We start from the raw sequence: 144,179 nt of genomic DNA on the forward strand, positions 1-144,179 counted from the left end.
CTAAAGTTAATGAATATTCATTCGTGCCACCTTTCATAAGTTAGTCCATAAGTTTGAGGAGTGAGTGGCAGGAGAATGCTGGAGCCAGCTCAATGGGAGAGCTGAATGCTAAATTTTCTGTGTGAGTTTTTCTCCTCAAAAATTAGTCAGTGTTACAAATCAGGATGTGATCTATTGTTTTGTTGATTGTCTAGACTTCAAAAAGTAATGAAGAAATTGATAGATCCAGATTAAACTTAAAGGCATGCCATATGCCCATTTCCCCCCCAGAAAGCTGGTTTTTAAGCATTTACCAACATACTCCTGGGTGAATGTATATAGGGGTGGTGGGTGAGACTTCATAGTCTCAGGCCCTCCAGCTTCCTCCTTCAGAATGAGCTATCAGAAGAAAACTATTAGAACCTAACAGGATATCTGGAACACTTTCTATGTGGTCTTGGGCAAGTCTCTACCTGATAGGTGGATTGATAGTCAAATAGGTCAAACACATAAGTCTGGACCAAGGGGTTATAAAGAGAAAATGGTAGCATGTTGGTAGGTATAAAGATACTACAAGAGCAATTATGAAGAATATAAGAAAGTATGGGGGGGGGAGGGTTAGCTAAGATGACAGGAAAAGATAATGATAAAAGGAGGGGATGTGGGAAAACCAGGACACTAATACATTGTTGATAGAGTTGTGAACTGTCCCAACCATTCTGGATTCATTCTGGGACAATTTTGAATTATCCCAAAGAAATCATAAAAAAGAGAAAAGGACCTATGTATGCAAAAATATTTGTAGCAGCCCTTTTTGTAGTAGCAAGCAACTGGAAACTGAGTGGATGCCCATCAGTTGGGAAGTGGCTTAATAAGTTGTGGTAAATGAATGTAATGGAGGGAATATTATTATTCTATAAGAAATGATCAACAGGCTGATTTCAGAAAGGCCTGGAGAGATTTACCTGAATTGATGCTAAGTGAAGTGAGTAGAACAAAGAGAACATTGTTCACAGCAATAACAATGTTATGCGATGATCAACTGTAATAGACTGGGCTCTTTTCTTTTTTTTTTTTTAAATATTTTATTTTATTTTATTTAATAAGAACTTTATATTGACAGAATCCATGCCAGGGTAATTTTTTACAGCATTATCCCTTGCATTCACTTCTGTTCCGATTTTTCCCCTCCCTCCCTCCACCCTTTCCCCCAGATGGCAAGCAGTCCTTTACATGTTGAATGGGTTACAGTATATCCTAGATACAATATATGTGTGCAGAACGAAGTTTTCTTGTTGCACAGGGAGAATAGAATTCAGAAGGTATAAATAACCCGGGAAGAAAAACAAAAATGCAAGCAGTTTATATTCATTTCCCAGTGTTCTTTCTTTGGGTTAGCTGCTTCTGTTCATCTTTGATCAATTAAAGCTCTCTTTATCGAAGAGATCCACTTCCATCAGAATACATCCTCAAACAGTATCATTGTTGAGGTATATAATGATCTCCTGGTTCTGCTCATTTCACTTAGCATCCGTTCATGTAAGTCTCTCCAGTCCTCTCTGTATTCATCCTTTTGCATGTATTTTGAAAAATAAAAAACTATTATTATTTTGAAAAAAAGAAAGTATGGGAAAAGTTTGTCTCAGGGGATGTTGCCTTCAGTTTCTGATCACTTCACCTTCCTTCTATTGGTTCTGAAGCCCACTGGCTGAGATATCAATTAGACCATGCTGAATAAGCCCAATCTAGTCTTCTTCCCACATCTGAATATTTCAAGACAGAAATAGATGATCATATATGTTACAGAATTCATCTAGCAGGAGTTACAAGAGCCAGAGTAGCCTAAGAAGAAGGTGTGTGTGTGTGTGTGTGTGTGTGTGTGTGTGTGTGTGTGTGTGTGTGTGTTTGTAGATTCTTCCAGTCTTTCCTCTTCATGTGTGGTATGGCAAATCCTTACATTCATTCAGATGGGGGAAAGGACATGTTAGCTTGTTTAGATGGGTCCTGGATATCACAACTCCAGAGCCACACTAGGATAAAATGAAATATGAAGGAGATAAAAGAACAAATATACAGTTGAGGGATAGTTCAGGAGGGTATTAGATACAAAGTTCCTCTATACCAGCCCTGCAAACCCAACCTCATCCAATTGAAGTTGAGTTCCAGGTTTACCTCCTCTAATCCTGGAATCCTTCCATACTGTACTATAATATGAGTAGGCCAGTGTTACTTGTTTCTTTTCTTCCTGCCTCTCCAGAGCTGGACACAGTAAGGCAAAGGATTGAGAATAAGGGACTTTGGAAATAATTGTGATGGTCATTTAATGAAACGGTCAGTTTGTGATAAGTCTTGTCTTAGAAGTCTCAGGAATTCATATGTATGCACAATTCTATGTACTAGTGTGTCCTTCAACCAGGCAAATGCTGGTAAATATTTAACTCCCATCCCTGAAAGGCAGGTGACACTTAAGTTTAATCAGCCTTATTAACATTTTCTCTACCCCTTTTTTAAATTCAGATAATCACCAAAACAATAAATCCTTTGAAGTTCAGTTGTGTTGTACACTTCCTGATCTCATTTAGGGTTTTCTTGGCAAAGGAATAATTTGCCATTTTCTTTTTCAGTTCATTCTATAGATTAGAAAACTGAGGCAAACAGAGTTAAGAGACTTGGCCAAAGTCACACAATTATTGTCTGAGAACAGATTTAAACTCAAAAAGACTCAAGCTCATCCCTATGCTATTGATTGTCAAATCTACCTATCCTGTCTCAAACTCTCTGCTGACATCTAATCTCATATCTACAATTGCCTTTTAGACATCTAGCTAGATGTTCAGTAGATATCCTAAACTCCTTGTGTACAAAATGGAACTCATTATCTCCTCTCCTCTCCCTCTCATGTCCTAGCTTCCCTATTTACTGTAGAGGGTAATACCATCTTTCCAGTCCCTCAGTCTCATAACCTTAAAGTCATCTTGGATTTCTCATGATCTTAGCCCCCATATCAAATTTATTGCCAAGGTGTGTTGATTTCACTTTTCTAACACCTCTCATAGACTCTTCCTTCTCTCCTCTGACACTGTCACCATTCTAGTGCTGGCCCTCAGTATTTCAAGCTTTCATTATTGCCAACACCCTGCCGATGGGTCTGCCTGTCTCAAGTCTCTCCTTACTCCAACCTATCCTCCATTTGACCACTAAAGTGGTTTTCTTAAAATTTAGGACTGATAATATCACTCACAGTCCCCCTCCCCAACTCAATCAGCTCCAGAGGTTCCCTACCACTTGCAATATCAAATGTAAAATACTCTCTTTAGCATTCAAAGCCCTTCATAACCTAGCCTCTTCCTACTTTTCCAATCTCCTTATCCTTTATTCCCCAATACATATTCTTTGATCTAATGATAACTGGCCTCTTGGCTGCTTCATGAACAAGATATTCTAAATTTCAGCATTTTCTCTGGTTGTTCTCTACACTTGGAATGCTCTTTCTTCACTCTATCTATTGACTTCCCTTGGCTTTCTTTAAGTCTCAATTAAAATCCCACACTTTATAGGAAACCTTTCCTAATCCCTCTAAATTCCAGTGTCTCCCTCTTGTTAGCCATTTCCTATTTATCCTGTACAGAGCTTTCTTTGTATTTGTTTGCATAATGTTCCCTGAAATTATCAGCTCCTTGAGGACAGGGATATACCTCAAAATTATACAAAATTCCTCAAAATAAATGACAACAGAAGTATAATTCTGTGTCCCAGTGAGCCTTTAGCAAAGTTGAAAGGTAAGGATGGGTAAAAAGACAGAGAAATGAAATGTAAAACTGACATTCCAATTCTTAGAAAAGTTCAGATGCATTCATAGCATAGCTGCACATGATAAGCAGGGCAACTAGGAGGCACAGTGGATAGAATGCTAGACTACTTCAGTCAGGAAGACTCATCTTCCTGAGTTCAAATTTGACCTCAGATGCTAGCTGGGCCCTAGGCAAGTCATTTAATCCTGTTTACCTCTGTTTCTTCATCTGTAAAAGGAGCTAGACAAGGAGATGGTAAACTCTTGCATTGACTTTACCAAGAACACTCTAAATGGCATCTTGAAGAGCTGGACATGATTGAAAATGACTGAAAAGCGACACAATTCTTCCCCTTCTCTTTATTCCCTCTGTTAGTTCAGGATTGTTGTGAAAATCAAATAAGATAAAAATTTTAAACACAATAGTGTCTGACAACATAAGTGCTATATAAATGTTATCTATTATTATGTACACTCTTATTTCCTTTCCAATTTATGTGACAAATGTTTCTCAATCTCTATTGATGGATCACAGTCCATAAATCCCCCATCATGTACCATCTTCATTTCTGTTAAATGTTGTTAATTTAATTTAATTTTTTGCCACCTTTTGACAATCTGGTGATTGTCAAAATCTATTTTTGCTATAGACCCAAACTCAGAAAAATATTTTTGAATGCATAAAATAAAATACATAAGCTTACAAAGTAAAACAATTACAGTGAAGTTATTTTCAAGATATTTTTAAAAAACTTAAACTTTTAGTTCTCAGGTTAAAAGCCCCTCTTGTAGGTGATATCATCAACTTCTCAAAGATTCAAATATCATCTCTGGATTTTTGCCTGATCTACATATCTAATCTACATTTCTTTCTTCAGTTGCAATCTTACCTCACCAACTCTCGATTGGAATTTTTGCCTAGATGCCTATAGGCATCTCACAGTCAACATGTTCGCAACAGAATTTCATAATTCTCCTTCTTAAGCCCACCCTTCTTCTTTAACTTCCATATTACTGATGAAGGCACAATCCTTTCCACTAGGTTTACAAAACAGATTAGGTGTCATCCTTGACCCTTAGTTTTTCCTTATTTTCTACATTTAATCAATTGCTAAATTTTATGATGTAACCTTCACATTTCTCACATCTATTCCCTTCACTCATAGTCACATCTTGGATAAAATACAACTTCTTTTTAGTCTGTAAAGCTCTTAAAAATCTGGCCTCAAAATCTTTCTAAACATTAGTTCTGCTTAAAATTGTCTTTCAGTCAAACTGAGCCACCTGCTCTTCCTCTCATCCATATCTTCTTGCCTTTCTACAAGCTGGTCCTTATACTTAAAGAGTTTTTTTTTTGGAAATCTTAGCTACTTTCGTGCATCAGTTCTAGTGTAATCATCTAACCAAGGACTTTTCTGGTTTCCTAGTGTAATCCATAAATTATTTTTCATTTACAATTCTGTGCGCCTGTTGTTTTCTAGGGTAGAATAAGCTATTTAAGAGTAGGCATTGTTTCATTTTTTCCCCTAGCAGAGTACCTGACAAATTTAGCAGGTGCTAAATACTTGTTGAACTAAATGAATAGTGTTTGCACAAGTCTTCTGTGTTCTTGAGCTGGGAGCTTTGAACGTTTTTGTTGTGGGTATTGCACCTGAACAGAGCGAGATACGAAAAGCGTGGGCACCTTTACGCTACTGGTGGGTTAAGTTGTGCGCCGTTGGGCATCTGCACAAAAGATGCTATCGCCTTCATACGCCCACGACAAGAGCCTGAGAGAACTCCTACGCATGCATACACACGAGCACTTAGGAACCTCGCCATTTTGCTACTGCCCGCCGGAAAACTAGGGGAAAGGTACTTCCTGTCAACCTCCAGAGAGGAAGAGGCGGAGTGGGGCGTGTCGCAACGGAGACGTCATACACTTCCGGGTTTGGGGTGACGCACTTCCTCCTCCTCGGGTCCGGTGTTCTGCGACACCTCTGTCTCAGAGGAGTAACCCGAGGGTCCCCTCCACTTCCCCGGCGACCCCCGGCCTTCCGGCCTCCAGCCGCAACCATGAACAAGAAGAAGAAGCCATTCCTGGGAATGCCCGCGCCCCTTGGCTATGTGCCGGGGCTGGGCCGCGGGTGAGCAGGGGCTGCAGCGGAGCTGAGGCCAGGGCCAGAATAGGAACCAGGCGGCCCTGAGCTGTGGAAGCTGTGTCCCTCATCCGCCCGCTTGTTGTCGTCCGCCCGTGTCCTCGGGGGGAGGAGGGAGGAGGGGAAGTAGGAAGGATGCTCTGGAGAGGACTCGTCGCCAAACATCACATATACAGACACACATACGCAGAGTCCTCTTCCATTCCCCTACAGTTCTCGTTCCTTCTCTTTCTGCCTGTTGCCCTCCTCCCCCCTTCTTTCTCTTTCATGTGTTTCCTCAGCGTATTCCTCTTCTGTCTCCCACCCTCCTTCCCTCCAGTTTTCCGGCATGATTTAGGGTCTACTCCTTCTTACTCATCTTCCTTCAGATAAAATACTGTATCATAATAATCCTGGTAATTCTGGTTTAGATAATAAGTAAGCCATAATTTCATTGTGCTTCGGGATTTGCAGAGGATTTTTTTTTTTCAATTATGATGTGAGTGATACAAGTATACATCCCCTGCGTTTTACAAGTCAGATAAACTGAGGTTTAGAGAGTTAGATGACTGGCTACCTTAGCCAGGAATTTTCAACTTTAGGATTTCTGATTCCACCCAGAGCTCTTTCTGGGAAGCCCTCAGTGCCTTGCATTCAAGCTTAGTTTTTTGAATGTGGCATAGGCAGATATGATATTTTATTCTATCAGGCTTTTCCATCTTACCATCATTTTTGTTTTTCCTGCTTCTTTCCCTTTTTCAGTCCATTTTCTCCTCTGCCTTAACATAAATTTATCCACTGGGTGTTGGAAGTGCAGTTAATGAGCTCATTGCCCTTTTCACAGTAGCTAGGAAATTTCCTATGTTTATAGCATTACGTTTTGTTTTGAAAATATGGCAGTGGTTAGTTAATCTCCATTGAAATAGCTTTATGACATCTTAGAATTACTTTTTGTTTAGATGGATGCTAGGAAAAAAAGAAGAGGGAAATTGGTATAAGAGTAAGGTAGATGAAAAGGAATTTCTTTTCCTCATATTATTTGGCTTACTTGATATCTATTAAAATGCCACCTTCTGCAAAATTTATTTCTTTCCCAATCCTTCTGAATGTTAGTGCTTTCCTTCTCCGATTTCCTCCTTTTTGTTAAATGTGTGTATAGTTGTTTGCACGTTATCATAAATAATAGTCCTTATTCTTTGAGGGCATGGGCTATTGTTGCCTTTCTTTGTATTCCCAATTTGCAGCATTCTGCAACATAATAGGTGCTTAATAAATACTTTTTGACTTGATTGAATTCTATTAAGAAAAAATATGGCTTTGTAGATAGAGCCTTCACTTGGATTCTGAAGGACTTTGGTTAAAATCTTGCCTTTTTTGGTTAAAATCTTACTAGATGAGTGACCATGCAATCGATTAATCTTTCTGAACCTTAGCTGCTTGCTTCATATGTAAAATAGAAAATAAATGTACATTCCTCACAGCATGGTTTTGAGTCTGAAGTGAAATAACATGTAAGCCACTTTGCAAACAGTAAGTCTCTATGTGTTATATAAAGCCTTTTAGGTATTTGTTAAGAGTTATCATACATCAGTCGCTGAATCTATGCCATTTCCTACAGAGCCACTGGTTTCACCACTCGGTCAGATATTGGGCCTGCTCGGGATGCCAATGATCCAGTGGATGATCGACATGCTCCTCCAGGCAAGAGGACTGTAGGAGACCAAATGAAAAAAAACCAGGCTGCAGATGATGATGATGAAGATCTGAATGACACTAACTATGATGAGGTGATAACATGGATTGAGGCTTTCATGGACTTTTTTGATAGATGCTTAGGAAGAAAAACTCTAAACTCCCCCTACTGTTATGCCATTACATCTGTGCTAGAGAATACTTTGGATAGCTGGTTTGTTTTTTATATTTTAGCTATTAGACCATTAACAAGGTGGGAAAGGTTAAGGTTGAAATGTTTTTATAGCTTTTGTATCTCTATAGAAAAGATCATTTAGGTTCAATTACCATTATAACAAGTAAAAAGCAATACATTTTTTCCATTAACGTAACATCTTCACTTAAAAAAATTATTGACGTATTAATCTAGTGTATTCCTCCACCTTACCCTGAGCTATCCCTTATAATAAATAATTAAAAAGAGGAGGAGAATGTTGAGTAAAATTTATCAATATATTACTATTCTGGTGGTCTCTTCTGTAAAGAAGGGAGATAACATTCTCATACCAGTGTCTGTTCCTTGAGGCCAAGGGCATTTTGTCTTCAATGTGAATGATAATGAACACTTACAAGTTTGGTTGCTGGTATTTTTTTTCTTTTTGGAGGGAGGGCGTTATACTTTTATACTGATAGTACTTCTGAATAGTGAAGAGAAATAATTGATATCTGTGATCTCATCTAGTTAGATTCTTTCTTCATCTGATTACATTGCACTCTATCCATGTCTTGTTATTTCATGCTGTACTTCTCTCTGGAGTATCTTTCCAATAACCTGGGGATTTTTCTTTCTTTGATTATTTCTTGGGTATCAGTTCACTACTTAAGCAATCCGTCCATTATTTTTGTTATTCTTTGTTCTTAAAATTTGACCATTCTATCTTTTTTTTCCTAGTTGTGTATCATTGATGACATCTTTATACTTTCTTCTTTTTTTTTTGCTAAGACAATTGAGGTTAAGTGACTTGCCCAGGGTCACACAGCTAGGAAGTGTTAAGTGTCTGAGTGCAGATTTGAACTCAGCTCCTCCTGACCTCGGGACTGGTGCTCTATCCATTGTGCCACCTATGTGTCTGACCTACTTATACTCTTCATGTATTTTTTATTTTTCTGGGTTTCTTACAGTTTTGATTTTGAAATTGTTGTATTCTGTGATTCACAACTGTATAACAGCACTTTCTAAGTTAAGATTTTGTTCTTAAAAATATTCTACAGTAAGTGTGGAAAGGGACATTTTTGCCCTTGGTTATATTGACAGAGATAGTTTTCCTTATTTCTATTGGTACTATTAAAAGAATCAATTAATTAAAAAATTCTTTCTTTGGATCTTAGTTTAATGGTTATGCTGGAAGCCTTTTCTCAAGTGGTCCTTATGAAAAAGATGATGAGGAAGCAGATGCTATTTATGCAGCATTGGACAAAAGAATGGATGAAAGAAGAAAAGAAAGAAGGTAAGGATAACTTTTGCACTATACATTTTTGTTTATTTAATTTCTGAGAACAGGTACATCTTTAGTCTGTGGTAGTCTCTGCTTGGATCACAAATCAAGAGCTGGAAGGGCAGGGGCCATCTAGTTCTACATCTATATTTTTGAGTGATGAAAAAATTGAGGCTGAGGGAAGTTAAGTGACATGTCCAAGGTCATTACAGGAAGGATCAGAGGTAATATTGGTCCTTTGAATCTGTTGCACTTTTTTTTGTTCTATAAATGCTTGTAGTGGACTCAACACAAAAAACATAATGATATTGGAGCCTGGGTAGAGAAGTAAGAAAGTCTTGAATTCTGCATGTATGTCAAAAATTTGCATTAATATTTTGAACAATTTACTGTGCCTCAAATTTCACATCATAGAAGTAAATATTATTTGAACTGATTAGGACAAGGTATAAGAAGACTGTTACCTTTATTCTTAGTGTAGTGTCTTGTCTTTTAAGATGGCATAAATTGCTTTGATTGCCCTATCATTGTGTTGATTTATTGAACTAGTGGTCTAGTAAAAACTCTCAAATTTTTTTCAGATTAACCTCTTTATAGCCATACCATAGTCTGTCTTGTACTGGTGAAGAATTTTTTGATTTTTGTTTTTTTGAAATTCTTTTGAAGTTGATTAAATTTCTGTGTTATTGGATTCAGGCCAACGTTCCTTTTAAAGATTATTTTGGATTCTAACCTTGCCATTATTAGCTTTGATTCATTTGCAAATTTAATAAACTTGCCATCTTTGCCTTTATATAAGTCATTGATAAAACTGTGAAAACCAGGATTAAAGATACATTCTTGGAGTGTTCTTCAAGAGATGTTTTTCCATATCGGCAGTGAATGGTCAGTGATTATTCTTTTGTATCTGATAGTTCACTAATTAATTAATTAAAGTCCATATCTTTATGTGGAAAACAATAATAGCATGAGAAACTTTCAAATTATTTGATGAAATCTAAGTAAATTATGTCTGTAACAGTCTCCTGATTTATGAATCTAGAAACCTCATTCTATATGTAAATCTATCATTTCTCTTGATGTTCCATCATTATTTCTTAGAATCATGAATGGTCATTGTATTTAACATAGTTCTTGCAGCTTTCTGAGTTGTTTCTTTTTACAGTATTGTTACATTCTGGCTGTGTTCATTTCATTCATCATCAATTTTATGAATGTTTTAAAAATTGTTCATTTTTATAATACTGATATAAATTGTTCTACTGGTTCTTCATTCTTCACAAGTATATATGAATACATTCATATAAGTTTTTTTAAGACATTTTGAAATATCTCTTCTTTTATTACAGCACAATAATATTCCCTCATATTTATATGCCACAACTTAATCAGCTGTTCCTCAATATTCAAAGGAATTCAAAGGTTTCTAGTTTTTTTTGCCATCCATTGTACATGGATGATTTTTTTCCTCTTATTTTTTGTCTCTTGGGTGTACATATAGCAGTGTTGTAGCTGGATTAAATTAGGGCATATACAGAGTAATAACTTTTTGTTTGTATATTGTACCCATTCACAGTTTCACTGACAATGCATCAATGTGTTTGTTTTCTTACCATAAGCCCTCCAACATTTATTGTTTTCCTTTTTTGTATTCTCCATTTTTCTGGTGTGTGGGAAATAATAATATGATATGAAACTTTTATTTTTTTCATATGGTTATAGGTAGCCTGAATTTCTTCCCCTGAGAATTATCTGTTCATCTACTTAAACCATTTATTAATGGGAAATGCATTTGAATCAGTTCCTTATATTACTTGGAAGTGAGATGTTTGTCAGACAAACATACTGCAAATATTTATTTCTAGTTAATTTTAATTTTAGCTCTATTAGATTTGTTTGGGTAAAAACTTTTTAAGTTTATGTAATCAAAAGTATCCATTTATCTTTTGATCCTCTTTTTCCCTGCTTAGTTATTGGCTTTTTTCCTATCCATAGATGTGATAGGTATTTTTATCATTTTTTAAAATTTGTTTTTGGTGTGGCCTTTAACATCTGGGACACATCCATTTGGAGCTTATTTTTGTTTAAGATATAGATAGTGGTTTAAATCTAATTTCTTTCATATTGCTGTTCAGTTTTTTCCTGCACTTTTTGTAACTGGTTATCAAAAGGCAGGTAGATAGCAGAGTGGATAGAACTTTGAACTTGGAGTTAAGAAGAATTCTGTTCAAATCCAGCCTCAGATACTTAGCAGTTATATGGTCCTGGGCAACTTACTTAGCCTCTGAGTATCTCAAATTTCTACAACTGTTAAATGGGGATAATAATGGCATTTACCTTCCAGGGTGCTGTGAGAATCATATGAGTTAATATTTGTAAAGTGCTTATTTCATTGTCTGGCACATGTTGTTCAGTTGTTTTTCAATTGTGTGCTATTCTTTGTGACTTCTTTTGAGGTTTTCTTGGCAAAAATACTAAAATGGTTTGTTATTTCTTCTAGCTTATTTTTACAGCTGAGGAAGCTGAGGCAGGCAGGATTAAGTGACTTGTCAAGTTTGAAGCCATTTTTGAATTCAGGAAAATGAATTTTCCTGACTTGAGACCCTCCAGTCTATCTAATATTCCATCTAACTGACCCTGATATATGTTTGGTGATTAATAAATGCTTATTTCCTTCTTCCCTCTCTCCCTGCTTCCCTCTTCTTCTTTTTGTTAGATACGTTGGCTTCTTTATGTTATGTAACTAATTTGTTCCACTGATAGATCTCTATTTTTAAACCAGTAACAACTTGTTTGAGTAACTACTGTTTCAGAGTATAGATTAAAATCTGCAATAGCTAGGTCCCTTTTGTTCCCATTTCTTCTCATTATTTCTCTTGAAATTTTTGATTTTTAAAAATGAATTTCTTCATTATTTTTCATAGTTTTGTAAAGTATTGGTAGTTTGGTTTAGCATTGAATAAGTAAATTAATTCAGGTAGTATTTTATTTTTATTATATTTATTCACTCTTCCTGTGAGCAATTAATATTTTTCCAATTATTTAGAGATATCTATTTCTATTAATAGTTGTTTGTGGTTGTATTTATATGGTTTAAAAAATTTTTTTTTAGTGTATCTTGAAAGTAAGACTCCCAGCTATTTATATGTGCAGTGGTAGTTTTATGAAATTTGTTTTTCTTTTCCTTCTTAATGGGTTTTATTGGTATTTTAAAGAAATGCTGATAATTTATGTGGGTTTGTTTGCTTAAGTTATTATTAGAAAAAAGTATACCTATGTCTCATACAAAAATTGGCTGTCTTAGAACATGAGAATATAAATATCACAAAAATGCAGAAAAATTATATATATCCTTTACTCATCACAGAAAATAAAAATAAATAAAGGGCCACAGAAAATCAACTGGATACTAAATAATTTATTCTTAAAGAATTGTTGGGTCAAAGAACAGCTCATATTAAAAATAATAACAATGGGATAACATTTCATATTTTTGAGGGTACAAAAAAGCAATACTTGAGAAAAAATTTATGTTTCTAAACATTTTTATTAACAAAAAGTACAGATCAGGGAATTGGGAATGCATCTAAAAATACTAGAAAGCCAACAAATTAAATCAAGTAAACACCAAATTAAAAACCTTGAAAATTAAAGAAGAAATTAATATAATTGGAAATTTTAAAAAAATCATCAGTAATTTTTATTAAATAAAAGTAAGAATTTTTTTTGGGGGGGGACTCAAAACATTAGAAAACTCACTAGCTGTTTTGATTATAAAGAAAAAAGGGAGAGCCAAATTATCAGTATCAAAAATGAAAAATGAGAATTCACAGCATATATTGAAGAAATAAAACATATTAGAAACTATTTTGCTCCAATACCTACCCATAAAGCCAACAGCTTAAATGAAAAGAAAATATTTACAAAAATGTAACATACCCAATTTAATAGAACAAGAAATAAAGCAGGGGTCCTCAAACTTTTTAATTAGGGGACCAGTTCACTGTCCCTCAGACTGTTGGAGGGCTGGACTATAGTAAAAACAAAAACTATGAACAAATTCCTATGCACGCTGCATATATCTTATTTTGAAGCGAAGAAACAAAACAGGACAAATTCAATATTTAAAATGAAGTAAAGTTAAATCAACAAACTTACCAGTATTTCAATGGGATTCCTAGCTGTGTGACCTGGGCAAGTCACTTAACTCCAATTAAGAGTTCATTTCTAAAATACTTTTTTGGCTAATGAGATAGTCAATGTCTGGTTCCATATTTGTCACTGCTAGTCGTAACAAGTGATGCAAGTGTGCATCCATTAGTCTCAATCTGGTTGGAGATTTCAGATGTTTCATTCTAGAAAAAGTCTGTTCACAGACATAAGTGCTGCCAAAGATGGTTGCTATTTTGAGTGCATGATTCCTGAGATGAGGATATGTCTCAGAGGGGAGAGATGCATAGAAATTATGAAGACTGCTTGACTTGAATGCATCTTTCAGAGAGTCACAATTCTTCAGTTCAGCCAGGTCCATTTGGTAAATTGTATCCACATTTTCAATGTCAGTAGAAAATGGGTTATGGAAAAGCTGTATGTCCTGTTCATGGAGATGAAGCTCTTTAAATCTACATTGGAACTCCTTTTAAAATTTTTCCAGTGAATCCACACATGTTTTGTTTGGGAATGCAATCAGCGGTTTTTCCACTAAGAGATTTTGAGTTGTGGGAAGATGGCAGAAGTTTTCCTCTTTCACTTGTTTGATGAGGAAGCCTAATTTTACTTCAAATGCTTTGACATGTGATTGCATATCACAGATGAGCTTCCCTTTTCCTTGAAGTTGCATATTGAAATTGTTGAGTAGCTCTGTTACATCTGTTGGAAAGGCAAGGTGCCGTTTCCATTCTGTGTCATTGACCTCTGGTATTACTTTTGTTTTTTTGAAAGCAGAAAAGTTGTAATCTGTGGAAGTAAGTCATAGAAACGTTTCAAAACTCTCCTTCGACTCAGCCAATGGACTTCTGTGTGATATAGAACATCTTCACACTCAACATTTAGCTCAGACAAAAATTCCTGAAATTTTCTGTGATTTAGTGCATTAGCTCTAATGAAGTTAACACAAGATACCACAATTTTCATAACAGAATCCTACTTCAGTGATTTACTACACAGCGGTTGTTGGTGGATGAGGCAGTGTATGGCTATTGGATGAGAACGGTTATATTTGTCCATCCCTTGGTTAATGCGAGCAGTTACTCCTTTCTTAGATCCCACCATGCTAGGAGCACCATCAGTTGTCACTCTGGCTAGTTTAGCCCAGTCCAGCTCCAAACCATTCATAGTTTGGCAAACCTTTTCATAGATATCTTCTCCTGTAGTTGTTCCTTTGATGCTTTGCAGTGCAGCAAGCTCTTCTATGTCTTCAAAATAATCATTCTTCCCATGAATAAAAATTAGAAGTTGTGCAGAATCATAAACATCGCTGTTTTTGTCGAGTGCCAAGAAAAAATACAAAATTTTTTTTATGGAGTTTTGAAAATGCTGATGCAGATTGTCTCCCATTTCTTCAATCCTCCGTGTAATTGTAGGTCCTGAAAGACTCACTGTACTAAATAAATCAGCCTTCTCTGCACACATCTCTTTGGCAACAGAAAGAAGGTATTCTTTAACAAATTCTCCCTCCACGAATGGTCTGCCAGTGTGTGCTGTTAGCTTGGCAACTTGAAAACTTGCTCATAGTGATGAAATATTTAGCTGCTTCTGCTTCACAAAAGTATTTTGCTGAGTTGTCAATGTATTTTTCAGTTTTAATAGTTTATCTTTTCTCACTTTTCCAACCAACCAATCATATTTGTCTTTATGTTGAGTTTCATAGTGTCAATGCAAATTATATTCTTTGAACACAGAATATAGTGTCTGGCATATCAGACATACAGCTCTTTTCTTGTACTGCATGAAAAAGTAATCATAAGTCCACTGTTCTTTGGATATCCTACACTCCAAGTCAATTTTTCCTTTTTTTGACATTATTTCCTAGGGATTCCAAATTGCTATTTGTAATATATATGCAGCGCTACAAAAACAATATACTAGCAATAACTTTGCCCACACAGAGACATACAGACAGCAATGCCCGACTTCCTCCAAGCAGCCTCTGCACTATGACGCCTCCGTGTCCCGTACTCTTTCTCCTGCTCTTGGTGCTCCTGCTTCCGACCTTCACTGCTGCAGTGAATTCCCCCTGCAGCAGCCATGACATGCGCAGCATGCACTGTACATCCCCTGCGCCTGTCTGTTTGTGGTGGCTGCCGTTACTGTACAAGGCTGCGGGCTGTCAGTTCTTTGTCTTCTACATCTCTCTCCCTTCCCCACACCACACCACCCCGGCCTGGAAACTCATCTCACCTTGGCATTGCCTCACACTCTGTCTCCACTGCCTCATCCCAGTCCTGGAAGTGTGTGTTTCTAAAGCGAGTTTAGGTTGAATGTCACTTCTGGTCTGATTTTGCCATAACCTGGCGGGCTGCATAAATGTCCTCAGCGGGCCGCGGTTTGAGGACCCCTGAAATAGAGTATTTATAAATTCAATTTCAGAGGAAGAAATTGAAAAAAGCCTTAAGTGAATTTTCAAAAGAAAATTTCCAGGATCAAATGGATTCACAAATGAATTCTATTAAATATTCAAAGAACAATTCCAACATTATATATTTTTTTGGTATAAATTACAAAAAAAGGGATATCTTCCTTATATAATACAAGTAAAACAGGGAGAATCAAAAAGGAAAGAAAATTATAGACTAATATCTCTAAATAAACATAGATGTAATTTTTTTAATGTTGTAAATTTGTGTGGTTTTACTTTTTAAAATGTTAATGATTTATGTGAAAAAATTTTTTTCTTTATTTTGTATTCTGACCAATGATGATAGATAACTTAGAATTTTTAAATGGTTTAAAAAAAAATCTATGTTCAAAGTACTTAATTTTAAGAACCTAGAGTTCAAAGAGAGCTCAACTAGTCCTTCTAGTCCAACTTATACCTAAACTTTCTGGGTACCATATAACCCAACAATTGGTACAGATATAAAAAATTAAATGTAAAATATTAACAAAGAAAAAACAAGAGCTGCCATTATTTGCAACAGAAGTAAGCTAGAATCCTTTCCAATAAATACCAAGGTGAAGAAAGAAAACCCATTGTCACAGTTCTTTTTGACATGGTATTAGAAATAATGGCTTTAGCAGTAAAAAGAAAAGAAAAAAGAAATTGAAGGGATAATCACAGGTAAAGAAATGACAAAATTAGCACTTGCAGATGACATGGTGTACTTTAGGAACCTTAAGGGGTCAACTAAAAATTAAAGTCACTAACTTCAGCAGTTAAGGAAGGGAAGTGCATTTTCTCAATTGCTAGGTTCATTTTTCAAGGGCTAGGTTTATTTTTTATATACATACATATATATGAAATTATTTTTGTTCTATGACTTATTTTTCATGATACCATGCTGTCTGTGATCATCCCTGACTTTTCTAAATATTTGTTAATCATATTTATAATTAGAATTTTTCCAAGAATCAAAATAAAGCTCATTGGCCTACTCCCTTTCCCTTCCCCCCCTCACTCCCCCTCCCCCCCTCCTTTTTTTTTTTTTTTTTGGCTGAGACAATTGGAGTTAAGTGACTTGCCCAGGTCACACAGCTAGGAAGTGTTAAGTGTCTGAGGTCAGATTTGAACTAAGGCATCCTGACTTCAGGGCTGGAGCTCTGTCCACTGAGTACTCTCCCCCTTAAAAAAATTTTTTTTTAAAAAAATTTATTCATCATCCATTTATTTATTTTCTTTTTCCCAGTTACATGTAGCAACAAAAATTTTTTTGGTTATACATGTATCTTCTTTTTTTCTTTTCTTTCTTTCTTTTTTTTAAAATAACATTTCCTTATGAATTATGTTGGAAGAGAAAAATCAGAACAAAAGGGAAAAACCATGAGGAAAAAACTTTTAAAAAAGTGAACATAGCATGTGTTGATTTACAGTTTTCATAGTGATCCAACTGGATCAGAGGATATGTACAGTTTTATAGCCCTTTGAACATAGTTCCAAAGTGCTCTCTAGAATGGTTGGATTGTTTCACAACTCCACCAGCAATGCATTAGTGTCTCAGTTTTCCCATAATCCCCTCCAACATTTATCATTACCTTTTCCTGTGATCTCAGCCAATTTTATTGGTATGGCATGGTAACCTTAGAGTTGTTTTAATTTGCATTTCTCTAAATCAATAGCCACTTTCTCTTTTTTTTTGAAAATTGGGATGTCATTTGTCTTCCTCCTGTTTTGAGAGATTAGTTACAATGGCTCAGTAACCTCAACAATCAAAAAATTTTTTAAAGCTTTTTATTTTCAAAACATATGCATGGATAATTTTTAATATTAACCAATTTGTGATTCCCCATTCACAAAAATTTTTCCCTCCCTTTCCCCATCCCCTCCTTAGATGGCAAATTACTCAATATATGTTAAACATGTGCAATTCCCATATATGTATTTCCACAATTATCATGCTGCACCAAAAAATATCAGATGAAAAAAGGAAAAAAAAATGAGAAAGAAAACAAAATACAAACAACAGCAAAAAAGTGAAAATGCTATGTTGTGATCCACACTCAGTCCCCAGTCCTTTCTCTGGTTGTAAATGACTCTCTTCATCATAAGATCATTAGAACTGTTCTGAATCATCTCATTGTTGAAAAGAGCCATGTCCATCAGAATTGATCATCATATAGTCTTGTTATTGCCATGTACAGTGATCCTCTGGTTCTGCTCCCTTAGCATCAGGTCATGTCTTTCCAGACCTCTCTCTAATCTTCTTGCTGATTGTTTCTTAAAAGAACAGTAATATTCCATAGCATTCATATACCGTAACTTAATCAACCATTCTTTAATTGATGGGCATCCACTCAGTTTCAGTTTCTTGCCACTACAAAAAGGGCTGCCACAAACATTTTTGCACATGTGGTTCCTTTCCTTCCTTTAAGATCTCTTTGGGATATAAACCCAGTTGAAACACTGCTGGATTAGAGTTTGATAGCCCTTTGGGCATAGTTCCAAATTGTTCTCCAGAATTGTTGGATTTGTTCACAGTTCTACCAACAATGTATCAGTGTCCCAGTTTTCCCACATCCCCTCCAGCATTCATCATCATCTTTTCCTGTCATCTTAGCCAATTTGAGAGGTGTGTAGTGGTATATCAGAGTAGTCTTAATTTGCATTTCTCTGATCAATAGTGATTTAGTGCTTTAGAGCACCTTTTTATATGACTAGAAATGGTTATAATTTCTTCATCTGAAAATTGCCAGTTCATATTCTTTGACCATTTATCAATTGAGGAGTGATTTGTGTTCTTATAAATTTGACTCCATTTTCTTTGTATTTTAGAAATGAAGCCTTTGTCAGAAATATTAGCTGTAAAAATTGTTCAGCTTTTTGCTTGCTTTCTATTCTTGGCTGCATAGTTTTGTGTGTGCAAACCCTTTTAAATTTAATGTGTTCAAAAGTATCCATTTTGCATTTCATAATGTTTTCTAGTTCTTTCATCATAAATTCCTCCCTTTTCAAAGATATGATAGGTAAACTAACTCTTGCTCTCCTTACTTGCTTATAGTATCAGCCTTTATACCTAAAAGATACCTGTTTTACCTTATTTTTGTATGGGATGTGAGATGTTGGTTTATGGCTAGTTTCTGACATTATTTTCCAGTGTTCCAGCAATTTTTATGAAATAGTGAATTCTTTTCCCAGTAGCTAGAGTCTTTGGGTTTATCAAATTATTCTTTCAAAATCTAGAGGCAATGCTCAGTTTGCTTCTTTAATACAAATTCAAAGGTGGTATGGCTATTTTCCCCCCAAGGGTCCTATCAAATTTGTTCTTACCACCAGATTGTGTTTTTTGGTGAAAATCAGGTCCAAAAAAGACATTCCTCCATCTTTTGAAGCATAAACTTACTAATATAAACCTAGAAAATGTTAGTTGCTTTGCTTTAGCCAGGAGATTTAATTGAAGTTCTTCATTACTCCTTTAGCATGCCTACATGTCAGTCTTGTGTTCTCTTTCCCGTTTTCTGTTTTTGATCAGGTAGTATAGTTTATTCACAATATTAACTTTGCTTCTGCTAATATTAATCTTAGCTCATTCCCCTCCACTGTGATTACCTTCTTTGATTCTTGATTTCCTTGAGTTGAATCTTAATATACAATACAACTTTTCCTTACTTCCCTGGATTCATTTTAGCTTATCACTTTGCTCTTTGAAAATGTAGTGTTCAGAATTAGATGTAATATTCTAGATATCATCTGAAATGAAGAGAATACAGTATGATACTCACCTCCCTTATTCATTATGATATATTTCTATTAATGTATCCCAAGATTGAATAAGAGGTTTTTTGGCAGCCCTCTCACACTGAGCCTGCTGTGTCATATTGAACTTGCTGTCCACTAAAACTGTCAGGTCTTTTTCACGTGAACTACTTTTTAGTCTTGAGCTAGTGAGATTCTGCTACGAGAAAAAGTCTTTTACACAGGAATACTTAATTTCTTAGGAAGGGTAAAAAACTAGAGTGTAAATTTTGAGAAATGGGCCAATGCAACTGTGATGCATATTTAGTATCACTTTGACAAAGGGGAAGGTGTTGAGTAGATAAAAGTTGGAAAAAGTAGACAGCATTTAGCTCCTCCTATGCTTCTTCATAGTGTCATTTAATGGTTTGAAGTATCATGAATTCTTAAAACATAAACTGTGTCTAGTTGTCAATATGAAAACATGTTCTAAAAACTTAACTTTGTTCCTGAATGGTTTCTTTGCTAAACATAATGTAAACAAATATAACAAACATCATTTGTGGATATATAAACTTTTCAATTTCTTGCTAATGGAAAGATGCAGAAGTATAAATAATGTAAAAATCAATGTGCTAGTATCCTAAGATTCCATTAAGCATGTTACTAAGATTCTAGTATGTTAATTTTTTGCATTATTTGGAATATTACATCACTCTATTAGTAAAAATAATTAAATAGTTGCATCTGTGAATGAATAATATTTTTTACCATAAAACTTTTATCATTTGGATTAGATGCAGAGTCTAAGAAATTATTTATTTTTAGACAGATGTTTGAAAAGTGTTGTAAAGCTCAGGTATCCTTGCAGAATGGAGACTCAATAGTTTTACAAATGTTTCCTTTTTTAGGGAACAGAGGGAGAAAGAAGAAATTGAAAAATACCGTATGGAACGTCCTAAAATTCAGCAGCAGTTCTCAGATCTGAAAGTAAGCAAACTATTTAGTAAGCCAGTTTTAAGTGATTTTGTATCAACACTTGAGAATCCTTCTGTTTTTATTAATTTTGGCACAGAAGTAGTGTGAGCATAAGTTATTACTTAACTTTTTCAGAATAATGAGTAGGTGGGGATTTCCTTCTTTAAAAAAAGAAATCTGTGTGAATTCTGAATGCAGATTAAAGCATATTTTTTTCACTTTCTTTTTCTTCTTTTTTTTTGGCAACCTGACTAATAAAGAAAAATGTTTTGCATGACTTCACTTCTATAATTGATATATTGCTTGCCTTCTCAATGGGTGGAGAAGGACTGGGAAGGAAGGGAAAAATTTAGAAATTAAAAGTTTTGAAAAACAAATGTTAAAGCAAAACCACAAAAATAAATAACATGGATAACTAAAAAAAAAAAAAAAAAAAAAAAAAAAAACCAAAACCTCAAAAGAATCTGTAGCCAAATGTATTTCCCTCCTTCCTCCCCCCCCCCCCCCAAAAAAAAAAATGCCTTTTAAGATATATTCTTTGGGCTCTTCAAGGATGTTTTTTTAGTTATATGGAATGGAGAAGATAGAGAGCATTGCTAGTAATCAAAAAATTATACTTTCATAGAACTATTCTAATGCTAAAGTCTTTGTCAATTGAGTATAAAAATTTGGATGCTGTTGATTTTAGTTATGGATATCAACTTTTATAACTAAGTATTAATGCCTCTAAATTAATTCATCATTATGTATTTCTTACATTGGTTCTTAGATGCTATGCCAATAAAACAGGCCAGGGAAGTCCTGTAAAGTGGAAGATTTCTGTAGGCCTGTAATGGACCATATATAACTTAACTGTTGCATAAAGACCATACTAGCTAAATTATATTACCAGAATGACCTCAGAATTGATGGATTTTTTTTCAACTTTTGAAGATTATATAGGAGAAATTGTGATCTGTATTGGTTGAGAGCATGTGCCCTAATAAAATTAGATATACTTGAAAAATTAAAGTATTAACTTAAGTGATTGATTCATTTTTTTTCCAGAGAAAGCTGGCAGAAGTTACAGAAGAAGAGTGGTTAAGTATTCCTGAAGTTGGTGATGCTAGAAACAAACGCCAGAGGAATCCACGATATGAGAAACTTACCCCTGTTCCTGACAGTTTCTTTGCTAAACATTTACAGACTGGAGAGAACCATACTTCAGTGGATCCCCGACAAACAGTAAGTCTCCATTTGAAACAAAAAACCTATCCTTTTCTTATATCTAATAGAACAATGTGGGGATGTTTATGATGAAATCTTAGGAAAATTATAAGTTAATAATTCTGGGGATAAGAAAACATAGTAGTTATATAAACTACATGACTGTACATGACTTAACCTAGAAGACTTCATAAGATAAGGTACTTCTTCAATACATAAATCTACCTTTTTTTTTTTTTTTTTTTTTTTTAAAGCAATTTGGAGGTCTTAATACACCCTACCCAGGAGGATTAAATACTCCATATCCTGGTGGAATGACACCTGGACTAATGACACCTGGAACAGGTGAATTGGACATGAGGAAGATTGGTCAAGCCAGGAATACCTTGATGGATATGCGATTGAGTCAGGTATATTAGAATTTAATGCATTGCTGGGAATATAGATTTTTACATAATACTATTCCACTCCTATTCTATCCCCTCCCATTAATGACAGTATTATTTATTATTATTATTATTATTATTTTTTTTTTTTAGTTTCTTCAGATTTTCACAATTGATCATTGGAATTTAAAATTTTTCCCCTCAGGAATCCATTAGATAGAGTTTTTATTTGTGACCAAAAAGAGTTTCAGTTTTATTTGTCTCAAACTTAAATTTGCAGGTTTCTGATTCTGTGAGTGGGCAGACTGTGGTGGATCCTAAGGGTTATCTTACAGATTTGAATTCTATGATTCCCACACATGGAGGAGATATCAAGTAGGTATTTTAGGAAAATATTATCTTTGAGATGATAGTTTAATTTTAAGTATTTCACTCTTTTTGTGACAATATCAAATTTCCTTGTGGAACACTGATGCTTCTTAGTTTTTGGTATTGTAAATATTTACATAGCAGCAGTATAAAAGGGAACTGCCTCAAAGCCAGGGAAACCTGAGTTCAAATCCTCTCTTTGACATATTAACTGTGTGATCTTGAGAAGTGGCTTAACCTGTCAATGCTTTAGGTCAGTGGTTTCAAACTCAGAAATAGGTGGAAAGGATGCACCTATTAGTTTAAAAACTATAAATTAAAATTATATATGTTGTATTTTTTTCTTTAACATTTTCCAATTACATTTTAAGCTGAGTTAGGTTTGAGTTTTATATTTCTGCTTTAGGTAACCCTCTTAAGACTATGACTTGCCAAGAAAATGTGAAATTGCATTGATAAAGGGGAATTTCCTTATTTGGGAATACTGTGCCTAAATCTTTACATCCCTATCTATGTCCAAAACTGAATTGATTGTATTTTGTTACTGCATTCAAACATTTTTTGAAGAGCCAGCAGGCAATTTAGTTTCTTTAATGTGCTTGTGTGTGTGTGTGTGTGTGTGTGTGTGTGTGTGTGTGTGTGTGTGTGTGTTTTCTGAGGCAATTGGGGTTAAGTGATCTGCCAAGGGTTACATAGCTAGGAAATGTTAAGTGTCTGAGGTCAAAATTGAACTCATATCCTCCTGACTTCAGGGCTGGTGGCTCTGTCCTTTGTCTCACCTAGCTGCCCTTGTATATATCTTAAATGCTTTTTATTGAGGTGCAAGGATCCTTTGTAATTATATGCACTTGGGTAGTTATTAATTTATGTATTTATGATATTGATTATGATAGCATAAAAAGTTTAGCAGTGTAAATTTTCCTGTCCTCCTAGTGACATTAAAAAAGCACGTTTACTTCTAAAATCTGTGAGAGAGACAAATCCTCATCATCCTCCAGCATGGATTGCTTCAGCTCGCTTGGAAGAAGTCACTGGAAAATTACAAGTAGCAAGAAATCTTATTATGAAAGGGACAGAAATGTGTCCCAAGGTAAGACTTTGGGGGTACCTTATTTCCTATTTGATAATTATAAATTTAATGAAAATGGTGACTTGTTTTTAATGGAATTTGTGATCCTAAAAATGCATGTAATATTCCAAGTGAGACAGATTCTAAGATTAGGATAATGACTTTTAGATATTAAAATCCATCTCAAATAGGAGCTCATGAATTGAAGATTGAATCATCATTGTGGCTTTTATTTCCTTTTCATCTTAATAGATAGTAAAAGATTTACTGTAGGACCTAATGAACTGAAAAATAATTTAGTACTGGTAACTAGGAAAAAATGCAACCCACTGACCTAGCCTTCCCCTGTTGTCTTACATAAAAATAATTATTTGCCATAGTCCAACATCTTAAGAAAATGTTGCTTGCACATTTTCTGGAAGGCATTAAGAAGCAGAAACAGAATGCCAAAAACCTTGTAATAAAAAAAAAATCTTTTTATTCAGTGGATTCAGTGAAGGTCAAATTGTGTCTCCAGGTTCAGAGCATTATATAGACCAATGATTTAAAAAAATTTCTGTTTATATTCTTCATCCATTAGTGTCTGTTTATAAGATCTACCAATGATATATGTATGCTAATATAGTCGTAATTATATGCATTATTATAAAATTTAAGAAGGATGCGCTATAGATCATAGGTAAGCATTTAAGTGATTATTATATGCCAGGCATTGTGCTAAGTGTTATGGATACAATTATAAGCAAGACAGACAATTCCCTGCCCCCAAAGAAGTTACATTTTAATGGGAAAAGAAAACAAAAAAATGGTGCTAGAAAGCTGGTTGGGATGGAGTGATGGAGTGGGGAAAGTTAGTGAGGAATAAGGAGCGAGGAGATTATTCCCACACAATCATAGTGAGGAGATAGCCAGGAAATGTCCTGGAGGCCTGGACCCTTAGGAACTACAATGAAACTATTTGATTTTAGAGACTATGAAACATCACAAGAATTTAGTTAGTAGGGGAATGACATCGACCAATTCTTTAGGAAAATCACTTTGGTAGTGTGTGTGTGAGAAATATGGTTTGAAGTAGGTAAAGACTTGAGGCAGAGAGACCAAGTAGAATGTTGTCACAGGAATCTACATAAGATGAGGGCCCTGAACTATGGTGAGTGGAGAAAAAGGGATGTGGGAAAGATGTGGATGTAAAATCAACAAGATTTGGCATCCAATTGATTGGATACATGGATGTGTAATGAATACAGTCACTCCTGACAATAAGGTTATGGATGATTGGAAGAATGGTACTGCCCTTAGTGGAGAAGTTCGGTAGAGGAGTAGATTTGAAGGTAAAAATAATGTAATGAGACCTACGAATCAGATTACAAATCTACCTATGCTTGCTCAACAGTGTGTCTTATACTTTTTATTCCAAAATGAAAAGGTAGAAGACCAAGCTCTTATCAGACATTATTCCCAAGTACAGAGTTCGCTTTCTAGGGGCACCTGCTATATAGCCACAGGGTGATCTGAAAAACAGGAATAGGGCTGGAATTTTCCCAGTGGCACTTGTGCAGCACATTGGCTTCTAGTTAGTTTAGGTATGAACTGGTTTTAAAGTTCAGCATCACACTCAAAAGTGGTTGCAAATTTGCGGTGAATTGGGGAAGGTATGTGTGTTGGAGAATAATGATAGGTATGATTGTGTTGGAGACAGACTCCACAATTGGCTGTTGCAGCAAGGACATTTCTATACTTTAAAGAATAAATTTTGGACTTTTTAAAAGTAAGGAATATCTTTTTTCAGTCTATGATTGGTTGCTTACATACTCTTAGGGTCAAGCCATAGTCCCTTAGGGAAACTTGGCCCCTATTTTATAGACCATTGATAAGAGTACTTTCATTACTGTAACACAAAAAGTTAATATGATGGTTAGCCATATTCCAGAAATAATAGTAAAGATCTTTTATGCTTAAACACTATGAAATTTGTACAGTTGAATTTCTCTTAGAAGATTGCGAGCTTAAGAGAAGATGAACCTCAGAATCTTCCTATTTTAACAATCATTACTTCTCAGAAGCCACTTTGGACTTTCTTATTATTTTCAGGTACCACTGATAATATTTACTCCTATTATTTTTACTCCACAGAGTGAAGATGTGTGGCTGGAAGCAGCTCGTCTACAGCCTGGTGATACAGCTAAGGCTGTGGTTGCCCAAGCAGTTCGTCACCTCCCACAGTCTGTCCGGATTTATATCAGAGCAGCAGAGCTAGAAACAGATATCCGAGCAAAGAAGCGTGTTCTTAGGAAAGGTAAGAACTTCTTTGAACAGTCTCTTATTCAAGGAAAATTTCTGTCCTTTAAAGAGTAAACTTTGGAATTTTTAAAGGTAATTATATTATTTGAATCTTGACATTTTACCTCTTTCTGATTATTTTAGTATTTATCTCAATAAATAACTCATCACTGCTAGGTTTTCCATTTAGTAAGAAACTATTTGGCTTTAGCAGTCTTGTGAAACAAAAAAAGAAACAAAATACCCTTTAGTCCCGTACTACCCCTTTCTCCTGTTGAAGTAACAAGTGTCAGAATAGATAAAAAAGAAGTGGAAGGTGCTAAGAAATACAGTTTTTAGATCATCCATGAATATTAATCAAAATATTGCTACCTTGAATATGAGATTTTTGGCCAATGGCTAATGAGTGAACACAAGCCAGTTGGAGTAATTGAATCATATCAATCTTGACATGGTGCCAGAAGACATAAGGAAGTTGCAGCTAAATAAAAAGGGGATAGACAGGATTTTCTTTAGTGTAACAAAGGAATTGACAGAATTTACCTTATTGTGTATCCAAAGACAAATGTTATGAAACATTTGATCATTTATTTAATAACAATTACAATAAGTATTTTCAGAGATAACATCAGGAAAATAATTTTCAACTTATGTCCAATAACTGCTTTAAAGTAGTATGAAGTAGAGAAATTCTTTGAAGAACTTGATAGCCAAAGACATAGAAAAAATATCAGAGATTATTAGTACAATAAACAATAACTACTGATCTCATTCCCATTTTTTCTGCTGCATAAAAATTTTACAAAAATTATCTGTGCCTATACATTGAGAGCATTCTTGAAAAAAATATTAGAAGGGAACAGGCTGATTTATACACTGAAATGTTCCATAGTAGATAATATCTTACTATCATAAGATTGACCAAAGATATGGAGAATGCAAGAAACTGTTATGCTCATTGTTGTTTAACTGTAAATAAAGCATTTGATTCAGGAGAGCAAATTGCATCTTAAGGTTTTTTCTGCAACAAGGTATATTACATGTTTATATATAAGAGGGACTGCCAACCCCCTGCCGGTCTTGGATATTGCACAGGGCATGGCTCAAGTAATCTGAGGGTACCCTTGTAAGGGTGAACAAGATGGTGCTGGGAGGAAGGGGGTCCCACCCTAAGGAGCAATGTGGCAGTTCCCAGGAGAGGTGTGCGGGACCTTAGAGGGGAAGACCTTGAATATCCTAATTAGGAAAGGAATGCACAAAACATATCTACATGTAGCTTCCTCTAGAGAATCACATATCTACTATAGGCCAGGATGTGATTATGTATGAAGTAATAACTAGAAAAAAGCACCAAGATGATAAAAGGCCCTTCAGTCTTTGTAATAAACGGAGTCTCACACCACCCTGTCTCTTGTCCCCATTGCTCACAGTCTCTGCATTTCAGGTAGACAGGCAGTGCTGGTCACATAAGGCCTGTTCCACTCGGGAGTTAGGGCTGAGACCCCTAACACTTATATCAGAGGTATAAAAGATTACTCCACAGAGGTTAGAAAAGATGGAGATTGAGAAGTCTTAGTAGTTAGGGAAATTGAGAGATCATTGTAACTTTGGAGAAAGCCTTTTCAGTTTAATCATGAGGTCAGAAGATATATTGTAGATTGTTCAAAAGAGAGTAAAAGGAAAGGAAATAGAGGCATTAAGTGTTAGAGTAAGGCTTTTTCAAGAAGTTTAGCAATAGGAGAGGAAAGATACAAAACCATAGCTATTGGGAATTGTAGGAGCTAATCGGGATTTTTGAAACATGGGTAAACATTGGCATGTTTATAGACTAATAGTTTCAAACTCAAATAGAAATGAATCCCTCTGGGAATTGCATAGTGATTTAAAAAAAAAACCATACATAAAAAAAAACAAACATTATATATTCTATTATACTTTTTTATTTGTTTTGTTAAATATTTCTCTATTCTTAGTATGATTAGGTTTACACTCTCACTCCATGTAGCTGAGGGCATTGAGTTTGACATTTCTTATAGATCACAGGGTTGGGCCTATGCAGGTTTCCTCAGGCTTATTGCAACATGACAGAGTGTCATCAAAGAATGATCTTGAACCTCCTAAACATTTGTCTTTCTCTCCTCATCTATTGATCTTCTTGGTCATCCTTAATGGTTCCATGTTTCCTTATTCTTCCTGTCCCATGGATGCTGAACCTCTCACTGCCAAAGAACAACTCTCCCTCTTTAGCCACACCTGTCTGCATCATTATTTCCATCTAACTCAGCTCTGCCCCCAAGATGATCCACTCTAGTTTAGCCTATTCCATTTACAATGTCCTTGAAACTACTCTTTCTGTAATTAAAAAAGCTTCCTTTCATTTTAAACTTTTTTCTTTCTCCTTCTATCTTCAGGTACTCAGACCTTGCTTGCAGAATAGACAACATTATTACTGTCTATTCTTTTCGTTGCTGGCTCCTTTTTTCCATAACCTCAACTCTGCTCCTAATGAATGAGTCAGAATACTTCTTACTATCCATCAGTACTTCTAGATACTCCCTTTACCAGTTATCAAGCTTTCTGCCTTTGAGATTTACATAGTTTACATTGCTATTGGTCATTTTCCACATAGTCTCTTTTCCCTTCCTTCTCATAGAGTTCAGTGCATGACTCACAGTCTTTCTACCTCAATCTACTGCCCTTATGCCAGGGATCTTCACCATAAAGGTTAATGTTCCCTTAAATAGCTTAATTTCTCTGTTTCTCATTTCTACTCAAAGACCTATTTCTTTATTTCATCTCAGCTAGACAAAGAGATGATCATCTTTTATTACTTTATTTTCTCCTTTCCTTTACAACCCAACCTATTATTTGCCCTCTCATAACCTTCAGTCTCTTTATCTCTGTCTACACTATTCCATTTCACCCCAGCAAAATAGTTCAATTTTATCCTACACTTTGTTCTCAGATTCCTTGTCCTCTCATTCCTCTCATTCTTCATTATGTACTTTGTCAAACCTCAGCTCTGGATTATTTCTACCATTTTCCTCATTTCCTTCTCCTCATATTACTATTGAATGAAGCTAGAGAGTCATGCAACTAGTAAATCCATTATAAATTATTCTATTTCATCTCAACTGGGCCCTCACTACAGCAGCATAGTCCTATTCCTTCCTAATTATTCTAAACCTTTTCTCCTCCTCAGCCTTGGGCTAAGAATCTTGCCTTAAATGTACTGAAAAAATTGAGATTTTTTTTTTTTTTTTGCTGAGGCAATTGGGGTTAAGTGACTTGCCCAGAGTCACACAGCTAGGAAGTGTTAAGTGTCTGAGGTCAGATTTGAACTCGGGTTCTCCTGACTTCAGGACTAGTGCTCTGTCCATTGTACCATCTAGCTTCCCCTAAATTGAGAATATTTACTGGGAACTCTCTTCCTTTTTTTCCCTCCATATGCACCTGCCCATTGTTTCCTTCTTCACTCTAGTCTTTGATAAAGAGTGATCCTTATGCTTAAAGTCAATTACTCATCATGTACCCTTGATTTTATCTTCTCTCATTAATTAAAAAAAAAATTCAACCAATTCCTCACTATTGCCCTAGCAAAGAGACTAAAAATGATCAGGAACCATGTTGGCCAATATCCAGTTAAGCATGGAGAAGAAGGTCAACATCAGTTTAGAGTAAAAACCCTTTGAAAAACATTAGAAGAATCACAAAACATTACAAGTTGTCATTTCACAAAATTGCCCCAAACAATTGAGTTTTAACATAATGCCTGGCACGTTAGAGGCCCTTCACAAATATTTATTATTTGAAAATGAACTTGTAGTGAGTTTGAGCAAAAGAAGCTCCCCCAAACATTTGTATTTTATTGTTATTATTACTGTTGTTGTTATTGTTGTTATTATTATTATTATTTTTTTGCTGAGGCAATTGGTGTTAAGTGACTTGTCCAAGATCATACAGCTAGGAAGACACACATGGCTGTGCCCACATTTGAACTCGGGTTCTCCTGACTTCAAGGTTAATACTCTACCCACTGTACCACCTAGTTGCCCCAACATTTGTATTTTATACAAGAATTATATCAGCATTTACATAGAGCTTTAAGGTATGTAAAACACTTTACTTAAATTATTTCATTCAGTCTTCACAATAAACCTTTGAGGTAGCAGAAAGACATAATCCAAAGTCCAGTTCTGCTGGTGTTTTTCTAGTGATTTCTTTAAATTACAATGTGAGGTGCTACCACCATTGGGCCTAGTCCTTCAGTACATAATGGATTATGTGAGAAAAAGAAAATGAATGGCTTTTGCAAAGATGAAATTTGGAAGAGCAGCTGAATTTGGCCAGATACATTCAGAAGACATCCAAGTTGGTGTCAACACATTCTGAAATCCAGAAACTTAACAGATTAATTTTGAAGACATTTTAAACAGGAAGATCACTTTTTTCTAGTTTTCTGACACCTTTGTCTAACACTAGCCTCTTGACTGTTCCACAAACAAGATTTTCTCTGTCTCCCAGGGCTGGAATGCTCTCCCTTCTCTGCTCTGGCTCTTTTCCATTCATTTTTTCAATGAATTTAGTAAAGATCATGTCTAGGTGGTTACCTTTGCTGAAGTCTGGTTTCATTACTATAATCTCACTTACTCATTGGAGTATTTTGAGTCAGCATTACTTTACAGTGAGACCACAAAAGAAGTCTGTTTTTGAGACTTGTTTGTATAATTAATTTTCAAGATAATCAGAAAGCATATTTTTAATTTGTTAGTTTGGGATGCTGTAGACTGAAACAGAAGCAAGGTAGATTTTTCTTCTGTCATCTCTCTTAATTTTCAATTTCTTCCCATCTACTGATTCTCTTATCTCTTCTTTGGGGCCAAGAAGATTCATCATATTTTCACATTATTCATTTTTTTTTTATTGTTTTGTTGATGTTTTCATTTTCATTATTGTCATCGTGCTTGGGTTTTGGTTCTGCTTAATATTATGTCAGTTCATATAAATCTTCCTATGCTTCTCTGATTCCTTGATGTTGTCTCCTATTATGTAGTAATATTTTATTACAATGGATTTTATTACAATTTTAGAATTTGAAGGGAACTTAAATGTTTATTCAGTCCAGCCGTCTCATATTACAGATAAGCTGAGGTACAAAGAGATTATGTACAAACAGGAATAGCTAAATGAGGGGAAAATCCATCTTTTCCATGCTACAAAATGCCTTTAATTGCTCAGATCATTGAATTACTTCATCAGGATATAAATAAGCTGGTCACAGAAATGAATAGCAGGACTAATGTAGGCTAGACAACATTTGGAATATTGTCTAACATGATTAGCTGATTCAAGCTATCCCCTGTGAGGGAGGAAAAAAAAAAAACCACATCTGTTTAATATCAATTGTGTTACAGCAGCACTACAACTTTTACAATGAAATGGGGCAATTATAGGATTCCTAAAAGTATCTGTCATACCCAACAATTTTGAGAACAGGATCAATGATAGTGTGTGGGCATATTATCTGGGTGTTTTGGGATGCATAGTGATCATGAAAAGACACCAACCAAGGAGAAAGAATGGTTTAGAGATGATTAAACCAAATGTTGAAGGAATAGTCACATAAAACTAAAAGATCTAAAATTAGTTTTTGAGGGGCATATAATAATATTATTTTGAATAGTACTTAAGGGAAGGCAATATCTTTTAATATTCAAAAGATAAAGTAGAAGAATTTTTTCTCTGGACTGTTAGAGAAAGTGTTCCTTTACCAATGAAAACATGGATTCTCTAAAGGAGTAACTTAGAGAAGAATCATTAATAAAAAAACTTAGTTGTACAAAGAGATTATGTGATTTGCCTAGGGTCATACAGTAAATGTCTGAGATGGAATTTGAACTCAGATCTTCCTGACAAGTTCAATATCCTCTCTATTACTCTATTAAATGTACCACATTTTGTTTAGTTGTGCTCTAATAAAAAGAAACTCTTTCTTTTTATTATCAATACACTTACATATGATTTTGGGTCATAGAACACTGCTTACTGAAGAATAAAGTTGACTGTCCTCCAAAGGACAGTAGAGAAGTATGTGTTGGGTGTGATAAAGTTGCAATATATTACAAATTGACAACTTTATGATGGAGAAATAGTTTAAAGAATATCATCAAAGAAATATATAAGTGAAAAAGAAGGGTATTTGGTCATGGAAAATCTGTATCCTTCATTAGAATCTTCATTATGTCAAGAGAATTTGAGGAAAGTCTCCTTTGATAAACTCTATTGGAGTACTAAAGGTATCATTTAAGTTTTCATTCATTTCTTATTTTTCACCACCTGGCTCTCAGTATTTATTTCATATCACAGTGCAATAAAATGCTGACATCCAGGGGAGTTCAGCTGTGGCTATTTAAAAATCACCTCATTGTGATTTGTGATAATTTTACGAACTCTTCTGGTTGCCAGAAGAAATTTGTATCTTGTGGGATCTTTGCTTTCCTAAGTTTTACTGGCATTGTGCTTGTTTTTGTGTGTCTTCCTTTGGTGAAGCCTGATTTTATTACTGTAATCTTACTTATTCATTGGAGGATTCTGAGCCAGCATCTCTTTAAAGTGAGGCCACAAGCAAAAGACTAGCATCTGTCTTGGGTTATAGAAATGGACTGCTTATCTTTGCAACCAGGAAAACATTTTGCTGATGAATAACACATCATGCTATTAGCACTTAGCTTTATTCATTTAGAAAAGCTCTACTGATTCTCCTGCTGCATTGAATGTGATGAAGGGCAATTAATGTATGTGTGGATACTTCACTATTCACAGGAGAACTAAAGCAGCACATTTCCTGAATACATTTTTGATTGGTTTTACATATGTAGGGTGGCAGAATCTCTTTGGGGTATTGTTAGCTTAATTATATTTCAAGGTCATCAGAAGGCATGTCTTGAATAGTTGTTTGTAGCTTGGGATACTCTGAACTGTGCAGCAGGAGCAAGTCTGTTGACAGCATATTTTCTCTAAGGAGGGAAGAATGTTTGGACAACATTAAGCTGAAAACCCCTTGGAGAAATTGAAAGAATATCAAGTTACCAAAATGACATTTAGATTTAAGCTGCTTGGATCTTAATGTTAGTATTGGCTTAACATATTGCTTTTTAAAAATCTTTTTAATGATTCTGAAACCAGAATTTTAATGACTTTTTTTGGGTGACTCAATGATAAATTGCTTTTGAGAAAGCTAGGTTATACTTTAAGCTGTTAGTGAATGCTTAAAATAAAGCTGCATTTTGGGGACCTGCTTTAGACAGTTGAAGTTGTGGCTATTATTTGTAAGAATATGTAGATGTATGCAAATGTTATGTTGTATCTGTTAAGATTAACATCTATTATGTAAGTGACATGACTTTATGATTCTGATTTAGTTTAAAAAAATGTAAACTTTCCATATGCATGGCAGCTCTTCTACTTTGAAACAGTGATAAAAATGAAAAAATTCACCTTAAGGAGCTTACGTTTTCCTGGGTTTCCCTTTTCTGAATTTATGTTCTCTTATAATTTTAAATGTTTCATTGATGTTCCTAATCCATTTTGATAGCACTATTGCTATCCATTTATTTCCCCAACCCTAAATAGACACTCTTACTTACAACAAATAAAAGTAAATCAAGGAAAACATATCAACATGTTGATGTATGAAAAAGTGTTTCCTTCTGTACTTTTAATTTTGTCAACTCTTAAGCAATAAATTTTTTAGGAGGGAAAGAGCACTAAGAATGGGTAGGATCAGGAAAGACTATGTCTAAGTTGGCATTTGAGCCTTACTTCGAAAGAAGATAGATTATACTAAGTGAAAGTGAGGAGAGAGTACATTCTAGACTTTTAAGGACCACTTCTGCAATGACACAGGGGTAGAAGTGAAATGCTGTATACAGCTGGGAGGTCACCTTGAAATGGAAAGTTAGCAAAGGGGAATATTACAAAATAGAACTGGAAAGATAGGTGAGAGTCAGATCATAGGGGATTTAAATGCCAACCATAGGATTTTGTGTTTTATTGTAGAGGCAGTAGGAGCTGTTGGCAAATTTTGGAGGGAAATGAGGTATGAGCTATATTTTAGAATATTTAATTTAATCACTTTAGAAAGGGAAAAGATACATCTTCTGTAGTGATGAGGGAATTGTTGTTTGGTTTATGCCAAATGGTCTCTAGCTTTGTTATTTAAAATATGTATTAAAATTAATATAGACTCAGTGTAGCTCTAAGCAGGATTTAAAACTAACGAGAATGCCTTTGAAGTGTTCAACAAATTTAAATAGTTAATTTGTTTCTTTGTGTTCCAACATAATTTCACTTGAAACTACTTGTATAAGAATGGGTTAATGCACAGCTTATATATCCAAGCAGCATTGACGATATAGAATTTCTGATTTTTTTTCTTATTTATTATACCAAGACAAATCTCCAAAAGAAGGAGGCCTCTTCCCATCTTTTAGGGATTACTGGTTTCTGATATTTTTAATGTATAATGATTATGGTCCTAGAGGCAGTACTATTTTATTGTGTTGGCAGCAGCATTCATAGTGCACATAAATCTCCTCTCTGTACTCTGTTTTCCATGACTCAATTTCTCAGTTTATCTTTCTTAGCTCTTGAACATGTGCCAAACTCTGTTCGCTTGTGGAAGGCAGCTGTGGAATTGGAAGAACCAGAAGATGCTAGAATAATGCTAAGTCGAGCTGTGGAATGCTGCCCCACTAGTGTGGAGGTAAGCCATTGAAGTTTTTTCAGGTAACTATTTCAGGTTGGATTATATCAGACATAGGTTGAAAGTTTGGAATTTTGGAAATTAGTTCCTTACTGAACCTTTATTAGATTTATTTTATTCATTGCAACTGAATAGTGTGTCAATGTGGAGTTTTTTGCTTATTTGATAAGCAAGAATGGTCACTTTATATTACCTTTAAATTATATTTCTGTTTATATTATCTCTGTCCTAAAAGCCAATCAAGTCTCTAGATTTTTACAACTTTTTTCCTTTCCTTTTGTTTAATGCAGTGATTCTTGATCTTGTGCTTATATCTGAACTTGATCATTTTGAGCTGCACTAGGTATTAGATAATGGAGTATCTGTGCTAAATTTAGTATTAATATACTTAGACTAGGAGAACAGGATTAATGTGGGGAGGAGATAAAAAGAGGAGGAACCAGGTTGTCTAAGGAAGTGTGAACCAGCCAAAATCAGAAATAGTGAAAAGCTCTTGTGCCAGTCTGTACTATTTTTTCATCCTTGGTGATGAGATATAGAGATCCTGGCTTTTTAAAAATTTAATTTGAAAGAAATGGTTTTAATGAATAATATCACAGAATCAACTGAGTCAGGACAGTTAAAGAGAACTGTGGCATAACATTTTCCACACTCTCTCTCTCCTAAATATTCAAACCTTTGAATCTTAGCACCTTCCTCTAAGTACCCAGGAGGTCTTTGACCCACCCTATGTAAAGCAAATGAGCAAAAATAAAACTAGAAAAATGTAAAGACTCATATGGCAAGAGCCAAGTCTCTCCCTGATAACCCCAGAGTTAACAGCTGTACAAAGGCTCCCTTGTTGCAAGCATGTCAGGTCCTCTACAGTTCTGGAGCACCATCTCAGCCAGAAAATCCAGTTTGAGATGGACAGTTAGATCTGTGGTCATTTGTGCACTTAACTCAGTCTCTGCTTACAAAGCAGCAGGGTCCAAGGCCCATTCAGAGAGGCAGCCCTCTCCATGGGGGAAGGATGAGGCTTGTAGTAGCTCCACCAGTCCCCGCCCAGAGAAACAGGGCTGCCTGTCAACTTAAGAGAAGTGAGTGAATTTTCATTGAGTGAAAATTGTTGTTATAAGAAAAATCAACCAGTTCATTTAAAAAATAAAGTAAAATTCAGTTTTCATATATAACTAGTTTTGTTTAAAGAGAAATTTGCTTAAATGGTAGTAGCATTTCCTACTTGCCTTTTTCATAGCACACATTCAGGTTTGTTCACCATATAGATTGACACTGCTTCTTTGAGAGCACTGGTTTTTTTGGCCTGCTAATTTTTCTCTTTATTTATGATGTCTTTCTTCTATACAGCTTTGGCTTGCTTTGGCAAGACTGGAGACCTATGAGAATGCCCGAAAAGTCTTAAACAAAGCACGTGAGAACATTCCCACAGATAGGCATATCTGGATTACTGCAGCGAAACTAGAGGAAGCCAATGGAAATACTCAAATGGTGGAGAAAATCATTGACAGAGCCATCACATCACTTAGAGCAAATGGTGTAGAAATCAACAGAGAGCAATGGATCCAGGTAGTGCTCCGTATTTATTTTTGTTTTAAATGACTATAATATAGAATCATTTAAAAAATTTTAAAAATGATAATAAATATTAGAAGCATCAATGTTCAGGAAAAACAACCAGCACATTTAGGTGAGAGGAATCTTACATAAGTCATTGACATTTGTGTACTGTTAACATAGCTACGTAGACATATAAATATATATGCATACATACACCAGGTATAAATATATGTTTGCCATATGCCTGTAATACCAAGCTTTTTATTCTTTCACAATAACCTTTTTGTTGAAGTTTTTTGTTTGTTTGTTTCTCCACATAGGTATTTTATTTAATTTTTTTAACATGTATTTTAATTTTAATTGCACATTTCTTTATGAATCATATTAGGAGAGAAAAATCAGAACAAAAGGGGAAAACTATGATGGAAGGGAAAACAAGTGAACAAAGCATATGCTGATTTGCATTCAATCTCTATACTTCTCTTTCTGAGTGGAAATGGCATTTTCCATACAAAGTTTATTGATGTTGCTTTAGATCACTGAACCTTTGAGAAGAACCAAGTTTTTCATAGTTGATCACTGCACAATTTTGCTTTTACTGTGTGCAATGTATTCCTGGTTCTGCTTGTTTCTCTCAGCATCAGTTCATGTAAATCTTTCCAGGTTCAAGTTTTTTGAGAGAAGATTTCTGAATAATTTACATTGTATGTTTATGAGACTATTACAATTTGCCAGTGGATATGAAAAATGGTTTTGTGATTAAGAGATGGATGATTCTAAAAAAAGTGTGCCATATTACAAATTCTGTATTGAAAAAAAAATTTCTGCCATGCTTAGGAGACTCTTTTGATTTGGAAAGAACACCTTGCTCAAAGTTAGTCTCTGCAATCTTTACACTTCACATTATATCTCTGTATTTAGGATGCTGAGGAGTGTGATAAAGCTGGGAGTGTGGCCACCTGCCAAGCTGTTATGCGTGCAGTCATTGGAATTGGGATTGAAGAAGAAGATAGAAAACATACCTGGATGGAGGATGCAGATAGTGTGAGTCTGGTGTATATTAATTCTGTATGTGTATTGGGGATAGGAGGGAGGTGACAATTCATTTCAGGAAATTTCATTTATTAAAATACTTTCTATGTATTAGTTAAAATACTGAGCTAATTATTAAAATGCAAAAGAAAAAAGAAAAAGAAACTCATTCAGTCCTCTGACTAGTCCAGCCATGTTACATTCTAATGGGGGAAAACAATAGGAATTCATGTAACTAAATGCAATTATATATAAAGCAGACAAGGAGTTTGGAGAACAGAATGGCTGTTAAAAATTGCAAATGATCAGAAAAGGCCTTGGCTTGGAGGTAACTCTTGAACAGAGCCTTGTAGGAAGCTAGATAGAATAGTTAAACAATATCTGACTAGTTTTCATCTTTTTCCTTCTCTCTATTATTTCTGAAAGTATACTAAGCAAACATAAATCTACATTGCTATGAATTCATGGGATAATTCAAGTCAGTATTATGTGTGTGTGTGTGTGTGTGTGTGTGTATGTGTATATATGTATGTGTGTGTATATATATATATTTAAATATATTATCTTCCCCCATAGTCTAAGTTCATTGAGAAAAGAAATCTTTATTTATCTTTGTATTTCTTCTATCAAATAAAGATGCTTTTAAAATGGTTTTTAATTAACAACTAACAATATTTAATAAATGGACTATCTATAGAGAATAAGAAGGCATGCTATTTTCAATCAACTTTGTAATTGAATCACAAGTAGCTCAGTACCAAATAAGCAGTAATTTTTTACTTACTGAAGTAGGGAACAAATAATCATAAATTTACATTTTCTTTCCTAACTAGTCAGAGCCATAATTTTTTTTTCTCTGTAGTTAGTGCCAGTCTTCTCTGTTTAGCTGTTTTCTTTCTTATTTTTACTTATTTGATAGTAGTCTATTTAAATGTGACTAATGTATGATGGGATGTATCTGCTATTTTAAATTGTTCCTCTAAACCAGGACTTCATGAACTTTTTTACCTGACATCCTTTTTAACTGAGAAATTTTTATGTGATCACGGGTATATATATATATCTATATATCTATATAATAAATATACAAACTTTTTTTGATAATAAGTCAGAATTTTGTGTCCCCTACATTGGGTTGCAACATGTGCATTGCAACCCACAGTTTAAGAAACTCTGCTCTAAATAGCTTCCTCTTTCACATGTAATTTATGAGTGTACCTGTTTTCTAAATTTTTTACCTGTGCTAAAGAGTACAACATTCTTTGTACTACTTTTTATAGGTACCAAGGACTTATTCTTTTCACCATTGGGGACAAAACCATATAAAAACAAGCAATAATTGAGAACCTTAACTTTTCACTATTATTTCCTCTACATGGAAATGATTATATAGACTTTCTCTGCATTTCCAGTTTATTAGCTTATTGATTTATCAGACATTTATTAATTATCTAATATGTACAAGGCCCCAGACAGGACTCTGGTGATACCAACACAAAAGATGTTCTCTTCACTCAAGAAATTTACAATAAAGTAGGGAGAAAAAGGAATATCCAACTATATATAGATTATAGTATGGCTTAGTGTATGGGAGATATCAAATAGAGAGGGAAGAATCATTGTAGTTGAAACTATCAGGAAAGGTTTTTATGTCAAAATATGCCACTTGAAGAAAGAGAATGATTTCAATAGACATATTTGAATTGGGGGTTGAAATAAAGGAGACAAATTTGTGTGAAGGTGGAAGCAGAAAATTCAAAATTTAGGAACAACGGATTGTTTAGTTTGTCTAGAGTATTGTGTTCTTTTTCATCCTGATATCTCTGCCTAACTGGGTATTTAGAGGTTTTGTGGTAGGTGTGACTTTGCTGTTTTCTGGGATGGTCAGAAGTACATAGTCTGGTTATTTTACTCAATAAACTAATGTGTAAGAAAAATCCCCCTTTTTTTCCTAATTGATGTCATGCTTACTTGATGATTGGTGATAATTCATATTCTCCAGGAAGGAGGTTGGAAACTTAGAAAGTAGCTTTTAGATTGGTTTCTATGGATGTCAAATTTAGGCATTCCTGTATCATTTTATCTGAATTATATTTCACAAGTAATATTTCTTATGTTTTTCATGTGCATGATTCTTTCCTTGGTGTATACCTCTTAGCTTTTTGCGACAAAAGTAATCTCTTTAGAACCAGGCATTTAGCTTCAATCAGCAGTGGTTATTTCTATGACCATTATTTTCTATCAACTGCTTCTGCCTTTGCTTTACCTCTTCTAAACTTTTTTTTTTCTTCATTAAAACCTCTTAAGTTCCCGTCCCCCTCAGTATTTTTCTAATCTTCTCTGGGTGTTGCTGTGATCTCACTTCCCTTTCTCTTTGACCACAGTCCAGTGGTTGGTCATTTCATCTCTATCTCATTTTGGCTCTTTGAATCTTCTGACCCCTTAACCTGATGCTGCTTTTTTTTTTTTTTTTTTTGGTGCCAAAACTTAACCCTGGATTATGCCCAGCTTTCATTTTATATTCCTATTCATGAGCTGCTTAACATAGTTGAAGTTTCACTACTGCTGAATGGATTCATTCATGGTGTTTTAATCTGAAATGGGCCCTCCCTTTTGCAAGACAGGCCTTTTATTTCTCCTTAATGATTCCCTATCTCTGCTAAAGCTAAACCTTCTCTTCCCTCTTTAGGTAAGGAACTCCCCCAAATCTCCTCCTTCCCACTCTGTTAAGAATATTGCTTCTTTGCTGAAAAATCAAGACCTTTTGATATATAGTGACCATTATTTTTAAAAGTTTTTTTTATTTTCAAAACATAGAAGGGCAGTTAGGTAGTGCAATAGATAGAGCACTAGCCCTGAAGTCAGTAGGACCTGAATTCAAATGTGGTCTCAGACACTTAACACTTCCCAGTTATGTGACTCTGAGCAAGTCACTTAACTGCAATTGCTTTGGCAAAAAACAAAACAAAACAGAAAACCAAAAACATATGCATAGATAGTTTCCAACATTCACATTTGCAAAACTTTGTATTCTAGATTTTTTCCCTTTCTTCCCCCTATACCTCTCCTAAGCAAGTAGTTCAATATATGTTAAATATGTGCAATTCTTCTATACATATTTCCATAATTACCATGCTGCACACACACATACAAAAATCAAAGAAAAAAAGAAAAAACAAAAAGCAAATAAACAACAACAAAAAAGTGAAAATGCTGTGTTGTGATCCACAATCAGCCCCACAGTCCTCTGGGTGCAGATGGCTCTTTCCATTAAAAGACCTTTGGAATTGGCCTGAATCACCTCGCTGTTGTAATCTTATTGTTGCCATGTACAATTTTCTCTTGGTTCTAGACATATAGTGACCATTTGATAACTTTTTCTTCTATTCTCAGAGTCCTGTAATAGCATATTATCTTTCTATCCTCTTATTTTTCAGTGTCTGATAAAGAAGAGTCCCTTCTCCTAGCCAAGACTACCTCCAGCTTTCTTCGGTCTTGTATACTGAATCTTATTTCTTCCTGTCATTTCCAGCACATTCCTCCTATATCTTTAATTTTTCCCTATTAGTTCAGTTGCCTGCTGCCTCAGAAACACCTATGACCTCTCATCATTAAAAAATCCTTCACTAGAACTTACTATTCCTTTATCTGTCATTTATCATCTATATATTTCTCCTCTTTCATAGCCAAACATTAATGAAAAAGCCATCTGTGCTTACTGCTTCTACTTTGTGTCTCCTCTTTTTTTTTTTTTTTATTAAATCCTGTTCAATATAGTTTCAGACCCCATCACTCATCTGAGATTGTTTTCTCCAAAATTACTATTGGTCTCTTAAATGGTCAGATTCCATAATCATTAATTAATTTTTTAGTCCTAAGATCAGTAAATAGTGCAATGGAAAGAGCACTGGGATTGGAATCAGGAAAATCTAGGTTCCATTCTTGCTTTAGACACTTACTAGCTGTGTGACTAGACACATTACTAATCTCTAAGCTTCAGTTTCCTCACTGTAAATGAGGAATTACTAGCACTCATTTTATAGGCTTGTTGTGAATTAAATGAGATAATTTTTGTAAAGCACATTGTAAAACTCTAAATAGTGTTAAATACGTGGAGCTGTTACTGTTCTTCTCAATATATCCATTCCATTTTATACGTTAGCCTTTTTCTCCTCCTGAGTAGTCTCTATTTCCTGAGGTTTTTTGGACACTTTCCTGGTTCGCTATCTACTTTTTTGAGTGTTTTTTTCTCAATCTCTTTTGCTGGTTCATATCATTCATATCATCATCCCTAGCTATATTTGTTCCCCAGGGTTCTATGTTAGAACTTTTTTTTTCCCCTTCCTCTACACACTTTCTCTGGATAATTTTTCTTAGTAAATGATTTTTCTATTTCTGTGCAGATAACATCAAGATTGCTATATCCAGCCCCAGTCTTCTGAGTTTCAGTCCCATATCATCAGTTGCCTTTGAACTTTTCAAACTGAATGTCCTGGAGTCCTCTTCAGCTCAATATATACAAAACTCTTTCCCATCATCTTTCCCCCTAAATTCTCTCCTCTTCTAAATTTTCTTATTCTGTCAAAGACAATACCATTTAGCTAGTCTCCTTGGCTGTAATCTTGGCATTATTCTTAGCTCTTTACTTTTTCTTCAACAGACGTATCCATTTACTTGCCAGATCTTCTTTCCACTGACACAGCTACCACAGTTCAGACCCTCATCACTTTGTATTTAGTTGCAACAGCCTCCTAATTTCTACCTCAAAGCTCTCCCTACATGCTGCTCCTCACGTAATTTCTTAAAAACAGAGATCTGATTTTGTGACTTTATTACTCATTCAACTCTAATGGATTCCTGTTATCTGATAAAATATAAATTCTTTTTGCTTAACTTTTAAATTCTTATACACCCTAAATTTAACTTTTCTATCTAGTTTTGTTGACTATTAGCCCCACCTCCACCCTCTTTGGTCTAGCCAAACTAGCTATTTCTCTGATTCTCAGCCATAACAATTCCATCTCCCAAATTTGCATTTGCATTGACCATTTCACATATCTGGAATATATGTATACTCCCTCCTTATTGCCACTTCATAGTGTCTCTCACTTTAAGCATCATCTTCTACATAATGCCTTCCTCATTTTCCAATCTCTTGTGTTGTCTTTTCCAAACTACTCATATTTAACTACTTTAACTACTTTGTAGTTTTTCACTTTTATATTTGCCCTAAACAACAAGTATTACCCCCCCCAAAAAAAAAAAAAGTTTTAGTAAAGGTGTAAGGTTTACCAAAAATAAAGGAATTGAGCATTTATTAAAGTTTATTATGATAGACTGCAATAAGTAATTTTAAAATATTGTTTTATCCTCACAGCAACCCCGGGAGGTAAATATGATTATCACCCCCATTTTATAGTTAAAGGAACTGAGGCAGACAAGTTAAGTGACTTGCCCATGGTCATATAGGTAAATGTTTACAGCTTGAATTGAATACAAATTTTTTTTTCCATAATTATAACTTTTTATTGACAGAACTCATGCCTGGGTAATTTTTAACAAAATTATCCCTTGCACTCACTTCTGTTCCACCTTTTCCCCTCCCTCCCTTCATTTCCTCCCCGAGATGGCAAGCAGACCTATACATGTTAAATATGTCACAGTATATTCTAGATACAATATTTGTGTGCAGAACCGAACAGTTCTCTTGTTGCACAGGAAGAATTGGTGAATACTGATTCAGAAGTCTATTCACTGTGCTACTAGCTATTTTAATGGATTACGTTAATAAAGCTTAAAACTGCACTGAAACTTTTGGGACATCCTGTATTATTTTAAAATTTGTATTTATTGTCTCTCCCATTAGACTGACCTACTTTTGAGTTTTTATTTTATTCTTTGTACTTGTCTCTTCAGCACCTTAGCACAGTGTTTGACACATAGTAGGCACTTAATAAATATTTACCATTTGATTGCTTTTTGAATTGAAATCAGTCATTAAGCACCTCAATGTGTCAGTCTTAGAGTTAGGAGATCGAGTGTTGTGTATGAGGAAAACTCTTTAGAAAATCACTTTTTATTGAACTACAGTGAAGGGGAATACTATATAAAAAGGTAGTTTGGGACCAAGTTGTGAAAAGCTTTAGGTACCTATAATGGAGGAATTTAAATTTCATATCAAAAACAATAGGAAGTCACTGGAATTTATTGAGTAGGGGAGTAACATGGTCAGATTTATACTTTTAAGAGAATCGCTTTGACAACCTTTATGGAGGGTGAATTGCAGTAGGGAGAAACTTTTGCCAGGGAGATGAATTAGGGAAAACAGGTGAGAGGTAATGAGGATCTAAACGAGGGTAGTGGATGTGTGAATGAGAAAAGGGGACAGATCCAAAAGATAGAAACAAGATTTGGCAGCTGATTGCATTTGGTTCTGTGTAGTGAGGGAGGGTGAGGAGTCAAAAGTGACCAAAAGAATGGTGATATCTTTAAAGGAAATACAGAAGCTGGGGAGAAGGATGAATTTTTGAATATTCTGATGAGTTTGTTTTAAATACATATAGTTCATCCAGTTTGGATGTCCTATAGGCAGTTGGTGATACATGAATGGAATTCAGGAGAAAGATCTGGAAGTCATTTGTAGAGATGATAATCAAACTATTGTTAAGTGATGAAGTAAGTCATTGAGAGTGAGAGAATACCTGTAGCAGACAATGTTTTGTATTCTATTTAAAATTGTTGGCAAGAAACAGCACCAACCAAAAACAGAAATCCCATATGTTTCTTGTTTGCTTTTCAATTTCTTATATGACATTTTGTCTGTCTCATATTATAACATTTAACTGTGATCAACCAATATATTATTATGCAATTCCTATTAAATGTCATTACCAGGGAATCAGGACTGTATAGTGATGAATCATTCCATTTGTTCCCATTGGAAAATATTCTGATGCCTATGTTTATCTATTTTTCCCTTCCGTGTAGTGTGTTGCTCACAATGCACTGGAGTGTGCCCGAGCTATTTATGCCTATGCCCTGCAAGTTTTCCCTAGCAAGAAGAGTGTGTGGTTGCGAGCTGCTTACTTTGAGAAGAACCATGGGACCAGGTATGTTGTGGATTGATCATTTCCTTTCAGATGGGAGTATATTCATAAAGAACAGTTTTAACTTCTGATTTGAATAGTAGCTGGATTATAATGTCTTAAAAGTGCATTAGCTCTGTTCTATATGGATAAACCTCTGATTCTGTGGAGTGACTTTGAAGGAGGTCATGATGAGGATAAAAGTCTTTTATAACTTTGTTGGCCGACTACTTTGTAGAATTGTTTGTTAATCTTTACAAGCATCATGTATAGCATTATCATCATTTTTCAGCTGAAGAAATTGAAATGCTAATAGAGAAGTATTAACCATTTAGTTGGTGGCAGGTCCAAAGTTAGAATGCACAGCCCTAAGAGTTTTAATTGCCGCTGAATTGACTGAACCTTTTTTTTTTTGGGGGGGGGGGGTGGTCAATCAGGTATTCAGAATGTCTGATGCAGTAGGGCTTATGATAAATTGCTAATTTAGCATGAATGAGAGTAAACGTGCTGAAGAGATCTTCAGACAGTTGAATTTTGCTTTTAACAATGTGGGAGGGTGAGTCATTTTGGGATTAGTATCATATGCTTTTCATTTAAACTTAGTTCTGATTTTTGGCTAATTCTTGTGCTTTGAGGAGGTCCTGGATAATTTTTAATTGTCTCTCTAATTGAAAAAATATTTGAGGTTTTGTTTATTGGATATAAGCACTGATTAAATTAAGTGTTGCAATTTCTTAAATGTTTAACTCTTGCTAGTGCTTCTTAAGGTTTGTTCTCTATGATGTGCATCTGACATTTCTTGAATCTGGGTTGATCCTCCTAAAATTTATATCTAGTGCCAGATTGTTTTAAAAGCCTGAATTTTATAAGGTTGTTAATTCTTTTCAGAGTATTTCTACATGTAACTCTTAAAGTAATAATTTTAGAGTGATTAGCTACCATTCTACATGGCTTTATCTATGTTTGTAGTTCTTTAATTCCCGTTTTACTTCAGACCAGAAACTAAGGAAGTAAAGGAATGAGAAATCTTGAACTGATTTTTGAGTTTGGTTAATAGTCTTGTGGCAGCTAGGTAGCATAATTGATATACCACTGGATTTATAATCAAGAAAACTAAAGTTCATTTGTAACCCTAGGTAAAGCATTTAATATCTCTCTGTTTTAGTTTTCTCATATGTAAAATGGATATAATTCTAAGTACTTCCCTTGGTATTGTGAGAATAAAGAGTAACAAAATATATAAAATGCTTTGCAACCTTTAAGGCACTTTACAAGTATTAGCTATTTTTTTTTTTTTTATTAAGAATGTCAGAGATTAAGGAGCTTTGTTATGAGGTGGGGAGAGTGTCTATTTCTGGGAAAGGGAATCATTTAGAATTGACTTTTTTTTTTAAGCCTCACTAAAATATATTTTTTTAAAGATTAGCAACCTTCAAATGTCACTATAAGTTGAACCATCTTAAAATAACTTCTAAAATAATATGGTCTTTGTCATTTTCTTCTTTTCCTGTTGGAAGAGTATAGACTTGACTATAATTGTTTTTATCATTGCCATCCAGATTGTTTTCAGTGATTCAAGGTGAAAATGCCTGACTTAGCATCATATCGTATGAGAATTATTGCTTCAGTGAGTAGGCCTTTTCCAAGACACACAAGCTGTAAAAAGGATTTTTCCTGAAGTTGCTTTTATCAGAGAACGATAGTTAAACAAAGAGGTTCTTTGTAGAACCTTATTGTGAAGTTGGTTTTAGGATTTTTATGGGCAAAAAGAGTTTCCCGAATCCTCCCCATTGTAAAACTTGATGAATCATTTATAATTTTGGACTTTGAAACAATAACTGTATTTACAACATCAGACGATAGTGGAAGTTAGCACACTCACTTCTACAAGTTTATGGTGACAAATCTGAGTAACTACAACTCCCTGTTGTTTTGTAGGGAATCCCTTGAAGCACTCCTGCAAAGAGCAGTGGCCCATTGCCCGAAAGCTGAGGTGCTCTGGCTCATGGGGGCTAAGTCCAAGTGGTTGGCTGGAGATGTGCCTGCTGCGAGAAGCATCTTGGCCTTGGCTTTTCAGGTGGGTATAACTGTCATTAACACAAGCAGGAATAATATTAAGGCCTGAATGAATTTGGACATGGGGAATGTAAACCCCCTTACAGGATGTATCATCTACTCATTCTCCAACACCTTTTGATTGTTCAGGAGTGAATTAATCAAGAAGACTCAAGTTCTTTTGTGACCCTAGGTAAAGCACCTGCATTGACAGGTCTGAAGCAAGAGGAAAGAGTGAAGACCAGATTTTATCTGGCTACATTGTTAAGCCAAATAGAAATGATTTTGGTATGCTTTGTTCTCAATATCTTATCTACCCAAATAATCAAGAAGTAATGGGACAGGCCAAAAACTAGTTTAGGAGAGGTTACATAGTTTGAAAGGATTTCAGAAAGTTGAGGTGCTCACTTAGCAGAAAGGATAAAAGGCAAGGAAAGGCTGTTTCATCTTACGTGGCTGTATTGACTTATCAATAACTGGTGCCTTCTGAGTCTCTCAGGTCTTTTAGTTAAGCTGACTCAGATTTGGCTTTTGCTACTTGGTTCAAAATTTGCTTTCAAAAATAGGAAATTTGTTGCTTCTGATGGCATCTTACACTTCCAGTACTCTGTCTAATGTGTAGTGCACTTTAAATAATATGCAATTTTATGAATAGATGTCTTTATCAGAGAAGTCAAAAAAATTCCAGTTCCACCTCTGAAATGTCTAACAAATTATAGAACTTCAATCTTTCCATGTAAATTTAAGACAGTGAAGAGTAATTTGAAAAAATGGCCATGAAAATGTTAGTGAATAATCCGCTGTAAAAGAGTCTTGGCACCTAATGTAGCAAGAAACTCATTCATTGTTTTGAGTTTAGAGTACAAAATCATAAGAAATACACATGGTTAATATTAGCCAGCCTTGGTTGCATTTAAGTTTTTGGATGTTGTTTTTATATTGTTGTTGTTGATTATTGTAATATATCCTAACAACTTTGGCATTAACCAAATACATTATTTTAAAAATCCATGCTTCCTTAGTTTCTTAGGTAACTGTCCCTTAATCTCTTCAGCTTGTTCTAATTCTCCTCCCAAAAATATTTTTTTAATAAAGTATTACATTTATTTTATTTTTTTAATAGCTTTTTATTTACAAGTTATATGCATGGGTAATTTTACATCATTGACAATTGCCAAACCTTTTGTTCCAATTTTTCCCCTCCTTTCCCCCACCCCCTCCCCTAGATGGCAGGATGACTAGTAGATGTTAAATATATTAAAGTATAAATTAAATACAAAATAAGTATACATGACCAAACCGTTATTTTGCTGTACAAAAAGAATCGGACTCTGAATTATCATTTAATTAGCCTGTGTAGGAAATCCAAAATGCTGGCAGGCAAAAATATAGGAATTGGGAATTCAGTGTAATGGTTCTTAGTCATCTCCCAGAGTTCTTTTGCTGGGTATAGCTGGTTCAGTTCATTACTGCTCCATTGGAACTGATTTGGTTCATCTCATTGCTGAAGATGGCCAGGTCCATCAGAATTGATCATCATATAGTATTGATGTTGAAGTATATAATGATCTCCTGGCCCTGCTCGTTTCACTCAGCATCAGTTCATGTAAGTCTCTCAGGCCTCTCTGAAATCATCCTGTTGGTCATTTTTTACCAAACAATAATATTCCATAATATTCACATATGACATTTTATTCAGCCATTCTCCAATTGATGGGCATCTCTCCCAGAAATAGTTAAGATAACTTCAGTGCTCTATATTAATTAGGTGGATAGGCTGAAGGAAGGAGTGTAATAGTACTTTTATAATCCAAAATAAAAGAATCTAAAGAGGCAGCTAGATGGTACAGTGTGGATAGAGCATCTACTGGTTCCCTAAGACTTTTTGATTGGTCAGGAGTGGATTAGTCCTGAAATTAGGAGATCCTGAGTTCAAATCCCATTTCAGACACTTACTACTTAATAGTTCTGTGACCCTGATTAATCCCAATTGCCTCTCAAAAAAAAAGAAAAAAGAATATAACCAAATAAGATAATCCAGAAGTATTTATTTTTGACTTAAGAGTACAATTTTTAAAAAAATAACTGATTTACCTTTTTTTTTTTTTGACCCAAGTATATTCCCTTGATTGGACATAGATTTAAAACAGGGAGAAGCAGTCTAGAATTTTGCTGGGTAGCAGAAAGATATTAGCCCTGGCTTTTAAATTTTGTTATCAATAATCCATATTTGAGTTATCAAGGGCTGACTATATGCATATTTATTATCTCTAAATAATAATAATGTTCGTAACATTTGTGTCTGTGTTGGGGAGGGTGGAGAGAGGGCCAGGGATTATATGATATGTACATATATATTTACCTAGTAGGCTGATATTGTGATTTCCTCTGACATTATAAGGTAATAGAATTTTTAATCAGGCAAGAAATGAATGTGCTGTTCATGAACTGTATGTGCTTTGCCTTTTTTTCTTACAGGCCAACCCTAATAGCGAAGAGATCTGGTTGGCTGCTGTAAAACTTGAGTCAGAGAACAATGAATATGAGCGGGCTAGGAGGCTGCTGGCTAAGGCTCGGAGCAGTGCTCCTACTGCGAGGGTAAGTGGGGAAAGGGAGGGACAATAGGCCTGACTGTGCTTCTTAGACACTTTCTGGGATTGAATGTTGTGAGGAGGTGTTCAGAATTCTTTTTAGGCAAATAAGTGTGGGGGATTGAGGGCATCTGAAATCTGTTAAATATGTTGGAAAATATATTCTTATTGCTAATGATTGTGGTTTTCTTTTAGAGGAACAATGCTATTTTTTTTTCCAATAAAGTTGTTCTAATTTGCTCAGCACACAGGTGGGTTAAGATTTTGTCCTTAGGATCTAGTATTAGCATAATACAGAACTTATGTAGGTCAGGGAGTTCTTTTCTTGGTTTTGTTTTCTTCAACACTGTTATCATTTTGATGAGAAGCAGGTGATGTATTAGGATAGAGCAGATGGCTCTGAAATCCAGAAGACGTAGAGAGTCTTACTCTTCATTCTTTCACTTAGTAGCTTTGTTACCCTGGGAAAGTCACTTGATTTCCCTGGGTATAAAGTAGAAATACTATTTATCCTAGTTATTTCACATTGTGATGGTGTGGAAGATACTTTGTAAAACTTAAAATAATACAGGTTGTCCCTAAAGTTTAGGGAAGTTTTAACCTTTTAAAATTGCACTTAGATTTTTGGATCTCCTTATACATAATAGCAACAGATTCTGGATCTGCGAACTCATTAGCGAAGGGAACTCTAAGTGAGTTCCCTCTGAGAATTGCCTGAACTTAGAGGTCGTAACTGGCCTAGAATCACATAGCCAATATATGTTCTGAGTTCAGGTCTTGTCTCTGATATATATTGACTATATGATTCTGGTTCAATTATGCTAGGGATAAATTATTATGAAAATACGACGTAACAATACGTCTTCATATTTGCAGAGACTGAAGTGGCAAGGAAAACTATGCTTAAATGGCAGAATCAGAATGAATAGATTAGAATTTTGGACTAAATCTATTAAGATTAAATAGGGACATATGTAATGTCTTGATATTTTAAAAATCATTTGGATCAGTGTATGTTGAGCAGACTATAGGCTGAAAAGCAGTTCATGTGAAAAAAGATCTAGAAATTTTAAAGAACTTCAAGCTTAATATAAGTTAACATCATGACAAGGAAACCAGTAAAGCTGATAGTATCTTTGAATACAGTAATAAAAACCTAATATCCAGAAGGAGGGAAGGTGTTAGATTTACTTATATTCTATCCTGTTTGGCCCTTTTCTTCATTAATTCTGGGGTCCATTCAGAGGAATGTAAACAGGATGTTGAGAGAATTCAAAATTACACCATAGGTAGGATATTTTGAGAAATATGGATATTGAACCCGGAGAAGACAGAACTTAGAATAACATAATACTTGCCTTTAAATATTGGTCTCAAAGGATATTAGTTGGAAATTGCAGAAGATATATTTTGGCTGAATATGTTGAAAGACTCCCTAAAGATTAGAGTTATTTAAAAGTGCAAAGAATTACTAATGTCTTTAGTAATAGTTACTTAACATGTATATTATTATATGATAGAGGACTATAAATGTATGCTCTATATACATAAATATTTATAATTACGTTATATGTAAATTACATGCTTATATGGTAGGGATTTGTATATGAATGCCCTATGTATAAGTATGTCTAGTAACATAAATATTATGTAATAAGTTTTATTTTTTCCAAAAAAAAATTAATACTGAGATAGTATATAAATTGAATTTTGTAAATTCAAAATAAAAACTTTTTATGTGCAGGAAGTAGTTTAAAAAGAATATTGGCTTTGGGTGTTGATGGTGGGGGTGTAGTGCCCTCTTCCTGATGGGTCCTAGGAAGGAGTTTTACCTTCATAGCTGACTTACAAGACCAGTATTTTGGTTAAATTACTTGGACTCTTCATTTAGGTTTTAGTATATAGTTTTCAAATAGGCCTGATATATTTTGGCTAAATATGTTGAAAGATTAGAGTTGTTTAAAAGTGCAAAGAATCATTTTTTTTGGAAGTAGTGAATTTCCCCTTACTTCAAGGTCTTCATTTGAAATTAAGTATCAAAGATGTTGAAGAGGTGATTCATGGTTCAGATATGGATTCGACCAAATGATCTCTGAGAACCCTTTTTCATTCAGATGTTTTATGATTTGAAAGTTTGGAAGAAGACAAGAGAACTGCTAACACCCAAGCAGTGGTGCCTTTTATTCTAATCTCATGATTTTGATTTGTGTAATACTTCTTTCTTTGCAAAATAAATACCAATATAAATTAGTTTGTGGTTAATAAGTGGTAGTTCCTATTCTGTCCTTGCTTAGGTGTTTATGAAATCTGTCAAGCTTGAATGGGTTCTAGGGAACATTGCAGCTGCTCAAGATCTTTGTGAAGAAGCTTTGAAGCATTATGAAGATTTCCCCAAACTGTGGATGATGAAAGGGCAGATTGAGGAACAAGAGGAGCTGACTGAAAAAGCCCGGGAAGCCTATAATCAGGGGGTAAGGAAACTGTTTCAATTTGTTTTTCATTCATCAAGTGGCTCGCCTGACTGTCATAGTCAAAGTGGTTGTCTTAATTAGCTGTTAATCTTTATTAGTACGCAGAAAGATAAGACCCCAGGAATTAGGAGTGAGGAGTTACTAGGGAAAATGATTTCACCAAGATTATTGAATCTTCCCCTTCTTAATTTGATATATGTCAACCTTGTAAATTCCTTTAAGAGCTATGGTATATAAATTGCAATTGTAACTTTACAGTAGTACAAATGAAACTTTTTAAAGAGTTTAGGTGTGGAGAAGAAATCCAGATTTATATAACATCTTGATATATTTAATATCTTTAGTTTTCTGTACTGCCTATTCCATAACTTGTTAATGCCTATGGAGATATACATTAGAGATTTCCTTTTTTAGTCATTTTGGTTGATACCAAACATTGAAAAGATAGGACATTCCTGGGTGACATGAAAAGCTGCCCCCCCCCCCTTCAAAAAAAAATGAGGTAACTGTGTAATAAAGACAGATTTATTTTGAGACTTGTTTAGTTCTATTTTCCAGGACTCTGTAGAAGGTGGTGTTAATTTCTTGATTTCTACTCTTTCTTCAAACTTTGTTTTGGGAACTAGCTGAAGAAGTGTCCTCACTCTACACCCTTATGGCTTTTACTTTCAAGACTGGAGGAGAAGGTTGGACAGCTAACCAGAGCAAGAGCCATTTTGGAGAAGTCTCGTTTGAAGAATCCAAAGAACCCTGATTTGTGGTAAGTCATAGTCATGTTTAACATGCACATTTGAACTTCTGCCTGTAGATAGACTGCAAAATGAGGGCTAAAAAAGTTATGTGGGGAGCTTCTTCTTTCTTGGTCAGTTCCTGTTTGTGATAACCTTGCTTTTTCTGGAGAAGTTAAATTTATATGTATGTTTATGCTTTGAGTGGCTATGAATGCTAATTACTTTTTTCTTCTGGCCTTAGTATCCTAAAAGTATCTTTAGCAACCAGGCCTATCATTTTTCAGCGTATCTTCCCTTTTTGATTTTAATAATGTTAAGGAACATCAGGTTTCAACCTTCTGTTGGCACCTATTATCAAAGAATGGTAATGGCACAGATACATCAGAGTTTTTTTCCATTAATTTTCACATATGCATTATTCAAGGTACAGTGGAACTATTAGCAATCTAGATACCTTATAGCTACTACTGTTATTGTTTAGTAAGTCTAAAACCTTAGTCTTTCTGATAGAGGTTTTTTGAAGCTATTGGGGTTGCAATTGAATTAATTGCTTAATTTTGATTGCTTAATTTCATGACTTCAGGTTAGAATCTGTGAGATTAGAATATCGAGCTGGGCTGAAGAACATTGCCAATACACTCATGGCAAAAGCTCTGCAGGAATGTCCCAACTCAGGTAAGGAACAAGTTTCTTTAGGAAAGCTATCTTACCTTGGTGAATAACAATAGATCCTAAAGAATTTAAGATTTGATTCATATTTAATTAAAAGCTGTTGTATTTGAACTGACTCATAATTTAGATTTTTTGAATCTACCTGATTAAGTCCCGAATTCAAAATGTTAGCTAAATAAATGTAGATAAGCCTGACTAGTAGAAGTAAGAATCAGGTGCTATTTACTTTTTCATAGAACCTATGTATAGGTTTTAAAAGATTTGCTGAATCAAGTGTTTGCTCTTTATAATAGCTGATATTTAGTACATTAATATTTACTGAATACTTACATGTATTCTCATTTGGTCCTAACAATAATCTTATAGGTACTATGGGTATTGTTTTGATGTAACAGATAAAGAAACAGACATTCAGAGAGGTTAAATAATTTGTCCATGGCTACACAGCCAGTAAATGTTAAAGATGGAATGGTAATCATTCAGTCATCAACCACTTACTTATTAAGCTCTTTCTATGTACTTGGCTGCATGCCAAGAGTTAAGGATATAAAGAAAAAAGGAGTATGCCCTGGTGTCATTATGTTTACTTTTTTTCAAAAGGGAAGACACAAATGCGTACATGTGCACACACAAACAAGTAATAGGTAATTTTGGAGAAGATGGCACTAACAGAGGGATCAATAAATTCTTTATGAAAATGTGGCATTTAAACTGAGTTTGATTTAACAAGGTATTCTAAGAAGTTGTAAAGAGGGAAGATGTGGGAGTCAACTTACGTAAAGTATGATGGCAGGAATAATGTATCTTGTAAGTAGCATTAAAAAAGCTAAGACTGTAGGTTTTTAAGGACAAAACAGAGGAGATTATATTTGATCCTTATGGCAGTAGGGGTCATTGGAGTTTTATGAAATAGTAGGGTGTCATAGTCAGACTTGTGCTTTAGAAAAAATCACTGACAGTTATCTAGGGTAATAGATTAGATTGAGGATAAAAACTGTAGTAAGAGGCAGATTGAGAGATTTTTTTTTTGTGATATTTTAATTGAGTACTAAGAGTGGGGTCTCTTAGAGAGAAAGAGAGAAAGGACAGAAACAATAAGATTTGGCAATTGATAGAATATGTGGAGTGAATGAGTGGTGTGAATGAAAATGAAGAGTTGAGGATGATCCTGAGGTTGTGAACTTCTGCTGCTGGAAAGATAAATGATACTTTTAGCAGAAATAAGGAAGATTAGAAGAGTGTGGTGGGTTATGGGGAAAGATAAAGAGCTCTGTTTTGTGCAAGTTACTTTGGAATTCATATGGAAAATCCAGCTTAAAATATCCAATGAAGACAGTTGGTGATGCTTTACTAAAATTCAGGAGAGGGACTAGAGTTGGATATATAAATCTGGGTATCTTCTACATAGAGATAGTTAAATCCATAGAAGATGATGAGATTATTAAATGAGAGAATATAGAGAAAGAAGAGATGAGAGCCCAGGACAAAAAGCTTTGGAACATAAACATTTGGAAAATATCTCAGGTCACCAAGATGAATAAACAAAGGAAGCTAAGAAGAAGTGTTCTAATGGGAAAAGAACAAAGAGAAAGTAGTATCATGAAAATTAGATAGGAGAAACCTATGAGAAAAGGATAGTCAACAATGTAAAGGATGGATGAAAGTTGATTAAAAAGCTATTTAACTGGGTAATTAAAAAATTATTGGTAATTTTGGACAAAACTGTTTTGGTTGAATGATATGGTGAATGACTAAGTTGGAAGAGAGAAACTGGAGTCTCTTAAGTCAGCTTTATATAGGAGTTTGGCTAAGAAAGAGATATAGTATGATAGCCTGTGGGGAATTGTAAAGGACTAGCGAGGGTCTTTTCAGGATGGGGAAGACAGGTGTGTTTATAGCCAAAAGGAAAGGAATTAGTAGGTAGGGTAGAGTTGGAAGATTAGAGTATGGGAATGATAATGTGGCCAATTTGCTAGAGATTGAAAAAGAATAGGATCAAGGATGAAGGCAGAGGTATTTAGACTTGGCAAGGAGAAAGAAAGGCTACCTCGGTGTCAGAGACTGGGGGAACAAAGGAGAGAATATGAACTGATTTCAGTGATGCCTTGACTAGAAAATAGTTTTATTTATCAATATCAGTTCATGAACCTCAGCATATGTGGGCAGGGAAAGAGAAAGCTGAATATTTGCTTCAAATTTAATATAATTTTCTCAGGGAGGATGATTTTTGTTCTTTTGGTGCATTGTTTCCATAGTGCCAAGGATGAAATGGTAGAAAAGGTAGAATCATATAAGTCTTAAACTGTCCCCACACACATATACAGATGTTGGTTCTCTTACTATTCAGTCTTATTTAGTAATAAATGATTAGACATACTGCTCTAGAAAATGTGCTACAACCTTCTGGCTATGATTGATGCTAGAAAACGTGAAGCTGCAACCAAATGGAAGCATGCTTACAGTTTTACCTCAGAGAGGCAAATAAAAAGGTTAATGAAATTGTTTCCTCTTGTACCCAAAGACAACAAAGGCAAAAAGACCATTTAAAACTTGGTCATCTATATCAAGTGTAAATGAATAGACCACCTTGAAGTTAATTGGAGCTTATACTCTTAACAAATCTGTTGTGAAGCATGAAAAAAGAGAAATTCTGTGAAGAACTTAACAAGAGTAAGTATATGCCTTATGAACTTTAGAATGAAACTAGAGACAGAGAGAGAATAGCAGAAATTGTTGGAAAACAATTTCTAGTATCAAGAAATGCAAGACAGAGATCAGAGGCTTGTAGATTAAGTTTCATATCTGAATTTCCTATATACTTCAGTAAGAGTTGGAAGGTGTTAAACCTGATTATTGTCGAATAACAACATAAAAATATAATTGGTTTTTTTTAATAGATATGAAGCAACTGGTTATAGATATAGTGCTATCTTAGAATCAGCTTTCTGTATATGATCATGCTACTATCTGATTATAGCAGAGGCCAAAGTAAATACTAAATTAGGAGAAAGGATAAAATTAGAAGATATTACATGTGTATCCTTGGCAAATCATTTAACTTTTCTGGGGCTCAGTGTCTTCTATCTGTAAGATGAGACATTCGGATCATAAAACAGCTGTAATCTGATCTTTTTATTCTTCAGTTTTAAAATATTTAAAGTTTTAAGTGTTAAATTCTCTCTCTCCCTTCCCTCTTCTTGTGCTAATAAGCAATCCAGATATAGCTTATACATATACAGTTATGAAAACATTTCCATTTTAGTCATTTTGTATGAGAAGACGCAAATAAAAGAAAAGGGAAAGTGAAAAATCACATGCTTCAGAATGTATTCAATTAATATCAGTTCTTTCTCTGGAGGTAGATAGTGTACTTTTTCATATTAGTCTTTTGAAATTGTCTTGTATCATATTGTGGAGAATAGATAAATTCTTATCAAAAAATATTGATGTTACTGTGTTTAATGTTCTGATTTTATTCATTTCACTGTGTATCAATTCATACAGGTTTTTCTGAAATCATATTGTTATTTCTTATAGCACAATAATATTCCATTATCATCATAATACCACAGCATGTTTAGCCATTCCCCAATTGATGAACATCCCTTTGAGTTCCAATTTTTAGCCACCACAAAAAAAAAGGTACTATAAGTATTTTTGTATAAATTGGTCCTTTTCCTTTTTTTTGAATGTGTCTTGGATATAGACTTAGTAGTGGTTTCTGGATCAAAAGGTATTCACAGTTTTCTGTTCCTTTGGCTACGGTTCCAAATTGTTTTCCTCTAAATAATTAGATTAGGTCACAATTCTACCAACAAAGCATTAGCATCCCAGTTTTCCCACATTTCTTCCAAATCCTATGTTTACCTTTTTAGTCTTATTAGCCAATCTGAGTGTTGTGAAGTGGTACCTCAGAATTGTTTTAATTTGTATCTCTCTCTTTAATCAATAGTGATTTAGAGCATTTTTTTTCATATGATTATAGATAGCTTTGATTTCTCCGAAAATTGCGTGTTCATTCCTTTGGCCATATATCAATTGGGGAATGATATGTATTTTTATAAATTTCCCAGTTCTCTGTATATTTAAGAAGTGAAATCTTCGTCAGTGATACTGTTGCAAAATCCCTCTTTCCCCAATTTTCTCTTTTACTTTTTTGACTGCATTGGTTTTTTTTGAAAACCCTTTTTAATTTGATCAAAATTACCAATTTTCCATTTTGTAATTCTCTCTGTATCTTCTTTGGACTTAAATTCTTCCCTTATTCATAAATACAACAGGTAAGCTATTCCATACACTCTTAATTTGCTTATAGTATTACTCTTTATGTGTAAATCATATACACATTTTGACCTTATATTGGTATATAGTGTGAAATTTTACTGTATATCTAGTTTCTGCCATACTGTTTTCCAGTTTCCCCAGAAGTTTTTGTCAAATAATAAGTTTTTGTTCCAAAGGCTTGGATCTTTGGGTACCATTTTCTATAAGTAATCCAATATACCATTCTATTTCTTAGCCAGTGTTAAATTGTTTTGCTAATTGCTGCTTTATAATAGAGTTTCAGATCTGGTACAGTTAAACTACTTTCTTTCTAATTTTTTTCATTGATTCCCTTGATATTCTTGAACTTTTATTTTTCCAGGTTAATTATGTTGTTATTTTTCTAGCTCTATAAAATGGTTTTTTGATAGTGTAATTAGTGTGGCACTGAATAAATATGTGAATTTTAGATAGAATTGTCATTTTTATTATATTGGCTCACCTACCCATAAGCAATATTTTTCCAGATATTTAGATCTGACTTTTATAAATCCCATATAGTCATAGTATATGAGCTTTGTGATATATTACTGCAATTTCTCGTTAGTATTTTATTTAAAATTTTTGCATTCTTTCTCTGTTTTGGCTCTTCTTAGTTTGGGTATCAGCAGCACATTTTTGTCATATAATGAATTTGGTAGGACTCCTTCTTTGCCTATTTTTCCAAATAATTGTGAATCCATTTTGTTTGGGAATTTTTTTATTAGGAAGTCCATTTATAATTTGTTCAAATTCTTTTTCCAAACTTGGATTTGGATTTCTTCTTCTGTTAATCTGAGCAATTTAAATTTTTGTAGATATTCATTTACTTAATTTAGATTGTCAAATTTATCGGCATGTAATTGGACAAAATAGCTTCTGATAATTGTCTTAATTTCATCTTCATTGGTGCGGAATTCACTTTTTCATTTGAGTACTAATAATTTGGTTTTCTTCTTTCCTTTTTTTAATCAAATTAACCAATGGTTTATCTATTATTGGTTTTTTCATAAAATCAGCTTCTAGTTATATTTATTAGTTGAATGGATTTCTTTTAGCTTTATTAACTTTTCCTTTGGTTTTTAGGAGTCCGAATTTGGTATTTAGTTGGGGATTTTTAATTTGTTCTTTTTCTGCCTTTTTTTTTTTTTAAATTGCAATCCCAATTCACTAATCTGCTTTTTCTCTATTTCATTTATGTAAACAACTAGAAATAAATTTTCTTTGGCTGCATCCCATAAATTTTGGTATGTTGTCTCATTGTCATTTTCTTTAATGAAATTATGAATTATTTCTGTTATTTGTTCTTTGACCTATGTGGTTTTGTAGGATTAGATTATTTAATTTTCAATTAATTTTTAATCTCTCTTTTAATTGTCCATTGAATTTAATTTTTATTGTATTATGATCTAAAAGGGATGTATTTATCATTTCTCTTTTTCTGAATTTGGTTGTGTGGTTTTTATGTTCTGATACATGGTATAAGTACTTATACTGCTGGGAAAAAGGTATATTCCTTTCTATTCTCATTCTATTCTCAATTTCTCCAGAGATTTATCATATTTAAGCTTTCCAGAATTGTATTCACCTTCTTAACTTCTTTTTTGTTTATTTTTTTGTTTAGATTTATTTAGTTCTGAGAGGGGAAAGCTCAGATCCTCCACTAGTATAGTTTTATCTATTTCCTCTTGTAATTCTTTAACTTCTTCAAAAATTTAGATGCTATACCATTTGGCACATATAGCTTTACTATTGATATGACTTCATTGTCCATGATACTTTTCAGCAAGATAGTTTCCTTCTTTTAATTAATCTATTTTTTTGTTTTTGCCTTGTCTGGCATCATGATTGTTATCCCTATTCAGCTAAAGCATAATAGATTCTGTTCTAGCTGCTTACCTTTACTCTGTGTGTGTATCTTTCTGCTTCTAATATGTTTCTTGGAAACACCATATTGTAAGACAGTAGTTTGTAATCCATTCTGCTATCTGCTTCTGTTTTATGGATGGGTTCATCCTGTTCACATTATAATTATGATAACCATTTCTCTCCATGCTATTTTTTTGCTTGTTTATCTTCCTCTTTCTTAAAGCCCTCATCCTTTCCCCAAGAAGGAAGCATAAGAAATTCAATGAGGTTAAACTATTTATATTTCTGTATAGTAAGATTATTTAAATTACTTTATACCTTAACAACTTTATTACTCCAAGAGAAATTTGGAATATATGTGGATGTAAGATGTCTTTGGTGGGATATTTGTCATTCTTGTTTCTTTTTTTACCTTTTTGTTTCCTTTGAGTCTTGTATTTGGAAGTCAAATTTTTTTGTTCAGCTTTGGTCTTTTAATTTAGAAACACTAGAAAGTCTTATGTTTTGTTAAATGTCCATTTTCTCCTCCTGAAATGCAGTTTTGTTGTGTAGGTGATTCTTGCTTGTAATCCTAACTCCTTTGCCTTCTAGCATATCATATTCCAAGCACTCTGATTCTTTAATGTGGAAACTGCCTAATACTGTGTAATCTTGACTGTAGCTCTGTGATACTTGAATTATTTCTTTTTGATTGCTTGCATTACTTTTATCTTAGTTTGTGAGCTCTGGACATTCTTGGGAGTTTTCATTTTGGAATCTCTCAGTTGATGATCAGTTAAATTCGTCCATTTTCTCTTTTGCCCTTTGGTTCTAATCTATCAGGGCAGTTTTCTTTGAAAAAAAATTTTTATATATGTTTTATATATAATTGCTTGCTTTATTTTTAATGGCAATTTCTTGAAAAATGAGGCTTTCTCCACCTGCTTCCCCCTTAATCATAGTTTTTAGGAAGTCCAATAATTATCTATAGTTATCCAATATTATCTCTCCTGGATATTTTCTAGGTTAGATGTTTTTCCAGTGAGAAATTTCACATTTTCTATCTTCTTACTTTTTAAATTTTTGTTTTATCGTATTTTGATGTCTCATTCTCCTTATTCAGTTCTAATTTTTAAGGAATTAAGCTTCCTTCAATAAGCTTTTGTACCTCCTCCATTTGACCAATTCTATTTTTTAGGCAGTTATTTTTCTCAGTAAATTTTTGTATATTTTTCCCTATGCTGTTGACTTTTCCCCCATGATTCTCTTCTATTACTCTCATTTCTTTTCCTGTTCTACTTCAGAATTCTTTTTAAGCTCTCTTGGGGATTATTTTTGGATCTGAGGTTAAATTATATTTTTCTTTGAGGCTTCATATAGAGGCAATTGTCTTCTAAATTTATATCTTGATTATCCCCATCACCTATTTGTATCTGCCTGTAGTGAAGCTCTTTTTTTTTGGTCCCTCCCCTCCCTTCTCCTCACCTCTCCTCTTTCCCCTTCCATCCCCTCCGAGAGAGAGAATGTGTGTGTGGGGAGGGATGGGGGTGGGGAGGAGAGGGAGAAGATTTGGTGGTGTTATTCGAGAGCTGGGTTCTGGCTAGGCATTCCAAGCTTTCCAAGGTTTCTCTGATAAGGGCTTTTCTGTTGACTGGCCCTGGAGGAAGGAATTTTGTTGCTGGTTGGCCCCAGGGATGGACACTTGCTGCTGGGGGTTGTTAAGAAAACAGGGTCTCTGCTGCTAAGCCCCAGGGAGGCAGGGTTTCATTACTGTTCTGCGGTGGAGTCAAAGCCTAACTAGTGGCTTCTACTGAGGGTGGGATCATGGAGGTAAGATTTTGCTGCATTGAACAGACTGAATAATTGCTTAGAGGACTACTAGTTTGAAGGAGGGAGGGACATCTCTGATGTATTTTTATTGCACTAGACTTGGAGCCTTACTGCAGGTCCCCTCCTGTGAAGCTAACTGCTATTTCCTCTTGGACCTTGCTTTCTTGCCACCCCAATGAGACAAATCTTTCCTATGTGCTGATAAGCTGCTTTCTTGCTCCTAGAACAATTTTGAGATGGCTTTCTAATTGTTTAGAGGGGAATTTGGGAGAGCATTCTTTATCTTCACACTGCTGTTGGCACTGGAAATCACCCTTTTAAACACCCTACAAATTACAAGAAACTTAAAATAAACAACAGTAAAAACATTCTGTTACTATTTGTTAGCAAAGTTGAACTGATACAAAGCAGTTGCTAGAATATAGAGTTGGAAAGAGCCAAAAACTTTCCTCATCCCACAAACAAAGTCTTCTTGCCAAACAAAGACATGGTAGCCAAGGACAGCATTCCTTTAAAAGATAAGTGCATTTGTAAAAAAAAAAAAAAATCAAGAGGAACATAATGTTAAGACTTTGTATTGTATCACCTTACAAAACAATGAAAAGTAATTCAGAAAACTAGTCTGCAGAGAACTTAGATCATACTGACTTTATACATGAAGTTGGAAGGAAAACATTACAAACATAAAAAGGAGTAGATTGACATTGCTATTTTTAATACTATTTTTTTTTCAATTACATGTAAAGACAATTTTAAACATTTGGTTTTTTAAAATTTTGAGTTCCAATTTATTTCCCCCCTTCACCACTCCTACAGCTAAGATAGTGAACAATTTAATATAGATTATATATGTATAATCATGTAAACCATTTCCATATTAGTCAAGTTGTGAAAGAAGAAACAGGCCAAAAGAAAAGAACCTTGAAAAAAATAAAAGTGAAAATAGTATGCTTAAGTCTGCTTTCAGACACCATAGTTCTTTCCATCATGAGATTGTCTTGTATCATTGTATTGCTGAGAAGAACTAAGTCATTCATAGTTCATCATTGCAGTGTTGTTGAAAAAATGTTCTCCAGGTCCTGCTCACTTCACTTTGTATTCATATAAGCCTTCCTAAGTTTTCTGAAATCTTTCTGCTTGTCATTTCTTATAGTCCAATATTATTCTGCTACATTCATATATCCCAAGTTATTTAGCCATTTCCCAAATGATGGGCATCCCTTCAATTTCCAGTTCTTTACCACCACAGAAAGAATTGCTTTACAAACTTTAGTACATGTTGGTTCTTTTACCTTTTTGGTGATCTGTTTGGGATACAGATCTAATAGTACCATTGCTAGATCTAAAGATGTATGTAGTTTTTTTTCCTTTCTCTTAATAGTTTTGTATTTTTCCAATTACATGTAAAACTAGTTTTCAACATTTATTTTGTAAGATTTTGAGTTCCAAATTATTATTTATTTCCTTACCTTCCTCCCCAACATAGCAAGCAATATAACCTAGGTTATACATGTACAAGTTATACATGTACAATCGTTTTAAAATATATTTCCATATTAGTTATGTTGTGGGAAAAAAAAATCAGAACAAAAGGGAAAAAACCACAAGCAAAAAAAGGTGAAAATAATGTTTCAATCTGCATTCAGTCTCCACTGTTCTCTTTCTGAATGTAGATGGCATTTTCTTATTGGAATTATCTTGGATCAGTGACATTGTATTGCCTAGAAGATCTAAGTCTATCATAGTTGATCATCACATAATCATTGTTACTGTGTTCTTCTGATTCTGCTCGTTTCACTCAGCATCAGTTCATATAAGCCTTTCCAGGCTTTTCTGAAATCAGCCTGCTCATCATTTCTTATAGAACAGATTCTATTTTTTCCAATATTCCATTACATTTCTGTACCATAACTTAATCAGCCATTCCCCAATTGATGGATATCTATTCGATTTCTAATTCCTTGCCATTACAAAAGGAACTGCTACATATGTGCACATGTATGGCCTTTTCCCTCTTTTAAAATCTCTTTGAGATACAGACCTAGTAGTGTTACTCCTGGATCAAAGGGTATGCACAGTTTTATAACCTTTTAGGCATAATTCCAAATTTGCAGAAAAACAAGTAAGGGTAGTAACAGATCTTCTTTAAGAAAAGATATTTTGAAAAGGGAAAAAAAAATTTTCATTTCCAAAAGAATGGAAGATATTTCTGATGATGCTTTCATTAAAAAAGACAAAGTTGCTAATGATACAATTTATTTCTATAAAATCTTTATGATAATAGACTATGTGTATGGTGTAGTGGATAGAGCACTGAACTTGAAATCAAAAGGCTCATCATCTTGAATTCAAATTTGACTTCAGACACTTAATAATTGTAGGCAAGTCATTTAATCTTATTTGCCTCGGTTTTCTCATCTATAAAATGAATTGTAAAAAGAAATGGCAAACCGTTTCAGTATCTTTGCCAAGAAAAGCCCAAATAGGATCCCAGAGGATCTGACATGACTGAAACAACTCAACAACAAATCATTATAAAAACATGAGAAATAAACATATATTTTCTATACCTGTTTATAATTTTCTAAACCAAATGTCTTTAGAGTTCTCTTAAATGATTGGTATAGAAAGTGGAAGATTGTAGTGTAATGGATTTGGAGCAAGAGACCATCAAGCCAAATTTCCTCATTTTACAAATGAATAAACTGAAGCACAGAGCAGTTAAATTACTATGGTGACATAGCTAGTAAGTATCTGAGAAAGTACTCACATTCAGTATACCAGTACACTGTACTTCTTCAATATCTCACTGGGTTGATTTTTGATTGATTTTTAGAATGATATTTGTTTTGATAGAGTAAAATAGATTCTTGAATGCTTTCTTTGCACAAAACATGAAACATTAACCGTGAAAATTATAGAAGAATCAATGATAGATAAGCCTATGAAGGCAAATATATTCTATAAATTGTTGGATTTTTACATCAAAGTGAAATCTAATTCATAAAGGGTTGTTCATCACTGTTACAGAAGATGCCTTTGTAGAGTCCAGAAAAGAGGTTTTCCCATTAATAGCAAGGTTCTCCAAATTTTCATAAGTGAAAATGATATGCTAATTGCATCGAGCTTTGAAACACCACACAACCTTTTCATCATGAAAAAGAAATAGATTTAATGTTATATATTGGAAAAGCAAAACAGATGATAAATGTTGCCTATGGGATTACACACAGCTGAATAGGCAACCTGTTTAATTCATCATAATATAATTTCATATATGTTCACATAGGTAGTTGATTGTCAGGGCCCAGACTTAAATAGAGGCAAATATTTGGGAAATTCCTTGGTAGTTTTGATTATCATAAATTGATCACTCTATGAGAGACCATTTTTCTAAGATGTGTATTTCCCCAGTAAGGCTCCAAGTTTCTGCAAATCTTGGAACATAATGAGCTTGAAAGTGCCCTACCTCAGTATGAACAACCCAGATGGCAATAGAACTATGCATGAAGAACATAAGCAGATTGTAGCATGTAATTAATGTTGATCTGTGCACAAAAGATGGTATAAAAGACATTATTGAAGACACAAATTAATTGGAAAATAGAGTAAGATGGTGATACAGTAAGGAGGAGAGACAATGCATAAGCAATCTGAGTGACACCTCTGAGATATTTAAAGAACCAGAAGAAAGTCATAACACAAAGGGAGCTTCTCTGTGATAAATTTTTGGAAAGACATAGAAAAAGCATATACCAAGCTGGCAGAATGTTAGGAAGCAGTGTGGTGTGTTCCTTCCACAGACTGCTCCAAACCATCCTGGAAATACATATACTGAACCCTGATAGAGAAATCCAGAAGGCCACAGCGAGACATTTGTTCAGTACAGATATCAGGTTGGCACAGGCCAACAGGTAGTGTGTGGTCATCAGAGAGAAGTCAGGCCTAGAACCATGCTCTGAGCATGGGCAGGAGGAGGTTCCTACCTATATTGGACAGCACAGTACCCATACCTGGACACTGTGATGGGAATGGGTTCAAACTGGCAGCTTTTTTGGTCACTACCTAGTTCCATGTCATAGATATATAGGCCAGACTGAGAATGGGGAGTGGTGTCCCTAAATAAGGACACTTTGGGATATGTATGGAGAAAAGAGGAAGTTCAGAATATAGCAATACAGGATGGTGTGGCTCAGACTCCAGCTTAGAACAGGTTTTCATTTTCAGCATTTAGCCTAGCCTGCAAAGGAATAACCAGAACAGGAAACCCATACCAAAGGGAATCTATACTATGGTCACTCTGTTAATAAAGATTTTGATAGGGGCTGAGTCCAGTAGCAGACTATTATTGTTCAGACCAAATCCAGGTCAGCATTTAACAGAATAGGGTCACAGCTATCAGACTTTGCTTTAGATCAAATTGCTTCTCTATTATTATCAATAATCATTTATTTCATCATTTCTAAAGTTTTAGGATTCTATGAAACATAATCATACTTGCCACAGTAGTCAAGTGATTAGGAGAACAAAAAATCTAAACTTTAAAATCACTAAAAAGTAATTCTGACCCATAGAGGATTCTTCTATTTTCTCTTTGAGATTTCCTAATATGAGTGAACTTCGAGGTCATATAACTTCTGCTTCTGGGAAGTAGAGTGTAAGAATAGATGTCTTGCCTGAAGTTAGAAAATAACTAGAGGAATGGAGAAACAAAAAAAAAAAAAAACTCCACCATAATAAGCTCTTATGGTGACAGAGATGTTCAGAACTCAAATGTAGAAGAGAATAATTCCAAAACACCTATAAGAAATGTCTCAGAAAAGAGCACTACTTGGGCTCAAACTCAACTAGAATTCTTGGAAAAGATGAAGCAAGAGTTGTTTTTAAAAATATATAAAATATCTTTATAAATGTAATAGGGATGCCTGGAAAAGAAATGAGAACCACAGAAGAAAGAATTGGAAAGGAAATGAATAGATTGTTTGGCACAACAGGTATAAAACTTTTGTCTAAACACTAAACTCCTTGAAAATTCAAGTGGACTAGAGCAATTAGGAATTGCTCTGGAATTAGGGAAAAAGAAGAACCTAAGTGTTCTAAAATATTTATATCAACTTTCTTTGTGGTGACAAAAGAACTGGAAATTGAGGGAGGATTGCCCATCATTTGGGGAATGACTAAACAAGTTGTGGTATATGATTGTGATGGAATATTGCTGTATTGTAAAAAATAGTGAGCTTGGTTATCTTAAAAAAAATATGGAAAGGTTTAGATGAAATAATGAAGAGTGAAATGAACAGAACCAAGAGAATTTTGTGTGCAATACCAGCAAAATTGTTCAAAGAATAATTGTGAATGACTAAGATAATCTGAGTATTATACCTATTCAAATCAACTACCAAAAAACCTATAAAGATACTATCTACTACAAAAGAAAGAACTGATAAATGGAAGTATTTGTAGTATGATTTAACATATATAAATATAAATATATCTTTACCTTATATATATCTATATTAAATGATGGTCTTGTGCAGGTTGGGGATGGAAGGAGGGAGATGGTTCAGAACTTAAAATGTAACCAAAGAAAAGAAAAGAAAGAATTCAGCTATAAAGGAGCCACAATCAGGATCACACATGATTTAGTACTTTGAAACATGATATTCCGGAAAGATAAGGGCTTATAATTTAAAACAACTTAACCAGCAAAACTGAGTATAGTGCTATAGGGAGAAAATGGGCTTTTTTTTTTTTTTAAATCAGACTGATGGAGATTTGATTTAAACACAGGAATAAAGAGAAATATTAAAAAGTAGATATGAATGAACAATGATAAAAGAGTAAATAACCTATTTACATTTATGGGGAGATAATTCAAAGGTTATTTCTGAACTCTATCATCATCAAGTTCATAGAAATAGTCCAATTAGACAAGGCATATCTTATGTCTTGATGATCTAAAGAGAAAAATGGAAAGAGGGGAAAGAAGAGATCAAGGAGTATTAAGCAAAGTTATCTTACATAATGAATATGCACAGACAGTCATCTAAACAAAATAAGGGATATGGGAGGTAGTTGCTGACATTTGAACTGCACTCATCTGAACTGATCAAAAGAAGGAAGTGTACACACTCATCACACACATAGGTACAAAAATACATTTTACTCTGCAGAGAAATAGGAAAAGGCAGAAAGGAGAAAGGGAAATTGGAGGGGAAGGGAGATTAAGAGAGGGATTAGTCCTAAATAAAACAAATTCTCAAGATATACAAAAATATTTATAGGTCATCTTGAGGTGGTAAAGAGAGAGACCCTGAAGGGATGTCCATAAATTGGAGAATGGATGAATTAGTGATGGCATATAAATATGATGGAATATTATTGTATGGAACTCTTAGCATAATGACTAAGCTGAATCCCAGAGGCCTAATGGTAAAACATGCTACCCACTTCCCACTGGAGAAATGAAGAATTTAAATGGGATAAATATGCTTTGGACCTGGCCAACGTGGGAATTTGCTTTGATTGGCTATACATGTTTATAATGGGTTTTGTTTTTCTTGTATTTTCATTGGGTGCTGGGGTTCAGGATGTTGTAAGAAGATTATGGTTGATTAAAGCAAAATAGTAAAAACAAAACAAAACTTATGGATGATGTGAAAGTATGAAAAGGAGTGGCTATACCAAAGAAACCTCAACTCTATCAGTATCTTAAGTAGGATTCCTTATTTGCAAAATTACTCAGTTTAGACTCATCTATCAAGTGTCTTGGGTTAAGACACTTGCCTTAGCTTTGAACTTTACAAAGTACACATTTACGTCTTTATATTGGCATACAATGTAATTAAAAAAAAAAAAAAAAAAAAGAATGTTATATTTGGAGCCAGAGAACTGGGTTTTCATCTTAGCTTTGCTACTTTGGGCTTTGCACAAATTGTTTAACATCACTTTGTCCCTGTTTCCTTGAAGTCCTTGTGAGGTCTGAACCTTATAATCCTAAAATGAAGAAACTGACACTTAGAACCACAATCTATATGCTACAGATCATACAACTAGTGTCAGAGTTGATATTTGATTCTTCAAATTCTTTATCAGTACTCTATTGTTTATACTGAAGCTTTTATTTTCAGATGATAGAGATTGCCTTTGTCCCTTTATTTCTTTGAAATAAATTCTTAATCTCAGGAGACAAAAATAGGATTTTTTAGATCATGCCCTCTAACTGTAGATATGTCTCTGGATGTGATCTCATCTCCTGTGGATTTATCATCTCTAAACTGATGATTCTCAGTTTTGTTGGTGCTGCCTCAAATGTTTCCAATGTTGGATCTCTATCTATAAATTTTCAATAGTGTTTTTTTTTTTCAAATATATGTAAGGATAGTTTTGTAAGATTTTGTGTTCCAGATTTTTCTACCTCTCTCACACCTCCCCTCCACGACAGCAAATAATCTGATATAATTAAAAAATGTGCAATTCAGACATCTCTTAACTTAATGTAGTAGACATCTTAAACTCAGTGTCTAAAATGGAACTCACAATCTTTCTTTCTAATCCCTCTGCCCCTTCTATTTTCTCTATTTATTTTTTATAATAGCGTTTTATTTTTCAAAATATATGCAATTTTCAGCATTTACCTTTGTTTCAAAATCTTGTATTCCATATTTTTCTCACTCTTCCCACTCTTCCCCCTCCCCTAAACAGCAAGCAATTCAATATAGATTAGACATATGCAATTCTTCTAATTTATCATGCTGCACAAGAAAAATCAGATCAAAAGAGGGAAAAAATGAGAGGGAAAAAAGCAAGCGAGCAAACAGCAAAAATAAGGTGAAAATATAGTTGTGATCCACATTCTGTCCTGAGACCATAGTCCTCTCTTTGGGGGCATTTGGCTCTATCGCAAATCTGTTCTTCCCTATTACTGTAGAGGGGAGAAACTATCCTTTTGCTCCTTTGGGTTCACAATCTTAAAAGTTATTTTGGATTCCTTATTTTGTCTTAAACCTCACTTCCAATATCCATCTGGTGCCAAGGACTATAAATTTCATTTTTGCAACATCTCTTGAATAAGCTCTTTCCTCTCCTCTGACATTGCCAGTACTCTGGTGAAGGCTCTTATCACTTCACGCCTGGATTATTTAAATAGTCTGCTGATGAGTCTGCCTGCTTCATCTCTCCCCACTCCAGTGCATTCAGCCACCAAAGTAATTTTTCTTAATGAGGTCCCTCTCCTTCCCTATCCCCTCCACCCAATTCTAGGGGCTTCCTAACCCCTCCAGGATTAAACAAAATATTCTGGCCTTTAAAACTCTTCTAGCCCATTCTTATAGAATGATAGGAGTATACACTTCGACAACGATATTGTATGAGGACATATTTTGATGGAAGTGGATTTCTTTGACAAAGAGACCTAACTAAGTTTCAATTGATAAATGACGGACAAAAGCAGCTACTCCCAAAGAAAGAACACTGGGAAACAAATGTGAACTATCTGCATTTTAGTTTTTCTTCCCGGGTTATTTATACCTTCTGAATCCAATTCTCCCTATGCAACAAGAGAACTGTTCGGTTCTGCAAACATATATTGTATCTAGGATATACTGCAACATATCCAACATATAAAGGACTGCTTGCCATCTAGGGGAGGGGGTGGAAGGAGGGAGGGGGAAAAAAAAATCGAAAAAGAAACGAGTGCAAGGAATAATGTTGTCATTATAAAATAATCATTAAATAGAAAAAAAAAAAAAAAAAGAATGATAGGAGTATGTCTTCTTACACCTTACTCCTGGAAATGTATTTTTTTGATCTAGTGATTCTGGCCTCCTGACTTTAAGAATAAGACATCCCATCTCTCAGTTTTGGGCATTTTCCCTGGCTGTCCTCTTATATTTAGAGTGCTCTTCTTCTTTGGCTCTTGACTACAGACCTTCCTGACTTCCTTGAAGTTTGAACTAAAATCTCAGCTTTTACTGGGAGCTTTCCCCAGCCTTTCTTAATTTCTAGGATCTGCCTTCTGTCAGTTATTTCCTATTTATCTTGCACATGGTTCTTTTTGTATATGTATATGTGTATACATATGTGTGTCACAAATATATATATGTAAGTTGTATTTATAGTAATAATTATATATAATTTTTTTGCATGTTTTCTGTACTATTAGACAAAATGGTACTTGAGTGCACAGATTATTTTTTGCTTCTTTTTTGTATACCTTAGCAGATTGCCTGCCACATAGTAGGCACTTAGTAAATGTTTAATGATTGGTTGATGTTACATAAGCATGCCATGTTAATATATACATTAAAGGTTCAGAGGATGCAAAATTTAAGGATTAAATTGGCAGTTTCTAGTTGGGGAATATTACATTTATTTTAAATATACTTTTTGTTACAAAACTTTTAAAATTAAGAGTTGGTCCTAGAAAATCAACTAAAAAATTACTAGAAAAATGTAGAAAAAATGATTCAAATTTATAAGAATTCAAGCCATTCTCCAATTGATAAATGATCAAAGGATATGAACAGACAATTTTCAAACAAAGAAATCAAAAGCATTTCTAGTCATATGAAAAGGTGCACTAAATCCTAATTGATCAAAGAAATGCAAATTAAGACAACTCTGAGATACCCACTACTTTAGCAAAGTTGCAAGATACAAAATAAATCCATATAAATCATCAGCATTTTTATGTTTCACCAACAAAGTCCAGCAGTAAGAGATAAAAAGAGAAATTCCATTTAAAATAGCTGTTAACAGTATAAAATATTTGGGAATCTATCTGTCAAAGGAAAGTCAGGAACTATATGAACACAACTACAAAACACTTTCCACAAATAAATTCAGATCTAGACAATTGGAAAAATATCAAGTACTCTTGAATAGGTCAAGTGAATATAATAAAAATGACAATACTATCTAAATTAATCTACTTATTTAGTGCTATGCCAATCAAACTCCCAAGAAATTATTTTACAGATCTAGAAAAAATAATAACAATTCATCTGGAAGAACAAATGGTCAAGAATTTCAAAGGAATTAATGAAAAAATGCAAATGAAGGTGGCCTAGCTGAAGTAGATCTAAAATTATATTTTAAAGCAGCAGTCATCAAAAGCATTTGGTACTGGCTAAGAAATAGGAGTAGTCAATCAGTGGAATAGATTAGGTTCATAGGACAAAATAGTGACTATAATAACATAGTGTTTGACAAACCCAAAGACCCCGGTTTTGGGAATAAGAACTCATTATTTGACAAAAACTGCTGGAAAAATTGTAAACTAATATGGCATTGATTCTTTCTTATATGGCATTGACCCACACCTAATACTATATACCAAGACAAGGTTGAAGCGGGTTCATGATCTAGACATAAAGAATGATATTACAAATAAATTAGAAGAATATCGGATAGTTTACCTCTCAGACTTTGTGGAAGAGGAAGGAATTTGTGACCAAAAAAGAACTGGAGATCATTATTTATCGCAAAATAGGCAGTTTTGATTATTTTAAGTTAAAAGGTTTTTGTACAAACAAAACTAATGCAGACAAAATTAGAAGGGAAGCAATAAACTGGGAAAACATTTTTACATTCAAAGATTCTGATAAAGGCCTCATTTCTAAAATATATAGAGAATTGACTCAAATTTATAAGAATTCAAGCCATTCTGCAATTGACAAATGGTCAAAGGATATGAACAGACAATTTTCAGAAAAGAAGTCAAAAGCATTTCTAGTCATATGAAAAGGTGCACTAAATCCTTATTGATCAGAGAAATGCAAATTAAGACAACTTTGAGATACCCACTACACACTTCTAAGATTGGCTAAGATGACAGGAAAAGATAATGATGAATGTTGGAGGGAATGTGGGAAAACTGGGACACTGATACATTGTTGGTGGAATTGTGAACAGATACAGCCATTCTGGAGAGCAATTTGGAACTATGCCTGAAGGACTATCAAACTGTGCATACCCTTTGATCCAGCAGGGCCTGTATCCCAAAGAGATCTTAAAGGAGGGAAAGGGACCCACAAATGCAAAAATGTTTGTGGCAGCCCTTTTTGTAGTGGCAAAAAACTGGAAACTGATTGGATACCCATCATTTGGAGAACGGCTGAATAAGTTATGGTATAGGAATGTTATGGAATATTATTGTTCTATAAGAAAGAATCAGTTCAGAGAGACCTGGAGATACCTCCATAAACTGATGCTAAGTGAAATGAGCAGAACCAGGAGATCATTATACACGCAACAGTAATACTATACGATGATCAATTCTGACGGACATGACTCTCTTCAACAATGAGATGATTCCGACCAGGTCCAATGTTCTTATGATGAAGAGAGCCATGTACACTCAGAGAGGGGACTGTGGGAACTGAATGTGGACCACAACATAGCATTTTCACTCTTTTTGTTGTTGTTTGTTTGCATTTTGTTTTCTTTCTCATTTTTTTTTTCTGGTTTGATTTGATTTTTTGGTTCAGCAAGATAATTGTATACATATATATGCATATGTTAGATTTAATGTATATTCCTACCATGTTTAAAATATATTGCCATCTAGGGGAGAGGGTGGGGAAAGGGGGGAAAATTGGAACACAAGGTTTTGCAAGGACTAATATTGAAGAATTATCCATGCATATGTTTTGAAAAATAAAAAGCTTTTATAAAGAAAAAAAATTAAGATTTGGGTCCCTGGGAGAACCAATGATTAGGTTCTTTTTGTTTGAATTTTAGGCATCCTGTGGTCAGAAGCAATTTTCCTTGAGGCAAGACCCCAGAGGAAGACCAAGAGTGTAGATGCCCTGAAGAAGTGTGAACATGACCCCCATGTCCTGCTAGCTGTGGCTAAGTGAGTCATTTAATGTGTTTAGTGTGTTATGTGGCTGTATTAAGCGAGGATAGGTTTCAAGAATAAAGAGGTGATAGTCTTATTATGGTGAGAACATATCAGAAGTATTGTGTTCAGTTCTTTTCATCATATTTTAGAAAGGATATTGATGGAACTCAGTAAAACATGCTAAAGATGACAATTAGAGTTTTAAAAGGCTTCAAACTTATGCCTTTATAAAATAGGAAGGAGGAACTGGAATTATTTAGTCTTAATATGAAAGAGCTAACATTATAAATAGTATTGTCTCAGCACCTCAGTTTACTAATTCCTTTTTATTTTTTTCTTTATTTTTCTTTACAACTCTTGAAGTTATATAATTGGGTGATGCATAAGGTTTTCAGGTGCAGAACAGGAGATCAAGACCCACTAGGAACTTTAGTCCCAAAGATTTCATAATATGTGATGAATTTCTTGGCATTAATGGATAGCACTGATACTATTCCAAGAAATTTCTGCCTTTAATGCAGCATAAGTTTCAAATTTATTCCATTGGAAGGTAAGTAGGAGGACCTGGGGTGATTTAGTCTGAAGAAGAAAGGGCTAATGGGGGGGGGGAGAGAGAAGGGGAACATGATAACTGTCTTTAATTATATCAAGGCTGACATGTGGAAGAGGGATTAGATTTGTTTTGCTTGGCCCTAGTGTACAAAATGAGGTAGAAGTTGGAAAGAGGTAAATTTAGATTTGATGTCAGGGGAAGACTGATGTAAACAGTAAGGATTATCCAAAATGGAATGACTACTTTAGGAGATATCTCTCCTTGGATATCTCCTCAATGGGTATCCCCTCATTAGAGGTCTTTAAGCACCTTTGTACTGGATGACTACTTGTCAGGTGTGTTTATAATAGGGATTGGGGTGATAGTGGTAATGGGGATATGATTTAAATTAAATGAGTGATGAGGTATCTTTCAACTTTTGATATTTTAAAGATTATAGATTATTAAAATCTGCTGATATAGAAAGATGTGTGCTTCATGGTGAGACTTTATTTTCAATATGTAATTTTGGTAATATTTTCCAGACTTCTTCATCTAATCAGATAATGATTTTTGTTAATTATTCCTGGAGAGTTACAGGCATTTTAGTTGCACAAGTTCCCTGGGGAAGAAAATGCTTGTTTGTCTTTAATTACTCTCTGGATGAGGGTATTTTTCTCTTTTATCTTAGTCTTTATACCCTTTGTAATGAGGCCATAATAAAGAAGATTCAGAGAAGATTCAAATCTTCATGATTTAGGACTTAAATTTTTTTTTTTTTAAATAAACAGGGTCTTTGTAGTTACCTTTTTTGGAGTTTTCTGAGTAGGTCTTTTCTTGTGTAGTAGGAAAGCTATACTTCCTCTGTGGGGATTAGGCCAGTTTTTCCTTGACTAAAGCTTATTAGGCTACCTGGAAGTAAAATCTGGTTGTCTAGTACTCTGTGAATGAAATCTTCCTTTTGCGTACTCTCTTATTCCCTTTAAAGTTTCTCTCTCTTTAGGGAGTCAAATGGTTATCTTGTCCTACTCCACTTTTCCTTTTAGTAGTATAGCTTCTATTAACTTTGTTTTATTTTCCATGCTATGGATGTAGTTAAAATATACAGAAAGCTTCTTTTGAGTAGTGAGCAACTCTTCAGCACAGATACACTTGTTTCCATTAGGTTGGTGGCCTGCACTCTCCCAGGGAGATATTCATTTGTCATAAACTTAAGCCTGGTCTGGCATTTGCTTGATATAACTTATTTGAAATAACTGAAGAAGCATAGACTGATGTTGAAATTAGGCTTAATGAAAATTCCCCTTTCTCTATTCCTTTCTCTTAGTGTATTTAAAAGTCCTATTTATTTAAATTTAAATCTTCTTTGGTAAAGTTTGCCCCCTGCATCCCCATGGCCTCCACAGTGACTTTCTAATAGCTTCTATTCCAGAGCATGACTGGCTTTGGTTTGCTGTGAACAGAGCCAATTATTCTGTTGCTCATTTTTCTCCTCAGTGCCAAAAGCATTTAATAGATGAGGAGTGGAAATTAGTGTCCCAGCTCTTTCACAATCTCTTCCAAGCCAAAGCAAATGAGGCTCCACAGGCTCTAGCACTATGGACTGCCAGAGGACTGACAGATAATGGGACTAATTCAGTTTAGTCAGCAAAGGAGAAGACTTTTTCCAGACCCTCTTTTAGTCTAATTTGTACTTCTTTAGGTATACAGCTAAATCCAACACATGTGCTTCTGCTGCCTCTAATGACTTTCATATATGACATTCTGATAGGGATAACTATAATAACCTTGTAAAAGGCTTTGGTTAAAGTAAATAAGTTACTTCTAGCTGTTCCCATGCTGGTGTTTTGTATCTCTGTTATCAGGGTTCATGCTCTTTAAATCACAGTTTATCTAACACTAAGCAATTAACAGAACCATAAGGCTTAAAAAACAATCATGTTATCAGGCCATGAAATTATGCCATTTAGTAACTTGTACCAGCCAAAACAGTCACCTTATTCATAAGAAATAGACTGGTATAATTGAGCCCTGTTTGATGTGCAGAAACCAAGCCCATAAAATATTTGCACAATGGTAGCTGTAGTCAGAGAGGAAAAATTAAATTAGACCTGCCCTGAACATGGATATAACTGTTGTGGTCCCCCTTCTGACTTGGGGTAGTGGCTTTAAATTTCCCATTGAATTTTCTTTGATGTGGTGTCCCTTTGAACCTGTGTCTAATAAGATTGTGGTGAAGGCTGATCCTGATTTGTTTCTGATTATGACTGAATTTTTGAATTTTAGCAGACATCATCCAAATTTCTATTGTTGCCTTGACACACCAGTTTACCAGATCTTTTCATTTTTTTTCCTTAGAAGTTTTTTGTTTTTTTAACAATGGTTGTTTTAACAATAATTGCAGTTACATAGTTGAGTGACAAATAGGATTTTGCAGGTACAGAACAGGAGATAAAGACCCTTTGGGAACTTTAATCCCAAAGATTTCATAAATGTGATGTATTTGTTAGTATTAATGGACAAACTTAGCTTTTTTTCAAGGACATTTCTGTCTTTAATGGGGTAAATGCTTATAGTCCTGTTTTAGAGCAAGGCAGAAACATCCAGGAGGTCTCTTAATTGAAATCAATTTCTACAAGAACTTTTTTTTATCCCTTCCTTGGTAATATGAATTTTATGCAGTTATGAGTATTCCTTTTTGTGTTTTGTTGTCTGACCATGGGAAAATGATCATTTATTAGGATTTGAAAATCTGGCTCTTGTATTTTGAGAAATGGTTTGTTTATCTAGACACAAGGAATAACTTTGTAAAAATTATGGTTGTTATCCTAGAGAGATTGTAGATTCCCCTCTTTAAAATAAAGCTAGCTTTTTTCTAACTCAGAGCTTTTACTTCTTTCATTCTTAGAGCACATGACCCTGTTGGTCCTGTACAATTTTGTTGTCACTATATGACCGTGTGCTGGAAATGATGTCCAGCTCACTCGTTTACTTCTTTCTATTCTCTGCCATAGACTGTTCTGGAGTGAAAGGAAGATCACCAAGGCCAGGGAGTGGTTCCACCGAACAGTAAAGATTGATTCAGACCTGGGGGATGCCTGGGCTTTCTTCTACAAATTTGAATTACAACATGGTACGGAGGTAAGGAACCTTTTTTAAATAACAGTTCCTGGATTGCTACTCTGCTCTGCAGTTCCCTCTCTTATCTTCCTATTTTATTTCTTTAGTCTCAAATGAGGTGATTTGAGATCGTATTAGAATAGGGGAGGGCACTGGAGTTGGGAGACCTGGCTTAAAGTCCTGGTTTTGCTTTGTGACTTTAGGTAAATCATTTCATTTCTCTGAATCTTAGTTTTCTTCTTTGTAAAATGAGAAAATCTAGAGAATCTCTGAGAGTCCCATCTCTTTTAACATTCTGTGATTTGGGATATATATTATTAATACTGCTTGAATTTGCCCAGGGCTGGGATTCTGAGCAATCTTCCCCTTAGTAATATGGGCTTTGTTTTAGTACTAGTTCTTAGAGGGTGCTGATTAGATCATGATTTTCTTTCTTTCTTTCTTTCTTTTTTTTAAATGACAAAAAAGGAATGATTTTTTATAGCAATGATTGAAACATAAAATGTTTACAGTACCATAAATAGGTCAAATATCACATCTTGCAGTCTGTTTTGAATCTATATCAATTTTTCAGAAATTGATTCCAAGATTTTTTTGCATTGTTTTTAGCCTTTTCTTCTATTCCTGTTTGGTGTCTTTAAAACCTTCCTGTTTTGAATTATGTTAGAAGATAGATGGAGATCACTTATTTTAAAAAAGGAAATAAAAGCAGAATTAAAAAAAAAGAAATTGATTCCAAAACTAGACAGATCATTCTAAATTATTTTAAAATAAGTTATAAGCAGTTTTGGATTGGTATTAAATGATGGTTAAGGAATCTATTTTTTAAAATCTGAATAATAATTATTATCTGAATTCATACTATATTGCAAGCAAAGACTTTTTAATCTTCCCAGGAATTCTTAATCTTGGGCTTATGAACTTTTTTTAAAAAATATTTTAAATTTATTTAAATATTTTTGTTTTGCATTAAAATACTTTAACTTTGAATATAATTGATTTCCTTTGTAATCTTATGTATTTTATTTTATGCATTTAAAAACATTCTGTGAAGGGGTCCATAGGTTTCACTAAACTTTTAGAGTCCTTGACACAAAAGCCCCAAGCTTGGACATTTTGAGGCTATTAATTTGTCAACTCGATTTATGGGGCAGTGGTAACAATTTTGCAAACTAATGTGGCATAGTCTAACCAAGTTTAGGTTTTCTTTGACTTAAGCTCTGCATTTGCTTTTTGAGAAGAGTGAGTGAAGCTGCTTAGCAGTAGTTTGGTCACTCATAGGAGTTGTATTGTTGAGACATATTACAATATGTTGATGGAGTTCTTAGCTTATGTTATTTCATTTCAGCCTATATCATTTTGAATTCCTTTCTGCTGTGCCTCCATCTACCTTGGGAAAGCAAGCTATACTAGATATTTTTTCAGGACAGCAGATTGTACACTACCATCATTACAAGAATAATTAGGGAAAAAATGCTTGCATGAACCTCAAATAGTTGAGTATAATAAACTCCTTTAGTTAATATGGTGTTCTCTTCTTTAATATAATATAATAGTTCTCTCTGGGAGCAGGTTTCTTGGGGAGGTTTTCTGGAGGCAGCTTTAGTTTCAGTTAAAAGTAATAATCATTCCAAATGCAGCCAGGTGTTAAAAGTTCAGATCTTTTATTGCTTCCTCCAAAATAGCCCGGTTAGTTTTCTTGGTGGCCTATCTCTCTGCTTGGTTCCAAGAGCTCTTGCAGTTAGTTGTCCTTTGCCTCTGCTTTCTTCAGCCTCCAGCCAGCACACAGGTGGAAGATGGAATGAATCTGACTTCGCCTCCAAGAGTGGGCTTGTGGGCTTCTGTATCTCCCAGAGTGCTCCTCTCCAACTCCTGGCAATGTTCTGAACTAACTAACCTGAACCTAAAAGCTTCTTTATATATGATCTCCCAAAGGTTGACTAATCCTTCTGGAGGCATACCTAAGGGAGGTGTGAATTCATAAAGTTACAAAGTTAACTTTGTGAATCTCCCATACTTGTGAACTCCAATGAGTACTTAAATACATTAGTGAGTTAGAGAATTTGCTAAGTACCATGCTAAATTAGGCAACTGATTTATCACTTTGTAAGGATTTGCTCTAAGGTGTGAACCAATAAGCATTGGATCAATTCCATTGAGTTAACACTAGGATTCTAACAAGCTAAGGTTTTGAGCTTAGCTTTTCTCTTTCTGTTTAAATATCCTTCTAAAATCTATCTTGGGAGGCGGGGCCAAAATGCTGAGCTAGTCTCTTTATAGATGAATCTCCAAGAAGATGATAGTGTTGGAAGAGGAAATAACCATTTATTAAACACCTACTATATGCCAAGGACTGTGCTAAGTGCTTTACAGATACTATCTATAGGTAATATTATATTTCCATTTTATAATTTAGAAAATTGAGGCAGACAATTTAAGTGACTTGTCTAGAATCACACAGTTAATAAGTGTGACCAAATTTAAACTTGTTTTCTTGATTCCCAGCATCCTATCTCACTTTGTCACTTTTGGGGAGGGGTTAATATGATCCTTCCCCAAAAGAAATCATCTCAGGCACATCCTTGTGCTTGGGACAGATGCGTCAATCAGTGTAATGGAGCCCGGGTTCTATTAAGAAATCCCTGGGAGAGTAGACTATATTTTCCTCTATTCCATCTACCACTTGTCCATTGGACTATTTGCACCATGGTGAAGAAAATGTTTGGTTTCAAGAATAAATATAGAGTCAATTCTGTTATCACCACACATTGATTATCCCATTATCTGTGGTGAATTTCTAACTCTAAATGACTTCTTTCCATCTAACATTTACATGGGTTGTATACACACATGTTCAGGTGATTTTAGGGAATTTAGACTTTTGATTCAACCTGAACTACACATTGACAAATAAATTGGCCAGACTCCTAGATCCATTCCTTTCACTCCCCCTCCCCTCCAAATAACAAAATGAAATGAAATATGGTAGTTATGTATTCCAAAGCTGACTGTAAAGGAACTTAGAGTTTGCTTTTTTTGTATTAGTCTTGCTTCAGTTGTCCATCATAGTGGATGGTGGAGAATTGACCATATGTTAATTGTCAGACTAAAAATAAATAGGACTAAACGAAAGCATGTCTCTTTACTCTGTCACTGATTAACATTTGACTCTCCTTGTTGGAAACTTATTGTCCCTGAATTATTCAACACAATCTTTATAAACTGAAATCTTGTCATATGTTTTGGTTTGTGCTAGAGTTTGGGATAGAGTAAATATATGGGGATCTTGGAGTTGATAACCTTCAGATGAAAGTAGATACTCATCTGCTTAAAATGTTGTTTTGATTCCTCCTCTAGGAGCAGCAGGAAGAAGTTAAGAAGCGCTGTGAAAATGCAGAGCCCCGCCATGGGGAACTGTGGTGTGAAGTGTCCAAGGACATTGAGAATTGGCAGAAAAAGATTGGGGAGATCCTTGTGCTTGTAGCAGCCAAGATTAAAAACACCTTCTAACTGATGCTCCATCCATTCCTGTCACTGTCCCTGGAGAAAGTAGCATTGTCTTGCTATCCAAGGTCCAGAAGGAGGGAGGTAAAGGAAGGTCTCCCAGTAGCTGTACTGCAAGATGCTTTCCAGATGAACTGTGCATACCATGTCTTTGAGACATTAGAATTTTTGAGTGCTGATGTGCTGGGCAAGCAATCTCTTTAAATGGGTTAACTTGCTCTTTAAATTTAATTAAATCTTTTTTTTTTTAATCTATGTGTCAGGTTTAATAATTATAATCTGTTATTGGATTATTCTTTACTGCCCTATTCTACTTCCTTTTCCATTTTTGGATTTGTCCAGTTCTGAGTTTTCTCCATCGAAAATTGTCATAGACTACTCAAATTCATAGTAGGTATATACTGAAAAGCTGTCACTCATCAAGACTCAGTGGGGAAAAAAAACCAAACAAACAAAACATTGTTGCTATGTCATTTGAATCTCTAAATTATGTTTTGGAGAAAATGGGGTTGGCCTTCTTAGCTTTCCTATATTCCTTAGAGTTGAATTCATTGTAATTTTTTTTAATACTGAGTGTGTGTGTGTGTGTGTGTGTGTGTGCGTGCGCGCACGCTCGTGCACTTGTCAGAGAGAAAGAGAGGGAGAGAGAATGTATAAATAGTTGTATTCAGCAGCAAATATAATGCAAAATTTGAAATTTTAAAATATGTTGCTTCAAAGAGCTTAATAAAAAGCATTTAAGTGTTCAGTGAATTGTGTGCATGAGTTCTCCTCAGGGATCATATGATAGAAGTTTCTAGCCACAGTTCAAGCTAACAGTTCCCTGGACCATGGATGAGCTGGTGCAGAGCTGAACATGTAAATTGCCCAGCTCAAAGAACCACCCCCTCTAGAAGAATTGCTAATCATATATTTCCTGAGAAATAAGGATTCCTTTCTGGGGACACTTGTTCTTGGCATGTGAGGAAGGTATTTTGCCTGTGATGTTATTTTCTAAAGGCCTCATTAATAAAAACTGAGGGATGTAATTAGAAACAATGGCTGACTGGTACCCTAACCTTTTTAACTCCACAAAAACCAAAATTCTCAAACTGCACTGTTTTCCATGAAAAAGTAATCTACTTATTTCTTCAAGGATGAGTTGAATGTGAATGATGATCATTTTTCAACATTTATTAAACCTTTATTATATGAAGCACTGCACTAGACATTGAGGCCCATTATCCATATCTATTATGTACCATCTCATATATGGAAATCCAAAAGACAGTTTAATCAGCTTTTTACCAGTCTACATTGTGTTGCCTTTAAGGAACTGGGTAAGAAAAATACATTGTTATAAAAAATAATTTATGTGATCAAAGGTAATTAGTCCTTGTTGATTATATAAATATAAACAACCATGAGATTGAGGTTTTACATTTCAGTTTATAGAGAGCATAGGAATAGGAATTAGACTATCTTTTGGATAATCTAAGAATTTTAAAATTCTTTACTTCTTTCTAATGTTGAGATGATTTAAATCCATGATGATTTAATATGTAGGGAGTGGTAGTATATACTTCCAGGTTTCGCTTATGTTTTCATTTCATTTAGAAATATCCCTTCCTCTCTGGAGACCCTGTGTACACACAGCATCAAGTGTACATTAAGTGATTATAGAGATAAATTTGCAGAAACAAAGAAATTTGTAGTTGAAAGGAAGGCCGCCTGTTTCCTGAGGTTGTGATCCACAGCAGGGTACTTGGTGAGAAAATTATTCAGAATTGTTCCCCACTGCACATGGTTCATTTAAGATGTGTCCTGTGTGTCCCCCTCTCTTCATTCCCCAAATTACATTTGAGTTTCCTCTGATATTTAGTGCTGTTTTCACAAAAAATATTGAGACAGTTAAACTACATGTATTGTTCTGATTTCTTGCTATTGACTTGAAATTACCAGTAGAAACAATGGAAAACTGAACTTCTAACTTCAAATGTTAGCTCCAAAAATAAAGGCAAGTTCAATTTTACATGTTCTTTTCTTCTGTACTTTTGGTTTAGATTGTTCCGTCATTTCTCTGCTTACCATCCATCTAGCCTGCTCTAGATTCTATTTACTTTCATACTTAAAAACTCTGTCTTGAAACAGTGACCTCTACAAAAGGATGAATATGATAGGTGACCTAGGGAAAGAAAGAAGATAATAATAGCTGAGATGTTTCTTTCTCTGGCAGACTATACTCTTGCTGAGATGTACAAAACTTCCTGAAGAGTACATATCTTTGAATCTGAAACCTAGTGTTTGCGATTGCTCATACAATTCAAAGTTAGTAGGATTTCTTTTCTAATTCCACTGTCCTTGAAAGTAGATAATCCATAGAAATTGGAGAAAGAAGAATCTGGTGTGTTGTTTTGAAGTTGGAGCTGGGTATGCTGTCTGATGAAGTGAAGTAATTTGTCTCTACTGCATTATCCTTTATATAGATTCAGAGATTCCTAGAAAATTAGATCAAGAAAGGAACTTTTAAGATTTTTTCTCTTAGTCAACTCATTTTATAGAATCCCTTAGTATAGGCTGAGAACCTTGTTTCCATGAAGGAAATTTGCTCTTTGTGCTCTGGAGCCAATTTCAGTTCCAGGTTTGCTAGGTTGTCCTTGGTTTGCCACCCATTTGATTTAAAGGATTTTGTGCATGAGAAAAAGGTGGGAGGGGTATTGGAAGCTTCTTTTGTTGACTATTTGGAGAAGAAAAGTTGTTTGAGGTGGAATGAGCCTTTTTCCTTTTCTCTGTGAAGAACCACAGAATTATGAAAGATTTCTGTTTCAGAAATGAAAGAAAAAAAAAACTGCTCTGTGAAATATTAGCTATCTCTGCACACTCCAGAAGAGGCTTTTCTACTCTAACCCAGAGAAATGATGTCACCATGATGAGCAAGCCAAGAGACCTCTTCCATACCCCCATTTATTCAAACAGGGGCTTTGACTTTAGAGGAGTAGGTGGGTGCCAAAATTAGGTGCAGCTTAGCCTCTTATCTGAAGAACCGGATTCTGTAGAGAAAGTGCTCCCTGCTTTGGCAACAAACTTCTCCCACAGTGGTCTCTGGAAGTCCCCGTATCAGAGAGCTAGGTCAGCGCTGCTAGGACATGACAGGACTGGATGGTGTCAGGTCACATTCACATTATCTGGCATTGGTTGCTTAGGGAAGCTGACAAATTCTCGCTTTGTTTTGCTTTCTTGTAATCAGCAGAAAATACGTCTTTTGAAAGAAAGCTTTTACATTGAGTTATAAGGGGATGAAAGCCCAATCTTAATAGATAAGAAACAGTTATTTACAAAACCCCAATGCAGCAGCAGCAGCATCAGTCAGGACAACAGGAATATGACCCTTAGGATTTTTCTGGGCAACGTGGGACTGGATAACATCCCAAGCAGACAAAAGGCCATAGGATACAGGCCTCTGGTTTCACTGCCTTGGAAGCCCTCAGCGAATCAAGTTGTACATCTCATCAGAAAGGGAAGAAAACAGATCTTAATTGTAGGCTTCTCCAGCTGGGAAGTTTGGGTGCTGGTCTCATCCCACTGGGCCCTGTCCCTATTCCTCTCCCGAGGGGCTTTTGGAATGGTGGCTACTAGTGTAGAATGTGCTTTTCTCTTGTTGGTGGTGACAAGTATGAGACAACTGGCCTATGGAAATTTAACTTTGGGTTTCAGCTTCACGAGTACTTCACAACTCTGACCTTACAGACTCTTAAGGTTATTTGTTCTTGCTAAATTAGTGAGGGGCGCTGCGGAGACGGTAAAAACCTCACAGAATTGGCCTCTGCTGGGTTGAGCTCCGGCTTGTGCGGCTAAGTTCTTTCTGCTTCCAGTCAGACCAGGCTAAAGACCGCTTGAGCTCTTTCCTACCTTCGCTGACCTCACACCGACCCGTCAGACCAACATGTCGCTCCTGTAATGTGTCTTTTTTCCTTTTGGCTGATAACAGTTTAATCAAGAATCAACCAAAGGCTCTCCGGAGGGGATCTTGGCTGAAGGAGGCGGCGCAGAAGGCTGGTTAATTGATCATCTGCCTGAAAGACTTGATGAGACAGGATATGAAGAGGCGGAGAGGGGAGGATTGGCAGTTCCGAAGGGCTCCCCTTTCCTTCCCTCCCCTTCCCTCCCCCTTTCACACTCCCTCCCTCTTGCTCCCCTATCGCCTGGTGGAGCCAACTTCAAATGCAGAGCCTTGGGCACTTTTAGGGATTCTGGCAGTCATCGGCCCAAGGGGGAACGACTGAGCTACGGTACCACAGCTTGAAGGGGAGGCTGGGACAGGGACCCCCTGCTGTGTACGGTCCAGCAGGGACCATGCCTCGAGGCTTCTCTGCCTGAATTGGGGACCCTGAGGGGAACCTGGCTCCTAGAGAGCCCAATGGTGAGCCGATATCCGATCTAAGGTTTGGAGGGGTAGTGAGAGCCCTGGAATGAGTCTTGAAGGAAGGGGGCTGGGTTAGGGTTAGGGAATCAGGGTAATTGGTCTGGAGAGGAAGAGGAAGGAAACTTTGGTTGGGTTTTGGGTTTTTTTTTGGGGGAGGGTATCTGGAAAAAAGTTCTCTAGCTACTTTGGGGCACTGGGATGCAGCCTGGAAAAAAGATAGACTGAGGTTTGAGAGTTCAGAGCCCTTATAAGCAACTCAGGTTTTGTGTTGGAGTTCAGAGTATGCTTCCTGGTGGGCCATTCCCAAAAATGGGAGTTTCAGAAACGTGAAATTTATTGGGAGAAACTACCTTAATACTAATTAGTTTTTTGTTTCCTTTCCTGTTACCCTTTGGGAAACTCCCTGCAATGGTTCCTGTAACCCAGCAGGATCCCTGGGGCCCCTTTCCCGGTTAACAAGTTGGCTTGTGGAAGGTCTTGCTGGGGAGAGGGGGGATGGGTACAGATGTACTTTTTCTGGGACTGGATTCTCTGGCTTCCCACAATGCAGTGAACAGTGGAACCTGGTGGACTGGGAGGGAGAACCTAAAGTGCCTTCAGCCTAAAATGATGCTTATGTATTTGTGTGTATTGAGGTGGGGGAAGATCCTAACTTGGGTGCACACAGAAGAGGCACTCAATAGGACCAGACATTATACCCTTGGAATCCACTGGAGTTGTCCCTCTGGGTGGTTTGAACAAAAAACCAAGACCTGACTGTGCCTTTTTCCCTCTTCCTACATGTAAGGTTCTCAAGGTCTGGGGTCCCTCATGAAAGAAACCTGTTCTGTGCAATAGTCTTGCGTTTCAGCAGGCTCTCTACTGAGTACAGAGGCTGTGTATTCAGTCATTTTATCCAGCATTTTGCTTTCAGGAAACATTACATTGTCCCCTCAAGGCAGATGGTCTATTCTTCCTTTTTTTCTTGTGGGAAACCCTGTCCAATTGTCCTAATGTGGTTTCTCTAGAGAATCTGAATGCACTAGTGTGGTTGAGTAGAGTTTAATTTTTATACGGAGCACCAGAAACTCCTATGCACTCACCTATTAACACATTCCTACTGACCAAATCTTTTCAACCTACCTGCTCTCATTCACCAAGGCATCCATTCAAAAATGTTCCTCCTTCAGCTAAACTACTCATCTCACCCACTTACTGCTTATGTCTTGGTCTTGGCACAAAATGTGTTCTGGAGAACTCTGAAGAGACCTCCCTCCCTCCCACCCCAAGATCCTAATTGTAACCACCTGATCTCTATATTCTCCTGTCCTGGGGGTAAGAGGATTCCCAACCTGGGAGTATGTGGCCTTAGATGTCTGTAATCACTGAAAAGTTGAGGCACTGGTAGATTGGGAGACCAAATTTGGAAGGGACTTGCAAGAAAGATGTTTCTTAGATGTTCTGTTTTTGGAGATGGAGTATTGGGAGGGGATCATGGAGAGTTGATTATTCTATTTGGCCTTGAAGTGCCCGCAGATCTCCAGTTTTCAAGCCTTGGCAATCAGTGTAGTATGAATATTCCACAGGGTTTGGAGGAGTCTGTATTTAGATTCCACTCGGTCTTAGGAGTGTCGCTTATGAGTTTCCCAGCACATTTCCAGTTTTTATTCTATGGTCTAGGAAGGCCTATATTTTACATTATCCATAAGTATCCGATAAGTGGATAATGGAGAGGCAGCCGAACTGTATCTTAGCAGAGGACTCATATGAATCCCACATTTGAGAGCAGAATAATGATTTGGGGAGGGAGGACAATGGCAGCTGAAGAAAAGTCATATATGGATGTATCTATCAGACATACATCCTTGGTGGTTCTAGTAACCCTTACATTTACCAGGTGGTAAGAGGAGAAGTGCACAAACAAGTGATTTCAATATTACCCTTCATATTTTCTCAGAGCTATAGGATGTGGGGAGAGGGAGAGGGATGGGACAGGGAAGCAAAGGGCCTGGATGACAGGATGCTATGACTGGGGAAGTATGCCTTAGTGACTGTCCCATGGACATAGTGAACCTCTGCAGAGTTGGAGGTGGTGGTGGGAAAGGGTGAGGTCAGAGAAGTGGCGGCTTCTTCCAGATGGCTGATGCTGGGGGTTGGATCACGACCTCTATGACCCGAGACCCCGCTTTCACCCAGGTGCTTGCCAAGCCTGCTTTCTGCATGCTGCTCCTGGCTATACTGGACTCGGCTCTAGGGCGCGGCGGCAGACGCAAGGATTGCAACGTGCCCGATGTGCTTCGGCATTACCGCGCTGTCATCTTTGAGGAGCTACAAGCCGTGGTGAGAAAGACCCCGCGGGGACTGCTTTTTCTTGGGAAGGGCCATGGGTTGTGGGAACAGAACCTGTGGCCGGGGGGCTGGGCCTGGGAATGGGTAAGAGTCGCAGGAGCTGCTTATTCATGTCTGTTGGGCCAGGGCCAGTTTCTTCTTTGGTTTTATCCAGAAAAACTTGGCAAGCACCAGGGGTCTCAGGCGCCTGGGACGAGGGCGAGCAGGGGGCGCCTCCTGTCGGGCAGAAAAGGTAACTTCTCAGAGAAGAGTTCTTGCTCCACCCCGCCCAGAGAGTTGGGAAAAGGAGTTGGGACTCTTCCAGGACTAGGGCCGGAATACGGGAGAGGGGCGGGACAGAGATGACGGGGGCGAAACTAGACCGACAGCAGCTTCAGTCCCTTTCTTGTCACCTTCTTCTTCTCTCTCCCCTTCTCCCCTCCCCAGGAGCACCGCATCTTGATGTCTATCTCGTCCATGGGACAGGCTCTGCGCAAGTCTGTAGCGGGAACCGGGGCCGGAGCCGGACGCCGCCGCGGAGCCCTGGAGAAGGCTGTGTGGACGGTGGCCATGCACACTGAAGCAGTGACCCGAGAGTACTGCGGGACTCTGCATCAGGTCCGTCCCCGCCCCTCACCCCCATTCCTGGAGGGGCCTTGTCCTCACAGAGCAGAGGTTGCAGTTAACTTGTCCCTCAGAGGGACATCTGGACAGAGAGCCCTCACAGCTTTGCCCGCAGTTTTTCCGCAGAGCAGCAGTGTGAGCTGCATGTAGGACAGGGATAGAGGTTGGGAGAAGGGAGGCGCCAGGGACTTCCGCTGACCCTCTTCTTGTCACTGTCCCCACTGTCAGCGAAGCCAGAAGCGGCTGAGCCAGGACTGGCAGGAGCGGAAGCGAGGTCCGGAGATGGAGCCAGAGCTGAACCTGGAGCCTGCCCTTGTCCCGGGTCAGAGTCGGGGTCGGGGCCAGAGACGGCGTCTTTTGGGAGCCGTGGAACACCTGGCTGCCTGTTGGGAGAAATTGTTCTCTTTACGCTCCTTGGCTTCGGCCTCCGGGAGCTACTAGAGGAAGAAATGGGAGTAAGGGAGTGTGGGGAGGTCCGTGGTATGCCCTCCTCCGTGCCCCGGGCCTCAAGTCTCGGGATTTCTGGGCTGGAGAAAGAGACCCCATGGCTTCCCCTGCCATGTCTCCTCTCCTACCAATGGGCTGCAAAAATAGCTGGATGTGTGGGCGGGCAGGGTGGAACGGAGAATTTCCTCGTTCTTCATTTCGGTTCAGTCAGGGATTCTTAGGTTTGGAGAACTTAATGCTTCATCTCTATATTCCTCGACTGAGGGAGGGAGAGTCGGAGTTCATCCCGGGTGGAAGTGGAGGGATGGAGAGTCGGAGCCGAAATCTCGTGTCGCTGAAACTACTTTAGCAATTTACGCTTGTATATATTACCCTAATAAAGGAAGGGATGGGAGGGAAGTGTTCTGCTGGGGGATGCGGGGTGCGGGGAAGGTGAAGTGGTGAGATGATGGTGCTAAAAGTGATATTTCGAAGATTGACCTATTTTAAAACACTTCCCTAATCAAACAGTGGAAGCTTTTTCTGTACCAATACCCTTAAGAAACTACGCTGAAGCTGAATTTCTCTACTCTCTGGCGCTGGCAGCCTAACCCCAACCCAGCCAGCTATTCTCAAGGATCTTGTCCTACGGCCATATTCCCCCTTCGAGGCCTCAGGGAAGGGTGGATGGCTGGACCGAGGGGAGTCGTGGAAGGAGTGACTATAAAAGATGGTGGATAGAGATCAGGTACCGGCTTTACACACACAAAACAAGACCTGGGGCTTTTGGGACAATTCCAAAACAATGAATAGCCTCTTTCAGGCTTTTCAGCTCGTCAGCTTCATAAATGTTATGTGCATCTTTTTTCCTCACTTCACGTTTAGGATCCCTAGAGAAAATAGGTGTGAGTCTGTCAGGCCCAGGTTTCTAGCTATTTCTTTGAAAAATCTTCAACGCCTCTGAAAAATAAATGGTTTTTGGCTGTAACACCCGGATATCACTGGGCCAATAATTACATCAGGCTGGAATTGACCTATCCCTGCATTAATCTGTCCCAGTACTCACTTTTCTTGGTACAAACTTTCCTGGACTGACATGCTCACATATACATCTGCCCAGGCACTGACTCTTCCAGATATTAATGTATCTAGTGGGAGCCCCTGAGCTGGAGAAAAGGTACACATAGCTCAGTCACAAGGAAGAGAAATGACTGACCCAATTTGATTCTGCAGTCCACTCTATTCTATCTCATAGACAAGGCAGTAGGAATCTTAAAGTTCTCTTGAAAGGAGAGAGAAGGATAAGAGGGGCTTAGTTTGGGATCTGCTCACAGAGAAAGAGGCCACTCCAAATCTGATCAGTTCTCAGTTCTAGTTCTCCATGTGAAGGGGATAATTTCACAATCCTGAGGATAAAACAACGGGAACTCAATTTCTCTGTCTTAAAATCAAATTCTAAGTTTGAACAACACTGCAGTGTAGGCATTCACGCCAATCTGGTCTGTTTTGCTTGCACCAACTTCGGATGGACTTGAGCCTTCTTATAACACTCCTTCTATGCCTTCCTCCCTTCTCATCTTTCTGTGTTTAGCTTAGTCACAGGGTGTAGGCTGCCCTGGTATCTCTGATTTCTCTGTTGGGTCAACTAGAATGCCAAAGGAAAAGAGCTCCTCTTATTCAAATATATAATCTCCTGAGTTTCATGAGAGGAGGAGTAAAGAACTGCAGATGGCCTATGGAGATCCCATTTAATTCTTGCCTTCTATTATCCCTTTCTCTCTTCAACTCTCTTCCCTTTCTGTGCTTGTCTAATCTTTCTGATAAGGGGATACAGTGATTTTTGCATCGGGGAGAGCTACAAACTTCTCCTAGGAGGCTACTTCCGTGGCCTGATATTAGTGGTATTCAGTGATGTTTTCTGGGCATAAACTTTCCCAATTCCCAGAAACAGCTATCCCACTATATCCTACAGGTTATTGGGTACAAGATATTCTTCTAAGCCCTTCTCCCATTCAAGATAAATTGGCTTAATGAGGGCCCTTAGCATTCTAGGTAAATATGCCCCACATTAATAGGAGTTTCCCCTAAATCAAACCTTCTTGGGCCAAGCTCACCTAAATAGAATCTCTCCTGGACCAGCACCTAAGATGCTCTTTTGGGTGAGACTCATCTGGGTCCCTCTCACTTTTGAGAGAGAAGGTCTCCAAAACCCTCCTTAGACCTACTTCATCCCCACCCCTACTCCCTTGGACCCAGAGCAGACCAGTTTCCCTGCTGTTTCCACTGGTTCCAGAAGTCTGAGGAAATGGGAGGGATATTTTGATTTAGTGTTAGTTCTATTATACAATTCAGTGTATTTTTGGATCCATATCTACATGTGCTGAGGCCACCAGGGGTCAGTATGCCCTGGCATGGGCAAGCTGTTCTCTAGGACAAAACCTCCTCTTCCCACTCATTCTCCTTTCTCAAGAGTCTTGGATATGTTAGTGACCAGCAGGGGGCAGACGGAGGTCACGCTGGGCACTTTTTCCTTTAGGAGACTGAGATGCCTGGCAAGAACTCTGCTTCCAGAACCCATGGCTACCCTTTGTCCCACCACAGATCTCGGGATCCTTCCTGATCCTAGACTTTATCTCTCCCCACCACTCCTTTCCCTTCCACCTGCATTTGTGGGAAGAGGGTTGAAAAGATGGAGAGAGATGGGAACCACCCTCCCAATGAATGACATTCTAATAGGGATGTAGTTGGTAAATTGCCACAGTTAACAATAATATAGTGAAATGTTGCCCCAAATTAAGAATTCCTGAGCTTATGTGGAAAATTAACCAGTAAGGGAAAGGAGGATACACACGGAGCTGGTCTGACGTCCAAGCAATTATGGAACCCCAGCATTGGAGAGTTGGAAGGGATTTCATTGGCCATCTAGAAGGAAACCTTATTGTAACAATAAGTAGGCATCCACTCTCTGCTTGAAGACCCCACTGAAAGGGAACCCACCCGGTCTTGAGACAGCCCACTCCACTTTTGAATAGATCTAATTGTTAGGAGCTTTTTCCTGACAACAAGCTTACATTGTTCTCATTGCCACTTCCACCTTTTGCTCATTTCTATCCTCTGGGGCCAAGAAGAACAAGTCTGACCCCTCTACTATTGTAATATCCCTTCAACCTTTCTCAGTCAAAATTTAGTGATGATTTCTGCATTCTCTAAGTCTCTCTTGTAGACTGTACAAGGTCTGGGGAAATTTACAGGCAGCTAGGCTTGACATGGAAGGAGTTATAACTACAGGATTCTGTTTCCTATTCCCAAATCAAAGGGGTTTCCGGGCCCATTTCCCAAGGGGTAGTGCGTTTGCAATTACGTTCACATGTGCCTGAATGTGCACAGGCATTTTTGTGTTCAACTTACAAATATTTACTGATAATTATCAGAGTACAGTTCTAAGCACTGTGGGAGGGACAAAAGAGTAAGAGGTAATTTAATTTTGAGGTGATTTGTAATGCTGTGTCTATATTTTCTTCTCTACTTATTGACTGGGTAGAAAGTTAGGCATGCATATGAATGGTATGGACTCTTACCCCATGTAAGGAATCCCTGTTCTATTTAGACTTTTCACAGAACACCCTCTGATCTTAAGGAACAAATGTCTTCCTATTTTGTGCCTTATTCTATGCTAATTTTCAGAGGATCATTAAGCAAAGTAGAGCATTACCTTTGGTTCTTTTAATAGATAGCAATGAAGTGTTTAGGCTCTACTATTACTCTTCACTACAGTGACTATCCTAGCTTGTTTTCAGATCATATACCTCCCATATATGTTACTTCCAAACGAATAATTGTTGGTGGTAAAATTACTTTATATGCCTCTCCATTGGTGTTTCAGATGGTTTGCACTTTTTATTCTTCTGAGCGTTTTGCTCCATAATTCACAGTTGAATGGCAAGAGGAAAAAGAAAAGCATTTAATAAATACCTACTATGTTCTAGGCACTAAGCTAAGTGCTGTACAAATAATATCTCCTTTGATTCTCCTAATAATCCTTGAGTTAGGTTCTGTTATTTTCCACATTTTTCAGATGAATTAACTGAGATGGAAAGAGGTTGAATGACTTGGCCATAGTTGGCCAATGACTTGGCTTGTTAGTGTCTCAAGTCAGATTTGAATTAAGATCTTCTTGACTCTAATGCTCTGGCCACTATACAATCTGTTGCCAGTATTAATGTTAGAAAAAAAAGGGGGGGGCTTTTGTGGCAGCTTGTATTCAGGAAAAGCCCCAAACAACTTGCCAAATATGATCAACCTGGTTTTCCTTTTCTTTATGGAGCCATCATCTTCCATATGAACTGACTCTTTCATTATTGGGAAAACCTCATCATCCTACAAGATCAGCCTTCATACTCCATATTTTCATTATTTATGTCCCTTTGATTGGAAGGTGAAACTATACTCTAAAAATCTCCATTGAAGGATGGAGCTCAGTTCAGACTTCTTTTGATTTGCACTACTTTGGGACTTCTCTGACTTCTCTACCAATCCCCCTCATTAGATCCACCTCCTACTTTTTAATATTTTGTGTATTGTCTTTCCTAGACTAGATTGTAAACTCCTTGAGGGCAGCAACTTTCTTTCTTTTTTTTTTTTTTTTTTCTTATTTGTATTACTGCTGCTTAGCACAGTGCCTTGCCCAGGGTTGATGCTTAATAAAATGTTTATTGATTATTGACTAATGAGTTAACTCTTTGGTCTGCTCACCCAACTGCATGCCACAATCTGGCAATCCACTGGGTTTTTCCATTGTGAAGGACTAGACTGATGTCTTTTAAGTAACCATGAACCTCACTGAGGAGACCCTGTAGTATTATGGGACTCAATGCAATCATTATATCATCTGCAAACAGAAACATCCGTAGTCTCTTACCCCATGTAGAGAACCTCTATTCTATTTGAACTTTTCATGGAACATCCTCCATGACTCCAGAGAACAAATGTCTTTCTGTTTTGTGCCTTGCTTTATGTTAATTTTCAGAGGATCATTAAACAAAGCTATTTCTGTACATGTTTGTCATGGACTTTGACATGGTCTTAACACTCAAGGGGAATCTTTAAGGCAACATTTCATCCTACCTAGTCAAATGCTGTTTTGGAATCAACAAATAATAAACCCAGTAAGATTTTGCATTCTTGCAAATCTTAATCAGTTGTGTGATTGTGAAGATGTGGTCTATTATAGAAAATCATGTGCATAAGTCTGTCTGCTCCCTTCTTACATTTTCATAAAGAATAACTTCAAAGATGATTATCATATTGATTTTACAAAGATGAAACAATTAGTATATTGGTTGATAGGTGCCAATATCTTCTTAATCGCCCTTTTGGATTACTATGGACTTTTTTGATTAAAACAAAGTATCTTTCCTTCTTTTGGCAATATCTGTCTTTGATTGGCTATAAAACCGTATTTTGTCTAGCACAATTTTCCTCCTGGATTTGGTCAGATCTAGCTCTTCTTTCTGAGTGCATCTTTTCCATACCATTTCTACTTTCTCCAATAATACATTGAATAATGAAGCAGAGGAAACCAAAAGTGATGATTCCATTGCTATCAAAAACAAATATATTCCATTTCACATCTATTTGTTCTCCGTCTTCCTATTCCATCTATAAATGTGCTTGGGATTATATGGCTTAATTGAATACACAGCTTTCTGTACCAGCATTTTCTTTCCTGCTTTTTGCTTTTTTTTTTTTTTTTTTGTGAGGTGATACTGAATATAGTCTAACATCATATGTAATGTTTTGCAAGTGAACTTATTCTTTAAGTATTTGTTGCCCTTGGCTGCCCTTTGCTTGGCAAGGAGATCTAGTATTTGTTAGCTGAGATAGTTTCTCGGCTCTTTTGGCAACGTCATTGTGGCAATTTTTCATCAAATTAAATTCCTCTAAAAAATGGTAATAGGCACAACGCTGAATATTTTTACGTTGGTCTATTTTCTAATTTTTTTTTTGAGTCAAAGCTTATACAAATTAGAATTGCTATAATCACATGCTGTCTTGTTTTAATCTTTTTTTTTTCTAATTTGGTATTTACCCTGTCCTTTACCCTAACTATTCAATAGTGATTTGAGTGCACAGCTAATTTGTAAATAACTTCCACATCAGTAATTGGTTATTTTCTGTCCATTTAGTTATCAATAATTTAATTTTATTTGGCAATGTTACCTTGTCTCATCGTGTCCTTTGCTTCCAGATTATATTCTCAAAGTAAATATCCATGATATACATACATAAGTCTTATGAGTAATCAACAAATCTTTGTCTCTTTCTTAAGCTTTAACCATATTTTCTAAACCATATGGTTTTTGCTGTTCTTTCCTTTGCATTGAAAATCACCAAATTTTAAATATCAAGATATAGATTATCTTAATTTGGAGGATATTGTTAAATTATTGTAGAATTCCTCTATTCACCCTCTGCAACAAATGTTGGCATGTAAGCTGCAGTTGTCCTCAAGGTGGCTTTTTTGCTTATGCTTAAGATGAGGATTGCATAGTGACATGATGAAGTGTTCTGTGAAGTGATGTTTATTGTGGTCTTGGGTGCATGTTGGGGACATGCTAACTTTCACAACTCTTTTATAAGTTTACTGAGGAGAATCTGTGATGCAGCCTTTCATTGGCTATAACTTATTTTTCTTCCAGACATTTATAGGAGGAATATCAACATAGATGTGACTAATAGTTTGGATCAGTAATTCATTCATTTGGTAAAGAGCCCACATTTAGATGATCCATAGTTAAATTAATGTTTGTAGATGATTAAAATAATGTGATTCTTAACATCCTTTCTCCTTTTCTGCCACAGCCATGGAGAAACCATAGAAATAGAAAGGAACTAAAAAGGACTAAAGATTGTGTTGTATTATTGACTGTTTTGTGGACTGCTGTGTCCAAATAATTCACTATGTAGTTAGTTTTTGAGGGACGAACCCTTCTAAGATGTTCCTTTGGAAGAATATATATCTTTGTATCTCCCCAATTAGTCTTTAAGCTCCTTGAGAAATAGAGACCTGTTTAAAATAAAAACAAATTTTTTTTGGCCTTTTATTGGATTCCATGTGCTAAGAACCATGCCCGGGAACATAGTAGAAGCTTAGTAATGTTTACTAACCAACTTAGGCATTTACCGAATATCTCTGACTCTTATATCTGTCTTTGAGACTATATATAAACTTTTCCAGGAAGGAATTGCTAGAATTTGTACTGATAGCTTTATAGAATGCAATATTCTAGATTTTCTTAGTGAAATTAAAAAAAAAAAAAGGCAGAACCCACCTCTCCTCCCTTCAGTTTTCCATCAAACCAGGACAAGTTTTGATTGTATAAAAGTAAATTTGTATTTATAGGAAGGAACAATTGAATTCGTTCCAGAAAGCTAAAGTGAACCAATCCTCAAATCAGAAGAGTGGAGCATGTTTGGAGCTGGAAAGCATCCTTCTCTTCTGGGACCATGAAGAAAATGGACACTTCCATGAAACCCAAGTTATGTTTTGGGAACTTTACTTAAAAATTAGACCAAACGTCTTAAGTAGCATTCAGGCTAGAAATGGATAGTTGGTTTGATATTTGTGAAATTATATGTTCCCTAGAAAACCTTCCTATTGACTGGTGTATTATGAAGTCAGAGAGAAGAGGAAGGGAGCACATTAGAACAGGGGATCTCATTGTAGTGCCACATCAGAGGAAAGGGAACAAGATAATCAGGGAGTGGCTGTTCACCAAGTTTAAGAAGGTTCAAAAGATGAAGTTCTGCATCTGAAAATGTTTAGTAAGTGGTAAAAGTTCTGGAGCCAAACAAGGATCCCTTAGACCATCTCCAAGGATATATTGGAATCCACAGGATGTTGAGCCAGATCAACAAAACCTGAGGTCTAGGGAAAGATAGTATTTCACAGTAATCCTGCTCTCACTGAGCTCACAGGCCAATAGAAGCAATGAAACATGGACACTAATATCTGTAACATAAGGAAACATGTGATAAGTAATATAATAGAAGGACAGGAGTCCAGAGGAGGAAGAGGGCTGCCAGCTTGGAGGTGGGTGGGAAAAGCTTCATAAAGTAGGTGGAACATTAATTAGACCATGGAGAATCAGGGATGGAAGAAAGGTGAGAAGGAGGGAATGCCATCCAGTCATTCATCATTCCTTAAATATTTATTAATAACCTGATATAGGCTAAAATGTAAAGGGTCATATAATGAACACTGGAAGAGAAACAAAGATGGATAAGATAGGATCCCTATTCACAGGGAACTTGTAGTCTAGTAGTGATATCTCTACATTCAGAAGATTATATTGGCAGCTGTGTGAAGGGTGAAATGTAAAGAGAAGAGAGAGGAAGCAGGAAGATCAGTAAGTAGCTACTGCAATAATCTAGATGAGGAAAGAAATGTTCTCAGCCAAAGTCCTGGCAATCGGAATGAAGAGAAAGGGGTTGAAGGTGAGGAGGGGTGGGGAGCATTAACAAATCCTATGTATAGGTTTTGGTTCCTCCTCTCCCTCAAGGCAAGATCCTCCATTCTCTCTCTTCCCTTCCTCCCGCCTCCCCTCCCCGACCCCCCCCCCCCCTTATTATTCTTAGGTTCTGAGTCAACCTGTCCAGACTCCCGGACTTAGTAACAAAGCAAGTGTGTGTGTATGTGTGTGTGTGTGTGTGTGTGTGTGTGTGTGTGTGTGTGTGAAAGAGGGTGGGGTGGGTGGGTGGAGAAAAAATGATCAAAAATGACCTTGAGTTTTTGAATCTGGGTGAATAGACAGATGGTGATATCCTTAACAGGATTTGGAAAGTGGAGAAGTGGGGAGCATATTGTGGAGAGAATGTTTTTCAGACAGCATGATGTTTGTGTGTGTTTTCCATGGGTGTGACTATATTCATCTCTCTGTGTGCATGTTATGTGGGAGGTGTGTGTGTGTGTGTGTGTGTGTGTGTGTGTGTGTGTGCATTGTTATGTGGGGGTGATCATGGGAAAAAAAAGAGGGAAGGGGCGGGGCCTTGAAAGGACAAAGCCAAAGATGGAATGAAATCCAGGGGGGAACCTCTAGGGCTTTAGGTGGATTTAGAGCAAAAACAACCGGAAAAAGGAAACTGGCGAAAAGAGGAAATAGAAATAACTCAGAGCTGCCCTAGGCCATCTCAGGGATAGGAGGCTGCTTCCTCCATTTCTGGGAGGGTCTAGTTCCCTATCCTCTTTTTTTAACTGAGTCTAGTTATTTTTCAGTCATGGGCTCTGGTGCCTCCAGAGTTGGCAGGGAAAGGGATTGGAGTTGTTTGGAGTTGTGTCACAGTTATAGTCACAGGAATGATCAACTCTGAAGAGATCTTTCTCAGAGAGCTTTAAAAAGCGAGGGGGGGTGGAGAGGAGATCCAATTCAGCAAAATTAATGAACATGTCTGCTGTGTCCTCCTATTTTTGTAATGAAAGGGAAGTGGTTTGACAGGGGTTGATTGCTACTGTCTAAATCCCACCCTATGTAAAAGGCCTAACACCTCTTTTCCATGTCCCCCAAACACGGTCTTGTGCTCTGCCTCTATTCACAGAGTCTTGTCCCCCTATTCCTAAAGGATATCACCTCCTCCAAATCACAAATTTTGAATACTCTTCCCCCACAGGACCTAGTTCTTTACCCTACTCCCCCTTCCCTTCACAAAGTCTGTCTCTCCCTCCTCCTTTTTAAGGTTTAGTCCTAGGGGTCTCAGTCATGGGTATATGGCAGAATGTGGTCCCTGTCATTTTATTTCCTTGGTTCTAAGGGATGATGGTTGTCAGGGCTGAATGCCACCTTCTCATCCCACCCCCCCCAGCCAGCCTAAGACTACTGAGTATCTCTTGCCAGATATGAATTGTCAAATGTCAGATGCAAAGGCACAATATTGAAGACTCTAGTCTTCTTCTTCTGGAGTGGCACATCTCAGAAGAAGGCTCCCCTATGGGAATTCTCTGCCACATTTGTGCCTTTGTCATGATTAGGGGTGGAGAGGATTTGCACTGGAATGGTACCACATCTATAGAATATCACATGCCATGAAAATGTAATCTAGGCTGGGTAAGTCTCTGAGGTAGGGGACAGAAATTTAACTACCCATCCCCTCTTTTCTCTAGGACTTGGAGTTACAATCAGAGTCTCAGGCCCTTTTTAAAGATCTTCACCTTTAAATTAATGGGAGGGCAGAGTAAGGGCTAGATAATGTCAAGCAAAGAGTAATCTCATGTTTATTTTTGTGGGGGGACATTGTTGGCCATTCTACTACAGGTTAATCCTCTGATTATGCTCAGGGATAATCAAGTGTGTTTGCATTCTGTGTACAGATGATGAATTCTATAGTACCCTCCTTTAGTGGTCTCAGAGTGAGAACAAGAATAGTTTCTCCTTCTACTGTACTCAGCAGGGGTCCTTTAAATTAGGTTCCAATAAAGAAACTAACCTTTGGGGATGAACTGGATGACTAATTGTTTTCTTTTTCTTTTTCTTTTTTTTTCTGGATGATGGGAAGAACTATCTGTGACATTGTATGATGATATTTCCTTCCTCTCTCCGGGGGAGAGATAGGGACAGAGTTTAATTAGTGAATGAGTCAGTGGGGAATATATGGGTGGAGAGTGAGAGATGGACACCTAGAACCCTCCCCATTGACTAATATTTGATGCATTTTTCTACATTAGACAAATGAGTGTTGTCTGGGGCTTTTGCTAGGATGATGATGATATGTGTATTTTTATTGCCCAACATATGACCTGAAGTTGGCTGGATAACCCACAGAGTTAGTCTATTAGTATATATGGGAAGATGATTATTGAACTGGTTAATTGAAGATGATTAATGAACAGGTTCTAAAACAGGTAGCTCTGTGGTGCAGTGGATAAAGCACTGGGCTTGGAGTCAGAAAAACATATTCCTGAGTTCAAATCCAGCCTTAGACACTTAGGCTAGCAGTATGACCCTGATGTGGGAAAGATTCCTCTAGATTCTCACCCCCTCCTATTGAATGTAATTACCCTTTAACTCACAAATCCTGGTCCCTTTGAATTCCAATAGAAGATCCAGACCTGTCCCAGCCCCACCCGGATCTGAGCCAACTTTGGGGCTACACCCAAAAGCCCCTCGACCTAAAGCTATTATAAAAGGGCCATACTGGGAACTCTCTTTGCAGAGATTCCAAACATGCTAGCCATGTGAGGACCCTCTGTCCACTGGACCCTCTGTCCGATGCCCTTCTTATCTCTACTTTTGTCTATACTTTAACCTTGCTTATCCAATAATAAACCTCTTTTATCAATCTAGCTCTCGGGCCAATAAATGCCTTTATTGGGGACTCATGCTGCTACTAGACCTTATTTACCGCAGTATCCTTGCGCTGAATCCAAGGGGGTTGCAGGGGAGCTCTGTTTGACTCCCTGTACCCCAAACCTGCCACTAGACCTCAACTAAATCCTAATTTCATTTAGGTACCCCAAATCTAGACCTCAACAATCCTAGGCAAGTGCCTTAATCCTGTATGCATCTGAATCCTCATCTAAACTGGAGAAAGAAATGACAAGTCAATCCAGTATCTTTGCCAAGAAAATCTCCAAAAGGGGTCAAAAAGAGTTGGTGACAACTGAAAAATGATTGAACAACAATTGAACTTTGAATTGAGTTGGAGGAAGAGGATGGATTAGATTATATAGCGATCAGTGACCTTAAACTGCTCTCTGACTCCAATGTACTTCCCTCTCCCACTTAATATTTTATTTTTCTCAATTACCTGTAAAAATAATTTTCAACATTCATTTTTGTAAGATATTGAATTCCAAATTTTTCTCCCTTTCCTCCCCCCACCCCAAGATAGCAAGCAATCCAATATAAACTATACGTGTATAATCATGTTAAAACATATTTCCATATTAGTCATGTTTTGAAAGAAGAAAGAAGAGCAAAAGGGGAAAACCATGAGAAAGGAAAAAAATTTAAAAAGTGAAAATAATATGCTTCAATTTGCATATCTGCATCAATTTAAACTTCATAGTCCTTTCTCTGGATTTGTGTGGCATTCTCCATCACAAGATGGAATTGGAATTTTCCTGAATCACTGTTCCAATACACTTTTAAAAAAAAAATAGTGTTTTATTTTCAAAATACGTGTAAAGATAGTTTTCAGCATTCACCCTTGCAAATCCTTGGGTTCCAAATTTTTCTCCCTCCCTTTCCCCTATCCTCTCCCCTAGACAGCAAATAATCCAATATAGGGTAAACCTGCAATTCTTCTAAACATATTTTAACATTTATCATGCTGCACAAGAAAAATTATCTCCAAAAGGACAAAAAATGAAAAAGGAAAAAAGGGAAGCAAAAAACAATAAAAAAAGATGAAAATACTATGTTGTGATCCACATTCAGTCCCAACAATCCTGTTTCTGGATGCAGATGGTTCTTTCCATAACAAGTCTACTGGAACTGACCTAAATCACTTCTCCAGTGCACTTTTAAAGAAACACTAGTATTTTAGAAGATTGGGGAGCTACATGGAACTACAAATGTCTGAAGGACCTGAATTCACTATTCAGGTGAATGATGTGAATAGTGTAAATAGAACAAAACATAGTATCAATAATGAATTATTAATAAGAAATGACATGAAAGCTGTCATCAAGGACATCTGTATGTTATCAGAAAAAAGAGACAAACATAAATGGACATCTCATAGGCTTATGTTAATTATGTAGAAAATATTAAAAAGCTCAGAGGAAGATCTCCACTCATTGGGTGAACTCTATAGAGGATTTCTAGGAGGATGTAGATGAGGATTACACAGAATGAAACAACATGAATAGACAAAGTATTTATTTATAAAGCATTTATAAAGTTCTTACTATATGCCAGGGATTGTGCTGCTATAGTTGTACAAAGAAAAGCAAGCAAGGAAATCTCTGACTAAAGGAGACTTCTATTTTAGTGGGGGAAGACAATCTATAGGGGGAGATGGAGAGCAGGGGGCATGGTGCTATTCTTCAATTAAAATGATTTGGAGCTAGTGTTGAGGAAATGAGATAGAGGGTCCTGGGCAAGGAAGGCAGTGGTTTACTTGTTGGAGCCCTGTGGGGTCCACTGGTCATAGTCCAAGTTTACAGTTTAGAAATACTGGAGATGAAGGTTGAAGGAGAAGCAACATGATTCAGAGCTGGTAAAAGAAAAATGAGTTGCCATCTACATTGTTAAAGAGAATACCCACATCAGTGAGATTATTGATCCATTCTTCAATATCTAAAAGGGCTGAGGTGAGTAAAGTGCTTTGTAAAGAAGCATAGTCTTTAACACTAGTGAACCTGAGGCTGAGGCTGGTAGATTGCTTGAACTGAGTTATGGTAGAGTTAATGTTGACTTGGTGGCGTTAACCAGGCCAGGTTAGAATGGAATAGGTAAGATTTCAGACCCATGAGATTGGGCCTGTGAGAAGCTGCAGCATTTCCAGGTTGGGAGAGATAGAGAGACTCTTCCTCCCTATCCCCCTTAAACTTCAAAACATAAATACAAATACACAAAAAAATTCCAAAAATCGCCTAAAAACTAAAAATGAGTTTTTGTGGTTATTATCATACATGCTTAAATATCAGAAATATTGATTGATGCTTCTGTGCTTTCCTTTGTAGTCAAATCCTCTGTAAAACATTTGTAACCTGAACTGTGTGGAGAAGGGTCAACTGAAAGAAAAAGATAGAATGCTTTTGGAGAGAATGTGTCTTAAGATGGTGGCAATAGTACAAACTAATTACAAGGCAGACAAAGATGGGGTTTGGCTCAGGGAGCTCATGTACAAAGTAGCTGGCTAGGAAGACAGATTAGTGCTCAGGACTGGTACCCAGATCTGAAGAGTAGTGATTACACAGAGAAAAGCTTTGACTTAGGAATAGTTTTCTGTAGGGATAAGTTCTTCCCTTTATAAGATGGAGTGCACCAATTTATAAATGGTCAAAGGATATGAACAGACAATTTTCAGATGAACAAATTAAAACATTTCTAGTCATATGAAAAAATTCTCTAAATCACTATTGATCAGAGAAATGCAAATTAAGACAACTCCGAGATACCACTACACACTTCTCAGATTGGCTAAGGTGACAGGAAAAGGTAACGATGAATGTTGGAGGAGATGTGGGAAAATTGGGACACTGATACATTGTTGGTGGAGTTGTGAACTAATCTAACTATTATGGAAAGCATTATGTAACTATGCCTAAAGAGCTACCAAATTGTACATAGCCTTTGATCCAGCAGAATTTCTACTGGGCCTGTATCCCAAAGAAATCATAAAAAGGAAAAAAGACCCACATGTGCAAAAAATGTTTGTGGCAGCTCTTTCTGTAGTGGCAGTAAATTGGAAACTGAGTGGATGCTCATCAATTGGAGAATAGCTGAATAAGTTATGGTGTCTGAATGTTATGGAACATTATTATTCTGTAAGAAATGACCAGCAGGATGATTTCAGAAGGAGACACCCGAACTGATGCTAAGTGAAGTGAGTAAAACTAAGTGAAAATTGTACACAACAACAAGATTATGTGATGATCAATTCTGATGGGCGTGGCTCTTTTCAACAATGAGGTGATTCAGGCCAGATCCAATGGTCTTGTGATGAAGAGAGCCTTCTACATCCAGAGAGAGAACTGTGGGAACTGAGTGGGGAATCACAACATAGCATTTTCACTTTGTTTTGTTATTTGCTTTCATTTTGTTTTCTTATTTTTTTCATTTATGATCTGATTTTTCTTGTGCAGCATGATAATTGTGGAAATGTGTATAGAAGAATTACACATATTTAACCTATATTGGACTATTTGCTGTTAAGAAAGGGTGGAGGGAAGGGAGGGAAAAAATGTAGAACACAAGGTTTTGCAAGGGTGAAGGTTGAAAAGTATCTATGCAGATATTTTGAAAATAAAAAGCTTTTAAAAAAAAGATGGAGTGCTTCAGTGAGCCTAAGGCCAAGGCTTCTCTCACCATAGTTTCTCCTGTTATTCTCTTGGATCATGGGTTAGGAAAGGATGGGAAGGAATCTCAACATTGCCTCACCACTTGCACCACTTGAGTGTCTTCTCTTCCCTATACTAGGGGATGCTTCAATTTCTCCCTTGGAGCAGCTTCTATATGGGAGAGCTCGAATATTTCCTCTATCACTCAGATGTGTGCTTGTTTGTATGTGTGTGGTGAAGCTCAAATAATTGTCTGTGGGTTGAGAGGTTGTATTCCTACTCTACGAATTTAGAGAACATTATCCCCAGGAGGGGAATACAGTGGTGGAGTGAGAATAGGTCAATCTTAGCATGTCTCCTTCAGGAGTCACTGCTGGATTTCTTTTAGACTTCAGGTTTGTGCCCCTGAATTTGGCCTGAAGCTGTTCAACAGCTGTCTGCAGCTGCAACCCTCCCCCCAAAGCTGCCCTCACATCTGGCCAGGCCCTGTTCTGCCAGGGACCCTCACTTCCCTCCCAGCTCCTGACTGAGATCAAAAGCTGAGTGGGGGTTACCACCCTCTCCCCACAATCCTAAAAGGTTCAAACAGAAACCACAGGGTCTCAGGGGGCCCTGAGGAGGCCTCGAGATCAGAGGCTTTGTGTTGTATTGGACATATGTTGGCAGGAATTGGGGCTAGGGCACTTTGGGGAGGGGCACAGAGATGAAATCCGGTCCCACATGTGACTGAGCCCTTGAACCCTTATGATTCTGGAGATGAGGTGGTGGTAGCCAGAGTGAAGAGGGAGATTAGGGGGATCAATTGCTTACTGAGATGGCATTCTACATATTCTCCTTCTCCCATTCTCTTGGGTTTCTTTTTGTAGGATCTCAAGGGATTCCTTACTCCACTTGTTCCTATTCTTGGAGGGTGGAACAGAGCCTCTGATTGGGAGTGGGGTGGGGATAGTGGTGTGAGAAAGCATGTCTGATGGGTCCTTTTGGGGGAAGAAGAATATATAAGTCTATCTCCAAATTTCTGATATGAGGATATAGGGTTTTCTACCTAGCCTTTTTCTGTTTTTCTTGACTCCATATTTTATGTGTATGTGTGTACATATGCATGCATGTATTATGTATGGGGATGGTTCTTTGAAATAGGACTCCTGTTTTCCTTTGCTATCAGATGCTCCTATTCTTTTAATCTAGGGATGTTTAATTTTCACCTGCTATAATGGGCTGAAACTCTTGAAGCTCTCATTGCACTGAGGTCCCAAGACTTGAGGCTGATGAGCAATTGGACGATACTCTGTTAATATATGCTTGGAGAAAAAATGGCCCTGCTTGCTCTCTGTGCAAGTTGGGTGTGTTGTACAAGGAGATTGCAGATGATCTGGTAGGTGGGATAAGAGAAGCAGAGGCACTGCTGGCCGGGTTCGTGTTGCAATTGCTCTCACTTTGTATCGCCATTCCCCTTCACCTCCACAAAGAATAAAGATCAAGCATTCTCCCTTATTCTGACTCAGGCTGATTTTAATATACTCTAGGTGCTAAATGTGGTCATCACAACCTGCTAGCATACATGTATATAGTAACTTCAACAGACCTCTGTCTTGATCCTTAAACCTTCAGTTATCTCAGGATAGAGGTTATTTTCCCAAAACTTTCTTCTAGTATATTATACTTCAGTGTGTATGTATTTAATGCTACCAGGTATGAATTAAAGGCAAGGTCCTTAAGGAAGCCTTTTTGGATCTCTTAGTTTAATTTAATGCCTCCTGGTTGAGAAGTCTTTACTATTATGTTACAATCAATGTCCTCTATTTAGCTTTAATTTCAGCTCCTTTCTTTTTGGAGAGAGGAGCTTGTGAAGATTTTGAGTTTGTGGACAACTTTCCAAAGATTTTAGCTTCTCCCAGGTGACTTTTAACTCCAACCTGAGCCTTTCATCTTACATTCTTTTCTAAACCTTCTCTGATCACTGAACCTCATAGTCTACACCCAATCTGGGCAGTAGAGATCTCTCACTTTCTTGGCCCCTAAGTTTATTTGATTTCCTGGGCTGAGAAATCTGCTATACACCAAGCCTGATTACCTGTTCCTCTATCTCTGTCACTCTAAATACTTTTTGTTGTCTATACTCTTAACAAAAGATTGTATTTCTAGAGTTCATTCCCAAGGGCAAAGAGAACATGTGAATTCAGAAAAAATAATCTAGGAAACAATATTTAAATGTTCAAATCAATTAAACAATCAAATATTTATTAAGAAACTAGAGTGTTCCCAGATAATTCCAATACACTTTAGATAGACAATGCCATCTGCATACAGAAAAAGAACTATGAAGATTGAATGCTATGTTCATTTCTTTTTTCTGTTTTTTTTCCCTCTCCTATGGTTTTTCCTTTTTGTTCTGATTTTTTCTCCCAACATGATTCATAAAGAAATGTGTATTAAAAAAGTTAATATATATGCATAACCCAGAAAAATAAAATAAAGGAAAAAATAACAAAGAAAAAAAGAAACTATAGTGTGCCAGAAAAATACCCAGTCCCAGATTAGTTAGTACTTAAACATCCTATATATATTCTCTAGATTGGGTTTAGCCTATTTCTAGGTTTGACCATGTCCCATAGACAATGGTGTCTCCCATCCCAAAGATAGCTTAAATTTATTGGTCTATTACATCATTCCATTTAACTCTTCAGCTACTTAGGAAATTTCCTCATTGCATGATGGATTTAGGGATGTTCTTTATAAATTCCCATTTATTACTTACTATCTAGATTCCTCTTCAATCCCAGAAATTTCAAGAGAAAATGAGAAGATATACAATAAGCACAGATAATGCTCTTTTTACCACAGTTCAGAATAGGAAAATTCAGAACACGTCATTCTCAAAGCTCACAAAAACCATTTCATTACATCCTAGAATGTCTCTAGATTTTCATTTTTCTAGACTGACTTTTGGGAAACCCTTAAGTGCAGGAAACAAGCTCTTTCCCAATTGACCCATTCTTGGCCCCTTTATTTTATTTTTATTTTTTGCTGAGGTGATTGGGGTTAAGTGACTTGCCCAGGGTCATGTAGGTTGGAAGTATTAAATATCTGAGGTCAGATTTGAACTCAGGTCCTCCTGACTCCAGGGTGCATTGGATAGAGCACCACCTAGCTTCCCTGGGTCTTTTATTTTAAATGGGTACATGGTTCAGGTATGTGACTATAAATCCATGTAGAAGGAGAGCTTAGAACTACAACAGATGGAATGATTCAAGGAAACTCTTGCTTCTAATAACTCTTGTGACAGGATTCCTGCTTTGGAGGATGAGGGAAGACCTAGTTTATCTATACTAGCTATTCCTAGGAGGAAGTCCATGCACTGTACATGCAAGGGAAGTCTGAGTCCCAGGCCTGGGGTCTACAAGACAGCACCCACCCAGAAGCATGCTTGGTCCAGAATAACTATGCAGTGTGGAGTCTCCAAGGGCCAAAACACCTAAATATTAAGAGTGTTTAGGCTGAGCACGGGAAGAGGAAATGCAGAGCAGTGGCAGCCTTGAGATCAGCTATATAGGGCCAGTGATGACTGCCAGTTGGTTGCTACAATTGGAATGAATGTTTAAACGTCTGGCACATACTTCAGTAGAGAGCATGGGCTGGTTAAGGTTAAGGTCAAGGAGGCATCCGGATGGATTCTAGGAAGGAGTGACTGGTTACCCAGAAGTGGCTGGTTCTTTCCTCTAGGGCTACAGGCCTAGCTAGGGATTATCTGAGGAATCCCCAAGGTCTCATGAAATCTGATGCTCCATATGCTCTTGTTCCTGGAGTTCTACTCCTCTCTCCCCAGGCAGAAGTAAGGCCCCCTGTCCCAGTGCGTGATACAGAAAATTAGCTATGGAGTTCTGTATTTGGTAATGAAGACCGTTGGAAACTTCAGATCTTTCCCCAGTGAGGAGGGAGAAGCAATGATCTCCATTCTGGTACAAAGTCCTTCCTGCTGTTCCTGGATTTCTGAAGGCCTCAGGGAGCCCTTGTACTGCCCTGAAGTGGAAGCTAATCAGGGAACTGTGTTGGTTCCCCAATTTCCAAGAAGCCAGACATTGGACTGAAAATTTAGAAATCTGGGTAAGATTGATTTTAGGCAATTCTGAAGTATATTTCTTTGATAATTTGAGACAAATATATAATAATTAACTTCCAACTCCTCCTTGAAACTCTTCATATTTATGGCATCCAAATCCACAGAGGGCTGCTGAATGAAGGTTCAGCATAAACATGGCTAGGAGTAGGGAAGGGAAGAGATCTCAGAACCCCATTAAAAAGGAGTTTGGGGGTTTTAACGAGCTCATTCAGAGAGTCTGACTGGGCTAGACACAGCAGAGTCAAAGGGGACAAAATCCAGAAGTTTATAACCAACAACTATACCAAAGACAGAGACATGAAGAGATAGAGAACTAGATATACTGAGAAATGGAGAGATAGAGAGACTATAAACCAGAGACAAAAGCAGATTAGTGGAGAGATGGAGACAAGCAATGTAACATGGACAGCAATGGAGAAATAGGGGAGAGGGAGGGCAAGCCTGGAGGGGTTCTTGGTTAGGCCCAGTTGTGTAACTTTCCGCATGTTGAAGCTCTGGGACCCCCCATGTGCTGAGCTGAGGGAGAGAGAAGCTGGAGGCTTTGAAGGCTGTTCTCCCCACTCCCGTTCTCATGGCCTCTAGCTTTGTAGCCACTGAGCCTTTGATGGGATGAGGCAGGAACATCTGGAAAGAGGAGGACTTAGGCAAACACAATTCCCTAGACTCAAGAAACAAAAAAGTTAATCCTGATTTTGCCACTTGTGTGTTCCCCCACCCTGCTGCTCCCCTCCCAGCTGCCTCCTTGACTAGGGTTTCATCTTCCTCCCTCACCCACCCCCTGGGGTCCCATTCCTTCCTGCCTCAGCCGAGTTCCCAGGGTGGCAGAAAAGGGAGGGATGCCCATAATAACGGGCTCAGAGGAGGGCCATCCTCCTCTTGACTTGGAGACCAGCTGCCCCCATGCAGTTGGCTTGCTATCATTGGATTTGGTTTCCTGGAATCTCTATTTTTGCAGCGCTGCTTCTACCTTATCCTGGCTCTGGGTTTCTATTAATCTTCCACATTTGATACAACTATCTTACTTCAACAGGAATGCTTATTGCCAGTCTCATCTGAAGAATGCCCGAGGCAATGGGAGTAGGAATAATAGAGGTGTTGGAGGCAAGGAGGAATATAGGGGAGATGGTGGGAAGTCTTGTGGGTTTCTGAGGGGGTAAACTGGAATTATGGGGAGGTGATGAGGGTGGCTGGAGTTTATATAAGGAAATGATAAAGGATATGATTAAATTTGGGGAAGAGATGGAGATGATAGATGGAACAGCGATAAGGAAATATCATAGGAGATAAGGTGGCAAACAAGATTGTTAGTGCAATGGATAGTGGCAACAGTCTCTGTGTCTGACTCTGGAAAAATGTAATATATGAATATAAATGATTGATTATGAGTATTACTGCATAAACCAGAGCTTAACCTGACATAAGTAAACAAGAAATGCTTGTTGCTTGATTAACAAGGTATTAGTTGGTCAGTCTGAAAATGCTAAAGTCAGTGTTTGTTTCTGAGGTGAAAGTCAGGTCAAGTTCTGTTGGTGCTGTGCCTATGGTTGTTCAAGGCCAGGTCGGGATTTGTCCTGCATCAATAGTAATGAAATAAGGGTCAGGTTTAGATTAGGCAGGCAGCTAGGTCACTCAGAGGAATGTCAGGTCTGGAGTCAGGAAGGCTCCTCTTCCTGAGTTCAAATCCAGCTTCAAATACTTTCTGGCTATGTGACCCTGGCAAGTCACTTAACCCTATTTACCTCAATTTCTTCATCTGTGAAATGAGCTGGCGGAGAAAATGGCAGTATAACATTCCAGTACCTTTGACAAGAAAACCTTAAATGGCATCATGGGCACTTGAATATGATTGAGGAAAGACTGAACAACACAGACCTATAAAGCCAGGCCAATGGATCTGTAAGATCCCAAGAATATTCTGCTTGGTCAGTAATTACCATCACCCACAGAAAGCACCCATGCTTTTCTTCTACATCTTGCCATACCTGGAAACTTTTTCTACTCATACCCACAGGTGCTATAAAGTTGAGCAGAACACATCTTGGGATATTTTGGCCTCCCTTGCCTCCCTTGACCATCATACGGGGATCTCTTTGTTCTCAAAAACCTGAAATGCTGTTCAGTCTCCCTGTGCTAGTTCTGTTCTCCTCTCTCCTTGTGCACAGTTTGCATACTGGACCTCAAATTCAGTGCCTTATTATCTGTGCCCTTTGTTTCCATCTGGACTTTTAGACACTGGCTGAATTTTGCTGGCTTAGACTTTGAAAGCAGCCTGACACTTCTTCCCCTTTCTCCTCGTTATATCGGTTTCATCTTCTGTAGCCACACTACTCCTATTCCTTTTAGATGTGGTGGTTCTGCCCTGTTTGTCCATACGGACCATATGCTGTGTCCTGACGTTCTAATTTTTGGTCCATCCTAGACCTAGATGTTTTCTGGCTTTAGAGGATTCCAGGTTGAACCTGGGCTTTAGGGTTATCCCAGTAGTCTGGAGAGGATGCCTATCCCCATCTGTCTGATTCATTGCTCAGGCCCGGGGTTGCTTGAGGTAGGATCTCACTGCTGATATCAGACTAAGGTCTGACTAAGGTGGGCTCAGAAGAACCTCTCTGAACTCTGGCTATGAGATGCTCATGTCCAGCCATAAGTACTGACAGATGCTTAAAGTTGGCTCTCTCCTCTAGAGGCCTTATTCTCTGTGGCAAAGCCTCGGAGCAGTGTGCTACTCCCCTGCTTTCCCACTAAGTATGATGGGGGTGGTCAGCCAGGTGACTCCTTTCCTGAGAGTCCTAGTTCAGGCCAGAGAATATGATGGAAGTTGGAAGATGATTCAGCTAAGATGACCCATATGTTCAGGCTGGGGTTGGTCTTGTGGAAAGTCATTTTCAGTGATGAACAATAAATACAGTAAGTCAGACGTTCCAGATGGAAGCAAGGATGTTACTGTTCCAGGTGGGGACTGAATGGAGACAAATATTTCCCCTCCATCTTCCACACTCTTTAGAAGGGAGAGAATAAATATCCTGACAGGGGGCCAGGTGCTGTTCAATAGAACTAGGTGATATTGTCCGAGTGTGTATGTGAGACAGAGGCTGCCAGGCAGATTGTGTCCTCCAGAGGACAGTCCTGCATCCTGCCTCAGCTAAGTCCCTCTTTCCTCCCCCCTTGCAGGAAAAAGCTGAACTTTATAAGTATAGAAACAAACAACAGGGTCCTAGGTCCCTGGGTCCTTGGAAAAACCTGCCACTAGGACCACCTGCTCAGGGAAGCAGTCACTCTGTCTCTTATCTCTCATATAGAGAGGAAGCAGCTGCTCTGCCCTCTGAGGTCAAGGCTGAGGAGGGTGTTTGGGGATGCTCAGCTCCCTAAGCCTGTGGAACCCTAGGAGAAGGTCCTAAGGGGATATTTACCATGTCCTTTACTGGGGGGAAGGAGATGGGCTTTGTTTCAGGGGTGGGGGGCAGGGATATTTGTATCCCCAGGTGCATCCATAAAGACAATGGACTGAAGTCAGACATCCCCCTTCCCCCTAACCTCATTGGACAGGCTTCTAGGGGTAGGGGACAGTGGGAACAATAATAATAATAACAAGGGTTTGTATTTATGTAGTCTTTAAGAATTTCAAAACATTTCACAAATATCTCATTTGATCCTCACAACAATCTTAGGGGGTTATTGTCATTATTATTCCCATTTTTACAGAGGTGGGAACAAAGAAATAAAAATTAAATGACTTACCCAGTATCACACGTAGTGATAAGATTTGAACACAGCTTTTCCTGATTTCAAGTGCAACAAACAATATAGTGAGCCGCCTAACTGCCCCTGCTGCTATAGGACCCATTCTTTTATGTTGAAAGAAACCCACACTCTGACCTTAATTATCCATACAAATTGAAAGACATTTCTTTGGTTTTCCTTTGTGCACCCACTGCCACTTTGATGAGTTCTACCTTGTGGCTAACCAGAGTCCTTCCTGCTTTAGCTTCAGTCTCTTTCCTTTGGTTTGGTCCTGACTGACGCTGAAGGCGCAATCTCTTGGCCCATCAATCTGAGTTGCAAAGGCAGGCCAACTCCTCTGGTCCCCTCCCTCCATGGGACCATGTGGTAGGCCTCTGCCAGTGCCCCTTTGTGGCGGCCTGGGCTTCTTGCCAGCAGCAGGTTCAGTGCGTTTCCGCACCAGTCTGGAGCCCCGGCCCTGCTACCCAGGTCCTTCCTTGCTTTGTCCCCTTGCTTTCCCACTCTGTGAGAATTCCCAGGCCCAGGCCCCGGTAGGGACCGCAGTTAGCCTACCTCCCAGGCAGCTCCTCAGGGTCCTCAGCTCCTAGTGCTCTGTTTGTGGGTTTTCTGTTGGCAAGGATTGACTGCATCATACTCAGCTTAGGAAAAAATACAGATATGCCCTGAGTGTGAAGTGTAGGCTGGTGACCCGATCACCTGATACTGGGGGTTCTCTCTGTTTCTGGTTATTTTCTCCATAAGCTGAGCCCCCTGTGTGATTTCCCTGCCAAGTGTCTGGCTGATCATGTCCACTTCTACCCAGGGTTCTGCGAGCTTGCTCACCTTCTCGGCTTTTGTGCCTCAGGCTCCCCGGTGATACCGGTCACCTGTCAAGCGCCCTGGCCAAATGGAGAAAGATGAGAGTCAAACTCAGGCTTAGGAGGGAGGGCAAGGCTGCGGTCGGTGCAGGAAAAAGCCTGTTCCAGGCTCCAGCCCCGCGTGCTCGTGGTCTCGGAGCTAGGAGCCTGAGCCTCGGATAGCAGGGAGCTACGCGGCTTTCCAAGACTCCCTGGGCTCGGGCCTGAGCCAGCCTGGGCAGGGTTGGGCTGGGGGAAGGGCCTACCTGGTTGGAGGGGGAGGGGGAGAGAGGCTGGTGCCGGGGGTGGCTGGGGGAGGGGAGAGGAGTTAGGGTGGGGGGAGCCAGCTGTGGGGTGTTTGTCAAGGAACTCGGAGTGGAGTGCGTGGCTGAGATAAGCCTAAGAATGCCCGGGCGCTTAGGCCGGCTTCCTGCCGCTTCCGCCCCCTCCTCGGGCGCCTGCTCCTGGCCGTCTAATTTCCTCCCTCTGCAGCCTGGGCCGCTTCCTGTTTTCTCGATGGGGGCTGGGCGGGCTGGCCGGTGGGGCGGATGGGAATTGGAGGGAGAGCGCGCGCCACGGGGGACCGAGCACCTGCCTTACTCCTGCTGATCCTAGAGCAGCAGAAGCTGGGGATGAGGGTGGTCTGGTCCTAGAAATGGAACGTGTCTGACCCCCCCACAACCGGCCCCTCCGGTCCTCCCTGGGACCCCAGGCTTAATGACCCCGCAGGTCCTGGGATTACGAGTCCAGTGACTGAGATTTAATGCTGGGCTGAGCCCCCGGCCCTCCACAAGCTTTTCCCAGCCTGAGCCTCCTGGCCGGCGGAAGTGAATGAGGCTTTATGGGGTCAAGAGGGCTAAAGCCCTTATAGGGAGTCCAACCAGGTGTTTTTCAAGGTTGGGACAGCCTAGAACTGGCCAAAGGGAAACAGGTGTAGAAGGGGCTTTTGCTTAGGCTGGAGGGGAGGAGGAAGAGGAGATAGGGAAGGAGCAAGAGGCGCATGGGGGAGGGATATCAGGCGCGAGCACAAAATCCCGGTGTTTTGTACTGTACTCTGGGGCCAAGATTCCATAATGGAGCCCAGTGTTTGTCCAGAGCCTCCCTGCTGGTGTTGGGGGGAGAGTGGTCAGGGGGGGAGGAAGTCAAAGCAGCAACTGAAACAACAATGAGAAGGAAATCGGGCTCATAAATCAGAGACCCCTGGGACCCCTCCCTCCCATAGGGTCTACTTTCAATCATTGGTGCTGCTAAGGGGCATTCCCTTAGATAATCCAAAATGGTGGCTAATCCAAAAGCAATAGATTTTATTACATTAATTCCATTCTCTTTGCCATTGGAAGGCAGAGTAAAATCATTGATTTTTCCTCCAGAGGATCTGAGTTCTATTTAGCTTAGACTGATGTCTAAAGGGGATAGTATTGCCTAGGTATGGGTTGAGGATGGAAAGCTTAGAGGAAATGAAGGCCATAGTGAATAATCACCTTAGAAGGTGGAAAATTGATATTTGTGGGAACAAGTAGAAGAAGGATAAAGACAGAAGTATCCTAAATCCTCTGCACTGATAAATTTGTAGGTCATAGATTTTAAAGCTAGAAGGAATCTTAGACATCATCTAGACCTCTCCTTCTTTTGACAGATGAAGAAACTGTGGACCAAAATGGAAAAGTCACTTACTCAAGGTCAATAGCAGAGTAGGAATTTGGACCCAGCTTCTCTGACTTAACAGTCCAATACTCTTTTCACTGCTTCCTTTTTTGGGAGGATAATACTATGATGTGTGATCTTTTCCATTCTTTTGGAATTTTCCACTTTTTTTTTTTTTGAGATATCTGAGTTTATTTAGAATTATGTTACTTCTAGCATAGATTTCTTCTGCTTATGTATTTGATGGAGTCCATCTACTTTTCCTGAACTTATTTTATTAGTTATTATTCCTACTTCTTTATTATAATCTACTGTGTGCTGAGATGTTGGTGAATAAATGTGGTAGTTGCAGTGAAATCAATGATAAGAATATATCAATGGCAATCTACTCTATTTTATATCTATCTGTTGTACTCCCAGTTTTATCTGTAAATGCTTTTGAAATGAATACTTAGTCAAGTCTTACATTTTCAGCAAGTTTATTTTCTCCTTTTTTACTTTTCAGTATTTTGTGAAGTGATGCTCCTCATAATCTACTATCATCCTTATCTATAATGTCTTTTCAATTTACTTGTACTCTAAATTATTGTTACCTTCGGCTGCTATGTCTCTATGCTTGGCAAGAAGTCATATTTTCTGAATGAAGTGGTTTCTGGGAACTTTTGGCCTCTGTGTTATAGCAATTGTTTAGTAATTGTTAAATTTATCTTAGAAATAGTGATGACTGGAGTCAATGTCTCTACTTTTATCTATTTCTAATTTTGGGGAACCTATCTTATTTAAATATGTAGCATTGAAATAATTGTGTTTGCATGTAGGATCTTTTAGTCTTTATTTTTCTAATTTAGTATTGATTTGCTTTAGTCAGTGATCAGACTGAAAATGTACAGTAGATTATGAAATGACTACCACAGCACTAAACATTTGTTTCCTGTCTGCTAAAATAATTGTTTTGAAAAATTAACTTCTCATTTTGTTTGGTATTTAACTTGTTTGATATCTTTCAATTAATTTTGTTAATGCTTAAGGAAGTTAGATGCTAAGACATTTGGAAGATATATGTTTGAAATTGATATTGATTTCTTATCTATGGTTCTTTTCAGCACAAGATAATGTTCATAAAGTTCAGTTATGTCTAACTCTTCTTGTCCATTTGGTGTTTCTTAGCATGGAGTGATTTGCCATTTTCTTCTTCAGCTCATTTTTTACAGATGAGGAATGGAGGCAAACAGAGTTAAGTGATTTGTCAAGAGCTACATAGCTAGTAAGTTTTGGAGGTAGGTTTTAATTCAGGAAGATTTCTCCATTTCTTTTGCTTTTTAAAAGCCCCTCCTTTGCTTTCTTGCTCATAGGGTCTCTTTTTCTTGAAAGATAAGAGGAAATATTTTTCCTTCATTGTTAGCTTTTGGATTGATGAGATTACATATTATCTTCTATCTTTTTTCCTCATCCCTTTTATTCACCTTCTCATTCTGTAATTTAGTCTCATAAAAACAAATATTGACTTACCTGTAGGTAGGATGTAAGATGTTTAGTCCATATTGTTTCAGGTCTGTTTCTCCCTTATCATTTTTACCTGACTTACTTTCACCCTTGTTCTTTCTGTATACTTAAAAAGAAATCTCTTAAATGTTATTTTTGTTGTTATTTTGTTATTCTTGTGATCCATAGTTAATACACACATTTACCTTCCATGTGCTTATGTTGTCTAGAGTGTTTACAAGGCAAAAAAAAATAATCTATTCAAGTATAGTTTTATTTCTAGAAATGCTTCAAATTCCTCTTTCCCCTAATTAACAGGCCCAAATTTGAAGGCTGTGTCATCTTAGGCTGCATCTTTGCTTCTTTGCTCTTTAGAACATATTACTTCATTTTCTCCTGTGATTTCTGGTGGTGAAGAATGGTCTTTTATCATTCAAGTTTGCTTTCCTTTATATTTGATAGTCTTTCTTTTGATCACTTGCAGAATCTGTCATCAGAATTGTTAAAATTACTCACTATATGTTTTGGAGTTGACAAAATAGGTATTTTGTTTGTTTATTTGTTTTGTTTGTTTCTGGAGGTGATCTATTCAATTGTAATTTATTTCCTGTGTTCAGAAGGGCTGGGAAGTTTATTGTATTATTTCTTACATTGTGGTATTAGGGTTTTTTGACCTCTATGAATCTTGTCTTTAGGATAGATATGTTTTGCTTCTGTGGAAGTCTACTTTCTTTTAACTGCTTTTTGCTTCTCTTCTTCCATATTTTCCTTCACTTCTATGTTCAGTGGTACTAGGGCACTCATCATTAATTGGTTCCAGAAGGTACAAAAGTGGCAAAACCAATAAGTATTCAACAGAATTTTCCCATTAGGGAGTATATCTCCAGTCAGCAGCCTAACCATCCCTCCCCACGCAATTCCCCAAAGAAACAAGTGGGCCTTCTAGCTGCAGAGAAACAAGCCAGACATTTTCAGTCCAGCTGGGTTCCTACCTTCTTGATCCAACTTACTTTCCTAGAGGAACCGCAACCTTTTTAAGGTTTCTTTCCCTCTACCACACATAGTCCAAGCTTCTTCTGAAGTTGGGGGGGTAAGGCTGGATGTAAAGGTGGAAGCTATGATCTTGCTCTTTCTGCTACCCAGGACTGTTCCTGCTTGGGTCTTGGGGCTGCCAGGAGTCCTAGATCCTTTGCACTGCCAGCCCCGCTGCCTGGGCTCTCTCTTACTGTTGCTCATGCCATTGTTCCTGCTGCTGCTTCTCCTACTGAGCACACTGGTTGCTTTGTGTGCACTTTCTAGTCCTATTGTTTGAGGCAAAAGCCTTGGTCATGTGGACTGGGCAATACACCTGGTCAACCTCACAACCTTACTGCACAACTACCAAGACAGCAACTAAGTGTGACCAGTGCTGAGCAAGTATCAAGAGCTGAAGCATCTTTTTTCTGATAGAAATGCATCAAATACTGAAGTCTGTGAGTTTCAAAGCAAACAATGCTGAGTTACGCTGTATTTGCATTCTTAATCTGTCACCCTCTCTTGTTTCTTTGGTGAGATTTGCTACAATGGATTATATTTTTCCCATTCTTCCAATTATTTATGCTGTATAGCCCATAGACTTTGCTTTCACAACTTATTTTTCTTTCTTTCTTTTTTTTTCCCCTGAGGCAATTGGGGCTAAGTGATTTACCCAGGGTCACATAGTTAGGAAGTGTTAAGTGACTGAAGCCAGGTTTGAACTCAGGTCCTCCTGACTTCAGGACTGGTGCTCTATCCACTGCACCACCTAGCTGCCCCAAGTTATTTTTCCTTTTAAACAATTCAGGAACATCCTGCTATGACTATGCATTCTTGGAAATCTACAAGGCATTCTTCTTTATTAAATATCAATTCATTTTCTTTTGTCTTACAATATTTGTTTATAGATCACTAAATTCTTTTGCTTAATCGGGGAGGACGTATTTCCTTCTGTTGCTAATAGCTTGCCTGTTCATTTATCTACTTAATAAGTCACTTAAATTTTCTTCCTTTTGAGATCCTTGGTCATTTTAATCTTTCTCCCTTATTTTTCCTTATTACTCATTTTCTGACTCCTTCCCCTTTAATGGTGGTTTCCCTGGGGGCTGCGATTTTTGCTCCAATTGATTTTGAAGGTGACAAAAGTGACCCTAGCTATATGCTTTTTTCAGGCTTAGTAAAGTGCCACACAACGGCTTCTCATTCCTTAACATAAACACACACATATTCTGCCCTTTTTCTCTATTCCTTGGTTTTCTGGTCAAGGGCTACTATGCTTCCCTCGCCTGAAGAAGTTTCAGTCTCTTTGCTCAAACTCCTTATTGTATTCCTCCAAAACTTTGGGGTCTCTTAAACTCAAGTTCTATTTAACCACTCAATAGTCAGAATAGTTTTTTCAAAGGAATATTTACCTCAAAGGCATGAGAAAAACAAACATGCAAATATTTCCTCCCAACATCTAGGGGCATAATCTTTCCCTGGCTTCTACCTCAGTCTTTGAGAAGGGGCAAATAATTAAATTTATAACTTAACTCAGTTCTAATAAAACATAGTCTTACTGATTTCCAAGTCCAAAGACTACAATGGATCCAAGTTCTGAACCCCTTGGCTCTTCAGGGCTTCTCTGATGGGCAAATAGCAATATCTGGAATACTGCCTTTAAGGTTGCCATGTTGATAGTCTGCATTGGGGATATCATCTCTTGTACTGTAAAGAACAAATGAAACTGTAAGTCCATTTCTTAGAATAATAGAGCCTAAAAGGGGAAAAAAGTGAGGTTGTAATTCTTTCTTTATCCATTGCATTTCATAGGGTCTGTGCTGTGCATAAACAAGACTTTCATCTACTCTGGAAGATAGAAAGAGACTCTTCATTTTAGTCTGTTCTTTTAAAGATGTAGCCTGTTCTGGCTATTTAAGCCAATGGAAAAGAGGATGTTAGTAATGAAGTTCAGGGCTCTTGGTGGTCAGGGAGTCAAATGAAGAGGTTCGGGGTTCAGTGAACCAAATGAAGAAGTTCAAGGTTGTGTCCCCAAATGATGAAGTTCAGCACAGGATCCCCTTGATTCCCCTAGGATTTGGTGCAGGGCAGGGAGTTGTGGGAACCCCTTTGGTCAGCACAGAGGTCCTTCGTAAAGGAATTTACAAATCCGAAAAGCTAGATTAGCAAAAGAAGTTTATTATTGGCATTGGGAAGTCAGCCTTTATTAGAAAGACTGAATTCCTTGGTGACAAGGTCCCAATAGAGGGATAAAGTTTCTTGTGAAGGAGTCCTAGCAGAGGGAGTTTCTAGCAGAGAAATCTTGACAGAGAGGTATAAAGTCTTATTAGGGAAATATGTGAGGAAGAGATAAAGAGGGTAACACTTCCAGTGGGCAGAGGGCTGCTGCTATGCCAAGGGGAGAGAGAGAGGTTCCTTGGCATAGTATGGCATAACATGTTAGGTCCTCTGCAAGGACTGAGGTTCAAGTTGCCTCTTTTTATAATTGAAGCTTAGGCTAGAAGCTGGGGGCAGCTCTTAGTGGGGGCTGGGAGCAGTTTGAACTGGAAGCAGAAGAGAAAATCTTGAAATTGAATGAGTATCTGTGAGCTAATCTCCAATTCAATAGCATTGGAATCTCTAGCTCAGGCTAAGTAGGAGTGGTACTCAATGGATCCCACTTAGATAACAGAATGAAACCATTTTATCTTGATTCCCTGGGGTGGGTCTTTACCAGAGGCAGGGTTCAAGGAGAATCTTTCCTTCAAGTTGCTTCTCAAGTGCTTTATCTCATGGCTCACCCTCAAAGTCCGAGACAGAGAAAGAGAAAAAAAAAAAAAAAACTATTGAAATACACTGGAGCTACAATTAGAATCATACAAGACTTATCAGCAACTCCAATAAAAGACTGCAGATCCTGGAATCATATCTGCTGACAATCAAAAGAACTAGGCCTGTAGCCAAAAATATTGTGTCCAGCAAAATTATAATTTAGAATGAGAAAAAAATTGACATTCAATGAACTTGCAGATTTTCAGGACTTCCTATCAATCAAACCTCAATTTAAGAGAAAATTTAATATACAAGAGCCAATATCACAATATCAAAGATTAGGTTTTTGTTGTTGTTGTTTGTTTTTTTTGTTGAGGCAAGTGGGGTTAAGTGACTTGCCCAGGGTTACACAATTAGGAAGTGTTAAGTGTCTGAGATAAGATTTGAACTCAGTTCTTCCTGACTTCAGAGCTGGTGGTCTATCCACTGCTCCACCTAGCTGCCCCTCAAAGATCAGTTTTAAAGAACTCAACATGGACAAATTGTTTAAAAAAGGACAAATTGTTTATGGTTTTTTAAAAATGGGAAATCTATACTGTATGTTTAATATTCACATTAACAATAAGGTAGCTCAAAAGAAAGATGGCAGAGTTAAGGTAAAAATAATAATTATGTTATACAAATGAGGTACAGAGGAAGAATAGACCACAAAAGCATTAGAGAGAAGAGGAGGGCTTATAGTTCTGAAAACCTACTCACATCAGGAATGGGTTCAATAGGCAACACTACATGTATATTACTAAGAATATAGTACCCTCTAAAATCTTTAGAGAGATGGGGGGGGAAGGATGGGTGGATGGAGAAGTAAAGGGTGAGGGAAGAAGACAAGGGAGGAATCTTTGGCTGAGGAGGGAGGAGGTAAGTAATAGTAAGGCAAGTTATAGAACAGAATTTAATTGAAAAGTCAGCAGGGATAGGAAAGACATGTATGTGTATGTGGTGTGTGTGAATATGTATATATTTGTATATGTATATATAGATATATCATTTCTTAACTATAGCTTATTTGGGGGTGGGCAGTAAGATGAAAGTGAGATTGAAAAAAGGAAGTAAATAAGATGTACAGCAGAGAACTAAAGAACAATTTACAAAGAAGAAAAGAAAAAATGGACACTCACAAATATAATTTCTTCTGATTATCTATCTAGCTATCTATCCATCTATCTATAATTTCTTGATCCGGTAATTTGTTGTTATATATTTTGAATCCTTCCTGATGCTCTGCTGGGCACTTAACAATGTTCTCTTTTGTTTCACTTTATTTTCTTTTGTATTCCTTTTCTGTTTTTCTTTTTTCTTTACTCTATTTTTTCAAATAAAATAACTTTTAAAAAGAAACAAAAACTCTCACCTTAAAAAAACAAAGCCTTCACTTAGAAGTATCCCAAATATGTATAATTACTTATGTTTTCCTAGGACATATAAAGTCTCTATGGTGTAGTGGGAATTGACTAATCACCAAATATTTATCAAGTTTCTAGTGTATATCAGGCATGGTACTAGGAAAAACACAAATTTAAAAATGGAATAATTATTGCCTTAAGGAAATTATGGTATATCAGAGACAAACATGTACCTAACACATATGTGAGTATGAAAGCTTGGGTTTTACTACCTTCCCAAATATTCAATTAATAGAGTCAACCAGATAGTAAGGAATTTTCCTACCCTCATCATAATATGTGGACATAGTATAAATCAATTTGAAAATATTATAACTATTTGGATGAAATGTAGATGATACTACACAGGAATCATCTTGTGAATAGTTAAGAAGATGATGTTCCTTCTTGGGTTACATAAGAAAAAAATCTCAACAATGAGCATCTCACTGGTGGCAGACTCTAGGTTCTGAGGAAATTACTCTTTATAAGGCGGTGGAAGGGGAGAAAAGAGTTTTTATTTTTCCTCCTTCCATCCACTGACTATGTAATTAAAGAGAAGGGACCAGTAGGGCACAAGGCATCCAACTGAAAGTCAAGAGATATTATGAGTATAGTCATTTGAAACAGGGGAAACTATGTTTTAGAGCAGAGACAGATATCTTAGACAAACATAAATAAATATGAATACATAAAGCTCACTGGAGGGAGAAAGCAACATCAAAGAGCTCTTTCACCAAAGAAGAATGCTGGCCATGATTTCAGTAAATGATTTCTATTGACTAGCAGAATCATGTGTGTTTTCCCTTTGTACACATGTTTTCTACATGCATGTCATTACCATGGTATTTTAAGTTTGAGTATATTTTCTCTGGGGACCTTATTTGTGCAAGGTTTGGGGATGGATGGAATGGTTTTGTAATGACTTTTTGCTGTACTCTTCATAGTAAATACCTTTTCTGAAAACTAATTAAGTCTGCCTAGCAATTGTCAATGGAAAACACACTGGTAGGGGCTAATAAATGAGACAATACCAGAGGCTCAGCCCTTCAGAATTACCTATAGCTCTTAGAGAACACTTGTAACTAGCAGCTCTTTGGGAAAATAAGCTTTGTGTTGGGTATATAGCCCCTAAATAGGGTACTATATAAATATACAAAGTAAGTTTTGGCAAGGAGAGAATTGGCTGCTGAGGAAACCAGGAAAGAATTTGTATAGAAAGTAGAACTTGAGAGAATGTGGCAGACATCTGGAGAGTCTCTCTTTATATGAAGCCTAAACTTCAAATTTTGTGTTTGGGAGTGAGTTGATAGAGTTAACATACTGGGAGCCATTCCTACCTTCTTGGCTAATTTCTTTAAAACTGATCTTTGGTAATACCATAGCAATGTTTCTAGAGAGATAGATGGAGCATTGGACTAAACACTGGGGCTTTTAGGTTCAAATCTTGGGTCTTACAGCTATTAACTTTATAATTTTATCTGCAACTAACTTTAATTTTTTTTAATGATAGTTTTTTATATACAAAACATATGCATGGGTAATTTTTAAACATTGACCCTTGCAAAAACTTCTGTTCCAACTTTTCCCCTCCTTCCCTCAACCCCCTCTGCTAGATGGCAGGTAGTCCCATACATGTTAGATATGTTAAAATATGTGTTAAATACAATATATGTATACATATTTATACAGTTCTCTTGTTGCACAAGAAAGATCGGATTTTAAAAGAAGATAAAAATAACCTGAGAAGAAAAAACAATAATGCAAGCAAACAATAACAGAAAGAGTGGAAATGTTATGTTACTGTCCATTCCCATTTTCCAGTGTTCTTTCTCTGGGTGTAGCTGGTTCTGTTCGTTACAGACCGATTGGAACTGATTTGGATCCTCTCATTGTTGAAGAGAGACACGTCCATCAGAATTCATCATGATGTAGTATTGTTGTGCAACTAACTTTATAACTTTACCTGCCTCCATGGATTTAATTATAATTCCTCAGCAGATAAGTCATAAATTCATATATTTTGTACCAGTCTTTTTCTCTTAGCCTTATGACTATATGACATGTTGTTTCCTGAACCTTTCAAATCAGATATCCCCAAAATTGAGTTCAACATGATCAATACTAAACTAATTTTTTCCCTCCCAAAATCTTTCTTCATAACTTTCCTATTTTTGTTAAAGGTACCTTTAGACTTCCAATATTCTATATTTGTAAGCTTGGCATTATTGTTTCTTTCCCACTCTTCCTCACTATACTCTATATCCAGTCATATGTCAAATATTGTTTTTATCTCCAGGACATCACTTAAATTCTACCCTTTCTTTCTATTCACGTGGCTATTACCTTAGTTCAAGCTCCATTACAATTTGCCTGGATGTATTGCAACAGCCTTCTAATTGGTGTTCTAGTCTCATCTTTCTCCATTCTAAATCATCTTTCTCACGGATATCAAAAGGTTTTTTCTTTGAGTGTCTATCTGACAATGCCATTCCCCTATTCAATACATTCTAGCATCCCTTATTGTCCCCAGAATTAAATATAAACAATTTTGCTTAAAGCCCTTCACAACCTGGCTTCATCATGTCTTTTTGCCCTCATTGGATATTACTCCCTTACTACACTCTTCAATTCACAAAGCTTAGCCATCTTTGGATAGCTAGATGATGTAGTGGATAGACTACTAAGCCTGGAGACAGGAAGACTCACTTTCCTGAGTTCAAATCTAACTCTAGGCAAGTCATGTAACCCTGTTTGTCTTAGTTTCCTTATCTGTAAAATGAGCTGGAGGAGGAATAGCAAACCCTTTCAGTATCTTTGCCAAGAAAACTCCAAATGAGGTCATGAAGAGTAAGACACCATTGAAAAAATGTTTCAATAGCCTTTTCTGTGTTCATTGTAGATAATCCTTCATTTCCAGTCTCCATAACTTTATATTGGCTCTCCTCCATGTCTTGGACTCTCCTTATCCTTTCCTCATAGAATCCCTCTCTTCCTTTGAGAGGTGTTCTACATCAAGTCTTTTCTGATCTCCTTTACTGCTAATTCCTTCAAGTCTTAGCAATTGTCTTACCTTCTGCTAGAAGCCTTTTCCAGTTTTACTTGATCTTTCTTTATTCTTTCCTTCTGAGATTATTTACAATTTTATTCTGTTGTATCTTGTTTATACAAAGCTGCTTGCATGTTCCCTCTCCTTTTGACTATGAGCTTCTTAAGGAGCAGGTTTTTTAAAACCTTTCTTGATAGCCTTTCTCTTTGATAGGCCATGGCTTCATTCCTCTTTCATCTATAGCCTGATTCTCCTGTACTTTCTGTAATTCATTTATAAAGAAAAAAAGGAGAAATAACAATCACAACAACTTACTTTCAGTACTTTCCCTATAATAACATTGTAAAGTAATACATTATTTTTATAGATGAGGAAATTGAGGTTCAAAGAAGTTGAATTAACATGCCCATGTCAAGATAATTAATCAAATGCACTTATTAAACACCTACTATGTTCCTGGCACTGTGCTAAGTGCTAGTAACAGACATACAAAGAGAAAGAAAATCAATCTTTTCCCTCAAGGAGCTTACATTCTAATGTGGGAAGATACATCTAAACAGAAACTGAAAGGGGAAGTAAGAAAGTAAGAAAGAACTAGAGCCAGTCATTGTAGAGAAAGTACAGGATGGAAGGAGAAGCTACAGCTGTTGAGTCCAGAAAGCACAACTGGGGGCCAGTGATCAGAGTGCAGGTATAATAGTAATTTTATATGGCTCAGAGGTGAAATGAGTGAAGTTTAAAACATAGTGATTGGAGGGAGGATGGGAGAGAGAGCATTTCAGAAGTGAAAATAAAGTTGAATGTTTAAAAAGATACTGAGTATAATTAGAGTTATGGGAAAAATCTCAGCAGATTTTCTACTTTGGACAGATCCCACTGTGATCTGATTTTTAGCCAGGGGAATTCCACCCCAAGGGTATAAAGCTGTTTGCTTTACCCATAAAGTGGGGATTGAGAGATCAGTTGTGTTTAATTCTTAAGGTGCCATGATGTGTTTTTCAGAGAGGCAGGAGGGAGTCCTTGGCATTTTTTCCTTTGAATCCCGTCCCTTCCTTGTGGGAGACTATGTTGCTTGCAACATATGGGTCAATTACTTGGGCTCAATTCTCATGGTCCACAAATTGGATGGGGCTGATTCCAACAGGCATAGAGGGAGAAGTCAATGTGGGGCAAAATGGAATCAGTACTTGGAAGGAATGGCTGGGTTTCAGAAGAAGGAGATAAATGTCTTATACAGGGAGCCAGAACACCTGGATTATATTGCTGACTGGGCCCTGACTCATAGCTAATGCTAAGGCCATGACTTCCCTTCTCTGGGCCTCCTGGCCTTGCTTCAGAGATAGGAGAGAAACAGCCAACCTTCAGGGGAGCTGGGGCTGGAGCCAGGATGGAGGCAGGCCTGGAGACTGGACACAGCCAGAGAAGGGGATAGGAGCCTCTAGTCCCTTACTGGCCCTTCCTTAAGCACTGTGCTGCTCTCTAGTTCCTGGTGGAATGCAGGGTCCTGACCCTTAAGATGGGTGGCTGGCAGTGCAGGATACTGGTTAAGATTGGAGAATGTGGAAATAAGGCAGCAGTCAAGAAAAGACTCGGGAGACATAGGGAGGGAGATGACCTTTGTTGAGATTCAGAAAATTGCTAGGGATAAATTTGGGGGATATCTGTCCTTCCATCTCTAACCCTTTCACTCCCCCACCTTCTCTTCTGAGTTAAACCCGGGGAGACTCCCCTCTATCACCAAATCAACACTGTCCCTTTAAGCAGTTCTTTACAGCAAAACATTCTTACAGAATTAATCAAATACATGTAACCATGTCACTTAGAGGGGGAAGGAAAGGCAATTGGAAGAGCCTGATATTAAAACCATCTGCCTCCCCTTCTCTCTCCCCACCCCCTCCATCGTTAATAGTTTCTCAATGGGAGCCAGCGAGTAAGTTAGGAGAGAGCCAGGACTGCTTTCATGTTCCTTTTCTGATCGCATTTCAGCTTTAACGGATTCTGAAATGATGGAAAAGGGCACAAAGAGAGGTTGGGAGAAAAGTAGAAGAGGACCTTGGTATGGTCTTTCCTTCCAGATTCAAAAATAGCCTCAAGATGGCTCTTTTCACTGAATTGTCTTCTCTGGCATGGTGAAGCTACACTCATACTAGTCTATGTCAGGAACACTTCTGGACTGTCAGACCCCTTGCCAGGTAACAGACACCAGGTGATAGGATGCTAAAGATCTTGCTAATGGTCTCAACTTCATGGAGTTTTCCAACCCATAGTCCTTTAGCTCCATCACCAATCCCCAACTTCTTGTTCTTGCTTTTCCCCATCTGGGGATGGGGAACTTAATTTCTCTAGGAAAAAAGACACTCTTTTTGGACGAAGCTGGGGATGGGTGGGGCATGGGTGACCCCTGAGGGAATGGAGTGAGAATTGTTTTCTCCTCCCTCAGCTATATTAGTAGAGGATCAGGGAACAATCCACCCCAGAGCCTTGGGTTCTACAGATGCAAATCAGCTTCCTTGGGGGATTTCAGACACTCCTGGGAGCCTGGCCCAGGGAATTTGCCTTTTCCCTTAAAATTTTACCATTCTCTGCTTTTTAAATTTTTCTAGATTCTGGTAACCCTTAGTTTGAAGCACAAAGCTACTGCCACCCTTTATCCTCCAGCCTGCTTCATTCCCTGAATTTGAAGATTTTCCTTCCCTGATGCTACATTTCATATTCTTCATCTTCTTTTGTCAGTCTTTTTAGATTTAGATTTAGCCCAATGCTGGCACTCGCTCTCTTTTTCTTTTCACTTTCGTTCCTCCATAAACCATACCACAGAAAGACATTTCTAGAGCAAAGAGAATATATAAATCCAGAAATAGCACATTAAGGAAAGGTAATTAAATGTATAACTAAAAGAAAAGTATGCAGTTATAGACTAGGTGCCCCTTAAACTTCTCAAATGATTCTTTTATATCATAATTTGGCTTTATATTATGGAGTCCAGGTATCTCATGGGCCCCCAAGCAAATGACAAATTCCATCCCAGAGCATCTTTTTTTCTAGTTTGGGATTGGTCCAGCTAAATAGAACATATTAGTTCATTCTATAATCCTTGTCTCACTCTGTGGCCATTCTGGGAATTTTCCAGATGGCAGGGCTCATTTTCTTTAGATGCTCCTTTGCATTTCTTTCTAATTCCGAACAATCTAACTCACCCGGGGAAAACTAAACAGGTAAAGAAAAGTTTCCCATCACCTCCCAAAATAGGACACAATAGTGAAACATGCAAAGAAGAGTTCTTCTTTAGCCACAGAATCCCCAAATGGGATGATTTTGCTGTCTGGGGGTGGGAAGGGCAGCCTGAAGCACTGTAAGGGGAGGTCTGAAGGCAATGAGGGAGGAGGGAAATGGGATGTTCTAGGGGCCAGGCAGGGTCTGAACTGTCTGCTCTGGCATGGTGAAACTGCCTTTATCCTAGCCCTGGCCCCAGCAGCCTGGCTCACTTCCCAGACAAAGGACCCAAGCCAGCTCCAGCTGGGTAGGAGCAAGTGACTATGTGTGTCTGACTAGGAGTGTGTGGGATTGTTTCTGATACTGCATGTGTGATTTACTGTGAGAGTGTATGATTGTGCATTTCTTGATGCTTGTGTATTTGATAGTGTCTGTATGAGTATTTGATGTAATTATATTTGGATATAAGAATGGGATAGTGTGACTATAAAAGTAATAGATTGTGTGACATGGAAACCAAGAGAATATATGATATTGTATATGATTCTGTGACTTTTAATGTATCTGTTCCATTGATAAGTGTGTTAGTTGTGAAAGGTGGTAAATAGATCTTGCCTACTTAGAGACAAGGTTTGGATTTTACTTTGGGAGTATGTGAATCTCCTTTCCCGGCCCTCCTTGAGGAAGGAACACAATTTGGCATGGACCAGAAAGGAAGCTGGGATAATGTTACTAAACATCTGCCCATATCTGACTACTATTGCTGAGGAGAAGCCTTTTAGCTTCCCTTCCCCCTTCCAGTGTTTCTTTCTTTTTTCTTTTAAATTTTATTTATTTTATGAAATAAAACAAACATTTCCATAATATAAAATAAAAAAGATGATTGCTCATGAAACTGCAAGTCTATTATGTACAATTTGCTATTCCTTTTAAATATATAATAAAGTTATCCATGTAGATGTTTTTCTTCCTTCTCCCTTCCCTCTATTTGGAAATGGCTGCCATTAGATACAAGTGTGTGTGTGTGTGTGTGTGTGTGTGTGTGTGTGTGTGTAAAATCATTCTACACATTTCTGTTAGTTCTTTCTCTGGATGTAGATAGCATCTTTCTTCATAAGTCCTTTATAGTTACTTTGGGTATTTATAATAGTCAAAATGACTCAGTCACTCAAAGGTACTCTAAAACAATATTGTACCTACTATATACAATGAATGTTCTCTTGGTTTTGTTCTCTGAGAGCTGCCTATGCCAGGGGCAGAAGACTGGTCCCATTCTGCTCCATCATAACCTCATTGCTCTGTCCTTGTCTGTTTCTCTAAAGAGAAATTTGGAGGTTTTCTGTTAATTTCAGTTATTCAACCCATATCTTTTATATATCTTCCCTGAGTCCTAATAGGGGAGCTCAGGCAGGCATTTTCTGGTGGGATTTTAATGTTTGTCTTGGTCTATCACTGGGAGCAGGGCTTTGGGTGGAGGATCACAATGTAATGTTCTTCAACCTCCACTCATCTCACAACTGGGGAATCACCCAACATATGGCTGATGCCCCTCTTTCTTGTCTCCTCTGAGATTTCTTTGCCCTTATGGTTCCTCTGGTCAAAACCATAATATGTGGGAATTACTGAGATTCTTAGGACTTTCCTGCTTGAAAATGTGCCTACATATAAAAGGCACTCAACAGTCTCTCTAAAGAGCTGCCTTCTAGTCCTCTAGTTCTTAGTTATTCTCAGCACAGTGAAGGAATTGTTCAGCTTTCCTCTACCTCCAAATATCAATGGGATTTACATGTTCTCTAACCTCACTTTTCTGAGTCCAGATTCCCACCCCACTTTTACACCAACCCCTCAGGCTAACTCACTATTGGACCTCCCTTGAGGTCAGTAATGGCTGAGAAAAACTTAGGACAGCTGTTCCACTTACCAGTGGTAACAGGGGTTATGTCCATCTGTCTCTCCACCTGCCTGTATGCTTGGTTTTCCCTTTCCCTAGATTTCTCTTTCTACCTTGATTTCACCCCATTTCTTTCATTTTAAAAAAATTCCCTTTCTCTCTATAATCTGTGTGTATTTCTTTCTGTTTCTGCCCCTGTTTCTCTTTGGGTTTGCAGGAGTCAGGGCTTCAGGTGTAGTTGTGTTGTAGGACTGTTCTTCCCAGTCTATCAATGCCAATCCCCACCCCCACCCCAACCCAGCTGAGGTTTGTGTAAGGCATGTTGTTTTAATATGGAGTGATGCCATCATGTTCTCTTTAATGCCATAAAAAACCAGAACATCTATAAAACTACAATCTGACATACATTTAAAGATAATCAGATACACACACAAACATACAGCCCCCCCTCCCCAGATATAAATTCATGTATCATAAGGAGTCATGCTTATGCACAGGCTTACTCCATCACGGTCATAAGTCACAATCATGCAGAAACGAACACAAGCATATGAATGCACACACAGATTCATATTCATATATTTGGACTTATTCCTTTCAGAGCCACACTCACACATATAGACTCCATATCATTATAATCATACACCTATACATGGAGAGAAAGAGGCATATAGCATTTAGATTGTAAAGCCACAATCATAGACACACCACTACAGGTACACACACAAACTTACATGTACACATACACACACACACACACACACACAGAGTCACCAGTCTCATAGACCCTGCCCTACCTCCCCATCCTCCTTTATGTACACTTAAAGACTCATACACACACTGCCTCAGGTCATTATACTCTTCCTCTACCTCTCTATTTCTTCTCCACCCTCCACCCCCAATACACACACATACATACAAGCTTACAGCATCAAAGTAATATATACTGCCTTCCCTTCACTTTCATCTCCCTACTGTATCCACTCCCACATCCTGTTAGCCAATAGGAAGGAAGAAAGACTTGTAGGTTCACATGAGCCCCTAATATTCTTGTGCCAGGTAAGACATGGGAAATGTAGTTCTTTTTCATCCCTCTCCATGTACTTTTGATGGCATTGGATCCAGAGCTTTAGAGGGATTACCCTGAACTACTGTCTGTTTGATATAGGAGAAAAGGAGCTGGGACATCTGGCAATAACTCTTCATGGTAATGACAAAAAAAAAAATTTTTAAAAATCATCTGGGCTTGCTAGGATTGGGGTCTACAGTATGAAAGTTGGGGTTGTGAACTCTCAGGATTCATGATCAAGCTTAATAACCCTTATTTTCTTTTATCCCTTGAGCATGAGTCAGATCCCTGACATCTTGCTAAAGGCAACTAGATGGCATAATACATAGAACACTGGATATGTCTTCAGGAAGTTCCAAGTTCAAATCTAGCTGCAAAAACTGGCTGTATGACCCTTAGTAAGTCATTTAATTGCTGCCTGCCTCAGTCATCTGTAAAACGGGGTATAACAATTGTATTTACCTCCCAGAGTTGTTATGAGAACAAAATGAGATAATATTTGTAAAATGCTTAATAAATGATTGTTTCATTTCTTCCCTTGGCTTGAGGGTGAGTGATGGAGAAAATATGTTTATTTAGTCTAGTGATTCTTTAGCAATATGAAGGGAGTATCTGAACTCATTCATGTTATCAAAAAGTTTTGTGATTAGCTAAGAGTAACTTGGGATTGTAGAATCTTTGAATGAGTTTAATCCAGAGGTTGGTGGATCCCAAATTATCAAAGTAGTATTCTAATAGGGAAAATTATGTCCTTGTTTGAGGTCTGAGACCCAGATCTAAAGTGAATAATGAATTAATGTGTACTACATTATGTCCCAGAAACTTTAATCAAGTTATAGGTTATTAATCTTAAGGGACTTCCAGTGTGGAATGGGGGAAGTTTTCTATTATATGTACTTCTTAAAGCCTGGCCCTACTGTATCATTTCTGAATCTGGAAATTTGATTTCACTTGGAAATAAACCTTAGAATGTATTGAAACTAAGTCAATGTGGGATGTAAGTCAAGTGGGTCAAGGGGTAAGGTCAAAGTGGGAGCTGGAAAGTGGCACCAATATATAGGAGATATCAGTAGGACAAAGCAGGAAGGGATTGGAATAGTTCTCTGAAACCAAGGAGTCAAGCTGGCTCATGCAACCAAAAGAGGTCCTGGGAATTTACTCTTTGATTTGGGAGCCAGTGATCAGGAAAACTTAGAAACAAAAGATGAGAACTCTTGTCCTAGGGCACATGTCTGTTGGCCTAATTTCTTTCTTTTTTCTTTCTCTTTTTAAATAATAGCTTTTTATTTTCAAAATACATGCAAAGATAGTTTTCAACATTCACCCTTGCAAAACATTTTGTTCCAAGTTTTTCTCCCCCCTTTCCTTCCACCATCTCCCCTAGACAGCAAGTAATCCAATATAGGTTAAACATGTGCAATTCTTCTAAACATATTTCCACATTTATCATGCTGCACAAGAAAAATAAGATCAAGAAGGAAAAATATAAGAAATAAAAAAGCAAGCAAACAACAACAAAAAAGTGAAAATACTGTGCTGTGATCCACATTTAATCACCATAGTCCTTTTTCTGGATCCAGATGGCTCTCTCTAGCACAAGTCTATTGGAACTAGTCTGAATCACTTCATTGTTGAAAATAGACACGTCCACCACAGTTTATCTTCACACAATCTTTTTCCTGTGTGCAATGTTTTCTTGATTCTACTCACTTCACTTAGCATCAGTTCATGTAAGTCTCTCTAGGTCTTTCTGAAATTGTCCTACCGATTGCTTACAGAAAAATAATATTCCATTACAATCATATACTATAACTTATTCAGTCATTCCCCAATTGATGGACATCCACTCAGTTTCCAGTTCCTTGCCCCTCCATAGAGGGCTGTTAAAAACATTTTTACACATGTGGATCCTTTTTCCTTTTTTATGATCTCTTTGGGATATAGACCCCACAGAGACATTGCTGGATGAAAGAGTCTGCACTGTTGAAGAAACTGCACTTTTGAGTGTAGTTTGTTGGGCTGATTTCAAAGAGGATCTAGGATCCCCTTAACTAAGTTTTATGAAGGCTTAAGACCCAGGGCAACACTTTTTAAGTATTGGGATCAATAATGTTTGTGTATCAGAGACAGGTATTACATATGTATAAGGGACAAAAATAGTGTGTATGTATTAGGGAGAGAAACACTGTGTATGTAAAAGAGATTCCGTGTGTATATGTCAGGGATAGAATGTATATGTAGGGATAGATAGGAATAAAGATAACATACTGAATCTGTGTTAAGATCAGAAGTTGTATGTTTTTATGTGTGTGTGTATATGTGATTAAGATAAAGACACATTGTGTCTATAACAGATACTCTGTATGTAACAATTCTGTGGTTTGTGGATGTATGTGTATGTGTCTACATGGGACTAGGATATTATTCATATTAGGGATGGGAATATTGTGACTATTAGGTTCAGAGGGATGTATGTGAATGTATTAAGTAGATAAGGATGTTAGTAAAAAATGAGCTTCTTCAATAGAATATAAACTCTTTGAGGGCAAAGGCTGTATATATATATATATGGTTTTGGTCTCTAAATATCTGATCCTGAGCATGGTGCCTTGCATGTTGTTAGTATTCAATAATTGTTTGTGGAATTGGTTGAGTTTGGATTGAAAGATAACTAAGAACTATTCTGTTATTTTTCTTTTCCTTCCCAATGACAATTTCAGATTGGAAAGGATAGAACAAAAAAGTTTACAAGAGGATGGAAATCTGTGACAACTGAGGAGATAGTAAGAGAGCACCACAATGTCTTTAATTAAAACAAACAACACCTCAGAAAACTTGTCCACAAGAACTAAATGGGCATGTCAGTATGTGCTTTATTCTATTTTTGAGGGATGGAAGAAATACTAACTAGGTTTTAGAGGGTTTTTTTTTTTAAATATAGCCTCCCACATTTGAGTGGAGAAACTAGGGATGCCTAGTTAATTACAAGCCATTGTAATTCTAAAAATCTAAATAATTCTAAAAATAAGCCATTATTTAGAACTATGGATGGAGCACAACAAACCTTCTGAAGATTCATTGATTGGCTGAGAGGGAACTGGAATTGTAAAAAGATAAATTAGCTTGATTTAAATGCCCGGGGTGGCTCAAACCCAAGGAGCATTAGATTGAAAAATGTGGTTGCTGGATTCATATATTTATATTATTTAAGCTTTTATCATTCCCAGTTACATGTAAAACATTTTTTTAACATTTGTTTTGAAAGCTTTGAGTTCCAAATTCTTTCCTTTCCTCCCTCCCCTGCCCATTGAGAAGGAACTTGTGAAATTATGCAAAACATTTTAATAAAAGTCATATTGCAAAAGAAAACAAAGATCTCAAAAAATCCTCAAGAAAAAATAAAGTTAAAAAAGTATGCTTCAATCTGTAATTCAGGTACTTTTCTCTAGATATAGATGGCATTTTTCATCATAACTCCTTCAGAGTAGTCTGGATCATTATATTGCTGAGAATATAGTAATTCATAGCTGATCAACCAACAACATTGCTATTACTTTGTATACAGTACATTTCTTTCCAGGTTTTTCTGAGAGTGTGGAATAATATATTTAGAGTTGGAAGAGAACTTTGGTGTAATGTATTCTGTTTTTATTTTACATATGGGAATGAAGTCAAGAAAAATTATATGACTTAATCAAAGCTGTACAAATAGTACCCAAGTAATGGAATATTTAAACTCAGGTCCTCTGAAACCAGAACCAGCCTTCTTTTTCCTCTATCATACTGCCTATAATTGCCTTTAATTTTATACATATGTATATATGATATATAATATATGGTATGCACACAAGTATATGTATGTATATATAATTAAACAATTTTTAAGGTATTTTTAAACAAAATGATCACATGTGTATAAGTATTAAGTACATACACAAATATGTATGTGTATATATATATACACACACATATATATAAAATTTGAAAAGAAAAGACATTATATATATATATATATTTGTGATTATGTGGGTGATATTTAATCCAGACTTATAATTTCATCAGTGTCAGAAAATCTCAGTGTAGATCTCCCATATATTGATACAAACCTGCCATTCTGCAGTTTGTTTTTATTTTCAGTTCTGAACTCTCTCCCTCTCTCCCATCTTTCTTCTACCCATTGAGATCGCAGAAATCTGATATCCATTATATCTATGGAGTCATGAAAAACATTTCTACATTAGCCATGTCAATGGCTAAAAGCAAGATAATGAAAGAAAATTTGCTTCAGTCTGCCTTCAAAATTCATTCTCTCTCTGAAGGTAAATATCATTTTTTCAACATCAATCTTTTGAAACTGTGACGGATCATTGTATTGATCAAAGTAGTTGTCTTTCATAACTGATCGTCATTGAAATAATGATGTTACTGTGTACAATGTTTCCCTAGATCTGCTTAACTTACTTTGCATCAGCTCTTATATGTCTTCCCAGGTTTTTCTGAAACTACCCACTTCATCATTTCTTAGAGCACCATAGTATTCCATCACAATTGTATATCACAATTTGTTCAACCATTTTTAAATTGATGGACATACCCTCAGTTTCCAATTCTTTGCCACAATGAAAAAAGTTTCTATAAATATTTTTGTATATATGGATCTTTCCCCCTTTTTTTGATCTCTTTTGGAATATAAACTTAATCATGGTACTGCTATGGGAAAGTTTATACCCAATTTAATAGCTTTTTGGTTATAGTTCCAAATAGCTTTCCAGAATGACTAGATCAGTTCCAGCTTCACCAACAGTGTATTAATATATCTGTTTTTCCACAGCCCATCAAGCTATTTGTCATTTTCCCTTTCTGTCATGTTACCCAATCTGATGGATTTAAGGTGGTACCTCAGAGTTGTTTTAATTCGAATTTCTCAAATTATTAGTAATTTAGATTTTTTTCATTTGACTATTGATAGCTTTGATTTCTTCTTCTAAAAATTGCTGATTTATATCTTTTGACCATTTGTTAATTGGGGAATGGCTCTTAGTTTTATAAATATAATTTAGTTCCCTATATAGCTGAGAAATTAGCCCTTTATCCAAGAAACTTGCTATTAAAAAATCTCCTCCTCTTCTCCAGTTTCCTGCTTGCTTTTTAATTTTGGCTGTAATTGTTTTGTGTGTATAAAACCTTTTTGATTTAATGTAATCAAAATTATTCATTTTATCTCCTGTGATTCTCTCTATCTCTTGTTGGTCACAAACCCCTCTTTTTCCATAGATCTGACATGCATTTTCCCCTTGCTCCCTTATTTGCTTGTGATATGTGTCTTGCGGTTAGACTCCCAGATATTTTATATTGTCTACAGTTATTTAAAATGGAATTTCTCTTTCTATCTCTTTCTGTTGGTTTTTGTTGGCAATATATAGCAATGCTGTAATTTAGAGACTTAGGGAGCTGTCTAAGGCATTGAGAATTTAAGTGATTTTCCTGTGAGGTCGAAATTGGAGTTAGCTCTTTGATTTACTTAGTGGTACAGGGTATACAGCAACTTAGTGGTAAAGGGTATACAGCACTAGAGTTGATGTCAGAAAGACCTGTTGTATAATCACACCTCAGACACTAGATGATTCTGGATAAGTCATATAATCTTTCTTAGCCTAAATTTCCTCATCCACAAAATAGGGGATAAAGCTATCATCTACTTCACAGGTTGTTGTAAACAATATAAAACAAATTTGTTGTAAACAAATGAAATAATTTATGTAAAGTATTTTACATAAAGTACTTTCTAAATGTTAAAATTCTATATAACAGTACCTGTGATATAATAATATGTATACATATTATTTAAATGTCCCTAACCTAGTATGCTATTTCCAAAAGCATGTTGTAAATAAATGGTGAAAATCTCATTATGATGGTGTTTAGTCTGTGTAGAATGTGATAAGGAAATGGATGCCAGAAAATTTAAATTTTCATGGCAGTGGTAAGAAAATCAAGGAAGGTAATGAGATATGAAAGTAGCAGATCTCTAAGCCTAGAACCATGTCCCTTGAGGGACTGGTGGTAGGAGGCTTGGTTCTTCAATTTAATATTTAGAAAACAGAGAAATAGTTAAAGAAAAAACTCTGAAATTGATGACAAGGTCCTCTGGAATGGTTCCAAGGATCAGTTAAATCCCTGGTGAAGCTGACAACTATCAGTGCATCCTAAAGCTGGCTCTTTTACAGGAAACTATTGCCAAACCACTGACAATGATTTCTGAAAAATCATGGAGAATGGGGAAGTGACACCAAGTTGGGTAGACATAAATTTTTATCCCTACTTTCAAAGGAAAAAGCATATATATTCTTCAAAATTTGAGCCATTGAACTCTAACTCTTGTGAAAATTCTAGGATATATTATGAAAAGAATAGTTTATAAATCCTTCAAAAAATAAAATATCACTATGAACCAATGTAGTTTCATTAAGACAAACTATGCTATGACCAAACAAGAGACAGAAAGGTTCATGGAATATAAAAAGGACAATTTTGATTACATACAATTAAAATATTTTTGTACAAATAAAACCAGATAAAATTAGAAGAGAAGTGAGAAACTAGGGAAGGAAGGGAATCTTTGCAGCAAGTTTCAATGATAAAAATATTATTTCTAAGATACATAGAATAATGACTCAAATTTGAAAGAAGAAGAGTCATTACTCAGTTGACAAATGGTCAAAGGATATCAGCAGGCAACTCCAAAATATCATATTTTTTTTAAAGTTCAAAGCCACTAATAATTAGAAAAATGCAATTGAAAATAACTCAAAGCTATAAACTCATACCCATTAGGTTGGTAAAATTGACAAAAAAGGAAAATGACAAATTGCTGGGTGGGCTGTGAGAAAACAGGTATATTAATCCACTACTGTAGGGCTTTGAAATGGAACAGTCATTCTGGACGGCTATTTGGAACTATATCCAAAAAGCTATTACACTGTGTATGCATTTTGACCCAGAAGCACTAGTTCTATTCCTCAAGGACATCAAAGAAAGAGAAAAAGGACCTATATGTACTGAATTATTTATAATAGCTCTCTTGTAAAGAAGTGGCAAAGAATTAGAAACTGAAGGGATGCCCATTAATTGGATAATGACTGAAAAACTTATGGAATATGAATATCATGCTCTAAGAACTGATTAAGAGATTGTTTTAGAAAAAACTTGGGGAGACATATTAACTGATGCAAAGTGAAGTTAAAGGAACCAGAAAAACAATTTATATAACAAACTATAACCACACATATATATGAATATGGTTTAGATGATAGTGCAGATAGATCAGGATTGGAACTGGTGGGCTGGAAAGATCCAAAGAATGTTGATTAATGGATTCATTTCATTCTGGAGAAAAGTTTCTACTCATGTACTCCAGGGCTTGTCTTTAGCCCTGTTTTATCAACATTTTTTATCAGTGATTTAGGAAAACCTAAATAAAATATTTATCAGATTTTCATATGATACAGGGCAAAGCTAATATGTTGACTGAGACAGATCTTGATAGGTGGAATGAGGGGCCAAATCTATTAAAATGAAATTTAATGTAAAATTAAATGTAAAATATAAAGTCTCATATTTGGGTTCAAAAAATCAATTGTATTCATATAGATTGGAGGTATGATGGTTAGGCTGGAAAACATAGAGTCTTAGATGAATTGAAAGCTCAGTATTAGTTAGTAGTATCAACTAATAGCCAAAGTAACCAAGATGATGTATTTCTAGAGTCATCCGTGACCACATCAAAGGATGTGATAATCCGATCATTCTCTGCTTAGTTGGACATCATCTAGGGCAGAGGGATCAAACTCAGGGCCCCTGGATTATATGGTAAGAAAAACTCCTGAGTTTCCTAACCAGATTAAAATGAAATTAGGTAATGTCTAACAAAATAAATAAGCATGCACTTTAATAGACATAATGTTAATTTATGGTTTTCCAAGTCAACATGTAGCCCACAGGGATCCATTTCTATTTGAATTTGATATCATTTATCTAGAATGTTTTGCCCTGTTCTTGAAGTCACATTTTAGAAAGAAAGTTGGCAAGAAGAGGGCAATCAATATGAAAAAGAGACCATTAAGATATTTGTATGGAGAAAATTTAGGAGGGACATAATTCCGTTAAGCATTTTAACAGCTGTTGTATAGAAGAGAGATTGGATTTATTTTGCTTGGCCCCAGAATATAGGACCAAATGCAATGGGAAGAAATTACATGGAGGCAAAATTCAGTTGATTGTGAAGGAAAATTTCCTAACAATTGTAAATCGACTGCCTCAAGAGATGGAACTTCCTTCCAACAGGAAGCTGGATGAACACTCATGGAAGATTTTGTAGGCAGAGCCATAATATGAGGAATTATAGCATCTGAGGCCAAATTGAGTGAGCAAGAGAATAGAAGAAACCTATAGTATGATCACTCCTGGGCATAGTTGAGATAGACAAGAGTCAAAGTCATAGGCATTGGGGAGATTGAAGAATTGGTACATCAGGCACTTTGGAGGGGGCAGAATACCATAGCAGGCACTGAGCTTATTGGAGAGAATGGAGAGGGGTCTGGATGTGAATAGAAGACAGCAACAAGAATGTGATTAGAATGAAGTGAATTTTGGAAGTGGGAAAGCGGGTTCCTTGCAGTGAAAGCTGCAAGGGAAGTATCTGGCAGTAGAGAATAGAGAATCTACCAACTCTTTCTTTTGATTTTATTTGTTTAGGGGTATGAGAGAAAGCAAAGCAGTCTAGGAAAAGGTTTCAGAAAAAGTGACATTTTCAGAAAAAAGTTAGGTTTCAGTTAGCACCCAAGGATGAAAGGAATGGTAGAAGATAGGAATTTTAAATACATATGTATATATAAGTATATATATATATATATTATACATCTCTCTCTCTCCATATATATATGGAGAAAGAATTTGTTAGGATTTCAAAGGGCAAGAGACAGGAACTGGAGAAGTCTAGTGTTCAATTTACTTTGGAAATGAGTCAAACTGGATGGTTTGTATTGTCTTTGCCTTGGAGGCTCTCATCAATCCAAAGCTGTTAGCATACTGTGTGATGTAAATCCTCAGGTCAGACTGCTCTTTATGGATCAGGTTCATTCATCAGTTAAGGAGTTAGATGACCCTGAGGTTTCCCCCACCACTTCTAACCTTGGGATTCTGTGAAAAGAGAGTTAGGGAAACATATTGTGGGAAGAGGAATGTGTTAGAAGAAGAAACACAAGATTACTGTGTCACTCATTACCCAAAGCAATAAAGAAAGAAGGATAGAGAAGAATCAAGACCAAGATATGAGAGTGAGAGGAAAGACAGAGAGTAAGCTGCTACCCTTAAGTTCCCAGTGAACTTTGCTATCTCAGTGGTAAATCTGTGATACTAGGACAAATTTTCTCTTTTTTCAGGTGGCCAGGCCCAATCGCAATTCCATTGTCCCGTCTCTGACAGTTGAAGCTGGGCAGGCTATGAATGGATAGGAATTTTAATGTTGGCTGGGGTTACTCTTATATATGACACTTTGCTAGGAATTTTCATAGTCCCAATTGGTGGGGTTCCCACAAGCTTGCAATAAACACACAGACACATGAACCATACAGAAAAGGCTGATGTGGTTTATTCAGGGACACTCTCATGACCTTGACCCTAATTACTTAGGAGCCCAGGCTCCCCCGTGAATGCCATTGAGAATAAGGGAGCAGAGATCCTCCAGATACTATGGAGAACTTGCCTTCAAGGCTGAACTAATACTTTGTGAATGTTGGAGTATAACCTGCCTAGCTTTGCAACACAGATACTCGGAGGTGATCGGACAATGGCTGGACAAAGACTGAATCTATTCTACGCACAATGTGCAAAACAGGTTTTTGCCCCAGGTTCCTTTTCCTTGTTTTTTTTTTTTTTTTTTAAACAACTTTTTTTCCCTTAATATAAAACTGACCTTGCTACATCAATGCATCTGGTCTGGGAGAACATCCCCAGAAAGAAAAACTTTTAAAAAGTTTGATAATAAAAAATTAAATATCATATTATATATAAAAAAGTTTAGTAAAAATAAGTCTTATCCAATAAAAACATTGATGGTGGAGTAGACAATGTTTCAGAAATGTGGTAGAAAATTGTGACCCTGGAGTGAGGCATCAAACAACTTCTGTAAACAAAGCAACCCAACATTTTCCAAAACCACAGTATGTAAAACAGGCTTTGTAAAGAGCTGCTGCTTGCCCACATGCACAGGCAGTAACAGTGAGTGAAAGGCAGCTGTGATAAGTCCCTATCTGGCTTGTTCCCGCTCTTTTTGGTGATGCTGGGAGAGGGAGCTGAAACATGGGGACCGGGTATCTTGGCTCTTTACAAGGTGGGTGCCCATTACACAGTATGAATATTTATGTGTGCAAGGGTTGCTTATATCCCTGGCTTTGGAAAGAAGACATACATTTGTGCTATATAGGTATGCAGTATAACAGTAACTGGAGCACATACAAAAAATAAGAAGAAAAAGAAGCGCTATGTGTTTTAATGAGTTACTCTAAATAGGATTGAAGGCTCCTGACTATACTGGGGTGTTCTGTCTCCAAAAGGAAGGCCGGAGGGGCTTCAGGAGAGCAGAGGCCCGGGGCGGCTGCCGATTTGGAGTTAGCCGCTAATGCAAGGGCTGTAGTAGACCGCACTGCTGGCGTCGGACAGAGCCGATATCAAACTGCTCTCCTCGCAGGACAGAGTCCTAGGGGTTAGCTTAGCCAGAGACACGTGGTAAGCGAGCCCGGGCACTTCTGGCCGAGTCCGGCTAGTGTTTAGATACTGATCAAACTCATTGCGGTCCACGTCGGTCCACAGCTCAGCCGAACTCAGTTGTTCCACGCCATCCAGGTGGTGTACCTCAGGTGGGGGGGAGAGCTGGCCCAAGTGCGGAGACAGGCCATTGGCCCGGGGGCCGGCTGGGCCCGAGGGGCCGCACAACTGGCTATAGTAGAGGCCTGGCGGGGGTGGAGGGGCGGTCCTTAGGGCCTCAGCCAGGTGTGCTGGAGCCGGGGGCTGCCCGTAGGGACCCCCCAGGTCCCGAGCCAGCGCCTTGTCGGGGGCGTAGTCCAGCTGTGGCGGATAGGGCGAGCGGAAGCCTAGAAGACTGCAGTCGTCCTGCATGTGCGGCGGGAAGAAGGCTGGCTCGCTGGGCTCCAGCACGTCTAGTGGGGACATCTCGGGCGTGGGCAGCCCGAAGTTGTCCAGCTCGGCTCCCAGCGGGTGCAGTTCCCTGAAGTGATTGAGGGGGGGTGGCTGCTGGTGGCCCGGCATCCCCGAATGTGTTGCGGCAAAGCCCTCGGCGCCACCGCCAGCGCCGCAGCTGGAGCCGTTAGGCGGCTGTGAGAGGCCGTGCAGCAGGAGACTTGGCTCCAGCCGCCGCGTTTTCTTGGCCTGCTTCTTCCTCCGGGGGCGGTATTTGTAGTTGGGGTGATCCTGCAGGTGCTGGATACGCAACCGCTCCGCCTCCTCCACGAAGGGACGTTTCTCGGCCGTAGTCAGGGCTTTCCACGCTTGGCCTAGGGGTCGGGGGCAAAGATGGTTAGCGCCCAAAGCTGGATGTTAGAAAAGGAGGGGAAAGGACAATAAGGGGCAGGGCGCGGGTACTGAGCACCAGATTTCCTCCACGATCCAGTCTTCGTGGATCTTCTACATGTTTCAGGGGATGGAACTCAGCTCCTCTCTGTGAACTTCTATACTCAGAGGGCTGAGGTGGATCCTGAATCGTGGGGGTAGGGAGGGGAGAGAGATACCAGCCTCTCTCCTCCTCCCCTTCCCCTCCGCGCCCCTCTCTCCTTCACCCCCCCCCTTTCCTCACGACAGCTCAGGGACTAGGAGTGGGGGAAGGGACTGTGGAGTACTACACTGCCTTCCCTCGAATTCAAGGAGTATAAAGAAAGAAGGACGAGGGAGCGCCTGTCTAAAGTGCCCAGGATCTGGATTAAAATATATAGGGGATCAGAGAGCAGAGATCTCTTCGCCTCAAAACTCTTTCCCTTCGGTTTACGTATTCTGTCTCCATCCCTAATCTATAAATACTCCTTTCTGTCTGCCTTCCCTCTGTCTCCTTCCTCATTCCTCCCTCCCTCCCATTCCCCCCCCCACCCCCGCCGGGACCCTCTCTCCCTTTCCTCTTGTCCTGTCCTTTTTTTAGTCCCATTCGTCTGGCCAGGTCCATCGAGTTTACCTACCAGTCTCCTGATCTCTTCTCCTCCCCATCTTTCTTGGCTCCTACTCCCTTTCCTCATTCCAACCTCTTCCTTCTTATATCCCTTTTTCTCCTTCCTTCTCATTCTCTCTCCCTCCTGGCTCCTCTACAGACACTCTTGTCTCGGTCCTGGCTCTCCTCTGGAGCGACTCACTTTCCCGAAACCCTACCCAGTGTCTGTCCCCTTCACCTAGCTTCGGCTTACCCAGCATTTTGCTGAGGACCGCGTTGTGTAGATCTGGGTTCTGTTGCGCCAGTCGCTTGCGCTCGTCTTTGGCCCAGACCATGAAGGCATTCATGGGCCGGCGGATGCGAGAATCATCGCTCTGTTTGCTCTCAGCACGGCCTGGTGGTGGACTGTAGCCATAACGGGGTTCGGGACTGGGTTCGGGGCTTGGCGGGGAGGCGGGCGCCCCCGGAGCTCCCTGGCGGAAGGCAAAGCCGGGGCCGGGGGCCGGGCTGGGCGTCCGGGCGGGCGCGGCTGCTGCTGCGGTCAGCGCTGGACTCGAACCTCGGAAGGCGGCTGCTGCTGCTGCTGCTGCGGCGGCGGCGGCTGCGCGCCCGGGGGGCTCAGCTGCGGGCTCGGGCCCCGGGGCCCATGAACAGTCGCGCCGGGCCTGCGGAACGTCCTCTGCCCCGTAGACGGGTGGCGATCTATGCATTCCAGCTGGACGGGACTTGGAGGCAGAACTGAGCCGCTGGGAGAACTTGGGGCCACGTACGGCTGCGGGTGGAGAGGTTGAACGATAAGGCCGGCGGGGATCCGAAGGGGCGGCCGGCAAGGCAGACTTTGGGCTGCTGCCGAGCTGGAGGAGCCAGATATAGGGGCCCGGACCAATCAGCGCAAGGGAGGGGGGGGAAGAGGGCCGGAGTGCCGGTCTCAGGAAAAGAGGTGGATGGGTGGGGGGAGCCTGGGCTGTCCCCTCTCGTGAGTTTCCTTTTTTTCTCTCCTAGGGGTCTAGTTCGGGGGTATCCTCTTGTCACCTCTCCATCTGAATCTCCGCCCACTCCCTGTCCCACCCTCAGACTTCAGTGACAACCACCCCACTCCTTAGAGCAAAGACAACTTTGCCAGGCGGGGGAGGATTGTGTGGGGTACACAGCTTTTCTCCTCTTTCCTTCCCCAACTCCCTTTTCACCCCAAGTCTAGGAGAGCGTAACATAAGCAGATCTAAATTAATATTAATATAGAAAGCATTTCTATCCAGGACTCCGACCCACACCCAGGTAACCTCACTGCCCTATCCCGCCCCTTCTTTTTTTTTTTTTTTTTTTTTCCGCCACTTACAAATGGATTTCTTTGGCCATTGCCCACCTCTGTAGTCACAGTCTAGCACGAGTCAACCGCATCCCACTTAGCGTTTCCTTTTGTCCCTTTGCCTAAGGCCAATAAAGTCCTTCCTGAAGTCTAACCTGCTACTCTTTTCTCTTAGTCCAGTGAGAAGTTTCTAAAGCATGTTTGTATTTTGAGGAAATAAAATATGTTAGGGAGGAGGGCATCAAATCTTTATGTGGCTTCAGCGAATTGAGTAACCTCACTCGCAGAGTAGGGATATAAAGCCTTATCGCGAGCGGGGTTGTTCTGACGCCAGCAATTTAGTGGAGAAGACTCTTTAAGCCGGGTGATAACACTTTCGATCGCATTTACCTACTCTCTGTCCTCGAAATCATTTTTTCTCCTTTCTACTCACTTCTTCGCCACTCTGCAAAACTTCAGTAATTTGGTTCCGACACTACCTTCAATTAGTGACTTGGGGAGAGATAAAGTTTAGCCTGAGAGGTCTTTGGGGCCTGGGAGACAAAAAAAGAGATTCTTGGATCGTCAGACTAAAAAGGTAAAGAGACTCGATTATTCAGAAATTGTGGGAAAATGACTCGGTAAAAGGGACTGAACTTGCACCTGCAGTTCACAGTGCCAGGCAGATGCTCTGGATTGGGGATTCTTGACTACTCCTATCTCCCTCAGAAAATGATGCATGTTTGCTACCTAATTAATTGGGCCTTGGTGTCAGGAGGAGGAAAAGAAATCAGATGAGGCAAGGAATTCCTGACAGTTTAGAAGATGTAGTCCGAGCCACCTCCTCCTTGGGACACCAGGGTTGGGGGATTGCCCGGGGGAGGGGGGATGGAGATGAGAAAGGCAAGAATATGGATGAGATGACTCAGAAGGGTCAAGGACTCATGATCTTTTGACCTATTGTCTGTGGCAGGGATGAAGACTGGGCCGGAAACATTGGAGTCCTAGCTCCTTGGGTGTCACTTTTCTTGGAATGCTATTCTTCTGGTTTGACACAGAGCCCGATCTTAGTTGAGCTAGATGTGCTTTAGCTCTTGCTCCTTTGCCTTCCCCCTTCTCGGGAGACCCTACCTCTAACCCGAGGCTGGTCGGAGAAAAGCCTGGGCAGTTTGAGGGCTTGTGGATGAGGTGCTGGGGAAGGAGGGGGATGAGATGCCGGAGGGCGAGTTGGGCCTAAATCTGGGAAGTGGGAATTGGAGGAGTAAATGCAAGGGAAGGGGTCTGTGGAAGGGGACCATAGGGAGAAGGCCTCAGGGAGGTGGCCTGGGGGAGGGCGTTCAGAGAGGGTCGAGCAGCCACTGCCCCGGGCGGAAGCGCTGGCTGTTCCAGGCCAGAGATAAGATCCTTGTCTGTGACCTCTCCCACCACCTTCCCCGGCAGGGCTGGCGTCCGACGGGCTGGCCAGCGGCCCGGCCACAACCCTCGCCGGACTGACTGACGGGCTGACCGACAGGCGGGTCCTCTCGGGTTTCCCTCAGATTCCCTCTCCCCTCCTCTCTCCCGCCTCTCAGACCCCAAGGGGTGGGAGTTGAGGGAAAGGGAATTTCGACCGGAGCCCCAGATTTCGAGACTTAACTGGTTCCAAACTTCTGAGTCCAGGCTTGGCACGGCCTATAAGATTTGGGGTGGGTGGGTGGGGAGACGCCCTCTCCTTCAGACATGTTTTCCAAGGCTGGGGGATGGAAGAGGGAGAGGCGGAGCCTCAAAGTCTTAGTAACCGGGATAAGTAAATAAGGAGAGTTCTGGAGATGGAAGGGGCTTCTGGTTCTCCTTAGGAGCTAAATTCACACCCTATCGAGTCCTCTGTTTCCTCAAGGGATAATCTCTAAACCCAGTCCACCCTTCCCCGGAGGCTTTATGCTCCTCGCATCTTTCCTCCCTCCTGGAGCGCAGTGTCTTAACTTCAGTATACTCCCTCTATCCCTCTCCTTCTTAGAGTGATGTCCCTCGATTCTCTCAGCTGTGCTGGGATTCTCTATTTTCCCCAGTAACACTTCAAGGGAAAGA

General features: G+C 37.6%; 3 protein-coding genes across 3 annotated transcripts; 2 read left to right on the top strand and 1 right to left on the bottom strand.

Moving 5' to 3' along the window:
- Positions 1–5,700: 5,700 nt before the first annotated feature.
- On the top strand, positions 5,701–81,618 carry PRPF6 (pre-mRNA processing factor 6). Its single transcript, XM_051976822.1, has 21 exons — positions 5,701–5,895; positions 7,505–7,673; positions 8,947–9,065; positions 20,292–20,370; positions 21,406–21,582; positions 21,819–21,974; positions 22,231–22,325; positions 23,253–23,409; positions 25,522–25,684; positions 34,314–34,432; positions 35,780–35,998; positions 36,911–37,033; positions 44,009–44,130; positions 46,045–46,183; positions 48,640–48,759; positions 51,047–51,223; positions 51,850–51,983; positions 52,538–52,629; positions 72,349–72,463; positions 75,998–76,124; positions 79,461–81,618. The coding sequence occupies exons 1-21, from the start codon at positions 5,825–5,827 to the stop codon at positions 79,611–79,613; spliced, it is 2,826 nt and encodes a 941-aa protein (XP_051832782.1). The 5' UTR covers positions 5,701–5,824; the 3' UTR covers positions 79,614–81,618.
- A 4,351-nt stretch (positions 81,619–85,969) lies between these two features.
- C2H20orf204 (chromosome 2 C20orf204 homolog) lies at positions 85,970–92,420 on the top strand. Its single transcript, XM_051973608.1, has 3 exons — positions 85,970–86,648; positions 86,706–87,086; positions 87,150–92,420. Exons 1-3 carry the CDS (start codon positions 86,125–86,127, stop codon positions 87,379–87,381), a joined length of 1,137 nt encoding a protein of 378 aa, XP_051829568.1. The 5' UTR covers positions 85,970–86,124; the 3' UTR covers positions 87,382–92,420.
- Positions 92,421–138,243: 45,823 nt separating this feature from the next.
- On the bottom strand, positions 138,244–141,731 carry SOX18 (SRY-box transcription factor 18). Its single transcript, XM_051976823.1, has 2 exons — positions 141,081–141,731; positions 138,244–140,186 (listed from the first exon to the last, which is right to left on the bottom strand). The coding sequence occupies exons 1-2, from the start codon at positions 141,535–141,537 to the stop codon at positions 139,285–139,287; spliced, it is 1,359 nt and encodes a 452-aa protein (XP_051832783.1). The 5' UTR covers positions 141,538–141,731; the 3' UTR covers positions 138,244–139,284.
- Positions 141,732–144,179: the final 2,448 nt, after the last annotated feature.

This window comes from Antechinus flavipes, chromosome 2, assembly GCF_016432865.1.
Source record: "Antechinus flavipes isolate AdamAnt ecotype Samford, QLD, Australia chromosome 2, AdamAnt_v2, whole genome shotgun sequence".
NCBI classification, from domain to species: domain Eukaryota; kingdom Metazoa; phylum Chordata; class Mammalia; order Dasyuromorphia; family Dasyuridae; genus Antechinus; species Antechinus flavipes.

Coding starts and splice junctions, on each gene's coding strand:
- PRPF6 (XM_051976822.1), top strand. CDS start 5,825: ATGAACAAGAAGAAGAAGCCATTCCTGGGAATGCCCGCGCCCCTTGGC. Junction 21,583..21,818: donor CAGTGGATCCCCGACAAACA/GTAAGTCTCCAT, acceptor TTTTTTTTAAAG/CAATTTGGAGGTCTTAATAC. Junction 52,630..72,348: donor GCAGGAATGTCCCAACTCAG/GTAAGGAACAAG, acceptor TTTGAATTTTAG/GCATCCTGTGGTCAGAAGCA.
- C2H20orf204 (XM_051973608.1), top strand. CDS start 86,125: ATGGCTGATGCTGGGGGTTGGATCACGACCTCTATGACCCGAGACCCC. Junction 86,649..86,705: donor GGGACTCTTCCAGGACTAGG/GCCGGAATACGG, acceptor CTAGACCGACAG/CAGCTTCAGTCCCTTTCTTG. Junction 87,087..87,149: donor AGCAGCAGTGTGAGCTGCAT/GTAGGACAGGGA, acceptor ACCCTCTTCTTG/TCACTGTCCCCACTGTCAGC.
- SOX18 (XM_051976823.1), bottom strand. CDS start 141,537: ATGCATAGATCGCCACCCGTCTACGGGGCAGAGGACGTTCCGCAGGCC. Junction 140,187..141,080: donor GGTCCTCAGCAAAATGCTGG/GTAAGCCGAAGC, acceptor CCCGACCCCTAG/GCCAAGCGTGGAAAGCCCTG.